This window comes from Castanea sativa, chromosome 5, assembly GCF_040712315.1.
Source record: "Castanea sativa cultivar Marrone di Chiusa Pesio chromosome 5, ASM4071231v1".
Classification (NCBI taxonomy): Eukaryota; Viridiplantae; Streptophyta; class Magnoliopsida; order Fagales; family Fagaceae; genus Castanea; species Castanea sativa.
The window spans coordinates 8,297,037-8,441,215 of NC_134017.1; the positions used below are offsets into that span (position 1 = coordinate 8,297,037).

Consider the following 144,179-nt stretch of genomic DNA (forward strand, 5'->3'; position numbering starts at 1 on the left):
TAGAACAAAATAATCTCCGTACGGATATTGAAAAGCTCACTCTCTTAGAAGAGATTAGTTGGAGGCAGAAGTCTAGGATGTTGCAATTGAGGGAGGGGGATGCAAATACCAAATTTTTCCATAGAATGGCTAATTCACATAGAAGAAATAATGGCATTGAGAGCCTTATGGTAGATGGAAATTTGTCTTCCGATCAAGGCATGATTGCTAATTGTATTACTCAATTCTATAAGAATCTATACTCTGAGGAGCAAGTTGATAGACCATTTCCAGAAGTATTGATATTTCCAAGGATATCCAGTGATAATGCAGATTGGTTAGATAGACCCTTTGATGAGGCAGAAATTTTTGAGGTCATAAAGAATTTTAATGGTGACAAATCGCCTGGTCCAGATGGGTTTCCTATGGCTTTCTTCCAAGCTTGTTGGGGAATTCTCAAACTGATCTTGTATTTGTTTTTAATCATTTTTATGTTAAAGGTCAGTTTGAGAAGAGTTTGAATGCAACATTCATCACTCTCATCCCTAAAAAAAAATGCAGCAATTGAAGTTAAGGATTTTCGCCCCATTAGTCTTGTTGGGGGGGTTTATAAAATCATTGCTAAGGTCTTAGCCAATAGGCTCCGCACAGTCATGGAAGATATAATTTCAGCATCACAAAATGCTTTTGTGAGAAACAGGCAGATTCTTGACCCTGTACTTATTGCTAATGAGAGCCTTGACAGTAGATTGAAATCTGATTTGCCAGGACTACTTTGCAAATTAGACGTTGAGAAGGCCTTTGATCATGTAAACTGGAGGTTTCTTATGCAGCTGTTAGAAAAGGGTGGTTTCTCTGCTAAATGGCGTCAGTGGATTTTCTTTTGTATATCTACAGTTCATTTCTCTATTCTGATAAATGGCTCTCCTTGTGGGTTTTTTGAGAGTTCCAGGGAGTTACGACAAGGAGACCCATTATCCCCTTTGTTATTTGTATTGGTTATGGAAGCCCTTGGGAGGATGTTGGAAAAGGCTGCTCATGATGGTCACATGTCGGGCTTTAGTGTGGGTTGTGTAGAGGGAAGATCATTGGTGGTGTCTCACCTTCTCTTTGCGGACGATACTTTGATTTTTTGTGGTGCTGATTTGGACCAGATTCTGTTTCTCCGTATGATCCTCATTTGGTTTGAGGTGGTTTCTGGCCTAAAGATAAATTTAGGCAAGTCAGAATTGGTTCCTGTTGGTATGGTGCATAATTTGGACTTATTGTTGACTGTTCTTGGCTGTAAACAAGGTACTCTTCCAATGAAGTATTTGGGTCTTCCTTTAGGAGCTAAATGCAAGGATAAGGCAATCTGGAACCCAATTCTGGAAAAGATAGAACGAAGATTAGCAGGATGAAAACGTCTGTACTTATCAAAGGGAGGTAGAGTCACTTTAATTAAAAACACTCTATCTAATTTACCTACTTATTTCCTATCTCTATTCCCTATTCTTGTTACTGTGGCTAACCGAATTGAGAAACTACAAAGAAATTTCTTATGGGGTGGCATTGGAGATGAACCAAAATTCCATTTAGTTAAATGGGCTACTGTATGCAGTCTCATTGCTTCAGGGGGCCTTGGGATAAGGAAGATAAGACTTTTTAATGAAGCTTTGCTTGGAAAGTGGCTATGGAGATTCGGGATGGAGAGGACTGCCTTTTGGAGGCAAGTGATAGAGGTAAAATATGGCTGTGAAGGGGGTGGCTGGTGTACTAGGCCTGTTAATGGTCCATATGGTGTGGGTTTGTGGAAAAATATTCGTCAGGGATGGCCTTCTTTTTCTCGCCACATTCTATATGATGTTGGGGATGGGTCAAGAGTGAAATTCTGGCAAGACCATTGGTGTGGTGAGACTTCCCTTGCAGTCAGTTATCCGGAATTGTATAGATTTTGCAGAGACAAGGAGGCTAGTGTGGCTGAGCTTATGAAGCTTGATAATGGAGTTCTCTTTTGGGATGTAAGTTTCTTTAGGGGTGTGCATGCTCGGGAATCAGAGGCATTGGCTGGTTTTATGGATACCATTTATGGTGCTTCGGTGAAAGGATTTGGTGAGGATAAGATGTGTTGGAAACTTGATAGAAAGAAGGGTTTTATGGTTAAGGATTATTACAGTCTCTTAGTGGGCTCCAATGATTGTTGCTTTCCTTGGAAGAGTATTTGGAAACAGAAAATTCCTTCTAGTGTTTCTTTCTTTGTTTTGAATTTCTTTGCTTTGGGGAAGTGCTTAACGATTGACAATTTACGTAAAAGGAAGATTTGGATATTGGATTGGTGTTACATGTGCAAGTGCAATGGTGAATCGGTTGATCATCTTTTTCTCCATTGTCCGGTTGCAATGGATATGTGGGCAATGGTGTTTGGATTGTTTGGAGTTAGCTGGGTGATGCCGCAATCTGTAGTGGGGCTATTAGCATGTTGGCAAGGCAAATTTGGTTGTCATCGAAATGGGTATATATGGATGACTGTTCCGCATTGCTTATTGTGGTGTCTTTGGAGAGAGAGAAATAGCAGGTGCTTTGAAGATAAGGAGAGATCAATTTCAGACTTGAAGCTATTTTTCTTTAGAACCCTTAGAGATTGGTTGACTGCTCTGCAGAACCAATCAACTTTATTTTTTCTTGATTTCTTAGATTCTTGTAATTTTTGTTCTTGACTGTTTAACCCTTGTACACTCCCTGTGTACTAGGGTGTTTCATTTTTGATATCAATAAACATCTTACTTATCAAAAAAAAAGAATAACCGAAACCTCCTTAACAAGCAAAACTTGATTTTTACTAAAATATTCTCATACCTCTTTATTAATCATAATAGGCCTTATATAGGCTTACAACTGAACATAAAAACAAACCCAACACTTAAACGATTGAAACAATTCCTACAACCTAGCCTACTAATTTGATAAGGATAAAGGCAATTGTTATCCCAATAAATAACAAATACTTGAAATATTATATAACAATCAATAGCTAAGATAAAGATAAACTCCTAAGCAAATTCAAAAGCAAGAACCAAATCTGATATGGCAATTGGAACGTAACACAATCTAATATTGCAGCTGGTACGTAATAGAGAGGGGAGAAGATTATTCAACTATCAAAGATTTTATAAATTGAGCTAATTGAACCCACTTTATAGCTAATCTTTGCCTCAACGGAGTGTGTCAAAAATGTTTTCAGTGTTGAACTTGGACACGATGCATCATGCAAATGGTTATTGGTGAATAATGGTAAGCGGGCACAAGTGCTGGAACCTGTGAAAGGTGCTCATTAATGTCAGAGATAGAATTAGAAATTGTGATTATAATGCTTTGGGCCTACCAAATTACTTAATACCCTTATCTTATGTTTATATGAGAAATTTATGAATATGTGATATAAAATTTTTATATAATAAATTAGGATAGAGGAGTTAAATAATGTTTCCATTGTGTCTATTGTCTAGCACTACTATTTGTGCATAGCAAGACAAATCAAAATTTTCAAATATTGTTGCCAATGTGCTAATGTTGGAGTTCATATAGTAAGCAATGGTTGGGAATGATAAGATATTATCTAATAGCTAATTATTCTAGCTAAAATTGTGTTTTGAAAATTTTAGTTATAATTATAACTGACTGTGTCCTGTACACACAATGTGTAATTCCACTTTTACATTATAAGTTTTCATGGATGTCGCTATAATTTTTTAGGATAATTGAGAGTTTATTAGGCAATGCCTATCCTTCTTCTAGTTTCATCTCTAAATCTGCACCCAACATTTAGTGATTAATGTTAGAAGAAACTCAAATACACACAAGTGTACCAAGCTACTCCTAAAGAAATTCAATCTAAAAATAAAATGATCTAAAAACTTAAGCTAAAGATAATCATATGGAAGTCTTAAGCCTTATACAAGGCTGGTTACAGAGGCCTGTGCTCTCATTACTCGTGGAAGCATGCAGTGAAACCTAATAGAAAGAGTAAAAACAAGTGTGCTAACACTTAATCTAATTTGATTATGAAACAATGCTGAAAAAAATGTGCTTTATGTTGCTGTAGCAGCAGACGAAAAGAATTTGGTTTTGATAGTTTGATAGGAGGTGATGCATCTTCAATTTCCTTCAATGTTATCAAGCCCTTTTAGGCTTCAAAGTTATTGATTTGAAATTGACTTATGAGGCGTACGATCGATTTTATTCTTGTGATGCTTTTCTTATGGATGTTCAAGAGGTTTGCTCCAAAATTTCTTTTTTTAATTTTAAAAATTTCTGCTATTCCATTTTTCTTTCCTAATATGCATATATGTCAGAAAATGCTATTTCCAGTGTACCTACACGTATGTTGGAAGAGCTTTTTTTAAATCCTAGATAAAATAGATTTTGAACATGCCACCTAAATATGTTTTAATTTGTAAACTCAAAATAAGAATTTTCTTTTTTGACAGAGAAACTCAAAATAAGAATTAATACCAATTTTTTGGTAATTCTAGACTAACCCAAGGTTAGTTTGTGTGTTCTACAACTACATGTGTCTAACATTAATGCTTAAAGGAATGTATGCTTGCAAATTATTTATTCTTTCCAACTAGTCGGACTACCATCCAAGTTGACTTGTCAACAAGGATAGGATGCATGCCATGTATCCTTCGCTGAAACCTTGGTCTCTCCAGTATACCATAGCGCCACTATCAAGACCTATGCTTCAATGACCCACCCAATCGACCTATGCCGACATGGGGGAATGCATGCCACACTATCTGGCCTATGCCAAATCTTTCCATGAAAAGCCGGTACTCATACCTCTACCAGTGGAGTTCAGTATGCATTAGAGACGAGATCCAACTTTTTATCCTTTTACTAAGTTCATAGCTTTTCGAAACTTTACTTCTCTTGAAAATTGTTTAGTTTCTACTTTTCATAATTATCATTTCTTTAAAATTCTTTACTTTCAAAAGAGGATTTAGAACATCTTGCATATCCACATGACTTTCCTTTCAAACCTCATTACATAGCATTTGTATAACTTGACATAAAATATGCATAATTCCTTTGAAATATAAGCATAAGCATATTTATCTAAAGCATTATTATAAAACACTTCTTATGAAAACATGGGCTGCTAGAACCTCATGGCACATTCCCTTACCTTAAGGCAGATATCTTGAAATCTCAAAACTTGCAATGGAGTCCTCTACTAGTCCTGACCTGTCCCTAGTTCAAATGATAGAAATTTCATTACTTAGCATGCATTCTAACTCATAAAGGTTACTCTTTTCACAACTTAGTCATCAACTCTCATACATTTCCATTACTTCTTATTTTTTATCTTAACTAGGTTCCTAGGAAACCCTGTAATTACCCCAAAGGCAACCAAATAAGAAGGCATACAATTACATATCAAACATCAAACATACAAATTATCAGCTCAATCCTCTTACCATAACTTTGGGAATAAATCCCCAAAGTTGGGTGTATCACTTACTGTATACTGCCTATTCCAGCAGTAAACACTTCACTTACTAAATTTAAATAAGGTATCAAATTACATCCGATTTTCATGCCAATTTACAGAGTTACTCCTTTAGATGTCTAGCACTTGCCCTAGCAATTTCAGAGCCAAAGACTAAAGCCATGATTTAATAACAATCATACAATCCATCATACTCAAATCTGCCCTGACAGAAATTCAGTCAAATTAGAAATTACACCATTATTTCTATACTCATCCAATTCCCGTAACACCAATTCCATTACAACCATATGTGTATTAGCTTTCATAGGAAATATCCCTAGCATCCAAATTCACAGTATACTATTTGTTACATAATTTATCATGATTGAACAAAGAATCTGTCACAGTGGCAGTTTTAACATCTTTAACCATTTATATCAAAATGAAATACAACAAAAATCCCAGCAGTAACATCAATTTGTACTTACCCTACCTTTTTCTTACTTTCTTAATCATATACAATCATCAATTAGTAAAAACGCTAACCTACCTTCAACAAATCACCAACAAAGTTTCTAAGCTTCTTAAAACACTATCTATATATAGACTTACAAGAAGAATCGAAGGGAATGCTCTTCCTTGCTGCTGGACACGTGGGTGTGAGGGGGAGAGGAGAGTTGAGAGCTTCTAGAGTTTTCTAGTTGCTTTGAGAAAGTAGAAAGAATAAATGACATGGAGCTTTTCCCTTCGATGTGGGGACCCTTTGGTTGGAAACAAAGGGACTCAAGAGAGCTTCTAGAGTTTTCTAGCTCTTTCTATATCTGTTGCGAGACAGATAGAAATCAAAGTGGCGTTTGTTCTTTGAATGGCCGGCTGGTATTTATTTTTTATTTTTTTTTGGAGGGTTAGGTGATCTTTATAAGTCAATGTGTAGGGAGTTACTAAAATGTCCTCACCTCAAGTACTTAATTAAAACATGAACTATTGTTTATCTATAACTTAAACATGATTTTTTTTTTTTTTAAGAAAAGGGTAAGACACTTTTATTAAATAAAATCAGTTTGGAATACATCTTTCAAATTAGAAGGTAGTTCTACCCAAACATCACAATTGGCAGATGAAATTACTCTTCTGGTGAGGGCGTGAGTTAACTTATTCCCTCCTCGTTGCACATGTTGAAATTGACACTACTGAAGCCTACGACCTTGCCTGCATGTCTCCTTAACCACATTCTTATATATTGTTTTACAACAATCAAAAGCATTCAAGGTTGTAACAACCTAGATTTTCGAACATAGCAACATATCAAGCATCGCATCTAATTAATATATATAGCATAGGTATTACATTATTGCAACTTATATACCATACCATTAATTAAGAATTTTATCTTGTAACTTGACTTTTAAATTTACTTACTTAGAATTAAATAGTTAATAAGCATATATTACTAATGCTAAATTAATATAACCTTACGTTACTAATTACTAGGGCTAATTACTAGGGCTAATTACCTTAACTTAAGGTATTAGCTGGCGTAGGGCATCACAAATATAATGAAAAAAAAATCCACTTTTTAGGATCACGAAAATGTTTTACAGAAGAGTAAGATTTAGGCACATTACTTGTGTGCTGTTCTTAGATTTTCCTTTTAAGATTCTGTCATGTGAATTTTTTCTCATAAAATGAAAGTGTATTTTTTTAGTTAAGTGGTTACATGACTGAAACTTAAAAGAAAAACTGAAGGAACAACATCTAAGATATTGTATCTAAATTTTGTCATTTACTAAATATTACATACTGAATAAATCACCCCAAATAAACTTCATTACACAAAAACTCTTGCAATGCTAACCCCTCTCTTTCTCTCTCCAAAAACCGATTGTAGCCATAGTTGACTGGCAATGGACAGATAGTTGCTTTTTCCCCAATTGACTTTTTGGCTCAAATCAATTTTTAGCATAAATACCAAATTTGGTGGAAACTGTCTTTTACTCTCATGTTAAGGTTGAATTGTACTGTACCAGAAAAAGTGCATGATGTGAGATCAACTTTGAGATAAAGATCATAATTCATAAGAAATTGCAAAGTCAGAAATTTTTTCCAACGGCCAAGCTAAACTGCTGAACATTACTAAAGAGAAGCTTACAAAGCCAATTATACCAGAGATCAAAAAGAAAAAGTATTTGAAGCATGGACGGCATTCATGAAGGAAATATCCCGTAATGTCCCATTTTTCATATACTTCGAAAGGTATTTTGGCCAGCACAAGCAGTTTTGTGTCCTCACCAGAGCCTGGACCATAGAAGGACCCAATGCAACCAAAGAAATTGTAAGGTCTAGTCATCCACCCCTAGAAGCCATAACCTTCAACCATCGTAGGACTGAGATAATAGCCTCTCCCTTCAAGGCCACCATGGATAGACATCAGCCTGTTGACAAAGTTATTGAGCAAAACAACTATACCAACCAGTGTCTAAATGTCATAGGAAAACAGCTTGACAGAATAGAAGATAGGATCGAAAACAAAGTTATCCTCCAACCAGGAAGCTCTAGTAAGCCGATCCAAACCTTAGAAAAACCCTTAGTCAAGTTACCCACAACCAGACACACCAAATTGGGCCCTTAGTTATCCTAAGGATAAGACAAATTTTTAGAGATAAAGGGGTCTTAAGCTAGAAGAACTAGTTAAGAAGGAACCAAGCCACCCCTTCATCAATGAATGTTCTAGATATCCAATCACCAATAGCTTCTAGCCAAACCTCACTAATGAGATGGAACAATTAGAAAACCAGTTTCAGGATTTAGATGTAAAACGGCTTTACCATCCCGATCCTACCAGCTCACCCAAGGATTGGTATCCTAGATCTTCACCCCCTGACCTCCGGTATGAGGAAAGAAATGTTAGCAACCAATTCTCTGTATCATCTGGTAGACTCTATGAATGGAACATAGATGGTTTATCAGAACAGGAAATCCTAAACAAAATCCAGCATATGACTATGGTAGCCAACAACTACCTGGACGAAGGTCGTCCCCATAAAGAAGTCATTGAGATGATGGCATTAGGTTTTACAGGCAAACTCCAGCAATGGTGGAACAATTGCCTTACTGAAGTGTCTAAAGAAGATATCAAGTACGCCATCCAGAAAGATGAGGAAGGAAACCCCATCATCAATGAAATAGAACAAGGAATTCCTGATGGAGTCAATACCCTGATTTATACAATCATGAAACACTTCATAGGAAAACCCAGCAATATCACAGCTAGGATTTATGAGCAGCTGAGTAACCTTAGATGTAAAACCCTAGGAGATTACAAGTGGTATGAAGACGTCTTTACCACTAGGGTCATGCACAGAAGAGATTGTAATTCTCCATTTTGGAAGGAGAAATTCATCAATGGCTTACCAACCCTCTTCAGTCAAAAGGTTAAAGAAACCCTTTGCAGCCCCTTAGGTGTCATAGATTATGATAACCTAACTTATGGAGACATCTCTAGCACTATTAGAAGTGAAGGGATGAAGATGTGCAGAGATCTCAAAATCCAAAGCCATATCAACAAGAATAAAGCCAAGTACGAAATAGGACATTTCTGTACTCAGTATGGCTTACCCTCTGTCAAACCTTCCAAGAGGAAACCCAAGCACAAAGGAAAGGAATCCTTTGAGAAATCCTATAGGAAGAATGCAACCAAGTATTATAGAAAACAGAAGTACAAGACTGATGATTTCTATAAGAAAGGAAAATCCAAGGAACCCATTCCACAAGCATCAGGCAGATGCTACAACTGTGGAAAGAAAGGTAATTTCAAGAATGAGTGTAGAGCTAAAGCCAAATCCCTTATCAATGCCCTCATTAATGACCAACCCAGAAAAGATGAGATCTTCAAGTTACTAGAACTTGACCGCTCCGATTAGCCGAGTCTTTTAGCAAGGTTAGTGACAAAGTGAGCTTAGGCAAATATACAGTCATCCTCCGATTCCTCTAGTGCCAGTACCTCTAGTGGCCCGGATGAACCCACGCCATGCAAAGATGGTTGTTGCAGGAACAAAACCATCAATGTGTTGAACAGACAAGAAGAGCTCCTTTTAGACCTCATAGAGGCTATAGAAGACCCTATTATCAAAGCCCAGAGGCTTACCCTTTTCCATCAGACCTTAGTTAGGGAAACCAGCAAGCCTGCCCTTAAAATCCAGCAACCTAAGGTAGACTTAGAGCAAATTTACAAAATGTGTTTACCCAAATTCAAGAAGGAAGTTACATTCAACGACCTTCAGAAAGAAATTAAGGAAACCAAATCAGAAGTCAAAATCCTAAAGCAAGATTTAACCATCCTTAGGGTCGATTATGATCTCCTTAATCGTAGAATCCAACTCTTGGAAAATACTTCTCACCAAAGCAATGAGGAAAGTCCCTCAGATGAAGAAGTTGATCAAACAGTTAACCCTACAGCTGATTTTATCAAAGAACCTAGCAAAGAATTGTTCGTAGACACCATCAGTAGGATTAACTTCCATAAATGGCATTCCAAAGTCAGGATTGTCATCAGCAAAGATTTTGAATTTGAGGTCATAGCTTTAATTGATTCAGGTGCTGATCTTAACTGCATTCAAGAAGATATCATTCCCTCCAAATACTTTAAAAGGTCTAAGGAGAGATTAACTTCCGCAAGTGGCGGGAGAATGCAAATTGATTTCAATATCCCACAAGCTGAGGTTTGCCAAGGTGGCATATCCTTTATGACAAAATTTGTCCTTGTCAAGAACATGACAGATAAAGTCATCCTAGGAAACCCTTTCTTGTGTTTATTATATCCTTTCATCACAGATACTGAAGGAATCACAGCCCATCCTTTTGGTCAGTCTGTCAAGTTCGAATTTATGAGAAGCCCTGAACCTTGGGAGGTTTGCTCCCTCCAGAAAGCTTCTATATCAAAAACTCTCAGCGCTATCAACATCCTTCCGTCTCATAATCAAGCCCAGCAACTTGATTCAACCAAAACAATTGATCATCCTTTTGACTCCAATCAATTGTCATCATGCATTCATCATAAAAATATTGGCATCCCTGCATCCATCAATTTTAAAAGAAAAAGGGTTTTTAGCAATTATTTGAAAATCTCAAATGGTCCAAAACTTTCTTCGCAGGACAAAGAGAGAGCAATACTTAATACCACTAGTAAGTGGGAGATGACTTCTTCAGCTGAGAAGAAGGGCAAGGGGAAAGCACCCGCAAGGGACTATCCTCAAGACAAAAGACTACCAATGCGGATTAGCCTTTTGTAAAGCATGAAGGCGCATCCTCTACAAGCCATGTAGGAGCAACATCCCTTCAGAATTTGTCCCTCCAACGGTGACATATTCCAATGGTGATATGGCTATTGTTTTACAGAAGTTTTATCCAGGGCTTTACAAGCTCAATAATGGAACATACACGTACCTACCCTACTCCATTAAATGTCTCCTTGATAACCTTCACTTTGCCTACACCAAATAACCAAGACCTATTCCTAAAAACCCTCGCAGCACTAGAAATCCATCTAGTAAACCTTGAAGCAAGAAATGAAATCTTAACTAGTCAACTCTCTCCGGCAAAGAGGATGTCCATTCAATAGACAAAATGACTATCAGCGAGCACCGATTATGCTAAACTCGTCTTAAGACTAGAGCAACTCTAAGAAGTGCCGTTGCCAACTTGCCATCGCATTTACAAACTCGTATTCCGAGAAGCAAGGCCATGAACGAAAGTCGAATCTCTCCTGGTATGAGCATTTCAAAATGCTAGTTACAACTACTATTCCTAATCCAGCATGATTCGGATGATATGGATAACATTCTAGTACAAGCCGCATGGGAAGAATACTTTGGAAGCAGTGGTATATGAAAATAAGCATCCCTTCCCGTGACTTTTGGTCAATTATGAAGACGGGCCGATGAAGAAGAAAGAGATCCGGATTGGCTCTCCCAGATGTTTGAATCCGGTTTTATTAGACTTATCAAACTCACAAGTCATGACCAAATTAGCCAGCTTCCTGAGATCATCCAAAATGCCGTTAGGCAAGTCAACAGCCCCTTTGTTTCTATCAGATGTTGGAGTACTCTACCAGAATGGGACAAAAACAATTGGATGGAAGTTCATCCCTCAAAGCACCTTGTCCTCATTAATGGTTTCTCTTATCAGGGCCCATGGTATGAAGGAGACACATATATCTCATACAAATACCCTAATGCTCTAGCAACGCTGGAGGAATTACTTCAACAACCAAATCATCGATGTCAGCCAAGAGCTTTGGAAGGACTACCATTTTATAAGCTCCACAGACAGGATCTATGTTTTTGGGAGAAGACCATATGACTCCGCCATTAGAAATTTGAAGAAACTTGGTCCTGATAGTCCCGCAGAATTTCTTACAGGGAAAAAGCCCGTCCATGAACCACTCTACCGTGGACTCTGCAACACTTATGCCGTATATCACGAGCACGATTGTGATAACGATTCCCCATGGGATCCTTATGATGGATATCCATCGATGCTCCCCGATATCGACTTAAAACATCCTCGACAAAGCAACTCAGATAAAAATCCCAAATTAAGCATTATTCAAAATCAAGCACTCAGCATCGATATGAACAAGCATTCGCATCATGAACAAGCATTCGCACCCACAGATTCTCCGACAAAGTTACTATTTCAACAAAGGTCCGAATCCAGAAAAGCAAGGGGACAAAGCACTGTAGCATGAACAGTGAAAGTTTTACTGTTCACAGACACAATCATCAAGAGATACTGTTGCTTTCGGTGGAATTAACTTTCACCTCAGTAAAAGCAATTTACCCTCCGGATTTTCAGCAATCATCCAGCAGCATCCAAGGCCTCCTCCAGCCTATTTAAGGGAGCCATTCCTCCATTCTGAGGCAGGTCCAATTTTAGGAGAAACTTCAGCAACTCCAAAATTTCCTCCTCTTCTAGCCAAGAGTTTAATTTTCAGTTGTAATCCAGTGACTCAGTCAATGTAATCAAATAGCCTCAACCGGCTTTCATTTTGTATTTTATATCTTCCGCACACAGCCTGTATTGTCCTACATTCTTTCAAGGTACTAGAAGAGCATCGGCATTAGTATGTGTAAAATCTTGCAAAATAGAAAAAGTAACTAATTTTATACATTTTGAGCAAAAAAACACCCACATCAGTGGGTATAAAATTGTGCATAAATGCACAAGAGCTACAATAATCGTGCAAATATGCATGGTAATTGTAACTCTTGCATTTAACATTTTAATAATTTCTAATTCGCTCCTTTTTTTTTTCTCTCTTCACCATCTGCAAAAGTAACACATCGTGTTCTTTCTTCCTCTAATGCACACACTCCCATAGACACAAAATCAAAAATCAACTACAAAAATAAAAAATCAACCTAAAAAATTAACGACAAAATCAACCACTGGAACAAAATCGTTGGATCGGTGATCGTGGATTGGAGAGGCGATTTGGATTGGTGATGTGGATTGGTGATCGGTAATTATTGGATCGGTGATCAGTGATGTGGGTTTTGATGGTTGATCGGTAATTGTTGGATCGGTGATTGGTAATGTGGGTTTTGATGGTTGATCGGTAATCGTTGGAGAGGCGTTCATCATTGTCGCCATTGCTGTCGCTGCATGTGGGTCGGTGCTTTTGGGTTTTGATGATTGTGGTGCTTGTGGTGGAGTGTTGACGGAGATCGGTGGATTGGAGAGGCGTTCTAGGTTTTGATGGTGATGTTGATTTGACCGTGAGAGAAAGAATAAGAAAGAAGAGGAAGAAAAAGAAAGAGGAAACGACAGAGAGAGATAAGGAAAAAGAAAGAAGAAGAAAGAAGAGGAAGAATAGGAAAAAGAAACGGAAGATAAAATAATATTAAAAAAAGAATATAAAAATATTATTTATATAAAATATAGTGTATAATAGATGGATTGATGTAGGTGTTTTGTAAAAATGGGTGTGTAAAATAGAAGAAATAGTTTTTTTTTTTTGGGTGCAAAATAGATGATAAGTTTGCATCCACTGATGTGGATGCTCTAAGAGTTCTTTTGTTTGCGCATCTTTGTAGCCTGAACACACATTTTTTTAATCAATTTTTTTAAAGGTTTTTGAAACTGCTTAAATAAGTGGGTTCTAAAATCATTTATAACTGACCATGGCTTTTCCATTCAATTACTAACTATGAAAACCTGAATATTGAATTTTCCCAAACTAATTACATAGCCAATTTTTTCATTAAAAAACTTGTAAAATACAATTTATGTGCAATTAAATATAACAAACAACTTAAGTGTAAATTAGTTTTTTTTTAAAAAAAAAATCTTTAACGCTTCAATCAAAATAATTATACAGTACTATAAATATATGATAGACAAACATAAAAGAATTAGTTTGGGTACTATAAATATATGATAGACGAACATAAAAGAACTAGTTTGGGTGGCACGTGCAAGGCATGTGTTGTCCTTTAAGTAAGAAATTTAAGATAAAGCTTTTATTTGAAGAAGTATGAAACCATATATATACTAAAAAATGTAATGTTTTTCATATTAGAATTTTGATTGCATACAAGCATAGCATAACTATTTAACATTTGAATATCTTACTATGATAGTTTCTTAGAACCTATTTCCAAAAGGCAATATCTATTCACTTAAAACTTATAATAATAATGAATATCATCTTCCAACAATAAGCAATTGACTTTTGCAAAGAAATTGTCACAATATTTTAATTTTCACAATGTATGATACTGTGGGGTCATGGATTTTGGGATTTGGCCGAGAGCATGTGGTTTTGGCCGAGAAGCATGGGTCGTTCGAGTCCGAGGAGTACTATCTCCTCGGACTAAAGTTAAACGCAAATCTAGTATAGATCCTAATGATTATAAATGACCTTTCAGGAAGTTCTAATAATAGTAACGAGCACCATAAATGTACAAGAGGGATAAGGGCTCAAAAATATCTAAGGGGAAGCTGCTACCACCGCATTAATGAGGAAGTGACCTCTGAACAGTATTATGGCAGCCTTACAGCCACCCCAGAAGACTTTTAGAGGGGGCTGATGGGACAAGTATCAGCATAAACCATCAACTGTCCACATGTAGTCCACATGTAGGGTAAGGATGAAGGGAGAGATGTAATATAAATAAGGGTAGAGATCCCAGAGAGAGGGGGGATGAAAAAAGGAGAAGAGAAAGCACTATAGCAATCTCAACAACTCCTGTAATCATGGTCATCCAATATACGCTAGAACAGAGCTCCTCGGACTGTGCCGAGAACCAACTTTCTCGCACAACCCGGGTTCAATTCTTGTTGGCTCATCATCCAAAACCATATTAACTGTTATCCAAGTACTAAAACCTAGCTCTTTGACCCACTCTCTACAAATTTATTGTACTGGGTTCACTGGGCCAAGATCCCTTACATTTCGAGCTTGGTTTGAAAATTGTGTCCCCACAGATACCATATGCAATTGAAGTTCTACATCAAATATTAGCAACCATTCACAACGAAGATTTTTATTCATACTTCATTGTTTATCATCTTACATTTTATGCGTCTAGCAATGTTGTTTTAGCTTATTTAGTTTTTAATAAACACCATTTTAAGCAAGGAAATAATTATATAAAAAAACAAGTTAACAAAAGGCTTATGTGTCATAGAATTATATAAAATTATAAGTTTAGAAGATTAAAACCTACTGAATCAGTGTTCTCTAATAAGCAAATAAAACACCTTAAATTACCACTCAATCTTTCCAAGCATGATTACCACATAAAACTTAAAATACATGAATCAAATTTTTTAGATTTTAAAATTTAGTTGGGGTAGTTTAGAAATTGCAGAATAAGAATCCTAAGATTCTATTAGGGTTTAACTAAGAGAGTAATAGTAAGGGGTGTTCGTTCATTTCCAAAATATAAATTGTGAACTAACTCAAATATAAAGCTTGGGGGGGGGGGGGGGTGGATTTTTAAATAGTTAAAACATAAAAGGGGTTTTTTTTTTTATAGTAAAACTATGTCGATGTGAAAAACAAAAACAAAAACAAAAATTGTGTTTCAAACAATGAATTTTGACTCACCATTTTTAAATTGACTAAATTAAAAAAATTTAGGATCATAACAAAATGTTAGAACACTTTTACAAATGGAGCTAGGAACAACGGTAGATACCTTGATGCATTTGGGGCTCTAAGGTGAAAATTGAAATTGAGGCCTTATATATATACACACACACACACACACACATATGACTTTAAAGAAATAAATATTACTTAAACTCTATTATCTTGTTTTGGATACAAAATTACTACTGATTGATATGAACCACATATATATATATATATATATATATATATATATATATATATATATATATGTTAAAAGTCAATAAACACAAAAATTTGATAAAACTTTTCATACCTGCTGATGTGACAGATTGATAATGTAAGTAAAAGAGTGATGTTAATGGAGAATCTAGATGAGAACTAGTAAAAATTTGTCAACTCAAATATTGTGAAAAATATTGTAAATTTTTCTGTGTATTGTTTTTTTTTAAAGTGCTACATTCACAATATTTTTCACAACAAATCTTAAATATTAAGTTGTTAATGATTCTAATTTAAACATTTCACTAAAATTATTTTTTTGTTATCAATAACAGCTTTTAACAATTTTCTACTTAAAATTTGTCATAAAAGTATTTTGAAAGTTGTTGTAAGCGTAATTTTTTTTTTCTTGTTTTTCCTTTGATAGTAAAAATATTAATTTATTTGTTGGCAATTTAGTTAATACTATTACTATAATAAAATAAATAATTCTATTATTTAAAATTTGAGTAATTTAAAATTTTTTTTTAGACGGGTCCTTAGACATAAAATGCTGTCGGCACGCTATTTGTAACTATTTCGCTATTTTGATTGCCAACGTCGACCCAGCGGTACATACTATGCAAAAAGATGGACCCACAAACGCAAAAATCACCGAAATTCAAAATAATAATAATAATAATATCCTAGAGTCTGGGAACACACCCAGATATGACCTGTTGCAATATCCATATTTATTTTAAGGAAAAATCTTGTGCCATAAGAAATGATACATAAAAAAAAGTTATAACTCCGTGAGTGATGGTCGGTGAAGAGATAGTCCTATTATCATCCTTCTACTATCGCCAAATGGCGAGTTATCGCCATATGGCAGAGTTGTAGCTTTTTCTGTGCCGTTGTTTTGCGGCACCAGAAGGACCCTTATTTTAATACTTCGTGGCGGTTTCCTTTTGTTTTCCTTTCGCACCCTGTTCGCGCGCGTTTCTTAAAAAAAAAAAAAAAAAAAAAAAACTTTCTTATATAAGAGAATCCGTCTTCCATTTTCCGAAACGAAAAACTACACTTGATATCACATCAAAAAAAGAAAAGAAAGAGCACACTTGATATATAGTTGATACATAAAAAAAATGGCCGAAGGCAAGATCCCACCACAAGCCACCAATGGCAGTCGCAGCCACTCGTCGCTTCCCAGACTGAAGGCTGGTCTTTTTATATCTCTGTTCGTCATCGCCATGATAATACCTTCATTCATCTCTCTCACCTCACAGATATTTACACCACTTGTTGAAGTCATGAAAACCAATCACGGCCTCAGGCTCGTGCTGCTTCTTGTTTTCGTCACCGTCTGTGTTTTCCTCACCAGCAACATCAACAGAAATGAAAACGCAAGCTCCTATGATAATAATGATGAACATGAATGGATTTCAAGCATCTTCAGTTCCTACCCAGATAATGATGATGATCTGCTTTATCACTACTACCAACAAAGAGAAGATCAGGTTCATGAAGAGAGAAGAGAGAGTAACTTCCAGCCCAAGACTCCTACTTCTTTGCCACCGTTAAGGCCACCAGTGTTTAATTGTGCGAAAGAGAATAAGGAGCATATACAGAAGAGTGTCAATACTATTCTAAACCCTCGAAAGCCATCATCTACTGCAGCCCAGAAACCTCCGTCGCCAGATGAGGAAGTGATGAGATCCAATAGAGTTGATCAGCATGGGAGCTCAGGGACTACTTCACCATCACCACAAACTGGTGCCCGCCGGAAACCTCTGTCGCCACTTAAAAGAAGCGGTTGGAGTAGTAGTGAGGATGAGAAAGCGAGCTCAAGTAGTAACTCACCATCGTTTAGTCCATTTCTACAACCACCACCACCACCCCCTTTCGAAATTCGGCCACAGAAGCATACACTCTATGCTAGGATATGGAGCGATAATAGTTCAAGCTGTGATTCACCACACCCAATGAGTAGTAGCCCTGATATTAATGTCAAGTCTGAACACTTCATTAGAAAAGTTAAAGCTGATCTTGAGGAACAAGGGAGAGGGAGGTCTAATCTAGCTGGGCCGAGAAGTTCGAAAACCAGGCGCAAGAAAGAGGAGCATGTCTAGAATAAGGAGTAGTGGGGATATTTTTTAAACTCTTTTGTTTTCTTTTTGACCTTTAGCTGTTTTCTGTGTTCTTCTGTATGTGAGAGAGAGCAGTCTTGGTTGGCATGTTACAGAAAATAATGCATTGTCTACCACTGAATGTATGAGTCTTAACTTTATCACATTATGGTTTTGGAATAAACGGCAAGGCTATCATTTCTTGTGTGCTATTTGTTTCACTACAACTTGTGGAGATTGCTCCCACCTTATATCCTCAACCCACCCCGCTTTGAGTCGGATTTGCTCAATGCTTTACTTCAAATTCATAGTAAAAGAAGGATGCATACGGCTGGCAAAAAAATACTTCAATCTAATCGGTCCTTTTAATTGCATTGCTTTTCATTGCTGCAAAAATGCCAGATGACAAAATTTAATGGGTGCAATATCACTAATATATAGTGTGGAAGCAAGAAATTACCCTTACTAAACGACTTGCCTATAATCACAATTAATTTTTATTATAGGTTTAATACAAACCGTGACGAGAGATTTGAACAAGGAATAGATAATTCTCAGTTTTATAAAATTGTGTCAAAAACTTTACTCATATGATTATATCTCTTACATTCCTCACCCAGTGTTTCGTTCCTCTCTATTTTTGCCTTTTATCTTTCTCTTTCACTGTCTAGAAGAATTCCCCCTTCGTTTATCTGTCTTCTTTCTTTTTATACCCTTCCTCTTTCTTCTCCTTTATCCTTATCCTTTGCTTATTTCTCTTCATTTTCTTCTCTAGCATGCGCCATAGTAGGTGCTGTCTTGGTATAGTTGGGCAACCTTCTGTCCCATTAGACTCTTATTTTATTGAGGTTATGATGAACAAAGACTTTTGGGGCCTTTTGTGTTATTTTGATAAGTTATTTGTTGCACTAAATGCAATTGTGTCAAGTGGGTTGCTGTGAACTCATCAGGAAGATCCTGAAGGACATCCTCAAACATTTTGTGCATGCCCTAGTAAGATGTCTTTGACAGCTCAGAACACGGATTGGCACGGGCAGTGTGATCAATAGGCTTTTACCTTGAGCGACTCTAGTGGTTTACTCATGCTCAGATTCGGGGTGATGGGTCCTATTAGGTCGAATTCCAAGGTTTGAGTTCTTGAGGGTGTTTATGATGACTTCTTGTTTTACCTTTGATCTGTATTTTGGGGTATGAGTCTTTGTTGTGGGGTACTATATCTCAGAGCAATATGTTTTGAGCCTATTCTAACCTATGGCCCAGTGCTTACTTGAATTTTATGTGCCACTTCCCTACAAATGGTATTGCCACATATCATAATCCGCCATGCTATGACTGCTTTATATTTAGTGAACAGATTGATGATCTTATATAAATGTGTTCAAATTCAGAGACATTGGTTTGGCAGTAATTAAGTAATCAATTTCATCATTCTATTGAGCACTAATGTCAAAACTCAACAGCTTCACTTGTCATGATTAAATGAAAGCTATCAAAAATCAAAGGACTGAATAAAACCAATTTCAAGAGATACTAGTTTCTCGAATATAAAACTGCCTTCGTTGAATTTCATCATACTAATGCAACCAAACTTGTCAAGGTCATTTCATAAGTACTTAAGGAACATGCCCTTGAGTAGTGCAATTTTCACAAAAAATAATATGAATTTTCTCGCTATGTTGAAATTTCCCACAGAATTGAAGTTATTACTTATTGCAATACAATTTATTCAAAAGATTAACAGCAAATTTGGTCCATCGATACTAATTAAAGAGTTCACAATTGTTCAGAAATAATCAACTCAATTCGTTTTGAAAAAAATACTGAAAAATGACATTTTCTCATTATTTTGACTATAACTTTTTATTCACAAAGAAATTTTAGTGATGTTTATTTAATTAGATATTAGACATCTTGGCTTCAATACATATATTGTGCATGATTTAAACTTAAATTGAGTGAGTTGTGATTATTTGATGTTGGAACAAAAGGGCAGTTGAAATTAAGGGTTTTGGGAAGCATACATACACATTCTTGAAACTTGTGTATGCAAACCTATTTCTAGGCCTTCAGAACTTGGGTTTTGGGCCCCAAAACATTATTCTTTGATGGGGCCGGCCCCTAGACCCTTTGTAATGTCCAAAGACCTCTAAAAAGCTCTTAAAATCCTCGTTTTAACGTATAAATACTCAACTTATGTCTCTAATCCAAACCCTAGCTAGAAAGAGTTATTTTTGTGCCACCATCTTTTCTAAAACCCTAATCATCTTTTCTAAAACACTCACACAACATCTAAGCACGTTTTTTATAGATTCAAAACCAATTATTCTAAGCTAGAAACTAGTTTTCCTTTCGTTTTCTAAAGCCTTTTCAATTTTAATCTTGTTCTTGAGTTGTAATTTACTAAGTTCTATTGTATTATTTATTTTCTCTTGTAATCTCAACCTAATCTTAGAATTGTAGGTACTGAAGGGTTGGTTAAACAATCTTAAATCTAAGGTTTTGAAGCAAGGTGAGTCTCATTTCCATGATTTCTCACTTTGCTACATAGGATTCACATGATTCTTTGTTTGATGTTATCTTAAGTGTTCTTATCATATTTGATTGATATTATGATCTTTTTATCTATGTTAATCTGACCTTGGGTTTATTTTAATAAGGTCTTACGGTTTTTATGTTTTTATTTTAGTTTCTATGTAAGTTTAATATGTTTATTATTTTAAGTTTAATATCTTTGGTTTGTTTATGGTTATTTATTTATGTTGATGATTGGTTTTATTTTCCTTATGTAAGTTTAGTGTTTAAGGTTTCTAACATCTTCTGGACTTCAATGTTAATATCTTGGTTTGATTAAACTTACAAAATGTGATTTTTACATATTTTGTGTTGATGATGCATATGCAACTCGTGTATGCGCACACCTGTTTTTGAACATGCGTATGCATGGTTAAGTATGCATACACATCCTGAACCCAAATTTGGGCAATATTTAATGGTTTTTATTTAATTAATCATTTTTCATGTGTTCTTTGATTCGATTTGACTCTGTTTAGGTTAATTATTTATGCTTAATTGTCTTCCATATTTGTCTTAGTCTTTTTTCCATGTTAGGTTTATTTTGTAGTATTTCCTTATGTGTGTGATTTAATTGTCAACTTTCTATGTTTAATATTATTTGTTTGATTTGTTTAATTTGTTTCCTTATGAGTTGTGATGTGATATTTAACAAGTTGTGTGTGTCTTTTTTAATTAAATGCATGATGTATGTTTAGGTTAAGAATTAGGGTTCTCTAAATAAATTCTTTAATTAAATATGGTCTAATAACACATAATAAAGTTGGCTCACAAGTTGGACGGTTTTGGATGCTTAGTACCTTCCCAAGCCGTACCATACCTAAGTTTTAATACGGCTTGAAAAGGTGCTAAGCACTCAAAGTTCGAACCCATAATCTAGTATATTGACCTATGCATGTAAGAAACTGGCCCAAAAGGCTCAATTTGGCTCTAGACTTAAACCAGGTGGGGACACCCAAATCCTCTATCTCTAATCCATTTGGCTAAGGCATACTTTCTAAAGGGGGATGAACTACGCAATATGAGTCAGGCGCGAAACAATGCGCTAGCTCATAGTACCATTGCTATCCAACAAGGATGTGCTTACCAGAGTGAGAATGGCGGTAATGAAATGGTGGAATAGAATCGCACTATAAAGATAAAGATCGAGAACCACTTTCCTGCATTTATCACCAAAAAAAAAAAACTTCCAAAATTTGTACAATTTTGAGAAGAAGTATTCGTCATTGACAGATGACATTCATAGCTAATAGTTATACTTCCTAACTCCAAATCATAATACTCTCCAAATATGTCCATATATGAACATACTCCAAATAATTTTCTTATTACCAATAAGATAGTAATAGTCAAAATTAAAACTCATAATAAAGATGTTGAGCATGAAATGCATACCTTCAACCATCTCCATGCTACCTCATGGCTTTCAGAGCTTATTCCGGAAAGCATGAAAATAATATCTTGATTTTGAACCTATAAGGACATTGAGAAGATGCAACGTTTAGATTGGCAAGGAAGATGAGGCTGTTCAAAACCATAATTTGATATGCACAAGCAAATACCTCATCTGACAACATAAAATTTGGGAACTCACGAACTATATTTGGGTCTGGACAACATGCAATACAACCTGGATAAAGATCAAAGGAATGGCATTAAATCTAAGTAGCTTTCACCCACAAAAGAGGCAGGATATATATTAGTTCAAATATTGCTAATTCTTACATAATAAACGCGGTTCCTTCTCTTGCACTATATCTGCTTCTCTATAGAGCTTCAGTATGGACTCAAACCCATTCCTATTTACAGTGCTAGTGTTAACTGCATTACAGCAATATTTTGCAGCTCATATAGCACATCTGTATATCAACCTTGAGAAGGCCCCTATGAATGAGGAAGTGATTCAGATATACAGTTAAGTGTCAGCCGACGGTAGGAGAATTTCTATCATTCAGTAATATCTGAAAGAGTTAGATAACTTCTTTGTGAGCTTTATCATGACCAAAAGTAGCCAAATCCAGAAAGACTTCTCCTCTCAATAGTGTACTTTAATGACTCTCTCCAGAATTGATTCATACCAAATTTATCTGTCGCTGTAATTAATCACTATGGCTTTCCTAAGGTGAGCTGCAAGATAAATAACCCTGTAGAAATCACTATGCTCAATATTAACTTAGACCCATAAATGTTCATCGCAGTTCTCCTCATTTTTAGTGTTAACTGTGCTTGAAATTTGGTGGGGAGAATGTACCAGTTCAGATACATACAGTTTTCGAGGATTTGATTTAAAAAGGAATGTCTTGCATTTGTAGTATGATGAACCAATGGATGAGGTTATTGGAATAATACATAGTCCGTATACATATAAATGAGTTAACTGGAACTGCAACTGCAGATTCTAGATGAAATTTGTGGCTCATGTTTGCTTATCTATCAATAACAAGACACAATGCAGATATAGATTCTCAAATCATACCACACACTGGAACAAGAGTTTCTACAGAGGAAAAAACCAAGGTGTTACATGGCATAAGTATCATGACGACTAAGTCACACCCCGAGCAACATGAAATTTTTTAGCCCACCAACCAATCAAAGACAATGACAGCATTTATTAACATTGAATGTGATCATAAAGAACAGAAGTTACAAACCGATGACATTAAACAAGAAATTTCAAAAAGTAATCACATGTAAAGTTCACAGGAAATCTAGATGAATTATAGTAATAACATTTACATAGAAGTTTTACCAAGAAAATATGGAGTCATTGTTTGGTGCTACATATAAAAACAACCGACTCTAGAAGCTAAGAACATGAACTATCTCACCTGGAACATGTCAGCTCCAAGATAACCCTGCAACATTCGAATAACAGTAGATCCCTTTTTGTAGCTGATGGCATCAAATATTTCTGTAATTGAATGAGCATGGTGTTCCTCCACCTGAAAATATGCCAAACAGCTTGTGAAGGACATAGTTGAATTACATGTTGAAGTTATGCCTTATATAGCAAATTGCCTAAAAATTTTCTCTCATTTAAAGTCATAATTGGGACTTAATTAAGCTATACTAATAATTAATGGTGCTGCAATCTTTGAAGTCAGCTTATAAAAAATTTCCCTTACCTCCCTCCTACTGGGTAGAACTCCACACAAACAGATGACAGATTCACACGTCTGTGCACAAACACCCAGACACATTAACTGTGTCAATATATTTACTTTGATGATGTTCATTGCAGTGCTTGAAAATTCAGTACAAAAGGCCATTTGAGGAAGCAGTTTGTTTTCATAGCTATTTCTCATCATTGATTTTATCACTGCATGCACTAACAAGCTACATAATATAACATGCATAAGTGATGTGTTGCCACTTAACAGAAAATGCTAGCACAAGCTTTCTCTTACTTCACTAGAATGTGATTCCAGTGTATCCATACTTAGGCCACCAGCTGTTGTCAAAGAAATTAAGTCCATATTTTCCACTAAGGAAACGTGCTGTCAGTGACCATATAGCTTACCTGGAAATTTAAGAACAATAGAGATACCAAAATCAGAAAATTGAATGCAGGAGCTGTTAGGCCTCAGTATATTCCTAAAGTTTTGGGAGCAAAAAAAGAAGCAGCAGCTAACAGGGTAATTAGATGTGTAACTTACAATCTGCTTCTTATTAACTGGAGAAAGCAAACCATCATAAAGTAGCTCATTTTCACAACTGTGATCGTACCATAACCCTCCATAGCCTCACCAGAAAGTTCAGGGACAGCAACTATATCCAGTTTTGGAAGTGGGTAAAGAGTTAAGTACCTAAATGATTTCATAAGCAGGGATTACTAGCATTATCACTACAGAGAACTTGAAACCGTCTTCAACCAACGAAGAAAAAACAGTTTACTAACTTTTGATTACTTGTCACCTACACTATACACTGGTTCAGTTTTGGGGTAGGTGGATCTCCGTGGATAATGGACGGCAGGGTATCCAAAGCAGTCTTTGTATTATTATAAAGCTTATTGAACAAAAGACCCAATGACGGAAAAAGAGCCAAGTGTTTCAGGTATTTGCTATGGGTGCAATCATATAGTTCAGTTACCAATCGATTGAAAGAAAAGATGGGAAGAAAAAAAAGAAATACATTCTGTTCTTTGGAAGGTCAAAAAAGAAAGTATTGAAAAGTTCACCTACCTTTAAACGCTAGTTTTTTATTTAAGTAATGACAAGATTGAAGAGCATAATATTCAAAATCTCAACATGAAGAAGAAAAAAAAAGGGCAATTACCGAGAAGCAATCAAAGCAAACTTGCCATTATCACTCTTTCCAACAGGAAACTATACACAAACCTTGATCCCTGCATGCATGATGCAATAATCATTATACACCCCAAAAAAAAGGGTAATTGAATGAGCCTTTGCCATATATGCATACTATCAGCTGTTGATTCTTCAATATGATCAAATAAGTAAACAGTCTTAATATTTTGATTAATCATTTCATCAGTAATTGAAATCTTAGACAATGCTGTCAACTCTGATGGCACGACTATTCTGATCTTGATAGTGGTCTTTAAAGAATGTATTAGTAAGTCCTGCGCAGTAAATAAAGGGGAAAAAAAATTAAGTTTCAAAGAAATTTATGCCACATAAGAAGTTAAGAACAGTATAATATGTAATTCTAATCAGATATTTGTGGCCACTTACACTTGTTTTTCATTAACATTGGCTAGAGAAACGAAACTAGTATATATCCCGTTGCCCATTTGTTTCATTTATATCAATTTTAATAAATTTCTCACAAAAATTTGTGATAATGTCTTTTATAATCTGTTTACATGATTATAACTTCTATCTTACCTGTTGTTTCATATAAGCATGTAAAAGTCACTACTATTAGAAAAAGGGGAGGGTTCAAGTAATTGTTGTAAATTGATTCAAGGCTCTAAATAAGTGAAAAAGTGGGTTATTTCAAGGGTGAAGGGAAACTCTGAATTATGCATACCTTAAGAGGAGGCTCATCCCAAAAAGGAAAGCACAGCTTCAAACTGAGTAACTGCCATATTCTTCTTCTTTCATCCATTTACACAAGTACTGTAAACAGGGACAAACTAGGATTTCATCTTTAGTTGGGCTTTCCCATAATCTACAAATCAAATAGAAGTCATTTAGTTATCTCATTATATGTACAATATCCTTTAAACTAAAAAACCAATTAGTGTTGCCAAGTCAAAAACAAAAAAAAAGGCTCATAATCATAGACTAAACTATTGTAGCTAAGAATGGGTGTAAGATTTAAAAAAAAGAAAAAGAAATGAATCATCAATAATAATAGTACCATAGATGAAATACTGATTCAAGCAAGTGTTAAAGTTTAAATTAATTTACTAGAGCACTAAAATTCATCCCAGAATGTAAATCAGATAAATAGATTGCAAATACTCAATGTAAATTAACACCATGCGAATCACAAGATGGAATATTAAAGGGAAATGCAGTACCTTCATCCAAGTCAGTATCTTTGATTCTCAAAGGGGAAGTGTTTATTTTTCTTAACTTGATCTCTAACAATCCCACAAATCTTGGCAACAATAATGACAGACCAAATATTGAATCATAGTTGACCATGTATCATCTATATATATATATAAAGACACACACACAAACACGTTCTCTCACTTTCTCTTAAAAAATGTGAGAGAAGATTCTTTCTTATTTTCTCTTAACTGATACCAGAGCAAGAGTTTTTGCTGAAGAAAATACCTAGATAGGTGTTACCTGGCAATAGCATACTACGCACTGAGTCAAACCTCAATCCACTCTAAATTTTTGAGCCCATGTGGTATGAACATATATATATATATATTTTTTTTAGCCCAATTGAAGACAGTAATGTAATTGTTAACATAGAATATGATCAGAAATGAGCATAAATTACATGACAGCCTTAACAATAATAAAGTGCCAATATGCCAATGGTTATGAAATTTCATAGAAGGTTGTACTATGAAAATGCAGAATCAATATTTGACGCTCCATATAAAAATAGCCTAACTCTTTTAAGTCAAGAACATGAACACCTGAGCTACAATATCTATATCTATATATATATATATATATATAGATTGCTTGTCCCGTATACCTTATAAGTTGTCATAGATGTCTCTTTAATTTGTTAAGATAACTGAGAGTTTATTAGGCAATGCCTATCTTTCTTCTAGTTTCATCTCTAAATCTGCACCAAACATTTAGTGTTTAATGTCAGAACAAACTCAAATACACATAAGTTTACCAAGCTACTCCTAAAGAAATTCAATCTAAAATAAAAATGATCTAAAAACTTAAGCTAAAACATTAGAACCTGTTTGGCATTAGCTTTAGTTTTTAACTTTTAGCTTTTAGTTTTTATGTCTAGCTTTTTAAAATCTTCTTTTTTTTTTTTTTTTTTGTATTTTCTCACTTTTTCAAAATTTTCAAGATAAAAGTATATTTTAGCACATTTATAGCCAAAAGTTTTCAGCAAAATGCTAGATGAGCTGTATATGGAAGTTTTAAGCCTTATTGAAGGCTGGTTACAGAGGACTGTGCTCTCGTTACTGGTGGAAGCATGCAGTGAAACCTAATAGGAAGAGGAAAAACAAGTGTGTTAACACTGATTCTAATGTGATTATGACACCATGCTGAAAAAATGTGCTTTACCTTACTGTAGCAGCAGATGAAAAAAAATTGGTTTTGATAGTTTGATAGGAGGATCACGTAGTGATACCTCTTCAATTTCCTTCAATGTTATCAAGCCCTTTTAGGCTTCAAAATTATTGATTTGAAATTGACTTATGAGGCGTACGATCGATTTTATTTCTATGATGCTTTTCTTATGAGCGTTCAAGAGGTTTGCTCCAAATTTCTTATTTCATTTTTAAAAATTTCTGCTATTGCATATTTCTTTCCTAAGATGCATATATGTCAGAAAATGCTATTTCCATTGCGCCACTTAAATATATTTTGTAGACTCAAAATAATGAGAGAGAGAGAAACTCAAAATAAGAATTAACAGTAATTGTTTGGTTTTGTTCGTTTGTTCTACAACTATATGAGCCTACAATTAATTTGAGGTATGTTTTTATGTTTTTTTTTTCTAGAACTTTTAGGCATTTGGGCTATAATGTGTCTAATAATATTTGTATGCTTGCAAATCATTTATTCTTTTTTATATCCAACAATACCAATTCTTTTTTCATTTCTTCTTTCTTTTCCAGCAACCAAACAGAAGGATGTGGATGTGGATGTGGATGTGGATGTGGGATGTGTATCTTTGCGCTTGGGGCAATGACGCAGCTAGTGAGGTTCTAACCGAGGCGTGTCTATTGCTGGTTGAAAACAGAGGGATGTGCTCCACGTAATTTGACACATATTTGTATTTTATTATCAAGAAGCTTGCTGAAAATCAGAAACCAAGAAAATAAAAAGAAACATTTTCCATGAAATCTTAAACAAACAGACTAGTCTATCCATTTGTTTCTGCCCATATTTTCTAATGTTTGGGACCTTTGGGTAGGCAGAAAATGCAAGTCAATGGAAAACGAAAACAAGCCAATATAATGAAAAAATTCCACTTTTTAGGATCATGAAAATGTTTTACAGAATATTACATACTTCACAAACTACCACAAATAAAATCCATTACACAAAAACTCTTGCAATGCTGACTTCTCTCTCTCTCCAAAAACCGAATGTAGCCACAGTTGACCGGCAATTGACCGATAGTTGCTTTTGCTCCAAATGGCTTTTTGGCCCACATCAATTTTTAGCATAAATACCGAATTTGGTTGGAAACTGTATTTTTTTTCCCATGTTAAGGTTAAATTGTACTGTACCAGAAAAAGTGCATGATGTGAGATCAACTTTGAGATAAAAATCATAAGTAATGTGAAGCCAGAAATTTTTTCCAAACACATTTTTAAATCAGTTTTGTTTTATTTTATTTTATTTTTTTAATTTAGATTTTTACAACAGCTTAAACTTATGGGCTCTAAAATCATTTATACTTGATCATCGTTTTTTCATTCAATTACTAACTTTAAAAACTTGAATTATTGAATTTTTCTAAACTAATTACATAGCCAATTTTTCACTTAAAAACGTGTAAAATATAGTTTATGTGCAATTAAATATAACAAACAACTTAAGTGTATTTTTTGTTATTATCTTTAACGCTTCAATAAAATAATTGTACAGTACTATAAATATATGATAGAAAAACATAAAAGAATAACACAATTTAATTACTTATTAAACCATTTTTGTCAAATTTAAAAATTTAAAAATAATATAAAATAGTAGAACATTAAAAAAATCCAAGCTACAAAGTACAAACCACTAATCTAATACACTGGAAAAAACAGTGGGCGTGATCTACAAGCTAAATAATAAAGTAATAAACACTACCTTATCAATAGAGAATTTGACCAAGCAGAGATATATCTTCGTCAAAAGAAAAAACAGAAGTTTTACTAATGCATCGCCTTAGGGTACATATTATTGAATAATTCTTAAGTTTTACAAAATTTTTAAGATATTATTAAATAATTTTAAATTTTTTAAAAAAAATTTCTATAAAAAAATTTCTAAAATAAATTATTAAGGATATGCATTAAAAAGAGAGAAGGAGAGATACTGCCATAGATGTAGTAGTTCCTAAAAACGGCATATTAGGTCTCCTATAGTGACGGTTTAGTACGCCTTTTGACAAATCGCTTGAAAAAACGCTTCTATAAAATTAGTACTTTTATTTATTTATTTTTTTTAGTGGGAGGTCATCAATCTTGACTAGATATATTTAATTTTTCCCCTTTTTCAAGTTAAAAAAAGGGATATATATTAGAGATAGTTTTTTTTAAAAATTTTTTTTTATTTTATTTACAAGGGATTGTTGATTTGAGATTTGTTGTAGACTTTTTTGGTGTGTGAATTTTGAGGGAAATTACACTTTATCACCTTAAATTATATACTAAATTACACTTTGCACCCTAAATTATTTTAATGCACACTTTGCACTCCATTGTTTAGTTAACGGTTAATTTAAACAGAATTTAGACTCATTTGCAAGTAACATGACAACTGCAATAACCAAAAGATCAAATTGCCCCTTATTAACTATTTTATAAACTAATATGGTCCGTCATTGTTACGCATCTTCTTCCCCACAGTCTCTTTGTCTCTCGCTTCGCTCCCCTAGTCCAAACTCTTGCTTTCATCAACTACAAAGTTGAACTTTGCATCAACCAAAAAAGGTAAGAATATTAATTTACAACTAAAAAAATGAATGAACACCACAAGGGTAAAGTCATTTAATACCACTTTCTTCATTGTACAATAACCATAGCTCCTTCCAAGTACCAACAACTCCAAATGCAAAGTTTAATAACAAACAAAAAGCCTAACTTCCATTTAATTTGTTGCAAACATTTTAGGCTTTTTAGCTCTCCTTTTTGAATTTTTTGTCTTCTGTGTCAAAAAAAAAAAAAACCTAATTAATTTCCTCGAAAGCAAGGAAAATACCAAAGAATTCAAGACTGGGTTTTCTTGAGCATATTCTAAAAGCACTTTATTTTCCTTTCTTTCTTAATTCTTACAAACACAAATGCCTCTCCACACCATGAATTACTATTTCTTCCTTAAATAGTCTATTAAACCTAGTTTTTCATTGAAAACTTTTCTGGGTATTTTCCCATTGAGGCAAATAGAGCTTTAACAAGTAAATGGTGTTTTGGTCTTTATACAGTGTGTCACCAAACCAAAAAAAATGTAAGGCATGTAATATTAATCTTTGTTTAACTTAACAGTAAAAGTAATGTTAGAGTACAAAGTGTGCATTTGAATAATTCAGAGCGGAAATTATAATCTAATGTATAGTTTAGGGTGGTAAAATGTAATTTCCCATAAATTTTGAGTGGCTTTTTTATCAAAAAAAAATTTGAGAAGCAATTGGGCCAACAATGGGTCAGATGTTGTATTTTTTTTTAAAAACTTTGTTTCTGTATATATTTTGGGTTTATCCTAATGAACTTTAAGGCTTAAGAGGGAGACCAAAATGAATTTTAGCAGGTTGCTAAACCAATAATATATATTTTTTTAGTGAGTTCCATGCAGACTATTAAAATCTCAGATTGTTGAATAAAAGATTTGAGATTCAGTTTCCCGCTAATACTAAAAACTAATTGGTGTTTTAGACTGATAATAAAGAGGTATTATTAAGAGTGGATGTTATAAATTGAGACTCTCTAAAAAAAAATCAACAAATGAATATACATACAATTTGCATCTAATTTATAAGTTTGTTATAGCCGTAAACGAAACCTTATTTTTATTTTTATTCTCTTTTGTGTTTTTTTGCGCAGGGTATAATGCACTATTATTTGGTGTGCAAAGTGCGCTCATTAGTATAGTTTAGAGGTAAGTGTAGCGTTGAATATAATTTAGAGGGATGAAATGCAATTTTCCCTAAAATGCTTCATGTTTTATAAAACAAAAAGATCTTGCCAAAAACAAGGGTGAGCTGGGAATGTACTATTCGTAACTATAACGATATTTTGATTGCCTACGTGGCAACAACATGATTCCAAGTAGGGATGGCAATTTAGATCCGGCCCGCGGATACCCGGCCCGGCCCGACCCTAATGGGCCGAATTTTACCCGGCCCGATAAAGAATAGGGTCGGGTCCGGGTTTTATAAAAAAATCTGAAACCCGACTCGAAACTCGCTCCGGATAAAAACCCGGTTATGGAGGATAAGACATTTTGTAAGAATTTCTTAGTCTTTTTCATTTGTTAGTTGGAGGATAAGACATTTTGTAATTTCTTAGATTTGTGGGATTTATTTTGTAGCTTTTTAAGTGATTTGTTGATTTAAAATCTTAGTTGTGATTTATTGATTTATGATTAACTTATAATTTGGTTTGATTTGGTTGCCCTATAATGTGGCCTAAATGCCAAATTTTGGCATTTGGGCCATGTTAAATGGCTTAAATAGGCTTGAATCTAGGGAAAAAATTTAATGGGCTTCAAAAACAAAAAATTTGTTGGGCTAGATTTGGGCTCAAGAAGATAAACGGGGCCCACGGGGCCCGTGGGGCCAGGCGGGGCGGGTATGGGCCCCGGGAAAAAAACCCGATTAATAATCGGGCCGGGTCCGGGTTTCGGGTCTTGGTCCGCGGGTCGGGTCTGAGTATGCAAAAACCCGGCCCGAACCAGACCCGTTGCCATTCCTAATTCCAAGATGATGGACCTATAAACAAAAAAAGACAGAAACATTATTCAATTGACTGAAAAAATCCAAAATAATAATAACAATAATAATAATATTCTAGAATCCGGAACCTCTGAAAATAATAATTAGGGTGTTCGTGGTGCAGTGCGGTTTGGTTTTAGGTCATTTTTAGCACTATACTTTGCGGTGCGATTTAGTTAAAACCATAACTGCACTGCACTTTATTTTTGCAGTCATGTGTGGTGCAGTGCGGTGCGGTTTAAAGTTTAGCCAAAACCATAACCGCACCGCACCTTATTTTTGCAGTCACATATACAGTGCGGTGTATAAGATGCAGTTTGAATGATTTGAAGTTGGTATATTTTTCAAATTTTGGGCTTTTTTATCCAGCCTAAAACTAATTTTTCCCTTTGTTTTGGTCCAAGTTTTAAACTATTGAGATATTTTTTCTTTATTTTGGGCTGGCTTTCCTAATCAACACTTGATAGGGTCATCAAACTTTTTTTTTTGAAAATTAGGATTATTAAACTATTAATAATATATTTAATATTAAAAATAATTAAATATATTAATATATAGAAAGGGTGAGGTGTGGTGTGGTTTGTGCGGTTTTTTTATTATAAAACTGCAAATCGCATTACAATACGCAGTGTGGTGTGGTGCGGTGCATTATTACTTGTGGTGCGGTGTGGTTATGTCATTTTGCGGGCGGTTTTGGTGCAGTTTGTGGAGTTTATACGGTTTGGTGAACACCCCTAATAATAACACTAAGTTTTCTTATGATAACCCATAAAGGCCACTAATTTTGCTAATTATAACAAGTCAGGTTAACGAGTACTTTTAGAGTAATTATTAATAAATAACATTAGGAAAGTTTTGATACTAATTTTATAAAAAATATAAAAAATTATCAAATAAATTTATTGTTTTGTCATTTTTTTCATAAATTATTTCTAAAAGTAGTTTCTAAATCAATATTTTTAAGGCTACTATTAATATTTCCCAATTATAATAACCAATTAAGGCTATTATTGGGGTTTTTCTTGATAAAAACTCCTCCGATCCTCTTTTTCTTAAAAACAATAAAAAAAATTTCTATACCGACTTCGTGTCCACGTTTGATGGAGTGAGACACTATATGCATATATAATATATCCGAGTGTCATCACTTTTACATTTTCCAAAACGAAAAACCACACGATTCTAAAAAAAAGATAAAGGAAGAAGACATTTCTCACTCTCACCACAACCACAAGCCACCGGTGGCGGCCGTCGCAACCACTTGTCGCCTCCTAACCTGAACGTTGTTCTTTTTATATCTCTGTTCTTGATCCTCATGGCAATACCTTCATTCATCTCTTTCACCTCACAAGTACTCACGCCACTACTTGTTCAAGTGTTGAAAACCAAGCACGGCCTTAGGCTAGTCCTGCTTATTGTTTTCGTCACTGTCTTTGTTTTCCTCACCATCATCAACAACAGTGAAAACACAAGCTCCTATAATAGAAATGATGAACATGCATGTAATAACAGTGGTGGTGATCTGCTTTATCACCACTACCAACAAAGAGAAAGTAAATTGCAGCCCAAGACTCCTCCTACTACTAAGGAGCATATACAGAAGAGTGTCGAAACCATTCTAAACCCTCAAAAGCCATCATCTACTGCAGCCCAGAAACCTCCGTTACCGGATAAGAAAGTGAGATCCAATAGAGTTGATGATGATCAGGATGTGATGAGATCAGGTACTTCATCACCATCACCACAAGCTGGTGCCCACCGCCGCCGGAAACCTCTGTCGCCACTTAATGGAAGCAGTTGTAGTAGTGATGATGAGATAACGAGCTCAAGAAGCGACTCACCATCGTTTATTCCATTACCACCACCATCACCACCTTTCAAAATTCGGCCACATGAGTACACAACCTATGTTTGGGTACACAGCGATAATAGTTCAAGTTGTGATTCAGCAGACTCAATGACTGGTAGCCCTGATGTTAACGTCAAGGCTGAACACTTCATTGGAAGTTATTGGAGAAGTTAAAGCTGATTTTGAGAAGCAAGGGAGAGGGAAGGCTAATCCAGCTAGGCTGAGAAGTTCGAAAACCAGGCGCAAGAATGAGAAGTAGTATTTTAAACTCTATTGTTTTCTATTTGAACTTTAGCTGTCTTTCTGTGTTCTTCTGTATATGAGAGAGAGTGGTATTGGTTGGCATGTTACAGAAAATAATGCATTGTCTACCATTGTATATATGTGTGAGTCTTGACATTATCACATTATGGTTTTCGAATAATATTTGAGTTGGATTTTCTCTATGCTTTACTTCAAATTCATAGTAAAAGAAGGATGATGCATACAGGTGGCAAAAAAATGCTTCAATTTAATCAGGCCTTTTCATTGCTGCAAAAATGCGAGATGACAAAATTCAATGGATGCAATATCACTAATGGATAGCTTTACCACATATCATAATCCGCCATGCTATGATTGATTTATATTAAGTAGATTCATGATCTTATATAAATGTGTCCAAATATTCAGACATTGGTTTGGCAGTAAGTAATCAAGTTCATCATTCAATTGAGCACTAATGTCAAAACTCAAACAGCTTCACTTGTCATGATTAAATGCAAGCTATCAAAATCGAAGGACCGAACAAAACCAATTTCAAGATATGACTAGTTTCTTGGACATAACATGAGTAATTTGAGGGTGATTGCACTGATTATGATGAATTTCATAATTATACTAATGCAATCATACTTGTCAAGTGAGGAACATTCCCTTGAGTGGTGAAATATTCACAAAAAATAATATTAATTTTCTTGCTATGTTGAAATCGCCCACAGAATTAAAGTTATTACAATACAATTTATTCAAAAGACTGACGGCAAATTTGGTCCAGGGATACTAATTAAGTGTGCATAGGTGGACAGTGCGCAACAAGGCGTCTGTCCCCTGAGCTTGATATGTACAATTCCAACTGCTATGTATCTAAAGTACTATTTCTGAGTCCAAACTACACTTATCAATAAATAATAGTTGTGACATATCAAGCAGCATGGAGTTTATACCGAACTAGTCAACCAGTGAATCATAGCAAACCACAAATGCATCACTTGTACCATTGCTATCCAGCAAGGCAGAATTGCTTACCAGAGCGAGAATGTTGATAATGAAACTATAAAGATCAAGTCCTGATTCTTCTGCATTTATCTCAAAAAAATAAGCTTCCAAAAATTGTTAAATTCAAGAAGAAACCTTCTACGTCGCAGATGACATTCAAAGCTAGGAGTCACTTCCTAACTCCCAATCATAATACTTTCCAATTTATATCCATATACGAACATACTCCAAATTATTTTCTTAATATCAATATGATAGTATCAGTCAAAATTAAAACTCATAATGAAGATGTTGAGCTTGAAATGCATACCTTCAACCATCTCCATGCTACCTCACGACTTTCAGAGCTTATTCAGGAGAGCATGAAAATAATATCTTGATTTTGAACCTACAAGGATATAGAGAAGAAGCAACGGTTAGATTGGAAAGGAAGATGAGGCTGTTAGAAACCATAATTTGATATGCACAGCAAATACCTCATCAGACAACATAAAATTTAGGAACTCAAGAACTATACTTGGGTCTGGACAATATGCATTACAACCTAGATAAGGATCAAAGGAATGGCATTAAATATAATTAGCTTTCACCCACAAAAGAGTCACAGGATATTAGTTCAAATATTGCTAATTCTTAAATAATAAAGGTGGTTCCTTCTCTTGCACTATATCTGCTTCAGTAGGGACTCAAACCCATTCCTATTCATGGTACTAGTGTACGAAATTAGAGAAATGTAAGCAGCCTGTAGGGCATATAGCACTTCTGTATATCAACCTTGAACAGGCCCCTACGAATGAGGAAGTGATTCAGATATACAGGTAAGTGTCAGCTGACGGTAGGAGAATTCCCGTCATTCAGTAATATCTGAAAGAGCTAGATTACTTCTTTGTGACTTTTATCATGGCCAAAAGTAACCAAATCCAGAAAGACTTCTCCTCTCAATAATGCACTTAGATGAATCTCTCCATAAATGGATTCCCAGCCAGATTTTCTGCACAAAGAACCAAAAAATATTTGATATTTAAGAGTATGAAGAAGCTTACATCACTCTATAACCAAAAGTCAGTACATATATGACAGTAATTTATACATGATGCACAATTGGCTGGAAAACATCATAAAGATGAAGATATTCATTTTGAGAGATAGGTACTCCTATATTTGAAAATATATATGTAGGTCATATTTTTGCATACATCTCAGCCTTAATCAAGAAACTTGCACACCGATCAACAAACTTATCTCCACTCAAGTAAGCAATCATGTAGAAGAGGTTCCGAATGATATCTAACAACCAGTGAGTTGGAATGAAGTCAATGGCATTTTAAAATGTATAGTATTTGTTCTTACACTGAAGAAGAGGAGGAATGTTGATGAAAATTTGTTTCAACTCATTCACTAAATCTGGGATGGCATCACCAGAGATCTCCACAACTTTGTAACACACCTTTTGCATGTACGATTTAAGAAGTTCAAGTTCTGGTAAGGATTTAGTGAAAATGGTAACAATATCAAATAGATGTTATCCTTACAATAATAGTTTTGATAACACAATCAAATCAAGCTCTTTTCTGTATACATCCATAAGGAAAGCAATGAAGGCAGTGGTTGATTGCAAGCCTCACACAGCGCATGTGTCATCCAAAACACCTAAGAAATTGAGACTCAAAAGAGTTTTATACTATTTGACAGTGAGTGCCGAGCTTATAATGGCAAAAATCAAGAGAAACCACCAAAGAACAGGAAAGATGTCGCCTTAATAAGCTACTATGCAGTCTTAAGTCTGCCAGTTCCTTTGCTGAACTCTAGTCACTGGAATTCTGCCCTGCTGTTACACCCAACCAATGAACTAGGCACAAAAATCAGAAATCTAGCATACTTCACACTAGGTGATCATGCCAAATTTCCAATATATGTGGCATACCTACTACTACAACATATGATACAGTTATTTATTCATTATAAGACATGGTACATACCAAATTTATCTGTCTCTGCAATTAATCACTATGGCTTTCCTAAGTTGAGCTGCAAGGTAATTAACCCTGTAGAAATCACTCTGCTCAATATTAACTTTGACCCATAAATGTTCATCACAGTTCTCTTCATTCTTTGTCTTAAATGTGTTTGAAATTTGGTCGGGAGAATGTACCAGTTCAGATACATCCAGTTTTCGAGGATTTGATTTAAAAAGGAATGTCTTGCATTTGTAGTATGAACCAATGGAACAATACATAGTCCATCAGCACATAAATTAGTTAACAGGAATTACAATTGCAGATCCTAGATGAAATTTGTAGCTCATGTTTGCTTATTAATCAATAAAATACACAACGCATAAATAGATTCTCAAATCATACCACCCACTGGAGCAAGAGTTTCTAGAGAGGAAAAAACCTAGAAGGCGTTACCTGGCACAAGTATCATGAGGCCTAAGTCACACTCCAAGCAACATGAAATTTTTTAGCACACCAACCAATCAAAGACAATAACAGAATTTATTAACATAGACTGTGATCATAAAAGAATAGAAATTACATTAAAAAATAAGAGATCCAAGAAAAGATATGAATTACAAACCAATGACATTAAACAAAAAATTTCAAACAGTAATCACATGTAAAGTTTAAAGGAAATCTATATGAATTATAGTAATAACATCCACATAGAATTTTTACCAAGAAAATATGGAGTCATTGTTTGGTGCTACAAATAAAAACAACCAACTCTAGAAGTTAAGAACATGAACAATCTCACCTGGAACATGTCAGCTCCAAGATAACCCTGCAACATTTGAATAACAATAGATCCCGTTTTGTAGCTGATGGCATCATATTTCCTCAATTGAATGAGCATGGTGTTCCTCCACTGAAAATATGCCAAACAGCTTGTGAAGAACATGGTTGAATTACATGCTGAAGTTATGCCTTATATAGCAAATTGCCAATAATTTTCTCTTTTTTAAAGTCATAATTGGGACTTAATTAAGATATACTAACAAATAATGGTGATGCAATCTTTGAAGTCAGCTTATAAAAAATTTAACTGCACTTTCACCTCCCTCCTACTGGGTAGAACTCCACACAAACAGATGACAGATCCCCACGTTTGTGCACACACAGACACATAAACTGTGTCAATACATTTACTTTGATGATGTTAATTGCAGTGCTTGAAAATTCAGTACAACAGACCATTTGGGGAGCAGTTTGCGTTTCATAGCTATTTCTCATCATTGATTTTATCACTGCATTCACTAACAAGCTACATAATTTAACATGCATAACTGATATGTTGCCACTTAACAGAAAATTCTAGCACAAGCTTTCACTTACCCCACTTGAATGTGATTGCAGTGTATCCACACATAGGCCACCAGTTGTTGCCAAGGAAATTAAGTCAATATTTTCCACACAGGAAACATGCTGTCAGTGGCCATATAGCTTACCCGGAAATTTAAGATCAATAGAGATACTAAATTCAGAAAATTGAATGCAATGGCCAGAAAAGCAGTAGCAGAAATGTAAGACGACTCGATTTTACCCATGTTACAAATCACTCATTAAGCCATAAATGACTCCACCATTCAATTGTTACTGGATTTCCAAACCACTGATGAGCTACTTCAAGTGAAACAACAAATGTGAGCTGAAAAAACAAGAAAATGATTTAAAGATTACATATAAGTATTTAGGAAATAAATGAAGAATCATATTACATCAGTCAGGCAATTATGTGTTATTTGCTTCCAGATTTTTCTTAATGGGTTGGTTGCAGTCAGGCAATTATCAATAGTAGTCAGTTATTCTATAATGACATCTTTCGGGGTTAAGAAAAAAGAGTACTGTTCTTCCCTTTTATGTGTCATGATTTATGAATGGGGAAATGATGAAAAAGTATAACCAAAAGTCTTGAAATTGTATTTTTTGATAAGCAGGAGCTGCTAGGCCTCGGAGTAAATTCCTAAAGTTTTGGGAGCAAAAAAAAAAAAAAAAAGAAGCTAACAGGGTAAATAGATCTGTAATTTACAATCTTCTTCTTGGCAACTGGAGAAAGCAAGCCATCATAAAGTAGCCCATTTTCATGATTGTGATCAAACCATAACTCTCCATAGCCCCACCAGAAAATTCAGGGACAGTAACTATATCCAGTTTTGAAGTGGGTAAGGAGTTCTGAAGTACCTAAATGATTTCATAAACAGGGAGGACTAGCATTATCACCACAGAGAACTTGAAAGAGTCTTCAACCAAAGAAAAAAAGAAGAAGACAAAGTTTAGTAGCTTTTGATTACTTGTCACCTACACAGTACACTATACACTGGTTTTTGGGGTAGGTGGACGTCCATGGATAAAGGACGGCTGGTTATCCAAGTGATTTAGGTATTTGTTCTGGGTGCAATCATCTAGTTCAGAGAAGCTAAATTGTTCCTTCATGTTTTAACCAATCGATTGAAAGAAAAGATGGAAAGAAAAAAAGAAATTCATTCTGTTCTTTGAGAGGTCAAAAAAGAAAGTATTGAAAAGTTCACCTTCCTTTAAACATTAGATTTTGATTTAAGTAACTACAAGATTGAAGGGCATAAAATTCAAAATCTCAACATGAACAAGAAAAAAAGAAAGGGGAAAGTATCAAGTAAATATGTCAAGTTCCCTGACAGAAACATTTAGAGCAAACTTCCCATTTCACTCTTTCCAACAGGACAATATACACGAATCTTGATACCTGCAAGCTAATCGTTTTATACACCCCAAAAAAGGGGGTAATTGAATGAGCCTTTGCCTTATATGCATACCATCAAATGTTGTTTCTTCAATATGATCAAATAAGTAAACAGTTTTAATATTTTGATTAAGCTTTTTATCAGTAATTGACATCCTAGACAATGCCGTCAACTCTGATGGCACATCTATTCTGATCTTGATGGTGGCCTTCAAAGAATGTATTTGTAATTCCTGAGCACCAAATAAAAGGGGGAAAAAAAATCAAGTTTCAAGGTAATTTAAACCTCATAAGAACAGTATTATGTAACTCTAATCAGACATTTGTGGCCACTTACACTTGTTATTCATTAATATCAACTAGAGAAACCAAAATATGAGTATATATCCTGTTGCCTATTTGTTTCATTTATATCAATTTTAGTAAACTTCTCACAAAAATCTATGATAATGTCTTTTATAATCTGTTTACATGATTAAAACTTCTATCTTACTGGTTGTTTCATATAAGTATGTAAAAGTCACTACTTTCTGAAAATGGTGAAGGTGCAAGTAATTGTTGTAAATTGATTTAAGGCTCTTAATAAGTGGAAAAAGCTTAGTTATTTCAAGGGTAAAGGGGAATTCTCAATTATGCATACCTTAAGAGCAGGTTCATCCCAGCAAGGAAAGCACAACTTCAAACTGAGTAACTGCCATTTTCTTCTTCACTCCTCCATCCCCATAAGTACTGTAAACAGGGACAGAAACCAGGATTTCATCTTTAGTTGGGCTTTCCCATAATCTACAAATCAAATAGATGTCATATTTATTATCTCATTATATGTCCAATATCATTTTAACTAAAAAACCAATTAGTGTTGAGTCAAATACAAAAACAAAAATAAAAAATAAAAAGTTCATAATCCTAGACTAAACTATTGCAGCTAAGAATGGGTGTAAGATTTTTTTTAGAAAAAAATAATGATAGAAATGAATCATCAATAATAATAGTACCACAAAAGAAACATTGATTCAAGCAAGTGTAAAAGTTTAAATTAATTTACTAGACCACTAAATTTCACCCCAGAATGTAAGTCAGATAAATAGCAAACAATTGCAAATACTAAATGTAATTTAACACCATGTGAATCCCAAGATGGAATATTAAAGGGAAATGCAGTACCTTCATCCAAGTCAGTATCTTTGATTCTCAAAGGGGAAGTGTTCTTTTTTCCTATCTTCTTCTTCTTTTTTTTCTTTTTTTCTTTTTTTTCTGCTGGATCAATGGAATTCTTGGGTGTGTAATTTTCAAGGACCCAGGCTTAAAACATATATAACCATATATATTTCCATTTTTTTTTTTGAAATTGGGAGGGGGGGGGGGGGGGGGGGTCAAAATACATTGTTAATTCATAACATGAAAAAGCCCAAGCAAAACCCCTGCACAGACTTTGGCAAAAGTCAGCAACTTGATCTCTACCTATCCCACAAATCTTGGCAACAATAATAACAGACCAAATACTGATGCCAGATGCCAGATGCCAATACGAGTTTCTTGCATGCAGACAAATTGTGTCCAAATTCGAATCATAGTTGACCATGTATCATATAACTATACATATAAAATAAACACTTTGTCTCTCTCTCTCTCCCTTAAAAAGAGTGAGAGAAGATTCTTTCATATTTCTTTTGTGAATAAATTACAAATCATAAACCTCAAGTTTTGCCTCTTTTAAGTCATTTTGAATTGATTTGAACTCTAACCTTTCAAATTTTTTATTCTTTTACTTAAAGCCAGGAGGTTATTTTGAATAACAACCACTCATTTTTGTCCATTTTTTTTACTGATGTGTCTGTCCATCAAGTACCACATCAACTTGTTATCTATGCTAGTTGGCAGAGACAAATCCAAGATTTCGAGTTAAGGGGCTGGAGTATAAGTAAAAAATAGTTATGAAATTTCAAATAAGCATCTATTTAGTGTTAAGAAACTATCAACAAAAACAAATATATAAAATTATTTTTCTGTAATACATTATAATATAATCATCTACTAACAAAGAAAAATACATAAAACATCATTGTTTTTTCTTACCACGTTAGAACATTTGCATAAGCTAATGCAAAAAAAATTTGTCTATTTTACCATAATAACTTACTTTTTTTTTTTTTAATTTTATATACTTGGGGTGTATTTGGATACTGCTTATTTTGCTAAAAACTGAAAACATTGTAGCAAAATAATTTTTAAATGTGTGAATAATGCCGTGAGACCCATTTTTAATGAAAAATTTGTTGAAAAGAGGTTTATAGGTCCGGTGAACAGTGCATGGGACCCACTAGAAAAGCTAATAGCCACAGAAACGCACGGCTCGGAAAAAAAAAAAAAAAAAAAGGAAACGCAGATGCAATAAGCTAGCTTTTCATCAGTACCCAAACGAATACTTACTTTTCAAAATACTGCACATCAAATTATTTATTTTACACTACATTTCATCAAAATACTATTTTCTTATCAAAATTTTTTATTATTATCTAAAATCATCTCTCTTTTTCTCAACCAAAAACCATTGATTCAATCTAAATAATTTCTAAAGCATTCATTTGCATAGTTACAGTAAGGGTTTGTTTGGATACTGCTTATTTTGTTAAAAACTGAAATTTTTTTGCTGAAAACACTGTAGTAAAATAATTTTTAAACTATGAATATAACCGGTGGGACCTAAAAATGCATGGTTATACGTGTTTTTGCGTTTTTGGCTGGGTCGTGAACAATGTCGTGGGACCCAGCCAAAAACGCAAATGCAAAATAATTTGCACACAAATGCACGTTAATTGTGTAAATTTTCCTCATCAATCCAAATACATCTACATTAGTATTGTACAAAAATACATTTATGTTGTAATAATTGTGTAAATTTGCAAAAATTCATTTGTGCTACAGTAATTGAGTAAATTTATACAATTTACTATTTTTTAGTATATATTTTTTGTGTAAATAATTGTGTAAATATTTTTTAGTATATATATATATATATATATATATGTATTAATTTTAGCAATTTGTTTCAATAAATTTGCACTTTTCCCCCTCAACAATATTATTGATCTTTTTAAAAGCTATACAAAAATTTATTGATCTAAATTTGAAACAAATTTAACAAGCTCAAACAACAAAATTTACCAATAGCAAACTTAAACCCAAACAACACCCCAAAGCAAACACACACAAGACACAAAAAAAAAAAAAAAAAAAAATCCTAAGTCGATTCTAACTAGTCTAAGTGGACACACACACACATCTCACAACATGCAAGACACCAAAAAAAATGAGAAAGGGTCTAAGCAGCTAAAGAGCAAGACACGCAAAAATAAATTAAAAAAAAAAACCTTAGGGTCCGTTTGGATACAGCTGAAAACTAAAAACTGAAAACATTGTAGCAAAATAATTTTTAAATGTATGAATAGTACCGTGAGACCCATTTTTAATTAAAAAGTTGCTGAAAAGTAATATTTGTGGATTCCGTGAACAGTGCATGAGTGCACTGTTCACGCAGAAAGTCAACATTCACGGCTAAAAAAAAAAAAAAAAAGCTGAAAACGCAAAACGCAAACGCCCAAAATGCTGAATCCAAACGGCACCTAACTTTCTAAATGAATGCTTATTTGTTTATATTTTCTTTAATTTGTTAGGATAACTGAGAAGCTATTAGGCAATGGCCATCATTCTTCTAGTTTCATCTTTATATCTGCGCCCCACATTCCATTTCCATAGCAAGCGTTCAAACCTCTCATCTCCTCCTTCCTAGGGGCATTCATTTTGTTTTCTTTCTGTTTTGCTTCTACTTTTCTTCTCTTCTAGAAAAAAAAATCGATGAAGATTTCGTGAAGTCAGTATTTTACACTCTTTTGAGGCTGAAGTGGATGAAATTTTGTTGAAGAAAAAAGGTGTGGCCTTTTGCCAATGAATTTAATTTGTTGTTTAAATTGCAGAATACTAAAAAGTGAATATATTTAAACAAGTATCACATCTACCCAAGGATCCAGTTTCTTGTATGAAGTGTATAAGACATGCAAGATTTGAAAATGTTACACTAGCATTTTTAGGAGCTTCCCCATCGGAAAAACTCCACCAAAAATAGGCGTATGCCACTATTTGTGGCGTGCACACGGTATTCTTTAGTAAAAGGCGAAAGAATAGTTCGCTCTGTGCTCACCACGTGGCTGCGTGGATTGGAAATGGAATGACTTGCCATTTTAATAACAGCTATCTTACACAACTTTATTGTCTCTGTTCGATATGGGACGCATCTACACGGATTTGAAAGCTCTTCTTCATACATGCGTAAAATAGGACTATGGCCGTGGAGAGAGAGACTTTGGTCTTCTTGAGACAAAAGTGCCAGGCTAATGGGAGTTGAGAATAACAATTTCTTCCTTTAGCTCATGTAATGTGATGATGTATAAAATGGAGTGGAAGGTTCTAACTAACTGGATGAAAACCAAGCTAAGATATGTACAAGCATGACTCTAAAGCTGAATTCGAGTAAGGCGTATGATGAATTGGAATGTGGAATTTACAAGCAATAATGCTAAAGATGGGCTACGTTAGACCGGGACAAGGAATTAGGCAAGGAAATCCTGTCTCCCTACCCGTTTCTTGCAAAAATTGGTAAAATACTCAGTTGTAATCAGAGGTTTATGATATGGGAGTATTATGCCTTACTCAAGTCTTTTATATATATATATATTTATATATATATATATATAAAAATATATAAGAAAACAAAAACCTCATGTGGGATATGTAAGTTTGTGTAGTAGACATTGTCCAAATGAAATAATCTGCTAAAATCTAGGAAGTTGTTCATGTGGCTAATTATAGTAATTTTTCCCACTTGTAGCCTTATTGTTCTGGTTCTTTTTGGGAAACTGCTCACAATAGGAAATTGTAATAAATCTAGTACCATACATTTTTTACACATATTTTGTCACAATACTCTTAAGTGATAAATTGCGAGTGATTGAGAAAATAACTAAGTTTTTTGTGATAGTGATAGAGATAAGTGGATTGAGACGAAGGTATTGCACCTAATACAATTGCTCTCGCTGGTTGAGATTAAGAGTTAAAAAAAAAAACAACTTTCTATCTCAATTATTGAATAAAATAATTTTTAAAAAATAATCAAAAAGTGATAATGGTAAAAAAAAAATTGTGAAAGAGATGTGGGGGTAATTCCCCAGATCCAAATCCAACATAAGTATGCATGTACTGATGAAAGTGAGTACTAAAGTAGTAAATCCTAAACCTAAACCAACCATACCTATCACTCTTCCATTTTCTCAAACGAATACATAGACCACTTGTTGCCTCCCCCCCTCAACGATGGTTTTGTTATATTTTTGTTCCTCATATCCATCTTCTTAATCTTCATAATCTGATCTGCCTTTAACAACTACAAAACATATAAATACTGAGAAAGTAAAACCCTAAGATGATTAAGAAATGTTTGAAACCCTAATTTGCACTAATTATGAGATTATGTGGCAAAATATTAAATTTCACAAAAAATAGTAAAATTGAGTTAAATGCAAAATCATAAACTACTGACCTTAAAGGTCATCCCAAAATAGACGGACCCTTGTTCTGACTTTTAAACTAAAAGTTAATAAGAAAAAACAAATATAACTATAAATAGTAGAAACATTGTTTTCAAAGGCCTTAACGAAGGAATTTGCCTAAATTTAGGCGACACTCAAAGTTTTGAGTCTAGATCGGAATACCATTTCCCTTCAACCTGCCAAATTTTATGCAATTTCAACACTGTCACCCCAATGGCTTTTACTGGCACTCCCCCCTTAATCTTGCATTGTGACTTCCAGCACCCCTATTGTTCCAAGAAGGCATGTGTTGTCTGTTCTATATCACAGATCTATCTGGATACTCTTCGTGTAGATTATTTAATGACCCCCATGATCGTAATTGATGATGCCGAAGAAATCACCAGTAAGCTGCGAGTACTCCTCCGATTGAAGCAACACCTGCAAAGAGAAAGTAGATGATCGACAGAGAGCACCGGTGTGGTGCCGGCCAAAGACCCTCCGACGATCAAGTTAGAGTCTTTAAAACAACCCTAGAGTGCCAGAGTTGAGGTAATTGTGCGTAACTTTTGTCATGAGGGTTTCTGGGGTTTATATAGTGGTGTAGAGCCGAAATAAACGCCTTGGCGAGGAAGTACTTTCCTTTTAGAAGAGCAATTCGCGGATCTTTGCATATCGTATAGGGCTCTTTTCCTTATAGGGATCCTTTTGACTAAGACCAAACGTGTAGCGAAAGAACTTTCCTTATATTCACGTATGTAGAAGTCAAGATAGATTAAGAATGGAGGTTGGATTACTCCTTCAGCTTTTCCTGCCAAGGTCGTCAACCAATGTGCACCTCCTGTACTGCTGTCAGCCTAGATACGTCTCCAAAGATACCATCAACTAAGGACCTTCACACCTTGGCCGTCAGTCTTGACTTCGCTATCTTGACCCTTTAGCCTAACGTCGCCACGTAGGGGGTGTGGCCTTGAACGTCAAAAGAGGTGTCAATGACAATGGCTGACGGATAGTGTATTTCCGTCAGCTTCTTAATGTGCCGTCAGTATGTAATAGGTATATTTCCGTCAGCTTCTTAATGTGCCGTCAGTATGTAATAGGTATATTTCCGTCAGCTTCTTAATGTGCCGTCAGCATGTAATAACGTCACTATCAGTAATTATGGGGTTCAGGTCTCAAATCAGCTTCAAGAAGAAAGAAAAGAAGATAACTTGTAGTCCATAAAGAACATGTCCAAGATTATAAGGTGAAGTTGAGTTAAGGGTTTTTTTATTTTATTTTATTTTAAAGTAATTGTATTTTAAACTTTATTGTTTTCCCTTTGAACGTTTAGCTTTTTTTTTTCTGTGCTGCTATTCTACCTGTGAGAGAGAATAGTCAAGGGGATGTGTCCTAGTTGGCATGCTACAGAAAGTAGCCATGCAACATGTTGCTTTGGTATTTTGGGTCAATGTTGTCATAACATGAGTAATTTGAGGGTGATTACGTTGCCTATGAGCATCCACAGCAGTGGAGCTAAAAATTTAGCTTTTTAGCTCCACAAAAAGTTACTTTATCTATTTTATCTACTCACTTTACAAAACATGTTCAGCAGTGGATCTATTTTAGCTTTCAACACAATAAAATAATATATCTATTACAATAAAATAATATATCCATTACAATAAACAACAATTACAACCACTCGCAACCGCTACCACCGCCACTACTGCCATCACCACCAACTCTTCCACCACCACCGCAATTGCTACCGCCGCCGCCACAACCGATTCTTCCACCACCACTGCCGATTCTTACACACAGAAAATTCCTAATCTAATATTTATATCAAAACTTGAAATACTTAGAATTATAACAATAGAACATGATTATGCATAAATACTTAATTTGACATGTAGCTTAATCCCACTGATAAAGAAAATCACACAATAAATTCGTGCAAACAGAAAAATCCCAATACATTCCAATACCAATACTTTTTGTCCATTCATGGATGGACTGAATCAAAAGCCAAAAAAAAAAAAAAAAGTAAAGTTCCTTGCACACAGAAAATTCCCAAACTAATATTTATATCAAAACTTAAAATACTTAGAATTATAACAATAGAACATGATTATGCATAAAAATGACAGAACTTTTCATTGAGCAAGAACAGCAAAAAAATTATTGCATCTAAAATAATAAACTGAAAGAACAAGAAAAAGAAATCATTAACCACATTCTTTGATGTTATACCCAAATAAAAAATCCAACATTCTTTGATGTTATACCCAAATAAAAAATCCCAAGCATCCATATGAAGAAGACAAAGATAACTGACCTGAAGTGAAACAGAGAGGTGGGTCTGAGCTGATCGGCGGTGAGTCTGAGGCTGAGAGGGTTGATCGGCGGCTTGGGACAATGGTGAAACAGAGGTTGAGAGCGTTTGAGAGCTTGGGACGGCGTGGGTCTGAGGCTGAGAGGGTTGATCGATGGTGGGTCTTAGCTGGTGGGTTGGTGACGTTGAAGATGACAAGGGCCAGCGGCGGTGAGCTTGAGCGAGTTTTGAGAGAGTTGATCGGTGGTGGGTCTCAGCTGATCGGCGGTGGGTCTCAGCTGGTGGGTCGGTGACGTTGAAGATGGCAAGGGCTGGCGGCGGTGAGCTTGAGAGAGTTTTGAGAGAGTTGAGAGCTTGGAGAAGAGATGAGAGTGATTGTGAGAGAGAGAGGCGTGAATAAAAGAATGAAAAGAATTAATCAGCCTATATTATTTTAATCGGGAGTTGAATAAAAAATTATTATTATTATTATTTTTAGCTCTCAGCTACAATGCTCATGTATCTATACATGTGCACTGTAGCAATTAAGCTAAAAATTTTACCTATACCTCCACTGCTGCAAGGGGTATTTTTTGTGTTTTGGTGGAGTTAAAATAGCTATATAGCTATTTAGCTCTACAGCTGCAAGTGCTCTTAGAAACCATAATTTGATATTCAGAGAAAATACTCAGACAACATAAAATTAAGAAAACTTAAGAACTATATATATTTTGGGTCTGGACAATATGCTAATGAAATGGATCCTTAGAGAAAACTGAAGTTCAGATTTATAGGGTTTTCAATTGCCTTTCCATCCAAGATGGTGATTGGTGATCATTACGTGTGTTTCTTCTCACTCAAAAGGAAAGGGTGAGGGATTTTTTGGCTTGTATCACATTAATTTTGCATACATTGTATCACAAGTTTTACTGCCATTTTGATGTGCTAGATTTTTTTTTTTAGGGAAATATGATGTGCTAGGTGGTGAGTGATTGCCTATCATTTTTATATGGACCTAACTATTTCGCCACCACTCACTGAGACTCTACACATTAAAATTGTAAAATTTATAGCAAAAAAGTTGTTTTTCTCCTTCGTTAATAATATGGGATTTGGATTACACCATGCAATGCCCACTTGGTTGTGAAATGTACATATTAAGAAGAAGAAAAAAAAACCTTTCCTTTTTATTATTATTGTTTTAGCCTTTCACTTTTTATTACCATCTTAATTTTTTTGGCCTAGGTTTAATTAGGAGCCGAGACAATATCTCATAGGATTGGCTTACCATGTCAGCTTTATTATTTGTTGTTACAAATCAATGGATAGTTGACATGTTTGCAAAATAGCCACATTAGCAGATTTTATTAACTTGGATCAAAACAATTTTCTAATGAGCAATGCTACAACACAATACATTTTTCATAATTGATTTAACAAACTTTTAGTGGTTCTTATATAGGCCCGCTATTATTGTAACAGCCCGGCCCAATAAAAAAAAAAGAGATTAGATTTTTAAGGAGCCACACGTGTAACCCCACTTACCACTGCACATTCTCTCAAAATATCTCCCTCTCTCCCCCTTTGGCCGGTCAAAGTAAGTGTCCCTCAACCTTTTTCTTTTGTTCATTTTCCTCACAAACATAACAAGCACTCCTCCCTCACTCTCTCCCACTGTGTACCTGCTTCCTCACCATCTCCACCATCTTTTCCGGCAAGATCACCGCAAAGCTCTCTTGGAACCTCTAAGGCATATTCATCTCTTTTGATTGAAGGTAAAAATTTCTAATCTATTATGGCCTGTTTGGGAGTTTAGAGAGGGAGGAGAGTAGAGGGGAGTAGAGGGGAGGGGAGTAGTGGGGAGGAGAGTAGAGGAGAATGATTACCCTCCACCTTGTTTGGATGTTTTTATAATTAGTAAGGGGGAAGGGAGTAATTAGCCCTTCCCTTTGTTTTTAACATTGTAATTTTATAAATATAATAAGGGTAAATTAGGTAATTTACTTTATAAATAATTTTATGTACTCTACTCTCCCTCCAAATCTCTCCAATTTGGGGGAATTAAAAATGAGGGGGTTGGAGGTAGTTGAAACCCCTCCAAACCCCTCCAAATCCCTCCCCCTCCTTCCTTAAAAAACTCCCAAACAAGGTAATTAAATTACTCCCCTTCCCTCTACTCTACTCTCCCTCCTTTTTTAAACATCCAAACATGCCATTAGTGGGTTTTATACTTTTGTTTAAGGTTATTCTAATCTAAGCTTTGATAATGATGTTCATTAGATTTATGAGCTTCTTGGGTTATATTCTTGTAATTATGTATATGAGTTTTTGATTTGGTGGACTAATTTGATGTTTATGGTTTTACTAGTGGTGGCTAATTAAGGTTTATGAATGGTGAAAATTTAGGGGTTTTGAGGTATATTATGTGAAATAAATGGTGAATATAATTTTTATGGTTTATTTGGAGCTAGTTAAAGATTTAAATTGTTTGTTTTGAAGGATATTGTGATTTTGGTGTCATGGGTCTCTTGATGATGTTGTGAAAACTTTGTGGAAACTACTCATATATTATTGAAGTTTTGATGTTAGAGATAATACTTTAAATGATTCATGAGTATAATGGGAATCTATGTCTTGTAAAGTAATTGGTTGAGAAACTTTGGAAGTGGGAAATATTATTTGTGAGGCTAAATCTAGGCTTGCCTAATTTATTGCTTACTTGGCAATTCCTAATATGTAGCTAGATACAATTTCAAGTTTTATGCTTATTTTGATAAGTTTGCTTGATATTGTTTAGGTTCTAGCCAATCTTATTTGGAGCTTGGAGAATTAGGTCTTGTTGTGGGTTGCAAGGTAAGTAACTTTTAATGAGATTTTTGGAAAATAACCATATTGCATAAACGTTATTTTTGGGTCAAACATATGTTGGAAAATTATTTGTGGATATATGTTTTCTTAAAAGGTATTGTGTTGTGACCCTATTATATATGATTTTATATAAAAAGTGCGTCATGTTTAATATTGCACATGGGGAAATGCATGATTTGTTAGTATGGAAGAGATAAGCATCTTTGATATAATTCTTGGGAATGGCTTTTATGGATTTATTGCATTATTTGCAAATTTTAAAGATTTTTTTATCTTGACTTGTGATATTTGGGAAATTGATAGAAAATGTTATTGACAAGAAATGATTTTGGAAAATTTTAGAACCTTGTGAATATATTGGGTCTTTCAGAGGTTTTTGTGAAACTACTTGAAATATAAACCGTTGTTTGATTTTGTGTAAACTGTGAGCTCTTCATGTTTTTACTTTTGGGCCGTGACATGTGATTACCCGGTAATTACCCAGCCAGATGCCGCAGTCTTGGTGACATTGTTATCTTGGCACCCCATCTTTGTGGCGAATTGATGTCTTTGTGGCATAACTTGATGTCTTTGTGGCATACCTAATGTCTTTATGGCAGCTTGTCATGTGGCTTTGGGTTGGGTTTTCAAGTTTTAAAATGGTGTTTTGATAGCTTACAGTAAATAGTACGTAATTTCATGTTGGTATACTTTGAAAAAGGTTGGTGCTACATTCTTTTTCATTGTTGTCATTTTGTTAAGAAAAATGGATTTGCTAGATTTTCATGGAAATTCCCAAATTATAACATGTTTTATAAAATGTCCATTATTATGAAACTTGCATTTCCCCAACCCCCATTAATTGTGCTACTTACTGGACTCTGTCTCATTCCATTATTTTGCAAACTTTTTCAGAGTAGACAACTATCTTTTTGAGACATTTATTGGGTTCTAAGACTTTAGGTTTAAATGTATTAGAATTTCAATTTGTAATGTTGGAAAATCATGATCAAAACGTTTAGTCTTGTTTTAGACTTGCTCAAAGTATGTTTAAGTGTAAAGTTGAAATCAAGTGTTCTGTAGGATTTACTGTGTAAATCTGCCTGACTCGATCAATTGAAAATTAGACTCGATTAATCAAAACTCGTGCAGATTGTTTTTCTGCAGAATTTTCCAACTTAACCCAAGCTCATTTGACGTGTAGGGTTTTATGTTTTGTCTTAAGTATAAAAGGGAAAATCTTAGTCACGTTTTAAAGTTGCTCTTTATGCTGTGTGTGTGAATCTCTTGTGAGATCTAGAGATGTTTTTCTTCACATAAACTTAGGGTTATCAAGATTTAGATTGATGTCAAGAGCTTGGTGATCAATTCAGTTGCAGATTCAAGAGCTTAAAGATATACAAGCGGGAGTGCTTGTGCTTGCTGGGAATCCAAGAAAGAAGTAGTCCGTGAACTTGGAGTTGTCACGTGATCGTGGTAGCAAGTTTCTTACTCGAGGTAGCAATATGATATTAGTGGTCTAAGTCGCTATTGTGTAAACTTCAATTCTTTCATAGTGGATTCAGTTTACCTTGAGGATAGTTAGGTTAAATTCTCCTCAGGTTTTTTACCGGTTTAGTTTTCTTGGGTTATTATATTGTTGTATTTTTTATTTTCTACATTTTACAATGATATGATATATTTGTGTTAACCTATATCTGTTTAATTTGACTAAGTAATCACTTGGCAATTAACTAGGTTAATCTGGTTGTATTTAAGTGGTTTAAAAACATACAACACCATTTTGGTGGCTAGCAATAATTAGACTAACTGCTGATGGAGGCTGACTTTCGTGATGGAGATAATTGATGATATATAACGTAGAGTGGGCTTGACCCAAATCTTTTATATCTAATAGTGGTTATGCATATATTCCACTAATGTGACAAGTTGATGATATGTAATTATTTATTTAGACCTCCATTCTTTTGTGACCAATAGTCATTGTATTTATTGCATAAAGCTCTGACTTATGTTGGGAGTATATTTAATGGAATTATTATGATAATTCTTGATGTTGGCACTTGATATGATTTTATTTGGATTGAATTTTCAAAAGGAACAAAATCTACAGGTACCTTTGAGATGTTTTTCTCATACTTTGGACCCTTTCAGGTTTGGGGCGTGACAACTATATCACTTTTTTTATCTACAAATAACTTGCACCTAGGCAATTGTATAATTCTTGGAAAATTCCGTGTGTTTTCTAGATTAGAGTCACATATTACCACTGCCTATTGTATGCTACTCGCAATTTGCTTTATAAAACTATAGTGCATATGGTGCAACAAGAGTTCAATAACAGTATATACTACGCTTGAACTTTTAGATATATATATTATTTTTCTTATGTATTTTTTGTTTCTAATGCCTTTTACAAAAAACATATATATAGATTACTGACTTTACACATTTATCTTGGATAGTTTTAACTTTACATATAATTTTGCCTTTACATATTTATCTAATTTAATTTAGATGTTTATAACTAAACAATGAAGAATCAAAAACCAAAAAAAAAAAAAAAAAATTGTCTATACATATCTATACTATATAAATAATGAAAGCTTTGTAATAAATTTTACAAAACTCTCTTTACACCACATCTTTAGCATACTTTCTTTTTCTTTTTTTTTGAAATTTTTACTTTGTTCAACTTAATTTTCATTTTCTTCTGCCATTTTTTCCTAGTTCAATATTTCATCTCCTCCAATTATTGCCTTTTAAAATTTTTCAGTTGATTCTTTCTATATATTTTTAAATTTTCTCACTTATATCTTCTTAAATTCTACCGTTTCACTTTATTCAACCTTTCATCTATTTCCACCATTCATCTTCCATCTTAATTTTTATATAAATTTTTTCTAACTTCATTTCCACCCCTCTCCACTATTCCCTCTAAATTTTCCATGACAAAAAGGTCAATCTCTCTCTCTCTCTCTCTCTCTCTCTCTCTCTCTCTCTCACACACACACACACACACACACACACGCACATTTTGTCTCTCTTTTGGTGGAATTTTTTAATTATTTCAACCAATTTTTTTCACTAATAGTTCTTTTTGTTATTGTTGATTTAATTGTCCCATCACATTTGTTTATCCTTTTGGTATATTTGTATCGACTTTTATGCATATTTAGGTATTTTGGTATTCCAATTCCCGATCACAAGTTCTTTTTCTTTATCCTATTGGTTTGATTTGATTTGGGTTAATAATTAGTGGTTTTGCAAGTTAGAATTTAATTTATTTTTAGTGATCCATTTAGATAACTATGATGCTTTACTAAGTTTTGCTTATTTTTTTTAATCCTTTTGGGTGGACAAATTTGTAGTTTTTGTAAAGAAAGTATTTTTAATAGTTGTATTAAAAGTACTCCATGGTGTCACTTTTTCAGAGAAAAGCAAGGTTAGTCAAACGAAAATAAAATTGGATGAATGACATATTTTAGGGCCTATTTGGTATTAGAGTTCAAACTCACATTTTTACATTTTAAACAATATTACGCACTTTTTCACACATTTTTTCACCCACACGTATTTCAAAAAACTACAAAAATTCCATGTCAAACTACAAAAATCTCATCTCAAATTACTCTATCAAACACTCCCTAGTTTTTGCAATTGTATTTTCAACTTATGATTTTTTTTTAATAACAATGCAAATATAGAAACTTAATTTTGAAATTTTGCTAATAATTTCTACAAAGAAAATAACCTCAATAGATTATCAACAACAAATTGTTTTCTTAATTGATCCAATTAATTATTGTTAAGTTTTATTAATTTTTTAGATTAGTTATTTGGTGTTTTGGATTGTAGAGTGGAAAAAATAGGGATGGAGAAAGTTTTTTAAAAAAACTTTAGAATAATTTTCAAATTTTATAAACTTTTTAATAGTACGCAAAATGTTATAAATAATTTTTATTAAAAAATTAATATTTTCACTAACTTGCCTTTTGAATTCCTTAAAAAAAAAATTGTATTGTTTCTATTTTTGTATGATATATATATATATATATATAGAGAGAGAGAGAGAGAGAGAGCAATGCTACAGACACAAACTATTTGACAATATTTTTACAAATTGCTGACATGACAAATTCTTACTAGTTCTAATATGGACCTATCACTAACATCTCATTTTTACTTACAATAATTATTTGGAAAATACTAAAATCACTTCAATAGTTTGTAAAGTAGTTTGTATTTGTAGCATTACTCATATATATATAACTTTCGTGATTGTTCCTATAATAGGATGTATTGAGATGTTATTATGTGTGTGGTAGGATGTGTTGAGTTTTAAGTAAAAAGATAATGTAACAATCTCTTATTGATGGTATAAACCATGTTTTACACGTCATCCTTACTAAATTCATACTCTAATTATTTTATTAATTTGTATCACATATAAGTTTAATATGATTAAGATAAGAATAAGCATAATAGAATTGCTTAATTAACTACTGACAAAATTGGCATAACATGAAACCCATAAGAGTTTAATTTATTAAATAAGGAGAAAATCTGTAAGCATATGTTAGCCTGATAATAAATAAATAAGCTATTAAAATTAACATTTCTTAGGAGGAATTTACAGTGAGTTATAGTCTCATACAAATAACCTTTAATTTTGCAAGGAAGAATGAGGACAACTTCTTTTTTAGAATTTGACAAGAGTTTTGTGCCATAACATGTAAAATAAAGAAAATATAAAGACAATAAATGAAATATGAGAATAAAATTATATCTGAATTGCATTTTTTTTTCTAGTGATTATCCACCTCATCATATATATATATATATATATATATAAACTTTATCTATTTCCCTTTGTACATTACATTAAAAGCTTATGCTATATTATATAGAGGGAGAGGGAATACTGAAAGGGACAGCCAAATATGAAATGGCTGAATATTCAGATATTAATGTCAACCCCTATTGTTTAGGGTGGGTGGCTTGTCAAGTCGCCAATGTGTAAAAGCAGCCCATGTGCATATATATATATTTAACAGGTCAAAATAGTGGGCTGAAGTATGAAACTTCATAAAAAAAATAATAAATAAATAGAAAACTTTGAAATATTGGTGTATTCTCAACTTTTAATGAAAAACTGAAAACGCATGGACAGTCACGAGTCATATTACGTTTTGTCATTTAAGTCATTTGCTTCTCATCTCATCACATCTTTCTTCCTTCCATATTTGCTCAACCTTTTACTCATAGATTCCTATGGCTCTCCAGATCAATGGAGCCTCCTCTTCCTTCACTCCCCAATTTATCTATGATGTTTTCTTAAATTTTAGAGGTGAAGATACCCGCTATAATTTTACAAGTCATTTATATCAAGCTCTATGTGATAAGGGTTTTAACACTTTTATCGATAATGACCTCCAGAGAGGAGAAGAAATTTCAATGGAACTTTTTAAAGCTATTGAATTATCAATGATTTCGATTGTTGTGTTTTCTGAAAATTATGCATCTTCCAGTTGGTGCTTAAATGAACTTATAAAGATTCTTGAGTGTAGGAATAATGGACAATTGGTCCTACCCGTATTTTACAAAGTGGATCCATCAGAAATACGTAAACAAAAGGGAAAGTTTGGAGTAGCGCTAGCTCAACATGAAGAAAATTCCAATGATAATATGGAGAAGGTTCAGTGGTGGAGAACAGCTTTGACTAAAGCAACTAGCTTGTCTGGGTTTCATTACAAGGAGGGGTATGTAACTATTCACTACTCTTCTATGAGTTATAGAGTTTAATAGTTTTGTTATGCTATTAAATGTTTTCACTAAATTAATTATGACAGTATCGTGTTTTTTTAGAAAAAATTATTATGTCCTCCAGGAAGATTGTTGTTGTAGTCCTTCCTAACCTCCTAACCAATAAAATGCCGTTATTTATGCAAATATGACATCACTTGGTCATATTTAATTTTTATTCTTTATGCTGATTAGGGAGCACACTCACGAGTTTGTATAAATGACATTGTCTCATTAGTTAGGAGAACCACGTTAGCAGTCCTCCTAGTGGACCTAATAATTTCTCATTTTTCAGAGTCTTCTACTACCGAGGTAGTTAATTTATAAAAGTCGATTGTAGAAATTTAATAAAAAAATTTTAAAAAAAATTAACGCCATATAATTTTACTAATTACGACTATTAATATTCTTTTGTGCTTTTATGAGTTACAAAGAGTCAAAAAAGATTTACAAACTTTAATTAGGATTCATCTTTGGCAAGCCCCAATCATGAATAAAACAAGGGACAAAATTTAACTATAAACTTGGTTGTGGTCTAAAACTACCACTTTTATTAAAAAAATGGCTCAGGGGTGGAGCTACATGTTAGGCTGGGGAGGCCATGACCCCCCCAAAAGTTTTGAAAATATTATTGTAGTATAGGGACATATTTAATATTTTAATAATTAGCCCTCCAAAAATTGCTCTTTGCGCCTTCAAATATTTGAGTTAGTCTAACAATGTTTTTAAAAAAAATTATCAATTGGTCTAGTAGTTATAGAGAATGTATTGTTAGTCAAATTCATTTTTTTTATTGTAAAATTTGTACTTTTTTTCCTTAAAATTTTGGATCATTTATGTCTTTGAAAACTTCATTAATTCAATTGAAATTCTTTTACTCACAATAGTAGACAATTTGGTAACTTATATTGGAAATAAAAATTTTAAGGATTTCACTATAGAAGATGGTGAAAAATGAATTTAATTCTATGAAACATTTTAACTTTAAGGATTTAACTGTATTAACTTATGTGTGTGTATAGATGTATGTGTTTGCGTATGTGTATAGACATTTATATAAACTAATAAATTAGTAACACAAATCGCCCCCCCTCCCAAACAAAAATTTCTGGCTCCACCCCTGATATGGCTACATGTTTTCAAACTCTCAATTGGATTGCATGATATTTATGCTCTTAACACACATGTTAATTTTTGTGTCCATTAGATGTTATTTAATATATGATTCATAAACTTATTTTGTGTGCATAATTTTAGATTACAAAAACTTACAATTTAAACAATTAACTGATGAAATAGTTGTTGATCTTTAATCTTTTGAAATTTTGTAAGCATGGAAGATATAAGAAGAAAAAGTAATCTAATGGTGGATTTGTCAAAATTCACATCCAATAAAATGATATTGAGTAAAGTTGTAGTCTTAGATTACAATTACGTTTGTAGACAAACTTTATCCTAAAAGAAATTCACATAAAAAATATAATAATGCTGAAAACTACATTAATATGTAAAAAAATATACTAGTATTTATTCAGCATTAATAAAATATAAACAAAAACAAAGGAAATTTTTTTTAACATATTTCAACTCACATATGATCTATCAAAATAGCATTTGATCTTCTTTTTTATTCTCAAAACTAATCAATAATTAATTTTGTACTAAATTTAATAGCAATTTCTCTTTCAATATACAAGATCAAATAGTGTTAGATAATGGTCTTCTCATTTTGTTGTGAGCTTAATCTTCACTATATTTAAGGCAAAAAATCCTCATTTTGTAGTTACAATAAATCTTAGATAAGTATGTACAAGAACAAAAAACTCTAAAAACAAATTGATAAGCTATTGAATTTCTAGTCCCTACCATCAATTTGTACAATTCTTAAATCGTTTTTTAAAATTTTTTGAAGTTTGAGTGTTAAACTACATTATGTCCATAATGATAAACTTATGTTTATAATAACAATTTTCATGATATGTAAAATCTTGTAAGTAATTGTTCTCTCAACAAAAGAAATATCATCAGTTCTAAATAAATCACTGATCTCTTGAAGATGTAATGCCAAGTTATGAATAATCAACTTCATTGTATACTCAATAAAACCTAATTCTTTTAATTGATAATCTATCGTAGCTGAAAAAATATCTATTCAATGATGACATTCAAAGAAACTTCATTGCATGCTCACTAAAATGATTATTTAACTCTTTTAGTTGAGAATCTATTGTAGCTCACAAAAAAAAAAATCTACTCATGAAATTCAGTTGTAAAATGGTCTTGGGGATGGATTAATTCCCAAAGTTAAAATGCAAAGCATTTGTGAATTAATTCCCAATTATACCAACCCAATTTTAATGATTTAATCAATGAAACTAGCAAGTCACAAATCAATAAAGCAAGCAATAAAAGTAATAAACAAATAACACAACGATATGGTGAGGAAGTGAAAAAAAAAAATTGATAGAGAACATCTCCAATGTAAAAAAAGAAAAAAGAAGAAGAAGAAGATTACAAGGGCAACCCAACCTAAATAGGGCAATTCACTATATGAAGAGAAGTTGCAAATCCAATACAAAATCCTTGACACTAGGCACTACCCATTTGATGAACTTACTATTCCAACCCACAATAACTTCAAATTAAACTTTTGAACTCTTCTTACATGAATGACCCATCTATGTATATTTTCAATTTGTCTAAATTATTATATGTTTCTTATGCTTTGTGTGTGACAGCTGTGTTGAATCTGAAACTCAATTCATCCAGAGAATTATTAAAGAGATATCAGTTATTAAATTGAATCGCACTCAGTTATTTGTTACTAAACACCCAGTTGGAATAGATTCTCGAGCGGATGCTATAGAATTGCTTTTAGATATGAAGTCAAATGATGTTCGCATGGTAGGGATTCATGGTCTTGGAGGAGTAGGTAAGACTACAATTGCAAAAGCTATTTATAACAAAATCTCTAAGTATTTTGAATTGAGTTACTTTCTAGAGGATATCAGAGAAAAATCAAGAACAAATGATGACATAATCAAACTACAAGAGATGCTTCTTTCTAAGATCTCACGGGGTACATTTGTAAAGGTGGACAGTGTGCCTGAAGGAATTATTATGCTAAAAGAAAGGCTTTGTCGTACAAGACTTCTTTTAATTCTTGACAATGTGGATGAGTCAGAAGTGATGGTAAATTTGTTTGGAGAATGTGACTGGTTTGCTTTTGGAAGTAGAGTCATTATAACAACAAGAGACAAACAAGTGCTAAATACTCTTGGAAAAGATCATCCAATTTATGAGCTTAAGGAATTAAATCAATCTGAATCTCTTGAACTCTTCAACCTGCATGCCTTCCCAAAAATTGAACCTAAGCAAGATTATTCAGAAGTTGCAGAGCAAATCATACATTATGCCAATGGCCTTCCATTAGCTCTTAAAATAATAGGTTCTGATTTGTGTGGAAAAAGTATACATGAATGGAAAAGTGCATTAGAAAAGTATAAAAGCATCCCTCACAAAAAAATTCAAGAAAAGCTCAAAATAAGCTATGATGGACTTGAAAAGACTGAAAAGGATATTTTTCTGGATATTGCATGTTTCTTCAAGGGATTCGATAGGAGTTATGTAGTTAATATATTAGATGCTTGCAAATTATACCCAAGATATGGAATTAGAAAACTTATTGATAAGTGTCTCATAACGGTTGTTCAATCTGACAAATTGTGGATGCATGAGTTGCTTCAACAAATGGGGAGAGAAATTGTTCAGCAAGAATCAGAAGAGCTTGGAAAACGTAGCAGGATATGGTCTTTTGAGGATGCTCATGAAATACTATCTACAAATATGGTATAAGCTCTTTTGTATATCTTTTTTTCCAAATGAGTTTTTTCCATTGATTTTTTAAAAATATTGAAGAAAATTTAAGTTTATTTGTATCATTTAAAAAAAAAATTTATACTTCTATTATGTAGTGTAACTAATGCTTTGTCCAACTAGGGATCAAGTAAAATTCGGGGCATCATGTGCTGCTCACCTCAACTGACAATGATGCCTATAGAAGCTGAAGCTTTTGAAAATATGAAAAATCTCAAATTTCTTATAGTTCATAATGTACAAATTTGTGAAGAACTCAAATATCTTCCCAATGGGTTAAGGTTGCTTCAATGGCCTGAATTTCCATTTTCCTTACCATCCAAATATTGTCCTCAACAAATAGTTGCACTTGAGATGCCACGTAGTCTTATTAGATTGGAGACAACGTTCAAATTGGTATGAGAATTAGTATTTATAAATTTTATTTTCTTTAAATTTTATTTGAATGTTGGTTGAAAATAAATTTTGTTTTTATTTTTTTTTTCTTCAACAGGGAATCCAGCTAAAATATTTAAAATATATCAATCTCAACAAGTGTGAGTCCATCACAGAATTACCTGAATTGTGTATCCCAAGCCTAGAAGAATTGGATCTTTCCTTTTGTCAAAATTTAGTTAAGGTTCATGAGTCGGTTGGATTTCTTGATAAGCTTCAGATATGGGATCTCCAAGGTTGTGAAAAACTTCAAATTCTTCCAAACACCCTCAGGTTGATATCTCTTGTGGATTTTGTTCTTATAGACTGCTTAAGGCTTGAGAAGTTTCCTAATATTCATCCAAAAATGAAATGTTTAAGGACTTTATATTTACGTCATAGTGGAATTCGAGAGTTGCCTTCATCAATCAAGTATCTTACTGGGCTTCACAGCTTAGACTTACATGATTGCCAAAACCTTAGATATCTTCCAGATGACATCTATAAATTACAACTTCTTAGTGAACTATCTATTCCCACTGCCAGATTGAGACAGACATTCCATTATTTGGATGGCTTTTCCAAATATGGGTTTTTTATGTTGGATTTCTTGAGTTTCAGGGGCAATAAAAATATAATTGAATTAGACTTTTTGATGAAACCCGAGTACTTCCCCGTATTGAAATCTCTAGATCTATGTGAAACAAATATTGTTAGCATCCCCAACAGCCTTAGCAAATTTAATACATTAGAGTTCCTTTATATAGGATATTGCAAGCAGCTTCGAGAAATTCCAAGGCTTCCACAATCTGTAAAATTTGTGACTGTAACAAATAGTTATTCGTTGAATCCACAATCATCAAGCAGATTATTGAATCAGGTTTGTCTCTCTTTTTTAAAGTTATAATGAAGAAACAATTTTTGTTACTTTCTTCCCTAATTCAATTTTTGTTGAATTTGCTAATTGCATGCAGATTGGAGAAATTTTAAGGATTTTACCAAATAATCGCTTGCTTTTGCCTGAACCTAAAGATGATAAATTTATAATTACACTACCAGGAACTGAGATTCCAAAGTGGTTAAACTTAAACCATGAAAGTGGTGGAAATGTCATATCATTTTGGGTTAGTCACAAATTTCCAAAAAATTTTGATGTCTATTTTGCTTTTGGACCGGTGAAATATCCACGGATGTCTTCTTGTATCGTTTACCTTTCCATCAATGGTTGTGAAAAAGAGAACCTTCTTTCAACTCCTACATATGAATTCTCTGACCATCTATGGATATTTTCTTTATCTAATAAGAAATTGCAGTACCAATTGAATAAGTCAAACCCATCTGAACTGAATTACGTTGAGGTGATATGTGAAATGAAGGATTGGGTTAATAACCATCCAAAAAGGTGGGGGGTCCGTGTAGAATGCATCTGTTGTTCCTAAACATGAAAAATCTGATGTTTTTCACTTGCCGAGTCCAAGTGCTAGGCATAGTTATGGCTCTGATATGGATCATTGGACTTTCAACATTAACCCCCTATGCCAGATGTCCCCAAAAACACTACTAGTCCTACCTCAGATGGCTTCAAATCCGATTTTGACTCTAGATACGGAGCTCTCGTCCAAGGAAAATTCGTAGATACTTTCGGAGCAGAGTGAAATGATGCTTCCTCCTTCCATATTTATGGTAGACCCCGCCATGAATTTAATGAATGGACTCACCATAAATATAAGAGGAGGGAATACATATCATTTTCTATCCTTGGGAAGTATCTAAGAATTACTCCTCGTCCAACTGCAACACTCATGTCCAGGTACCTACTTTTTTTATTATTCACTCTCTCAGTATGGAAAACCAAAGAAAATTAAACAAACAAGTTTTGTGTGTTTTTTGTTTTGTTTTGTTTTGTTTTTTTTTTTGTGTGTGGAAATTCAAGGGCTCTGAGGAAAATGGAAGAGATAGATCCCAGGGCTTTCAACAAACAAAGTGCTGCTCAAGTAGTACTTAACATGGTAAGGCTCACTTCAATAGAAACAATAACAATCTATGGCGTCCTCTTTTGATGATAGCTCTTTATCATCAAACCAAGACACCAATTGGTTTTTGGTATAGGCAGAGATTGAACTTCAAATATTTTATTCAACCTTCAGAGGCATTACCAGTTGAGTTAACTAGAATCCACAAAACTAAAATCTGCAATACAACATGACTTATGCTTTCTAATTTGAGATCACTTCTAAATCACTCACTCAATAATCGTGAAATCTTGAATTATACACCTTTGCTTTGAGTATTACAAAACTGTCTATCAAACCCTTTTGTGAAGAGTGTCTCATTTTCACCATTGTGATTATGGCGTTGATTTGGCATGCTTGGATATTCCTTAGTTTGGGCCAACGTGTACGGGCCTAAGGCCCAAGGTCAACTTCCCATGATTGAACATAATTCTAATTTCTAAGAACACATCATCGACAAGCTTCAAGCTACTCTCATTCTCTTCTTCTCAATGGCTTTGAGAATGGCATTGAAATCCACTATACAAGCCCGATTGCTTGAATGCTTTGGCAATCTCATTATGATTCTTCTAAAATAATTTATTCCTAAAGTGCTTACAACATTTTCGCAACACTTTCACAACAAATCATAAGTGATAAGTTTTTACTGGTTCTAATTTTTCTTACTAATGAAATTACTTTTGTGCTTACCAATAACAATCCATAACAACTTATCATTTATAATTTGTTGTGAAAGTATTTTGAAAATATTATGAATATAGCATTTTTCAATTAGTTTAGATATGTTCATGGTCCCTAGGATAGACCTTCAAAATGAAAAATTATAGAATAACCTTCTAAGAATACAATAAAAGCACTCTCTTTCATCTCATATAAGTAATGGGTTTAATCATGAATTTAATGAGCAAGAGTCACTATATTATGGGAGGGGAAGGGTACATTTTTATTATACAACAATAATATTCTTTGATTACCAACATTGGCATTAATGAAATTTTGATTGGACTTTGACCACCTCGATTTCAACTCCTTTTTCATATTAGCTAGGCTTAAGCTGCCTACAAAATCTTCTACTAGCACAACGTGACAGCTTCGAAATTTTGACCCAAAAAAGAAGAAGACCTATTAGCCACTCTATACTTCCAAGCTATAGTAGTCATAGTGAGATTAGGGGCTTGATAAGGCTTGTCTTCTCAACAATTTGAGATAGTTTAACAAGATGATGAGCAGAGTAGATATTACCTTCATTGTGATGCCCTGATTCTATTTTACAATTATTACTATTATTTTTTCATTTTTTTTTATACAAGATAGAATTTTACTCTAGCCTAATCTAAGTGATCATCGCACCAAAGGTGTGCAGTGGTAAAAGAACTGGTTAATATTATTACTATTATTTTAAATGTTTGTCTTCATGAATAACAAAATAGACATGAGTTTTCGGCGTCCCCCTGATCGCATTGCTTGGACACACACTCCTTCGGGTTTGTTCACCACTAGTAGCGCTTATAAAATGCTTGTTTTTGTGATTCTATGTCCAATGCAGGTAGTTCAAATATGGATAGTCAAAAGAAGTTCTGGAAGAGCCTTTGGCAACTCCGGGTACCTAACAAAATTAAGCATTTTGTGTGGAAGGCATGTAATGATGCTCTGCCAACGAAGGAGAACTTACACCGTCATCATGTCACGGATTCTGCTACTTGTGACCTGTGCAGAGAACATACTGAGGACACCGTTCATGCTCTTTGGCTGTGCAAGGATATTTCTTGTGTTTGGTCTTCTTTGGAGTGGTTCCATCAAGCAGTCCTTGTTCAACCGGCAAATTTCAGAGAGTTATTAGCTAGATTTATGCCATGCCAAGATGAATATAAAGCTGAAATTTTTGTTATTGCAGCGTGGTGTGTTTGGAATAGGTGAAATGCTATTCATTTCAATCGAGCTATCCGTCCCGTGACCAGCATTTGCAGGGAAGTAGGTAATATTCTTCAGGAGTTTCTTCAAGCTCGAGAGATTGAGATGGTGCCTCCTCGTCCTCAGGCCATACACTGGTGGCATCCTCCTGATCCTAATATATACAAGGTTAATTTTGATGTAGCAGTATTTCAAGCTTCAAATTTGGCAAGTGTGGGCATGATTGGTCATGACAACATGGGAGATCCTATTGGGGCGATGTCCATGCCTATTCCTCTTGGTCGGGCTGTGGCGGAGATGGAAGCCTTGGCTTGCCAGCGGGCTGTACAATTTGCTTTGGAGATTGGTTTGACTCGAGTGGTGGTCGAAGGGATTCTGCTACTGTCATAGAGATGCTTCTTAATGGTTCAAGTCAGCTTGCCAGCTTTGGGAACATCCTTGGGGACATTCGTTTCCAAGTAGCTTGTTTTTAGCATGTTGAGTTTAATTATATTAGTCGTGCTTGTAATTCTGTTGCTGATGCGTTAGCAAAAAAGGCTAGTTCTGCTTTAGGGCTTTAGGTGTGGTTGGAAGATTTACCTGATGACATTGCTCCTCTTGTGTTTAGAGATGTTTATTGATTTGTTTTTGAATAAATTTTCTAGGCGCTTGGTCTGGTTTCTCAATAAAAAAAAAAGATGTGAGCTTATGTTGAATGCTTCCCAGGTCGAAGCTTGGGTGAATACCATTGAAGTCCGTCCTAACTGTTGAGCCCTTCCAAACTCATTTTCAATTTTATAAACATTTATGTCATCCCTTGCATTAGATCATGGTTGTATTCCATAAAAATTTGGGCCTAGATGTGGGGCTGCGGTTGTGCCTAGGTAAGCTTAGAAGTAGCGAGCCACTAAGGGCAATATTAGAAGATCTATATGAATTCCTCAATTCAGACGAGATACTTCAATCATTCCTAAACTGATTTTATACTTTGCCCCCATTGAAGTTAGGGTCATCAAATCGGGTCTTAATGATTTGTTAGCACCTTAGAATAACATATTTCAGAAAATAGCTACCTGGTTGAGAAAAGACCCTACATTTTTTCACATGAAACATATAACCTAATAAGCTTAATTTATTCAGTTCTTCAAGGTTTGATAATAATTGACCAAATTAAAGTTTAATAAACCTCATTCAAAGCATTAGCTTTATGTCAGCACATTAAAATGAAATTACTCTAAAATTCCTTCAATCCACATCAATGAAATTTAAAAATAAAACTAAAATTTTTACATGAACGACCAAGCATTAAATGATTTGGTTATTAAAAACGAAGTGGACCGATTTTAGTTAAATTGGCGGTTTCCTATGGAATTCTGAGTCTTGCTAGACTCCACGTATCGCTACTTCTTTACCCCATGTTCATGTATACGGATTACTTCGGAACTATACCACTGAATAAAAGCCATCACCTTCGTTTCATTACTGAATTATTCATGTTACTAATTACTTGCTTTACTTATGTTAAGAAAAATAAAATATATGGAAAAATTGGCATACAACATAACGCTACACTGGAACTTATTCAAATTACGAAATTGCTTTATTGTAAAGAAAACACTGCCTGCATTCCTTGGAAATGATAGTTTCTGAACTCAGAAAACATGGAATATATAGAACATGCAGTATACCAAACAAATCTAAGCAGGAGCTTATTCTTTTCTCTTTTTTTTTTTGATAACAGAACTTGTTCAAATTTAAAAGTTGTTAATTGAAATGAACATTATCATACTTAGTTCAAATTGATCTATTGAATAGTAGGAAAAGAATGCGTGAATCATGTAATATACCTAAAAAAGAGTCGCATTTATTCAAATTGCATAGTTGCTTTAAAGAAAAGAAGATAAATAAAACGTAAAGTGATTACAGATTTAACCAGGAACTTATTCAAAATTTATAGTTAATTTTTATTAAAAAGTAAATTGTAATGCTTGTTTAAAATCGATCATTACTGAAATTGGAAGAAAAGTATGAGTGGAATACGTGGTATACCAAAAAAGTCACATGGGAACCTAATCAAATTGTGTAGTTACTTTTAAAAAAGAAAGGAAATGAGTATAACATACATTGTTCAAAATTGAATACAAATCCAATTCAAATTTCATAGTTACTTTATGAAATGTAAATTGTCATACAAATTCAATCATTACTGAATGAGGAAGAAAAGAATGAGTGGAACACGCAGTATACCAAAAAAGTCACATAAGAACCTAATCAAATTGCATAGTTACTTTTTTTAAAAAAAAGAATTGAGTATTACATACATTGTTCAAAAGTGATTACAAATCCAATTCAGATTTTATAGTTGCCCAAGTTTTTAATGAGACAAAAAAAGAAGAAGTCTTAGAGCTTGTTTCGTAAGAGGATTTATATACAATATTTTGTTTAGGAAACCAAAAAGATAGTGAATCCTATACATGAATTTATTGTTTGGCTAATGTTCTCTAAATACAGTTTTTGAGTGTTGAAAAAATTGTTTTCCTATTTTCCTTGTTCACAATAGGATTTTGAAAACAGCTGAGAAGATGTTTTCAAAAAATATATATATTTTCTTAAAGGCATATATAGTCAATTTTCAAGATAAAAAAAAATATTTTTATTGACATAGTTATAAATAAATTGAAAATGGTAGACTTGATAGATTTGTCCGAACCCTATTTCTTAAATTAAGGAGTTTATTAAATTAAAAAAAAAAACCAATATTGCATGTGCTTTATCACGGTTGCTTTAGTTTCAATTATTCTATCGTTTTTCTCCAAAAAAAAAAAAAACCCAACAAAAACAAACGGTTGTACTCGTTTATTATTGACGACAGTGCTCTAACTGCCAAGGCCCAAGACCCAGTTAGCCTTTCTACTGTTCCATGCTATACCAATCATAGCAAGATTAGGGGTTTCATTAGGCTGGTCTCCTCAAGAATTTGAGATAGTTTAACAAGATCATGAGCAGAGTGGATATAACCTTCATTGTGATGCCCTGAATCCATTACAATTTTATTTTATTTAATGTTGGTCTTCATGAATACTCAAATAGATGTGGGCTTAAGTTGAATGCTTCTTACTTCGGAGACTGGGTGCATAACATTTAAGTCCGCCATAAATTTACCAAATAGTTGCATTGGACCACAGTCGTTCGGCCATGAACATTTGGGCTTGGATGGGAGCTGGGGTTGGGCCTAGTTAATTTATTTTGACACTGCAACTTTTATCAGATTCCTGCTTCCTTTATAACTTGTTTGATACGTGGATTCACGTTCTCTAGATTTTTTATTAGATTTTTTAGGGTATTTTATTAATAGATTTTTTTAAATTTTAACGATTTTTTTAAATTTTAACAATTTTTTTTATGATTTAAGAGTTTATATTTTGCCATGTCAACATTCTATTAATAATACTTTTAAAATAATATAATAATATTGCAAACAAAACAATTAAGATTATTGTTAGTAGAATGCTGATATGGCAAAATCTAGACCATTAAATTATTAAAAAATGATTAAGATTTAAGGAAATCTATTTAGTTGAGTGGAAATTTAGAGGATTTGAATTCTTGACCCTGAAGTTGGATAAAAGCCAGAAGAGGTGTTTAGTCATGTTGTCTCAATTTACCATTTGGCTCACCAGAGCAAAGTTTGTTTGGGTGATCTTATCACGAATTAAGCCAAGCATTTTAAGCAATCTAATGCTCAATTATCTATAATCCATAGCCATATGTGTTTAAAAGCTGAAGTGTAGGTACTCATTCAATAAATATATATTAATACTGGTGAAATATTTTCAATTATTTGATTTTCAATGTTGAGGTTTTTGTATTTACAACAAGAAGATGGTTTGATTTTTTCTGCATTTTAGGACAGTGTATATACATAAAATGGTACTTCAGCGTCCTACTATCTTGTCAACAAAAGGCTGATTTGTGTTGTAGGTTAAAAAAAAAAAGTTTTTGGCACAAAATTAGGGGGGAAATTGACTGTGGTTTTTTTTAAATATCAAAAAAGATGTGATGAAAACAAAAATCAGGCTACCTCATTCGTTCATTAGCCATGTCAAGATGAAAATTAACATCATAGTATGATGGTTAAAGTGTAAATTTCAGGAACCAAATATGTGTTTTTTTTTTAATAATACATTTTCTACCCTAGGTAATACAGAAACAGCCAGCCAGGTCTCAAATGAGCCCATAAAAGTTTCTCTAATGATTTGAATTATGATGTATCCGTACGATTACGCCCAGTCCTGGAAGGCCTCTTAATGGTTGTTAAGCTGGTTACCTGAAGTTTATTTAAAAGGTATTTGCCAATTTTACATATTTTTTGTTGCCAACAGGCCCATATATGAAATGAAATAGAGTTCCATGATATTTTGAATGCAAACTCATCAGCAGTTTTTGCTTTGTTGGTTACAGCTCCACCAAATCCTACTCAATGCATTATTATTATATATATTGTTTTTTCAATCAGAAAGCCCTACTCAATGTAGCACAAATTTTTTTTTTTGGTTGATAGGGCAATGTAGCACAATTAGTTTAAAAAGCTATAGCTTTTGGTGATGGTCTGTCGTATTTGGTGAGGCTCGCATTATACGACATGTCTTTCATAACTGAGGAAACAAGGACAAAGTCTTCCAGTAAACTAATCTGAAGGTATGTGTTTCAACCTACTACGTGTTGAATCAAATCGATATTCACATATAATTTTAGTAAAATGGCCTATTTAAAAGTCACATAATTCATGTAAAACATATCCCCAAACTATTTCCTGAAGAGGGTTGCAAACCCAACACCATTTATTTGATGCAATTCTGAACTACCACTGAATAAAAGTGGCAGATATAAATCATATAATTGTGACACAAGCACAATTTTACAATTTGGCTTATGTTATATCTTCTTTTTTTTCCAGCATGTGTAATTTGAAAAATGATATTTGAGAGAGGGTTGGAAAGATAAGAGAGTGTGTGTGGATTTGGGGACACAAGAGATCAATATCTTAGGTCTCAATCTAATTAAATGCTATATCTTCTTTTTTCCAGCATGTGTAAATTGAAAAATGATATTTGAGAGAGGGTTGGGAAGATAAGAGAGTGTGTGGATTTGGGGACACAAGAGATCAATATCTTAGGTCTCAATCTAATTAAATGTTCTTCTATAATCTTCAGAACTAAGAATCATGACTACACACTGTTGTTAGGTTTCCAAAAGTTTTAACATTTATGAACGATCGATACTTGTCATACTAAATAGAAGAAAAACTCGTGATGCATGGGAGAGACAGATTTTTCTTATAATATGTTTATTGTAAAAAACTCAAAAATGTAAGCCTCAACATTTTGTGAATATTCAAGCAGTCAAAGGTCCCCAACTATCACTTGAAGAGGGTTGCAGAATCCAACTCCATTTATTTGATGCAATTCTGAACTACCACTGAATAAAAGTGGCAGATATAAATCATATAATTGTGACACAAAGCACAATTTTACAATTTGGCTTATGTTATATCTTATTTTTTCCAGCATGTTTAAATTGAAAAATGATATTTAAGAGAGGGTTGGAAAGATAAGAGAGTTTGTGGACGATCGATACTTGTCATACTAAATAGAAGACAAACTCATGATGCACGTGAGAAATAGATTTTTCTTATAATATGTTTACTACTGTCAAAACTCAAAATGCAAGCCTCAACATTTTGTGAACATTCAAGTAGTGCATTCATGTTATAATAACTACATTTTTTCATAGATAAAAACAAAACAAAGTAGACAGATGGTTATAGATATGAAAACTATGTTAAATAGAGGCTAAACATGTAAATAAAACAAAGGAAAAACAAACAGAGATGAATTAGGGTTTTTGGGCAAGAATATGAGTGTGCATACATAGGGTTTGCATGCACATCCCAACTGTATGAGTACTCATACTTCTAGTATGCGTGCGTATGCATGAAGCTTGTGCACACAAACACACTCGAAACCCTAACCCAGAAACACATTATAGAAAATACAAAAGAAACAAGAAAACTAACAACCTAGCATGCTTCTAACATAAACATGAAATAAACCTAAACTAAAAAAACATGTTATAAACACTTAAGCATTTAAACAAAAAAAAACCAAAGGAAAAGCAAAGAAAAATGAAGAGCCAAAGTTAGAAACTTTATCTTAACACTAGAACTCTTTAGAACTTGATTTTGACCATTCCCTTCAGTCAATCTATTCACAACCAATTCAGGAATAAGTTAGTAAACTTAGAATCAAGACCAGAAAAGGTTCTAATCAAGCAAAATTTGACTTGGGGTTTTTTGTGAAAAACTCTCTCTTTGATTCACTATTTTCTAGTGAATCTTGTGTGTTCTACCACCCTTTTCCTCCTTTGAAAAAGTGCCTTTTATGGCTTTATATAGGGGTTTGGGGTGGCTCCCAAACGATATGTGATTCGTTCTAAACCAAGTTTAATGTAGATAACCTTTCCTTTCATAGTTTCTATAACTCTAGCTGCGTACACATGCCCGTGCATGTGTGCGCATGTAGTAAGCATGTGTACGCATGGCTTGAGTGTGCGTACGCATACGCGTGCGCACATTTAGGGTTTTCCGTGGCCTTTCTTTTCTAAAAATAGTTTTATTCTTTCAAAAATAAGTTATATTTTCTACAAACACTTTTCTCAAGTCAATTTTCATTTGATTGGGCCCTAAACCAATTTTGGGCTTTAGAGTACTACCATCATTGGGTAACGGGAGCCCGAGTTGATTGGGGACCAAAATGCAATGTCTATGCTTATGGAAAACTAATGAAATAACTTGTCTCCCAAGAAAATTAGTAGGAGGGTTTAACCTATCAACCCCAAGGTAAACAAAATTCATTAGAATTTAATGAAAGTTTTATAATAAGACTTTACTCTAAATCTACTGTTACTTCATGTCATACTTACTAACATGACACCACACAGCAATTCGTAGACTCTTATATTTTGAATTTTGTTAAACATAAACCTCCTATTCTGAAGATTTGTAATAACAACTATAATGAAATTGGATTGTAACAACTATACTTCATTCAACAGATCATCAAATGTTGAATTAGATTTCACATTAATGCATTAGGAGAATCTTGGAAGATCTCCAATGCTTGAGTACAAAACACAAAACCCTAGATCAAACATTGAAAGAAGTAGAACAAGAAAACTGAATATACATGAATTTTGATGGGCTAAGACTTAAGCTTGGTGGGTTAAGGTAGAATTGAATTGGAGTTGAGATACCTGAAACTTTGAGTCTTTTGCACTTGAACCTTGGACTATCTTGAGCTTGAACTAAGCTTCAAACACACTCAAGACACACTAAGATTCCTAATTTTGGTTACACAATGCCACAATGTGTCAACCTAGTCCTATAGACTTAAAAACCTAAAAGAAACATAACTAGAAAACTGAATTTTCATGAATATCGATTACTGTTGATATCCTATTTTGCAACTCTCATTTAACCTCACTTGCATTCAATTATATATCATCACCATCTAATGTCTCCAAGGCAAGACTGTAATTTTGATCATTTGATCTCAAAATACTTTTCATAAAACAAATCTTGTAGCCATAACGATCAAAAGGATAGTTCATGAGTATAAATCAGACCCCTAGATTAAAAGATATCAAAGAAATAAGTTTTAATAGTCAAGTGCACTTGCATGAATTAAATCAAAACCATAGGTTATTGTTAGTTTTAGACCCCTAAAAACACAGTTTGTTTAACGTACTTTAATAGCCAAGTTGTTACTTAGGTCAATTATGTAGATCTAGGTTAAACATTCATAAAAAATATCATGCACAACGGAAAACTAAATAACACAAGATGTGATGATCTAGGAAAATCGATGAAACAGTCTAGTTTTTAAGGTAAAAAACCTAGGAGGAACGATCCCAAGAGAACAATTCACTATATCAAATTGAGATTTACAGTAAAAAACACCAAGTCGTAGTAAATCTAACTACAATTACCAAACTAAGCTTTAAACCCCTCAGACTTCTTTGATGTGAATCTGCTCTCACATGAACCTCTAGTTCATGCTTTAGACCTCCAACATTGACCTACAGTCTATGACTCCAAGACCACCCTTGAAGGTTTAGATCTTTAGTACCTTTGATGACTAGTGATGGTAGCAACTTTTACAATACCGGATCTTGAGTTTCTTTAAGGAATAACACCATTAGAAGATTTGAGAGAGCTTAGGGTATAGAAACCCTAGATCTACAAAAGGAGGCACAAGATGCACTCTTCTCTCTCTAAAAAAACACCTTAGATCTCAAAATAGAAACTTCAAAGTCTCTACAAAATGTGCCTTAGGTTTCTCTTAAATACTATGTGAATTAGATCTGAAACCCTAATCACTTGATAGGCCAATGGGCTGTTGGGCCTGATTAAAAATATGCCAAATCCGCAGTTCAATCGGTTGAGGGCTTCTCTTTGATCGGTTGAGCCAGACAGATTTTGAATTTTTTTTTTTTTGCAGCTTGTATGTTCTTGAATCTTGACTTGTATCACCCTGAGCATTGTCTAATATACTTCATAGACACTAAGATCAATACAATGGCAGTTCTACATGCAAGCCAGGGTGGTCACAAGACCACCCTGACTTGCAAAACAAATATATATATATATATATATATATATATATATATATATATATATATATATATATATATACTTGCCAAAAAAATATGATATGCTAAACTAACTCATTGTGACCACCCAAATAAAAATTATGAACACCCTGATTTAAGAATTACAAAAATTTGGGTTCAACAAAAATAAAAGAAGTGCTACTAAATTCACAACATTTTCATAATACTTTTACAACAAATCTAATGTAGTATGCGGTTACTTATTTTACTTTGGGCCAAATACTAATATTATTTTTTTACCCACCAATAACAGCTTTTTGCATAAGATTTATTATAAAAATATTGTGGATATAGCATACTCCAAAATTAATTTTGTCTCCAAACATAATTCTTAATCCCTATTTTTTTTAAAGCTTAAATGACGACAATAAATATTAGCTCAAATAACAACAAACATAAACCAAATAAAAATAAGACAAGACTAAACAACAAGAAGTGAAAAAATTATTCAACAAAAAGCCTATTATAAAACCAAGAAAAAAAATTGTAGCTTGTTCAACCTATTCAATAAAAATAATCTCTAATTTCATTTTTTTTAAATGGTACCTGGAAAAATATTGTGATAATTTAAATTTTATAGTGACTACTATAAAAAAAAATTCCTAGAGCCGCTGCTAGATCTATACCTAGACAAGTTTATGCTCACACTTTGCCAATTGTTTTAAACTTTTAGAACCTAGGTAATTATGATTTTTTAATTGTAATTGGCCTATTTTTAGTCGAATTGATTAAATGATTTGTAATAATCCTATTGGCTAAGTATATGGTTTATGATAAGGTTACATGCATCTAATTTAATCCAAAGTCAAAACATTAATTTGTTTATGATAGAATAAGCATAAGAAATCAAATCCCAATTGAAAACAAAAATAGACTAAACAAAAAGGGAAAATAAATTTAATGATGGTGCAATGTACATTTCCCCTTAAAACTAGCATTTATAAACATTTAAGATGATGCAATGTAAAAGGCTTGTCAATAATTACATAACTAAACTACCACCGCTTCCCCTTGGTGCGGTGGTCACTCCACAAGTATAAATGCTTGTGGGGTGTGGGGAGCAAGGGCCGGGGTGCAAGTCTCCAGGAGGGAGTTTCACACACATATACACTTAGATTAGACTAGAGTAGAAATTCTATCTTGTATAAAAAAAAAAAAAAAAAATTACATAACTAAACTAATTAGTATGATTCTAAAAATTAAAAAAAAAAACTAATTAGTATGATATAAATGTTGATTTCCCTTTTTTAATAGAACAAAGTTTAGTTATAAAATTGGTTGTAACCTCGAGTTACAACTTTACTCATTAACTTTTTATTGGAGGTGATTTTGACAAATCCACCATTTGATTGCATCTTTTTCTTATATCTTTCATGCTTGTAAAAATTGTTTAGTAAATTGTTTAGATTGCAAATTTTGTAGTTGAAATTATGTATAAGATATAAGTTTATAGATCATATAGTAAATAATATTTGATTGATACAAAATTTGACATGTGTATTAAAAGCATAAAGGACATGCGATTCAACTGTTAGATTTTCAAAATATGTAGTAATATTTATTTTATTGAATAAAAAGGTTTTAACCTTAGACTACAACCAATTTTGTTGCTACACTTTGTTCTATTAAAAAAGGAGATCAACGTTTATATCATACTAGTTAGTTTAGTTATGTAATTTATGACAAGCCTTTTTTTTTTTATGACAAAAACAAAATATCAAAATAAGTTATTAAAAGAGAATTCTAATTTGAAATTATAAAGTATTCGCCCGTCTCGGGGGACATCATTTAGTTAATCTAATTAAAAACTTGGCTTAAAATTGGTTAATAACTATTTTAACGTGAGTCTAAAAACTAACAAGTGGCATCAAAGCGAGTTAACTCTAGTTTAGTCAAGCTCACATTATACGACATGTCTTTCATAACTAATGAAAAAAGGATAGTGTCAACTAAACAAATTTGAAGGAATGTGTTTCAAAGACCTACTATGCGTTGAATAAATAAATATTCACATATAATTTTAGTAACATGACCCATTTAAAGTCATATAGTTTGTGTAAATAATTTATTAGTTCAACTAAATAAAATAAGGTGGATTATCATTTTGAATTGTCACATAATAGATTTCGAAATATTCTTTCAAGCTAATTTGGAAGAAAATTATATTCATAAAATTGTTAGTCATTTAACATGTATAGGTTAGATTATCAACCCTTTTATGTCATAACCATTAACAGTCTACCACGAAATTCTAGTAGTCTACCATCATCATTGTGGGTCAATGGGCCCAGGAATGTGTGTTGAGCTAGAGGCTCAATCGGAGGACACTGAATAGTCTGAGGATGTGGGAACATCAGCCTAAGAGGCAATGCTGATGGATAAAGAGGCGAGATTTGATCAAGGTTGTCCAAGAAGGTGGTCTGAGGAAAAGTATGTCCTCAGCTAGGTAAAGCCGAGGTAGGAAAGGGCTGTCCAACATCTAAAGACGATATTCTAGGAGATCCTATAAGTAATGGTAGACATGGTGGATGCACAAGATAAGAAGAATGACTATGAAATATCTAAGATAAAGTTGTTAGCATCGCATTGAATGCTTTGCAGCTACCTCTCTGGCCGCATTAATAGGGAAGTAATGCCTGAGTATTAGGATTCAGCCTTACAGCTACCTCTAAAGATTTCAGGGATTGGCTGATGGGACAAGTATCTAAACTAGTAATTTGATCCATTCGTAGAGGATGAAGAGAAGAAGGAGGGTGATATAAGAGGGGGAGAGGACATTCATGGAAGGGGGATCAAAGGGAGAAAAGAGAAAACATTGTAGACATTAAGATAAAAAATTGTAATCTGTTTCAGTCCAAGTCCAAAGGGAAATATAAGATCCAGTCTCCTCGGCTTGAGTCCGAGGACAACTTCTGGTATATAAACCATTCCAAGTGTATAATGTTGCAATCTAGCCCATCATTTTTGTTATTAAAAATCACTAGAACCTAGATTTCAAGTTCATTCTCTACAAATTCATTATATTGGGCTTTTTGGGTCTATCCCAATCTTACTTTTGGGTTTGGGTACAAATTGTGACCTTACAATCATCATCATGTATTTTGGTAAATGACAAAGTAGCTATCTTCTTAAAAAATGTTATTAGCGGTCATATTCAAAATATTTATCATTGCTGGCCTGCTGCCTTTTTCTTAGTATGTGAAATTGAAAAATGATAATTAAGAGAGGGTTGGAAGGATAAGAGACTGTGTGGATTTGGTGACACAAGACATATCCCATATCTCCATCTAATTAAATGCTTTTCTTGAATCTTTTGATTAATCACGACTAGACACTGTTGTAGGGCTTCCAAAAGTCTTACCATTTATGAACGTTCAATACTTGTCATACTAAAAAAAGACAAACTTGTACCAAAAAACAAACAAAGAAAAACTTGTAATGCATGCGAGGAACAAATTTAATTAATTATCTTAAAATAACACATGTTTATAACACAAAACATTTCCCATATCTACATCTGATTAAATGCTTTTCTTGAATCTTTTGATTAATCACGACTAGACACTGTTGTAGGGCTTCCAAAAGTCTTACCATTTATGAATGATCAATACTTGTCATACTAAAAAAAGACAAACTTGTATAAAAAAATAAACAAAGACAAACTTGTTATGCAAGCAAGGGACAAATTTAATTAATTATCTCAAATTAACACATGTTTATAACATACACATTCAAATTGATTAAACTTAAACTTATTCATTATAAATTTGAAATATATTAAAATTATGACTAATTTAATCATCACTTATGTAATAATATTTAACAAATTTAATTACGTATCTCAAATTAACACATGTTTATAACATACACATTCAAATTGATTAAACTCAAAATTGATGATATATAACATATAAGCCTAAATAATACTTTCTTTTCATGATATTTATTATCTTGCCTAATCGACTCCATTTAAGTCAATGTTATCACCATGTTCATCATCTTGCAAAGCTTATTTTTTTTAACATTTTCTTCTTCATCACCAATTACTATCCCTTTTTGTTCTTTTATTTTAATAATTTTTTCTTTATATTTCTTCTCCACATTATAGCTTCTTATAGACTTATAAAAATAACATCATGGGTCCATTTGGTTAGGCATTCTAGGTGCCTAAAAAGAGCGTTTTTAAAATCAAAAATTTTGTTTCGCAATAGCAACTTCTTATAGCTCTTTTACAAATGCTTATTTTAAACTCAAAACACCGTTTTGCAACAACTTATACAAATGCAGCCCCGTAAATAAAAATAATTGTGTTGTCATTTTACATCTTATTCATTCTATAGAAACAAAAATTGCAAATACAAAAGTGAAGTGTTAAGTGAGTAGTTCAAATTTTGTAAGGGAAAGAGAGAATGGGGGGAAAACTTATAAACATGTTATTTTATTGGGTTCAATCAATTAGCTCAATAATTTCTTGATAAAAATAAGTCTAATATCTTGTTGGACTCAAATAAAAGCACAAAATTTAACAAAACTCATTTTAAACTCACATTTTTATGTATTGTATGATTTCAATTATGATTTGATACAATTTATATGATACGCACTATGTATCATACGATTTATTAGTATTTACGATATACTATTATAATACGGAACTTTTTGTATACGATACGATACGATATATGTCGTAAGATAGTAAGAACTATGAGTTAAAGAAGTTGCATTATAAAAATATGACATAGTTATGATAACATCATCAGTGACGAAGGAGGAATTTCATATTTACAAAAAAAATAACATCATCACTGAAGTAGCATTTTTCAAAATCAAAGCTTCATTGCATGCGTGTGATGACAAATTTGTCAAAAGAATAACATCATCACTGACAAAGTTAATTAAATGGCATGGTTTAATCAACTTTGTCATAATTGACATTCAATTTATGAAAAATTTGTTATTTCTAGCTGGGGTAGATTGATTTTCTTTTTTGAGAAGCGTTATGTCCATACCATTTTCACAACAAATTATAGATGGTTGGTTATTATTGGTTATAATTTTAATCTATCACTAAAATTAATATTTTGTCTTCATCAATAACAACCTGTCATTTAAAATTTGTTGTGAAAATGTTCTGGACATGGCATTTCTCTTTCTTTTTAGTCGAGTTGGGTTGGTTTTCAAAACTTTTCAATTTGACAAAGTTAGATTGGATTAAAATTATAATTTTTTTCTTTTTTGAGAATCGGATTAAAAATAACTAAAATTATCCTAATTTTAAACCAAGTTAATTATTAGTCCAATCATGTGCTCACTTACAATTGGTTAACTCAAACACCATACCATAAAAAGTAAAACATATAAAGACGAGATATGGTGATCCATGTAAAATCAACGGAATAATTTGTTTCACAAAAAAATCACTAGGAGGGTTTAACCTATCAACCCTAAGGTAACAAAATTCACTAGAATAGAATAGAAGTTTTATTACAGACTTAACTTTAAATTTACAACTACCTCATCATGTAATACTTACTAACATGACCCCGCACAACAATTCACAAACCCTTCTATTCTAGACATTGTTGGTTGAATGTAAACTAGATTGCAACAACTCCACTTCAATCATTCAAAACTTGAATTGGATTCATCGTTGATGCATTAAGAGAATCTCGGAAGATCTTCAATGCTTGTGTACAAAACGCGAAACACTAGATCAAACAATTGAAAGAGACATAACAAGAAATTAAATCTATAGGGAATCTTAATGGGTTGAGTTGTAATCGAGATTCCTGAAACTTCGGTTCTTTTGTGCTTGAATCTTGCCCTATCTTGAACTTTAACTAGGCTTCAAACACACGCAAGACTAGGAATGGTAACAAAAAAAGAAAAAGAAAAAAAAAGGGGTGAAAATAAGAAAACACAAGCACAACAGAAAACCAAAGTAATTTTAGCAAAGAATATAGTATTTATTTGATTTTCAACTACAAACACAACTACACAAGTTCACAATATAGAAATCCTAATTATTTTTTCAATGAGAGATAAAACAAAACCCAAAAGAGAGTAACAATAAAGGGTAAAAAAAAAATACCCAAGTTAGTGAGTCACAATGAGTCAGTGACAGAGGGGAAAAGTGATATATATACCTAGGGGTACTTAGGGCTTTTAAAATTATATAATATTAATATATATATATATATATATATAGAGAGAGAGAGAGAGAGAGAGAGAGAGAGAGAGAGAGAGAGAGAGAGAGAGAGAGAGAGCAGTACGATGAAAGTTGTAAGCTGTGTTTAGGGGGGAGTTATTGTCTATCATTGGCCTCTATGGTAGAATTAGTTGGGGGCCTAATACGCAGTAGTTGACCCTGTGGTGGATGTCAGCGGTTTGAGTCCTCTTATCTCCAACTTGTAAACTTAGCGGATACAAAACTATATGTTAGCACCAAATTTTTCCGATTCGGCAGTTCGACCTATGATTTCTCATTCATGGATGTTGATCTATATATATATAAACGGGTCGAGTATGGGGCAAGTAAGACTAAACCTGCAACCACCCTAAACCCGTTATAGGTGAGATTTTTAAAACCCTTTCGGCCCCATTTGTTTTACAGATTAGGTAAACCTTCCCCATTAGGGTCAAGTCAAGTTATGTACTTACGAGTTAGGTTATTTTTGCCATCCCTACTCAAGACACACCAAGATTCCTAATTTTGGTGACACAAGGTCACAGTTTTCCAACCTAGTCCTATGGATTCAATAACCTCAAAGAATCATAACCACAAAACTGAATCTTAAGGGATCTCAATGGGTTAAGCTGGAATTGAGTTGGAGTCAACAATACAAAAACTTTGGATATTTTGCACTTAAACCTTGGCCTGTCTTTAACTTGAACTTGGCTTTAAACTTGCTTAAGACACACTAAGATCTCTAATTCTGGTTACAAAAAGTCACATTTTGCAAACCTAAACCTATGGACTCAACAACTTGAGAGAGATAGATTCAAGAAACTAAATCTGCATGAATCTCAATCGATCGAGATTTAGGCTCAATGGTTCGAGATTAGTGAATCTCAATGGGGTGAGTTGGAGTCGAGATTCTAGAAACTTTTTGTCTTTTGCACTTGAAACTTGGCCTTTTCTTGAATGTGGACTTGGCTTCAAACACACTCAAGGTACCCTAAGATTCCTAATTTTGGTTACATAGGATCATGGTTTGCCAACCTAGTCCTGTGGACTCAACAACCTTAGATCAAATCCAATCCAAATTGATCTATCCATAGTCCAAATGAAAAGATTTTCTATCTTTTAGTTAAAAAAATAAGACCAGTGAAAGATTTTCTATCTTTTATCCATAGTCTTATCTCCCTCTCTGTCCTCATTTTCTAGATGATACTTGTCCAAAATTTTAATCATGTCATCTTGAGTGGCATATTAGTTTTTAAAATTTTAATTAAATTGATTAGTTTTATTCAATTTTACAATTAATTCCTCTTTTTCATGTTTTGCCCATTTAACTCGTCTTGAGTCTTACTTAGAAAATTTTAAAACTAAAAACACTGGCTACAAAGAGGTCCACACATACTTCTAAAAGCAATAAAATTAATGATTTCTTAAATTAAAATTTCATGGTTAGGCACATCAAAACACTTGATTTTATCTAAGTTTTAAAAACTTAAGACACAGGGGTCAAGCATCATATACTGAAAACATTAATCCTATATTCATCGTGTACTTAAACTCTAGTACCAATTGAGAAGTTCATTTTGAACATTTGGTTGATTTCCAGCGGAATTAATCAACTTCCTAAATTGACCAATTACGGAATTAAAATTAGAATAAATTAATTACCACAAATTGAAAATCACCATATGTAAAGCAATAATATTAAAGTAAAGTACACAAGTGTATGGTAACGAAATGACAATATCATGGATAATAAACTAAAGGAAAACCACAATGAGACATGTTAGTTTAAAGATTGATGGAGTCCAAATCTTCTGTCTCACTTTTCCTATTTCACTTTATACTCCACAAATAAAAACTTAACACATGTCTACCTATTTAATTAATTTCTAATTTTTTTAAGTATTTTCTTATTTCAAATACCTAGAAAAAAAAAAAAAAAAAAAAAAAACTTGCACATTGCCGCCAACGTCGTGAACCCTTCTCTCTTCTGTATAAGACTGTTGTCAACCTGCCTTCAAAATAAGCCCATCTCACCGTTTCATCCAGATCTACTTCTTTGTAGACCAAACCACCAAATTGCTTCGTTGGTTTGAGTTGAACTTAGAAAGCGTAAACTGTCTAGCTAGGCTTGCAATCTGTTGTGATTCAAAATTTAAGAAGCAAAAAGGAAAATTTTGGTGCCTTGATGATTGAAGAAGAAAGCTACAGAAACAGTAAAGGCAAGGAATAGTTACAAAAAAAAATCAAACTTTATTCTGGTTTGTTGAACATAGAGGCAGCCACTCTGTCAAAAAGGCTCAAAACAATAGGTATTTAATATTTGGGCTTAATGAACATAAAGGCAGTGCCTTGAACAGAGAGGCGGTGGTTGGCCGTGAGCACTAGTGTTGATGGCACCAGCAATCTCTTTCTAGTGGCGCCATCGATCTTTGCTAGTGATGACTGGTGGTGGTGGTGGGAATGTATTTGGTTATTTATTTATTTATTTTAGGTGTTTGAAATAAGAAAATGAAAAAAAAATTAGAATTTAATTAAATAGGTAGATATGTGTCATGTTTTTATTTGTAGAGTATAAGCTGAAGCAAAAAAATGGGATAGAAGATTTGGACTTCCTAATTTTCTAAATGATACTTGTCATACTAAGAAGACAAGCCCGTGATAAATGTGAGGAACAAATTTTGCTTAAATTACGTTTTCCTATCAAAAGTTAGGCCTTGATATCTTACGGTAATCTATTTTTTGATACGCATGTGACATACTTCTTTTTTGGGGTAAAATGTATAAACTCTCTTCCCCTCAACTGTGTCAAAACTAATCTGATTAGAAGATTTTCTAATTTGAAATTAGAAGTTCCTTGAACTGTGAGAAATATCCAAATTGATTATTCTATCTAAATTTTCATCCTTCTATGTTTCAATATTATTAAAAAATCTATTGAAAATATTCTATAAAAAAAATCTGTTTAAATTAATGAAAGTTTCATTGTAGGTTTGGTTTTTTCATATACCCTTTCTCAACAGAGACTGACGTTAAGATAAAATGATCTATTTGAATATTTCTCAAACTCCGGTAACTTCAGATTTCAAATTAAAAGACCATGATGCTAAGTTTGATTTTTTATCTAAAATATATGGGTTTTTTTACCCCTCTTTTTTATATATAATTTGGAGAAAGGAGCAATGCATTTCAGTAAAATTAGTAAGAGATCCTACCATGCTGCCATCATGACTAACTTGTAAATAAATTAAGTTATTTATAAACAACGCAAGCTCAACTTGTGGAATAATTTGTTTATGCTCATTTGTTTATCAAATAAATCAAGTTCAAGTCCAATTTTATATTTGACTTTTAAACGAGTCCAGCTTAAACATAATAATGTGTTTATAAACAAGCTTGTGAGCATGATGTTTGATTTAAATATGTTAGACGGTGAGCTAGTTGTGTCATTCCACCTCAAAACCAAATGGTTGGATGGTGAACTATGACATTCGATATCACGCCCTGTGAGCCTGTTTTTAGAGTGGTTGTAGGGAGTTAAATTGTGGTTCTCCCAACAAAAATATATAATATTAATTTATATATATATAAACTTGTCTAGAAGTATATTTATATAGACTTGAAATTTGATTATATAAGTTTATAAATAAGCTTATATGATATCAAATTATTTATTTGAAATTTATTGATAATATAAAAAATTCATCACTCCACTTGTAAAAAATATTCATAGATTTGTGGAGTAAAAATTTGTTTTTCACAATTTTACTATATAAAAGAAAAGAATAAATTAATCAAGTAGCTCATGAATTAGTTCGATCTTTTTTGATAAAAAGGAAATGAACTAAGCTTGAACATGTAATCCTATTTGATAATAAGCTCGAGTTCAACTTTTGAAATAAAAGAATAGACACAATCACACCAAATCAATTCTAATACCCATCTGAAAATCAAACTCAATTGAGAACTTATTGAGATGTTATTAAGTGCAGTAGAATGTGTTGAGTTTTAAGTAAAAAAGCTGACGTGACAATCTTTTATTGGATGATATAAAACATGAGTTTTACATCCTCTTCTTACCAAATTCAGACACTTTTTAATTCGGTTGTTCTATTTTGATATGGAATGTTGTTTATTTGAACTCTTTTAATTTATAGGTGTCTAGTTTATTTGAACTCTTTTATTCGTACTTTAAATAATATTTTATTGTCTTTAATTTAACTTTAGATATATTTCCAAACATTTAATTGTTGTTAGATACTTTTTAAATCTAAAATAAACATGACTTATTCCTAATATAAAAAACATATACCTAAAAAAAATATTAATTAATTATTGTTGAATTCTCAACGTAATGTATCCTAGTTTTTTAAGAAATGTAGTGTCACTATACTATGTATCATGTCGTAATACATATCATGTTCGTATTGGTATCTGTATCCGTACTACATAGCTAATACTAGATATGTCACACTTTCCCACCTCTTGTTTGTTTCTTTGTTTTTTCCCCCTTTTTTGGTTGCTAGAGTCTGAACCCACCTCCATGTATTTGATGCACTTTTCTTCACAAAAGTTTGAACCCAACCTATTTGTGGTATAATTTTGACATAGGAGCTCTCTTCTTCAAAAAAGTTGGTAAGGGGCAGCATCATGTCTTTCTTGCTACTTTATCACCAGCATGTGTAATTGAAGAAGAATCATTGAGAGAAGCTTGAAAAGATAACAAAGTGTGTGGATTGAGTGACACAAGTTGCTTATCTTGAATCAGTCCCCTAGCATTTTCAATTTTCTATTATATATAGTATTCAAATCATAAAGAAAGTATAAATTATAGAAAAATGTAGTTATTGATCCCTTAGATTTTAGAATTTAGGCTTTTAATTCCTCAATCCTTTTGAATTAGTCTAGAACACAAGTTTTTATACATTGTGCAATTGTTTGAGTTTTGGATAGCTCCTAAATAATGTTTTTTTATATTTAAACTGGTCCCCTTGGAAAAATTTTCGGCTCTGCCACCAAACTCCCTCAGTCCTAATTTTATGAACGATGCTTGTCATACTAAAGAAGACAGAAACTCGTAATGCACACAAGGAACAAATTATCTTTATTGTTGGGAAATTTAGACCCCGGTTGATAGAATTTACAAGTTTTAAACCCAAGTGGTTAATTAGATTTATTATGCATAAAACTTGTTAAAACAAACAAACATCAATATCATGTCAAAACTAAGTGCAGCGGAAAAATAAATAAGATAAGATATAATGACTTAGGAAAACTAATTAAACCAACCAGTTTCACAGTAAAAAAACATGGGGGGAAACCTTCCCGAAAAGCAATCCACTATATTAAAGAGAAGTTTCAGATCTAGTACAAAACCTTTGTCTCTGGACTCTACAATCCCCGTAAATGAACTCACAGTAGAAACCTTCTACCGCTTCAGAACCTCTGAACTCTTCAATATATGAATGCCACCTTTTGATGCACGAATCTCAGTACGTGGTTAACCAATTGCACGGATCCCAGTACGTGACTTCAATCACCAACTAGAGAAGAAGATGTCGGTTGCAAAGTTCTTCATTTCATCAACAATGAAGATCAAGAAGTACTTAGTTACAAAACCCTAAGGCGCAAAGACACAGTAGCTTCTTTAAGAGAGAATAAGGATTCGGTCACCTTTTTCAATTGTTCTCCTTGTATTCTTTTATGTGACGGCCTCTAAAATATGTCTTATATATGTCTAGGGTTGTGAGAAAAGAAACCCTACACAAATACAAAAGTCTGGCCCAAAAATCAGATCTGAAAATTCTGATTTCCGTAACCTCAATAGATAGCCTCAATAGATAGCATCTGTCGAGCCTCATTAAACCTCGATAGATAGCATCTGTCGAGCAGCTGTCCACTAGGTGTCCAACAGGTGTTCAGCAGTTATCCGCAAGTGTTTAGCAGGTGTCCAGCTTTAGTAAACATTTATTCTTCACTTGTTTCTTGGTCCAATCTTCATGGCTTTAATACTAGACTTGAACATGTTCTTTAAAGTATTAAACACATCCTAGATCAATCCAAATACAAGTAAAGTGCGTTTTGTCAAAAGATTAGCCAACTACATAAAATATGTCCTTAACACTTATAATGTTTCTTGTCAAAACGTAGGACTTATCATTTTGTGAACAATTAATCAATCAAGTAGTTAAAAGTGGTAAATTGTTCAAGTGTGTCTTGTCTTTTATAATAAAGCTTTAATTAGTTGCATTTTTTTTTTTTTTTTTTTTTTTGATACAATGGATTGGTTGCACTTTGAAAGTTTGACGTAGTTATGATAACATCGTCAATGACGATAGGGGAATTTTAGTTTTGCCAAAAAATAAAGTTGCATGTGTACCAGCTATAGGTTTTGTGTTGTAGCAAGAAATGCCTTTATAATGCCAAAAGCTTTGCAGTTCAATTGGTACGTCCTGAAATACATCAACGTCATTAAATAAATAAAAAAAGCTTCACAAATACATGAAGTATTACAATGTCATTCCACTAACAAAAAGAAAAGTAAAAAAAATCTAACAAGAGATAAAGTGAGAACTGAAAATACTGACATAAGAGAAATAAAGTGAGAGAGAGCCAGCAATGATAACAAAGAAGAAAAAAAATGAGAGAGAGAGAGAGAGAGATGATGTTTGCTACAACTCAGCATTTTTTTTTTTAAAATCACAATATTAATTATGAATGATTATGTACGAAATTTTGTACCAACACTCTCAATGTACCAAAAACAAAGATGAAGTCTTCAAAAAAAAAAAAATAAATAAACGAAGATAAAAATCTCCAAATTAATCAATTACGAGGTTTCATAGTAATTTCGTAATTATGTTAATTTCATCACAATTATGATATTACATTCCACTATTATTTAATTAATTTTAAGATATTTCATTATTTTCATATCTTATAATTCTATTGAGTCAAAAATTAAAAAGTATATATAGAGAAAAAAACCAAATAAAAACAAGAAAAAAGAAATACATACACATTGATGTTAGGAAAATGCTAAAACTATTAGAAAAAAATTATAAAATAAAGTAATAATGAATGTGATTAGTGTCTGTAATAAATAAATATCTATTTTTTTGTTTTTTGTAATTAGTGACACATAATTTGCAGTATCCCACAAATATTTTGCTCACTGACATTAACACTAATTTATTAACACAACATTTGAACCAATAAAGTATTAATTAATGGTGTCGCCTCATTCATTTAGTGCAGGAAGAAATGCAAACAATAGATCTTTTTAGGCGTAAATGCACTTTTGGTCCTTACATTTTGACCCGATTTTTATTTTGGTCCCTACATTTTATTTTTACCACTTTTAGTCCCTAAACCAATTAACGCATTCTATTTTGGTCTTTACTGTCATCAAACTAACAAAAAATGCTAACGAGGCAAACGGAGTGCACTGTTTGCATAGTAAATGCTGACATGTCTATTAAAATAATATTAAAAAATGCTACTTTGACATCCACGTGAGCGTCCACTCAGCATCTAACTTAAAAAAATTAAATTTATCAGTTTAAAAATATATAGAAATTATTTAAAAAAATTAAAAACAAAAAAAATGATGGATTTTTTGTTAGGGCTGAAACGAACGCACAAGAAGCATTCTCCGAGGGAAATGAATGCACGAGACCCAGTCCTAGTGTTCCAAAGCTTGATCGTGTGGTCACGGGAAACCGAGACGATCTGACGGTTGTTGATTGAGAAAGCGACGGAGAGGACGTCTTTGGTGTGGCCGACGAAGCGGCGGGCGGAGACGCCGGCCTAGAGGTCCCAGAGGCAATGCTCGCCGTCCCAGGAGCCGGAGAGAGCGAACTGGCCGTCAGAGGAGAGAACCACGTCCTCAACGAAGTGGGAGTGGCCCGTCCTTGGTGAGGTTCCAGAGGCTGATGGATTTGTCGCGCAAGACAGTGACGATGATGTTGCTGTTGTTGGTGCACATAGTGGGCGATTGATTTCTCTCATCTTCGATAAAATCTGCTCCCACAAGTGCTTGTCTTTCTCATCTCACTCTCTCTTTATTTGGGTTGAGTCTGTTGTATTTCTTTTGGATTTTTGATAAATTTGAAAAGGGATCATATGGGTTCGTGAAAGGAAATTTTTTAGATCTGGGTGGTGGTGGTCAGCTGGGCTCACAGGTGGTGGGTAGATCTGGATTTTTTGGCCATTGTTGGGGTTTGAAGGTGGTGGATCGGTGGAGGATGTTCTTGGTCTATTGTTGTGTTTGGTTGAGTTTTGATGTTTGGAGTTTGATTGGTTGGGTCCGGTAGAGATGTTTTAGTGTTTTGGTTGAGATGTGTTTTGGTATTTTTGTGATTGTTGGGTTTTGGTCTCATTTGAAGATTGCTGAGTGTTTTGCATGTTTGGTTGCTAAGAAAATGTAAGAATAGAAACAAAAATATTGATTTTTATAATTTTCTGGCCAACAAGTTATTTTAGGAAGAAGATGAACCATTCTGGGGAAGAGATGAAGAACATGAACCATTCTGGGCTAGATTTTTTGTTTTTAACTTTGTTTTTAATTTTTTTTTCATTTATTTAAAATTAAGAAATTAATTTTTTTTAATTTAAATTCTGACGTGGCAATTTTTTAATGCCAAAATAGATTTTTTAATTATTATTTTACTGTGCCATTCGCCATGTCAGCATTTTCTATTAGTTGGGTGACGGTAAGGACCAAAATAGAACGCGTTAATTGGTTTAGGGACTAAAAGTGGTAAAAATAAAATGCAGGGACTAAAATAGAAATCGGGTCAAAATGTAGGGACTACAAGTGCATTTACACCATCTCTTTAATTAACAAGTATGAAAATAGTATATGGTTGATTTTGTATTAAATTCGCAATAAATTTTTTAAGTCAATTATTTATCAAAACGACTTATTGCGTTTGCTAAGAGCCTTGTAATAGGTACTATTGCTTGGTATCATTTAGGCGAAAACACAATTTTGGTCCTTATATTTTGAGGCCACAGTCAATTTTGTCCCTATATTTTAGTAGCAGTCAATTTAGTCCCTGTTATTTTCAATTTGTAGTCAATTTGGTCTCTTCCGTTAATTCACTAACAGAAAATATCTATGCGGTTAACGGATTGAACAGTTGGCAATTTCAAGCTTATTAGGCTTATAAAAAAATAATATAAAATATTTTAAAATACTATTAAATATTATTAAATGCCACATTAATCATAAATGATTAAAAAAAATCAAAACTCAATCAACCTCTCTGTACCTCATGATCTTTGAACTTCAAACAAAACAAAATTAAAAAAAAAACTAAGCATCATAGAGATGAGCATGAGAGAAAAGGAAAAGAAGCAAGAGAGTCAGAAGAGAGAAATCAAATCTAGATAGAAAGAAAAGAAAGGAAGGTTAGATCTAACGAGGTTGACTTTGAATTGAAGGAACCTAGAAAAGCAACCAAAGAAAAAAAAAACCCCAGATCAGATAAAAGCAACGTCAATGACTCAAGCTTTAATGGTTTCTAATGATACTTGAAAATCAGTAGGCTAAATACTCTGGACTTCAATGATGGTTTGGATGACCTGAAGAGAAAGAAAGAGAATATTGAAGGTGACCGGGGTAAACTGGCCAAGGACCCTCCGATGGTTAAGTCAGTTTTCTCTCTAGAACTTAAGTATAGTGAGTAGATGAATAGTAAAACTTACCTTGGTTTGGTGAGGCTTGGTCCTTTTTATAGAGAGTTTAGAGTGGTTCTACTTTTTAGGTGCCACTAACATCGTGGGAGATGTGTGGACTTCATGGGAAGAGTGGAGCAAATTTTGGGGAATTCACCCCACGTTCCGAGATGAGTGATCATGGTTTAACCATTTATGATCGGTAGAAAATATTCAGAAATTTAGTAAGTGTTTATTGATCATCCATACCTTCTCATGGTATGGATGACCAAAATCTTTTTGGACGACTTGTGACATGCTTGGACGTCCTTATTTTATGTTTGTGGTGCACATTTCTCATTTCTCCTTTCTGAAGAATATCTTGGACATCACTGGTCTTGGAAGATCCGTATGGACGAAGACTACTTGTTGATCACCATCAGTTTCTTTCGTCTTTTCTTTTCTTTTATTTAAGCTAAACCTAGATCGCACTGACCCTCTCTCTCTCTCTCTCTCTCCATGGCCGGATCTAAAACAACTCTCTCGATTTGCTCGCATAGACCCAGTGTTTTTGGTCCTCTTTCTCATCTTTGTAATTCTGAGTTAAATTTCAATTTTGTTTCTATTTCAAGAGAATGATTTCAAGCTGTTGATAATGGACATTTTGAAAAATAATTAGGGGGTTTTGATTTGTGGAAGTGTTGGATTAAGTGAGTATTTTTTTATGTCATTGCATTGTAGAGGTTGTGGTTTAAAAAACTATTTGATTTGTGGTTTAGATTTGATGAAATTAGGGATTGATTGTTCGATTTGTTTTGGGTGTATTGTGTGTTTGGTTGCCAAGAAAATGATCAAAAATAATTGACATCAGAGACTAAATTGGTTCTAAATTGAAAATAATAGGGTCCAAATTGACTGTTACCAAAATATAAAGACTAAATTGATTGTGGCTCCAAAATATAGGGACCAAAATAGTATTTTCGCCCATTATTTATTATGAGAATTAAGTTTCAAATTCCCCACTTCCACTAGTAATATTGATTTATCATTAAGTATATGTAGATGTAGAAAATATAATAAAAATAAGCACAAATATAATCACTCTGCAAACAATTTAGTAACTTGTTTGTCACGCCCCAAACCCAAAAGGGTCCAAAGCATGAGAAAAACATCTCAAGGTACTTGTAGATTTTGGTTTCTTTTGACAATTCAATCCAAGTAAAATCATATCAAGTACCAACATCAAGAATTATCGTAATAATTCCATTAAATATACTCTCAAAGTAAGTCAGAGCTCTATGCAATAAATACAATGACCATTGGTCATAAAAGAATGGAGGTCTAAATAAATAATTACATATCATCATCTTGTCACATTAGTAGAAATAAAGGCATAACCACTACTAGATACAAAAGAATTGGGTCAAGCCTACTCTAAGTTATACATCATCAATTATCTCTATCACAAAAGTCAGCCTCCATTAGCAATTAGTCTAACTACTGCTAGCCACCAAAACGTTGTCTCAAAACGATAGTTGCCTACTCTGAAAAAGTTTGTAAAATAATGGAATGAAATAGAGCCCAGTAAGTAGCATAATTAATGGGGTGGGAGAAATGCAACTTTCATAATGATGAACAGTTCACAAAGCATGTTATAATTTGGGAATTTCCAAGTAAATTCTATGAAACCATTTCCAAAAATAATATGACAAGAATGAATAAATGACAAAGCACAAAGCTTCTCAAGATGCTCTCATGAAATTACATACTATATATTCCTCAAAATATCTCAACATGAAACTACGTACTATACATTGTGAGCAATAACAACATCGTTAACCAGGGCAACATGACAATCACCGACACAAAGACGGGTGCTAAGATACCAATGTCATAGAGACTATAGCATCTAACTAGGTAATCACCGGGTAATCATATGTCACAACTCAAGGGTAAAGATATGAAGAGCTCACAATTTATATGAAATCAAAACACAGTTCAATTTCAAGTAGTTTCACAAAAACCTTTGAAATATCCAAAATATTTACAAAGTTCTCAAAGCTTTCAAACTCATTTCTTGTCAAGAAGGTTTTGTATCAATTTTTCCAAATATCAAAGCATCTTTAATTTTGCAAATAATGCAATAAGAAATAAAATTCATTCTAAGAATTTAATCAAAGATGCTAATCTTTTCCATGCTAATAAATCATGCATTTCCTCATATGCATTGCCAAATATGATGTCATTTTCACAAATAATCACATATATTAAAGTTACAACATAAAGCTTTCTAAGAAAATATAGTTTCCACAAACAATTTTCTAAAATGTGTTTAACCCAAAAATAATGTTTTATGCAATATGATTATTTTCCAAAAATATTCTATTAAAAAGTTACTTATACCTCGCAATCTGCAAAAGCCTAATTTTTCAAGCTTCAAATGAAATTAGCTAGAACTGTTTTTCTATGGGGTTTTTCGGTGATCTTGTTGAAAAAATGGTGGTGGAAGAGGTGAGGAGTAGTACCGGTTGGAAAGTGAGGGAGTCATGAGAGAGGAGGTATGTGTAAAAAGAAAAGAATGAAAACAAAATAGGAACAAAGGGGATGGCCGGCCAAAGAGGGAGAGAGGGAGATATTTTGCAAGATATGTGGTTGGGAATGGGTGGGATAGTTGGGAGGCACGTGAGACCCATAAAAATCTGATCTTTCCCTCGCCCTTTTTTTTTTTTTTTCACTTTGACTGGGACGTTACATTGTTAATCTTTTAAACTCTTACGAAGCAAAAGTTTGGAGTTGACCATTGACGAGTAGTTGTAATTTACCACTAGATGGACTGCACTTAGATGGCGAATCTGAAATGAAATTAGATTATTAGAAAAACATATACTTACAAGTCTTCGCTAACTGGTCTTACTCTAGTACGGATGCCTATAAATAGGGCAATAGGCCAAGCTATTGCACCACACCGTTACCAATAGCCAACTTCTCCTTTCTTTTCTGACATTTCTAGCTTTATTCTGTAATACATACTACCATGGCCAGCAACAACAAGCAGCCAGTTTCCGCAGCCATTAACTGTGAGCGGAGCGTGCTAAAAATGTCCGACGATGAGATCAAGAAACGGATTAGCGTCGCCCATTCTCGTACTGACCAAAAGTTTGATGTTGGCTATCTTTTTGCTGTTGTCCAAAACATTCTCCATCCTGCCTTCACTACTGTTGAAAGTATTGTTCTGGTATATGTATATGTTACTACTTACGACCTCACATTCTTTTTATAATTTTTTTTATTCTGTTGATTTTCTTTGTAATTTTATTTACGGGTAGGCCGAAGGGTTTCTATTTTTATAATTTTTCTAACAGTCTGAAGGTTTTTTTTTTTTTTTTTTTCTTCATAAACACGTAGTGTCCATTTGTGAACAACTTATTTAATTAAAACTGAAAAATTTTTGCTAAAAATATTATAGATAAATGTAAAAGATAGTTGAATAGTACAAGAGGACTTATGAATAGTATCAAAAAGTCAAAAAGTGTAATGAAACCCATAAATAATAACAAAAATAAGCTGAAAGTGTAGATTAACTAAAAAACTCAGCTCATCCCAAACGCACACATAGTCGGAAGGTTGGCGATACCTATAGCAGTAACTCTTCTTTAAAACTTTCATGGTCTTAATTTTTGAAATGGCATAGAGACAAGCATAAAAATTTAACCCGTTTTGTACGTAGTATAATTTGCCCCACTATCCTTTCAAAGTTATCATAATTTTCGAGTGAGATTTGTAATGTGTCTTTGTGTTAAAACTTATTTCCTTCTTCATCAGGGATGGAGCCAGAACTTAGAGTTAGGAGTTAGGGTGGCTTTGCAATTGAGGTTTTTTTTTTTTTTTTTTTTTTTTGTGAGTTGCTGGGTAAAAATAAAATTATTTTGTTTAAAATTTTTTAAAGAGCCGGGTTGTTTGTTTTTTGTAAAGTTGATTTATTAGGCTCAATTTTTTTAAGTGTTAGTATTAGTAATTTTTGTTGTTAGGCTATTTTTTTTTTTTGGCTTGTATATTTTATTTTAGATTTTAGATCTATAAATTTTTTATTGTCTTTACAATGAGGAAAATGAAAGAGGTACAAGCTTTTTAACAAATTGCTAATAAGATAAGTGGTTATTAGTAAACAAAAAAATAATGTAAATGGTGGGCCCAAATGTAAACCAATAAAAATTTTCTACATTAACAGTTTGGAAAAATGTTGTAGAAAAGTTTGTGACTATAACAACACTCTTAAAAAATAATCAATGATATCATTAAGGGGGATAAAGTAAAATTTTATAGAACAAAATTGCTAAAATTGATACCCATATATATAATAATATTCTTTTAAAAATAATTGGGTGGGGGGAGGGGCCATTGCCCCCAAGTCCAAAGGTGGCTCCATCCCTGCTCTCCCTTATGTGTGAGTGCATTTCAAAAAAAAAAAATTAACATGTTAATTCTAAACAAAAATAAATAGTTGGAGATGGCAAAAATTTATATATTTATAATATATATAAAATTGAAGAGCGTTTGTTTTTTTTTGTTAAGTTCATACTAATATCTTGCCACATAAGTTTATGAATCCTCATAATTTAATATAAAATACTCATTATTCTAGTATCAATATTTTGATGAAATTAGATTCTATTTTATATTGGGTAAATTGCAAATTACACCCTTAAAGTTTAGGGTTGATTGGATTTTACACCCTGAAATTTCAGAATTTGGATTTTACCCCTTAAAGTTTGGGGTGGTTTGATTTTGAACCCTAATGTTTCAGAACTTGGATTTTACCCCCTAAAGTTTAAGGGTATTTGAATTTTACACTCCTAAATTCTGAAACTTTAGGGTGTAAAATCCAAACACTCCAAAACTTTAGGAAATAAAATCCAAACACTCCTAAACTATAGGGGTAAAATCCAAATTCTAAAACGTCAGAGTGTAAAATCCAAACATCACCAAACTTCAGAGGGTAAAATCCAAATTCTAAAATTTCAGAGTATAAAATCTAATCACTTCCAAATTTTAGGAGTGTAATTTGCAATTTACCCTTTTATATTTAAATTCTTGATTAGAATATTGTCATATCATATTTCTTTAAATGGTAAAATGGATAGTTCCATATACCGACATAATCACAATAAATACATATTAATAATTACCATAAATATCACTTTTATATTTTTTTTTTAAAGAAAAAATTACATTTTTTTTATATAAAAAAAAAATTCAGTTCATTGTACGAGCCAGTGATTAGTTTTTAATTTAAACTCAACCAATATAAAATGATATTAAAAAAAAATCTCTCCATATATAATATCTTTTCATTTTTCTCACTTCTAGTTGGTTTTGATATACTCTAGGGTACTAAAGTAACAAAGCAGCCATACGTGGGGAACCCGGGGGAAAGCGGTCTTGAAGACAGCTTCACTCCACCATTGTGTTTGCTCAAGCAACTTTCTAGCGAGGTATAATTAGTTAATTACAAAAGCAACGTTATAGCATTACAATTTTATCACACAAGACTTATGAACTAATCTATCATTGTTTAAACCAAATATATATACATTTTTATTTATCATACTCTTGATTTGGCTCAAATCACATAAATTATCATGTTAGTTTGTGGGACTTTTATTGTTAAATTGGTGATGTACTTCTAACATTTTCCTAAACGTAACACAGACTCATCCCTTTTTTTACCCTTAACAAAAATTTACATGATAGTAAAATACAAAACTCTATGTACCATTTAAAATACTGACTGAATAAGTGTTAAGACGATCATTTAGCTATATGGTTATATTACATGAGAGTTTTTCATAATGGTAAATTGTCAGATGGCATGCAAGAATCCCGGTGAGGACACTGCATACGTAACAACAATGTCAATACTAAACAAACTAAAAGATTATTCATGGGATGCGAAGGCTGTGTTGACACTTGCGGCTTTTGCTTTGGACTATGGGGAATTCTGGCACTTTGCTCAGTTTTACTCATCAGACCAGCTCACCAAATCAATGGGAATCTTGAAGCGAGTACCTATCGTCTTAATTCCTCAAAGTATTGAGAAATACAGGAAACCAATTATTGCACTAAACAATCTGATCAAGGATACATTGGATGTCATTGAGTGCATCTTTAAGTTGGAGCAAAGATTTACTAAGCTTGATTTAAATGATGAACCAACACTCTCAACTGCCAAGGACTGTATCTCTGTAGACGTCTTCTGGGCTATCATAACTGTGGGGAGTAAAAATATCTTAATAGGGATATGGGCCATTGGGCCTTGCTAAGGAAGGCCGACCTACTCTTGAGTTTAGGGCTTGTTGATAGTTTAGGTCGGCCCATACGCCAAGGATCCGAGGACCTAGCCGAGGATGTTTTTCCCCTCGGACTGACATCAGAGAATCTGAGACTTCATGGTAAAGGTTAGGGAATGACACGGTCAAGACCAATGGTTAAGGGGGGTGAACCCCAGAATGTCCCAGAAGCACCGGTGTTGAAGAAATGTCAAAAATAAAGGCTGCTACCTCCACATTAAAGACCCTGCACCTACTACCCTGGCCGCATTAATGGGGAGGTGACACTTGAACAGTGGAAGGGAAACTTCTAGTTACTGTTCAAAGGCACTAAGAAAAGAAATATCTAGGCTAAGGGAGGGATTGGGGCAACACGTGTATAAAGTACTAAAAAGAAGGGTATTTAAAGGGGGATCTGGAACAGAAATAGGGACGGAACGTTTTGTAACCTAAAAAGACAAGAGACTAAGGGTGAGATATAATATAAGAACAGCTCTCGGCTTACGTCCGAGGAGGCCCAGTTACAATATTCCTTGTTGTTTTCAATTACTTGCAATCCTTAGTTTGTCATTTAATCCTCATATACTTCCAACCTGGGTTTCAAGCCCACACTCTACAAATTCTTATTGTTTAAGGCTCATTGGGCCTGAGCCCATAACTGTTCTTGGGTCCAGGTGCAATTGTGCACTTACAATAACTATCGTAGATTGCATGGCTCGAATGTGTTGTCTCGTCACTGATTGGTAAGTCCTTGCCCTTGAAATGTTAGTTGAAAATATTATTATATAAATTCATTTGTCACAAAACTTAAATTGATTGAAAATGGTGAATATAATCACAAAGACATGATTATTACAAAATCTAATGCGAATGACTACGGTTTTGCAATTTCAGTGATAGGACACAGGAACTTTTGCCCTTTTCTGGCAAAATCACTACCATCCTCCGCTCACTAACAGACAAGATAGAACGTTGCAAGCAAATAGAAGGTTAGCCACTCGGGGATTTCACCCACAAGAAAGCAGGCTACCTCGATCATTATTTCATTTTTCTCCAAGTGCTACCTTGATATCTTGCACATGCTATATATATAAAGACTTAAAACATGCTCAAAATTCTGACCAAATATTTTTGTTCAATGCAGCGGAAAGGGAGGCTTATTTGAATCTCAAGAGATTCTTACAAAGCCCGCATGACATTGTGGAGGTCTTCAAGAAGCTAATTTTTGCTGAGGACAGCACTTATTCAAAAGATGAGCAGAAAGACACTACTGTTACTAATGAATTGGTTAGTTCTATAAAACCATACGATACATTATTGGGATCAAATCTTTTATTTAAGAGTAATTATTTAGTACTTTGTGAGTAGCGTTTATTCCTCTAATATAATATTGGATCATGTACTTATTAAATTAATGATAAAACCTACTATTCATGTAAGAAGATGAAATTTTGCTCCCGGTGTCTTAATATTTTTCCATAATATAGAGCCATCACAAGAGTAGAGGTGTTACTAGGTCAAACGACAATTGGCTTGTCACAGATACTCTCTAAATTTATTTCTACTACAACTATTGCCATAATAATCAGTGGTACTACACTAAAAATATATATTATATATTATCATATTAAATTTTACAAATTTAAAAGAATCTGCAATATCACGTCATATTACATTTTAAAAATCACACTACACTATGTATAATGTTAAACACAATAACGGGGTCTGGACCATGAAATAGATATTCTACATTCATTTGAAACTGAGATGGCTTAAGCAAGGTAATTTCTATGTCATTGATAATCAAGTCACCAAACCAAAATTATTTTGGGCCTACAAAAATAGCCTTTCCGAACGTTATGGGCAAAAATTAAACTATTGTCTAGCCCGATGGAATTTCTGGCCCATAGCTATCACTATTTATAATTAGTTATGCATTCCTATTTCTTTTATTTATTAGAGAAACAAACGCACAAGAGAGAGAAAATAGAGTTATGATACAAATAACAAAGACACATCACGTACAATCTATACTAAAAAACAATGATAACTTTCAACTGAGGGTATATGAGCAATTATATTACGTATGCACAACACACTTTTTATAATAATGTGGAGTTCATTGATGTGTGGTGTTAACATAGCTTACTTCAATGATTCAATTGCACAAACAGGTCATTAGCAGGATTGAAGAGTTGAAGACAAAGAATGTCTTGTTGTTATTTTCGGACCTTGACATCTCTGAGGAGGATGTTTCGATTCTCAAGCCCATTCACAAAGAAATAACCAAGACAGGTCAGTATAAAATCGTTTGGATCCCAATTGTGGAGCAGTGGATGCAAAGTAAGTATGAGATGCTGCAGTCTAAGATGGAGTGGTACATAGTGCCGCACTTTTCATCAGTGTCAGGCATCAAGTACATTAAGGAGGAGTGGAAATTCAAGAATACGCCTATCATTGTAGTTTTGAACGAAGAAGGGACAGTGAAACACCAAGATGCATTCCACATGATTAAGACATGGGGAATAGAGGCCTTCCCTTTCGATGATAAGAGGGAAAAAGAACTGTGCAAAAGAGAGGATTGGTTTGGATTGTCCATGATTAATTTCAGTCCTAACATATCAACTTGGGTATGTTATTTTCAAAAACCTAAATGCATAAACATATAAATATCGTTGGGGCTGTGACGGTCTATATATATATATATATATATATATATATATAGACACACGTTACACACAGAAATGTTCTCTTGTTTCTTTTTTTTTCTTTTTTCTTTTTTTTTTTTGAATAATACTCCTGCATGTTTGGAGCAAATTTTATTGAGCTGATTTAAATAAAATTTTGGCCCTTGTTCAATCAGATCAATGAAGGGAAGTACATTTTCTTTTATGGAGGCGAGGATGAGTGGATCGCCCAATTTCATCAAGAAGCAACAAGGGTGAAAAAGGATTTAGCCATGGGCGGTAGAAGGATTTTCATAGAGTTGTTAGGTGTGGGAAAAGACGGTAAAGGCAAGGATGACCTTGGCATTTTCTGGAAGAAAATACAAAACTTGTACCCTTACAATTCTCAGAAGGTTACTGAATTGGAAACAAGGACAAAAGAAATCCAAAAGCTGCTTTCCTACAGGAATGATAAAGGATGGGTTGTTCTGTGCAAAGGGGCAAGATTGGTTTTCAGTGGATATGGGACAACAGTTCTTACAATCTTTCGGAAATTTGATGAATGGAAGCTGCTAATAATTCAGCAAGGGAGTGTTTTTGAAGAATGTCTCCTGACACAGTACAATAATGACAAAGGCAAACCTCCTTGCCGTGAGTTTCAAGTCCCGACGAGTGCTGGACATCTCACACATTCTGAAAAATGTGCTGACTGTTCCGAAATCATGGAGATTTATATCAGGTTCAGATGCTGTCACAAACACCATTGTACGAAGGCAGCACATTAGAAGAAAGTATCTCTTGCATCACTCATATACAAAATTATGTCGTTCACAACATGTGGGTCGCATAGCTGAGTATATGCCGATGTACAAGATAATAATTGCTGCACTTTTTCTCTATCTTCCGTACTATTTCTATTCAATAATTGTGTGCGTGTCTAAGTTCGTTACTAGTGTCAAAAGTTTAATGATGTTATGCGTAATGCTACAATAAAGGGCATCTTGATTTCGTTGGTGACCTGATGCTAATGTTATGAAAAGTTATCTCTATGTAATATTTTGATTTTCATGTTGCAATAATAGTCATTTATCATGAACGACAGTTTGGTCGCAATTTTACACTCTTAATTTTGATTTATATGTTATATGGGATCTTTCATGTCATTAGTCAAGCCAACCACTGATAATTAGACTCACTTAATTAGGTATGTATAATTTCTTAAGTGCGCTGCATTAGGTCCTTTAACTAAATTCAAACACATTTTTGCATTAATCAATAAAACACATAAAGTGTTATTGTTTGTTCGTTTAAACTCCTTAAATTAGATTATTTAATCTAATTAATTAACTAAGTTGATTATTAGGTTTATTATTCAGATCTAAGTTAAACAAGAATATATCATATCATGTATAAAAGCGGAACAGTAAATAACACTACAATATGATGACTTAAGAAAATCGATGAAATGAACCATTTCAAGGTAAAAACTTAGGAATGATTTGACCTAGCTATCCTCAAGGTAAAGTAAATCCACTATAAGAAAATTGAAATTTTTACAATCAAATTCAACCTTAAATCTATTACTACCTCTAGTAATAACTTACTGACACGACCACGTGCAAGCTCAGAATCCACAGACCCCTTCTCTTCTGGATTTGCACCACACAAGTACCCACGCTTGTAACTTTGAGATCCTGCTCAAAGGTTTAGCAACACAAACTCTCCAGTTTGTGACTCCAAGACCATCCTTGAAGGTTTAGATCATCAGTAGTTGTTGATTTTGTTGCAGCAACTTCAGATCTACCAGATATAATGATATGAGAATAATTTCCAACAATAACTTTGAAAGAAGAAGGCACAATACCTTTTAGATCTCACAAAAGCACCTCCAAAGTCTTTACAAAACGTGTCTTAGGGCTTAATTTAAATATTATGTGAAATAGATCCGAAACCATAATCACTTAATGGGCTTAATAAGCAGTTGGGCTTAATTAAAATTCTACAAACCCGTGTTTCGACTGGTCGAACCTATTCTCTCGATCAGTCGAATCTGGCATGTTTCTGAAACCCTAATCACCTAGAATTTTCTCTTTGAATATGTTATAAACTGGAAAAATAAAAACATAATTTAGTCAATTTGAGGTAACTAGTCTTCTAAACTTTAAAGGGAGAATAATGCTTTCAACATTCATAAATATCCTAGGATAGATAACCTCATCAACAAATCCTAAAATATAAGAATTAATTAATTAAATTTTTTGAGAAAGACATAAGAATTAATTTGAATACAAATAAATAACAACACTAGTCTATCTAGAAAGTCTTATTTTCTATCACTAAAATAAATTCAAATAATATATCTGTAAAGTCCATATTTTTAGGTTGGCAACCATGAATAAATTGTAACTTTTAGAACTTAGTTTTCGTCTAGTGTTTTTAGTCTAGAAATATTCAAAAACAAGACAAATGAAGTTCTGCACAATTGAAGACTTAATGAAGTAAGAAAAGATAGTGCAAAAACAGTCTCTCTTTTCTCGACCGATCGAGATTCGTGCATATCTGAATTCTTATTTTCTTTCTCAGCCATTGGATCTAGGGTTTTGATGGATCTTATGGATATTCAAATGCAAACCCTAGAGTACGTTTTTGAGAGTTCAAGTGGGAGTGTTTTGTACATAGATCTGGAGTTTTCCAAACCTTTTTGAAGCTATAGCTCGAGACCTTGTATAAACAACAGATTTGGATTTAAAGGAAAGTTGCTAATATCAAATCAACCACATTTGATCTAAACCTTTGAGTGGAGTCTCAAAGTGACAAACAGGAGTTTTTGTGTGTAACAATTTCAAAATAGAAGAGTCCTTGGATTTAGTGTTGTGCGTGGTCACGTGAGTAAGTACTACATAAGGTAGTAGTATATTTAGGGTTAAATTTATTGTATAAACTTCCATTGTATTATTGAAATGTTGCATTGAGGATTGTTTAGGTTAAATTTGTTTATTTGTTTAGACCCCTTAAAGCAAATTGTTTAACCTAATATATTAGTCAAGTGATTACTTAGGTTAATTATTCAGATTTAGGTTAAACAATAATAAATTATATCATGCAAAGCAACAGAAAGTAAATAACACCACGATATGATAACCCAAGAAAATCAATAAAACTAACAGTTTCAAGGTAAAAATATGGGAGGATTTGACTTAACTATCTTCAAGGTAAAGCAAATCTATTATAAAATAATCGAAGTTTTTACAATCAGATTTAACGTTAAATCTATTGCTACCTCTAGTAGTAACTTACTGACACGACCATGTACAAGTTCCGAATCCACGAACTCCTTCTCTCTTCGATTTGTAGCACATAAACTCCCACGCTTATGACTTTGAGATCTCACTCAAAGATTTAACAACACAAACTCCTTAGTTTGTGACTCCAAGACCACCCTTGAAGGTTTAGATCATCAACAGTTGTTGATCTTGTTGGAGCAACTTTAGATCTACCGGATCTAATGATATGAAAATGATTTTCGATAGTGACTTTGAAAGAGGAAGGCACAATACTTTTTAGATCTCACAAGAGCACCTCCAAAATCTCTACAAAACATGTCTCAGGGTTTGTCTTTAAATACTATGTGAAATAGATCTAAACCTTAATCACTTAATGGGCTTAATGAGCAGTTGGGCTTAATTAAAATTCTGCAGACCCGTGTTTCGATCGGTCAAACCTATTCTCTCAATCGATCGAACCTAGCATGTTTCGAATTCTTCTTCCTGCGACTTATGTGTTCTTGTGTTCTGACTTGTAACACATTGAGTATTGTCTAATCAAACCTATAAATCTAGGAATCTATATCTAGACAAGTTTGTGCTCACGGTTTGTCAATTGTTCTAAAATTTTAGAACCTAACAAAATCTTTTCTAGGTTTTTTGCTTTGAAACCATAGTTCAAAAGTTTTCCTGGATCATCATTCTTGGTGTTCATGTGGTTTAACTCTTGGTTTGTGATTGTGTGATGTTTTTTTAAATAATATCTAATTGCATGGTTTGTCACACCCCAAACCCAAAATGGTCCAAAGCATGAGAAAAACTTCTCAAAAGTACCTGTAGTTTTTTCCTTTTTGACAATTCAATCCAAATAAATCATATCAAGTACCAACATCAAGAATTATTATAATAATTCCATTAAATATACTCTCAAAGTAAGTGAAAGCTTTATGCAATAATTACAAAGACCATTGGCCACAAAAGAATGGAGGTCTGAATAAATATAATTACACATCATATATTTGTCTCATTAGTAGAAATAAAGTCATGACTACTATTAGATACAAAAGAATAAGTCAAGCCTACTTTAGGATGTAGATCAACTAAATATCTTCATCACAAATGTTCGGCCTCCTTCAGTAGTTACTCTAACTACTGCTTGCCACCAAAAGCTGTCTCAAAATTATCGTTGCCTACTCTGAAAAAATTTGTAAAATGATAGAATAAAACAGAGCCTAGTAAGTAGCATAATTAATAGGGATGAGGGAAATGCAAGTTTCATGATAATGAACATTTTACAAAACATGTTACAATTTGAGAATTTCCATGAAAATCTAGCAAATCCATTTTTCTTAATAAAATGACAAGAATGATTAAAAGAATGTAGCACCAAGCTTTCTCAAAGTATTCCAACTTGAAACTACATACTATTTACTGTGAGTTATAAAAACACCCTTTTAAGACCTGAAAATCCAACCCAAGGCCATATGACAAGCCGCTATAAAGACGTTAGATATGCCACAAAGACATCAAGTTTTTCCACAAAGACATCAATTATGCCACGAAGACATCAGTTATTCCATGAAGACATCAATTATGTTATGAAGATATCAATTATGCCACAAAGACATCAGTTATGCCACGAAGACATCAATTATGCCACAAAGACATCAATCTGCCACAAAAATGGGGTGTCAAGATACCAATGTCACAAAAACTACGGCATCTGACTAGATAATCACCGAATAATCATATGTCACAGCTCAAGGGTAAAAGCATAAAGAGCTCACAGTTTACATGAAATCAAAACACTGTTCAATTTTAAGTAGTTTCACAAAAACCTTTGAAATACCCAACATAATCTCAAAATTCCCAAGTTTTCCAAAATAATTTCTTGTCAATAAGATTTTCAATCAATTTCCCAAATATCACAAGTCAAAACAAAACATCTTTAGAATTTGCAAATAATGCAATAAATCCATAAAATTCATTCCCAAGAATTTTATAAAAGATGCTTATCTTTTCCAAGCTAACAAATCATGTATTTCTCCATTCATGTTACCAAATATGAAGCACTTTTCATAAATAGTCATATATAATAGGGCCACAACACAATACTTTTTAGAAAAATATAGTTCTACAAATATTTTTCCAAAATGTGTTTAATCCAAAAACAACGTTTATGCAACACGATTGTTTGAGAAAAATCCCATTAAAAGCTATTTACCTTGCAACACAAAAAAAAAAAAGCATAATTCTCCAAGCTCCAAAGGAGATTAGTTAGAACCTAAACAATATTAAGCAAACCTATCACAATAAGCATAAAGCTACAAATCAGGAATTGCCAAATAAGCACTTTGATTAGGCAAGCCTAGTATTTAACTTCATCAATAATGTGTATTCCACTTCCAAAGTTTCTCAACAAATTAATTCACAAGGCATGGGCTCCAATTTATAAAATTAACCCATTCAATATCATATTCCTAATACTAAAATCTTAATAATTTATGAGTGGCTTCTATAAGATTTACACAACATCATCAAGAGACCCATGAAACCAAAATCACAATATTCTCCAAGACAAACCATTTAAATCTTTTACTAGCTCCAAATAAACTCAATAAAAATTATATTCATCATCTATTTCACATCAAAAAGCCAAACCCCCAAATCACTACTTAGATAGCCACCATTGTAAAAACTATAAACTCACACATCAAATACTTTCACCAACATAAAACCCATACATATAAACACATGAATATTACTTCCAAAACTCATAAATTACATGGGTATCATCATCAAAGCTTAGATAAAGAAAGACTCTAGCAAAATCATATAAATCCACCAAAAAGATTAGAAATTTTTATCTCAAATAAAAGATGTGAAAATACTTAAAGGTTCCTAAGAATTTTCTGGTGATTTTGCTAGAAAAATGATGGTGAAGATGGTGTCGTAGAGTATGTACTGTGGGAGAGTACGAGGGAGTAATAGAGATGAATGTTTGAGAGAAAATGAAAAGCAACAGACAACAAAGTAAGGAGAAGGGAGCTAGCCGGCCAAAGAGGAAGGGAGAGATATTTTGTAAATATGTGGTGGGGAAAGTTGGGGCAAGTCGGGGTCACGTGGGTCAAAAACAATCTAACCACCTTTTTTTTTTTATCAACTTCAACTGGCTGAAACTTACTCATTTCAAATCCAAATTTTAGCCTAATTTGTATCTTTTTTTTAATTAAAACTTCATGACACGTCATGCATTAATAGTTCTTATTTCTGAATATGTCAAATGGTAGATTCTGAGTTTCACTGTCAAGCCTTCTTAAGTTGACCTGCGAATCAAAATTAATAATGGTATATAGAGGGCGTTTGGATTCAACTTATTCCTGCGTCTGTGCGTTTGCGTTTGTGATATGTAGGGACCCACGTGTACAGTGACACAAAAACGCGCTAAGGGAAATGCAGGATGAAAAGAAAAGAGCTGAAAGCATTTCATTAAAATTTAAAACGCGTGGGGAGTACTGTTCATGGACACCTTCTAAAAACAAAGAGCTGAGACGCACCGTTTCACTAAAAGCTCCAACGCATGGGTGATGGGGTGTCCGTGTAGCTTCACTAAAAGCCATCTATGATGACAACGGTGCGCACACCTGAAGCCATCTGATCGCACAAGCCCAGCTCCATCTCATCAAAACGATGCGCTCCTCCTCTGTTCAACGGATATTTTTTCTCTTCTTCAGCTTTCTTCTTTTCTCCCAACTACCGTGGTAGAATGTGTTCAAACCTCTTCAATGCTCCGTCTGAATCATCTTCAATGAACTCACCAACCACAAAACTATCAAAACAGAGCACACATGGTAGAAGAAAGCCCATTACGCGAAACTCTCTGAAACGACCCCCTCTGCTCTTCCTTCGCGCGAGCAAACCTTCTCTCCGCTTGGAACATCGTTGCTGCCATTGTGGGTCTCTGCATTCACGGGTAAGTTGCCTCTAATTTCTCATGCTCTCTCATCTGTTGGTGTGGTTATAATGTGATCCATGAGGTTTCATCAATCTGTGGTTTTGTTTTTCTTTTTTTGTGTTCAACAGTTGTGTGTGGTGTTTCTGTTCAACGTTTGTGTATGGCTGTTTTGTGTTTTCCATGACACTATAATGTGGGTTTCTTGATCCTTCGTGTAATACCGCATGTAAATTATCTTCCTACCTCTGTTGTATATAAATGTATATGTGAGTTCAGTTTGCATTTTTCATGTGGGCATGCCTAACTGATTATATGACATGCACATGAACTGTTTGTTGAAATGCCTCAATGAGTATAGAAGGAAGTTGTAGCAAAAATGGTTAGGGAGAAATCGAAGGACGGTGCTAGTAATGATCCGAGAGCTGACTGGAAAGACATTAAGGAACTACAAGCCTTTTGTGAGTTCTGTGCTGTTCAAGTCCTAGAAGGCCAGAGGAGAGGAGGATTTCTAACCAAAATTGGGGTTGATGCAGTGATTCAGCAGTTGGATAACCATTTTGGAAAAGTGGTGACTTTCCTGCAGATTAAAAACAAATGGGATCATTTGAAAAAAGGGTGGAGGCAGTATAACGAGTGTTTTGACAATGAGAGTGGGTTGGGTTATGATGCTAGCACTGGGCTGCTTCAGGCCACTAATGAGTGGTGGACCCGAAAGATTACGGTTAGTTCACTTTACATGATTGTGACAAACTTTACTATCTACAACTATATATTATTGTGTTCTAACTACTGGTTCTCCACATGTAGGCATGTCCCAGTGCAAAAACCTTCAAAAATAAACGTTTGCCGAATCGTGAGGCGCTGAACATCATGTTTGGAGGCACAGTTGCAACGGGAAAAAATGCATTTTGCACAAGTAGTCAAATGCCAAAGGAAACTACCAAAGGTTCTGGGGACTCTGCTGATAGCACACAATTTGTTGATCCCCAATGTGAACCTTTTCTGAATGTTGACGCAATGGAGGTTCAAGGTCCATCATTGTCGAGGGCAGGACCGACAATGACTAAGGGGAAAGGCTTGGCAACCAGTGTCCACCTTTTCAAGCCAATTTGCAAGAAATCAAAAAAAAAAAAAAAAAGCGTTCAGTTGCGCAAGAGATGTCTGACTCTTTGAAGAGCATCTCAGAGGTTTTTCTTGAAAGTAGGAGTGTAGGTACCCGTACACCATTTGCTTCCACAGCAACTACTCAGGTTAAAACAATTCTGGACATGGTGTTGAGTCTTCCCGGGGTGCACTCGGGTCATTACCTTCATCTATTCAGCACCGTCTACTTCATGGAAAAAGAGAAGGGTAGGCACATGTTCGCAGCACTTTGTGATGACAAGGACGTCCAGCTGAAGTGGCTAGAAAATGAGTACCAAAGGCACCTTGAATTTCATTTTTAGTGAAGGAAAGGGGATTGTCTCGATAGGATTGGTGTTGTAATCGGATTTTCAATGTTGTACTTGTTGCACTATGTGAATTTTCTTTTGTTTTTATTGGTAGAAACTAAAATGCTTACCAAGGGTGTGTATGCAAGACAATGGTTACCAATTAATTGTCATGAATATCTACGTATGCTTACCTGTTCCGTTTTCTTATGCTTACCTGTTCCTTTAATTTTTTATTTTTTATTTTTCATATGTCCTAATATTAATAACCTCTTAGACATTTTTTTTTGGGCATAGTTAAGTCCTCAAAGCTTGATCCTTCCCACAGCTGCATGACTAGTGACCACATGGAAGGTATGTAGTTTTATACTTGCATGGCATCCTTTATACTTGAGTTGATACATCAATACTGTTTTCCAATCATGAAGTAACTACTCTACTTGAATTTTATTATTCTGATACATCAATACTGTCGAATCTGAATTTATTTTTCTGTTCTTTTTCCCACAAAATGTATAGTACATTCAAATGCTTTCATGAAAATCCTTTAAATTCATAGTCCAATGAAGTACACAACCTGTCTTTGCAGGAGGGAATTACTGTCTTGTATACAACAACTTGTCTATTGTTTCATTTGTGTTTGAATATCATGACCATTAAAGAATTCTACAAAAGTTTGAGTCATTTTCTCACGTAATAACATCCTCTGAATTTCATAAAATTTTCAGGTTTCAAGTAAAATTTTCATCTTTCTATTTCATCCAATGAAATGGGGCTGCACAGTCTCCCTGTGGTATACATGTTTCAGCCCTCTACATGTGTTGATCTGGCCTGGTCTTCAGTAATTTAGATTTTCCTTGGGTTGCTTTGATGAACATGCTATGTAGATTTCAAAATGAAGTCACTATTGCTCTGTTTCTATAGTGCTAAAAAAATAATTTTGCATAGTTAAAAGAATTGAAATCATTTCATGGAAATTTGCTTATAGTGATATAGGTTGGGTATCAGCTCTCTTAGATGATCTTGTAGGTTGTGGATTGCTAGTACTGGTGGTGAACAAAATAAAAAGTTTAGATTGTGTTTATAAAGTACATATATTAGACTGGAATTTTTTTGCTACAATCTTAAATGTTCTGTGCTGTATATATGTTGGTCATGAATAATTAGTTTTCGTCACGTGAGATTCTTTTTGTAGCAATTTTTTAAAGACAAAGTTTTGGAGTTTGGAGCATTTGTCTATGGTTTGCATTATTTTGGTGATTATGTTGGTCATGAATATCTATTTTTGTCTTTAGTTTAACTCTTTTCTTTTCGTCCTTCACGCCTTCTCAGTTTCAAAGAGTATCCTGAAACAATAAATATAAAACTAGTATATTTTTATAGTTAAAAAATATTATTTTCTTTTTATACCTGAATAATGAGGTGGAGAGATTTGAACTAATATATATCAATATTAAGAGACACAAACTAATTAATTTAAAATTTTCTTTTTTAAGATATAAGAATTTGTATAACTCCACAAATAAATTATTTGTTAAAGACAATTTTACAACTCCAGATATCTTGCATATATAATAATATTTTCTGAAATTTATATAATTCCACAAATCCCACATTGAAGCCCAATGCCACTAGAAAAAAGAAAAGGGGTATTGAGTTTCTGAAAATGTTATACTAACAAATTTTTGGTAAAATATTTTTACAACTTTTAAACACAAATTTTTTTCGGTCAATAAATTTTTTTTTAACAGGTTTGACAAAATTTTTTATAATGAAACAATTACTTAAAAAATGTTTTTAAAATATATTTTACAATGAAACAAATAGAGCCACAGTGTTTTTTTACGACAACTGTCCGCATTTTTATGGATTAGATACACACCTAAAGTAAAATATACATATATATATATATATATATATATATATATGTAATTGTTTGAAATAAAAATAATGGGTATATCTTAGCATAAATTTTATCACAAATGTTGGGTACTATAAATTGTGACTTAAATAAGTAGTTTTTATCTGTATCGGTATCCTTTAAAGGTGTATTCTTCTTGAATCTCTATCATAGTTTTAATTTTATACAAAACTTGAGTGTAAAATCTTTCAAGTATTGACTGGACTCCAGTCCTCAGATGACATGTTGAGCGGAAAATCTTCTTTGAAAAGAAATTAACCCAGCGCAATGCAATGCAATGCAATTCTCTACCAAAAAGAATCACTTTCAAGATCCTGACCTTGTTTTCGTAGATTTTCTTAGTTATCAATTACCTTGATTTTGTAAATTTTCTCAGTAATCAAACAATAGAGCAAAAAAAAAAAAAAACAAAACAAAAAGATTAGTTTTCTCTATTATCTTAACAAGTTTTTAATAAAAATAACTTAGTAAAATCAAGACTGTGGATGCATGGTTGATGCATGTGATTAAAATATATTAGTAAAACCAGTGCTTATATTATTTTATGATTATTATTTTTCTTGTTTTTGTAGCATTAAATATAGTTCATATCTCAAGGCTCTGAATTTTAAGATCGATATCTTTTAGATCATTGTTCAATACCTATAAAGCAGTCTCAAGGTATACAAAAGGATGGATTTGCTAAACGACTCATCTGATTCCCAACACCAGTGAGTTTCTATAGTTTCCCCTTTAGATGTGAATATACAACTTGTAGAAATCTTGGATGAAATCGTGAAAGCATATGATTTATTGGTACCACCATAGTTTGACCCTAGTAGTAATAAAGGTTCAATAACGTGAAACCTACTGTGAATTACCCAACATATTATAGTATCACATTAGTATTTTGTACATGCAATTAAAGATGGTAAAATATGCAGGGACAATGACTTCAACATAAGCGACAACATTGTACTCGCAGCATATCTAGCCGGGTGCGCATGTGCAGTTTACGTGGAGACCTATATGACCAAAGTACCATTGCATACGAATATATAAACAGGGTATGAATGGGTATTGTATACATTAACTGGAAATCCTGAGAAATGTCGAAGACATTTTAGAATGTCAAGCCATGTGTTTCGACAATTGTGTAATACATTGCGCCAGTATGGATATAACGGTACCAGAAGAGTTTGCTTGGAAGAGTTTGCTTGGAAGAGTCTCTAGCAATGACATTGGTGGTACTTGGTCATGCTGAGGGTAACAGATTAGTGCAGGATAGATTTCAACACTCAGGTGAGACAGTGCATCGACATGTGGTTAAGGTAGTTACATTGTTAGCCACTGTTATGGCAGCGGACATTATCAAGCCTGCTGATCGTACATTTCGAGACGTGCCAGAGCATATTCAGCATTCAAGTCGATATTGGCCACATTTCAAGGTACTTTGTGAATTCGTATCTTGACTTTATTTTATTAAAATTATCTTTATGTTCATACCACGTATTTCATTTCACATGGATTAATTTTTGTGGCCATGGTTAGGGTTGCATTGGTGCTATTGATGGGGTCCACGTCCCCGTGGTCGTACCAGTTGATAAGCAACACCCGTACTATGGCAGGAAGGGGATCACCACAACAAATTGCATGTGCGCATGTGACTTTGACATGAAGTTCACATTCGCATGTGTTGGATGGGAAGGGTCAGCGCATGACACGAGGATTTTTTTTAGCTGCCTCAACAATGAGAGTTACAACTTCCCAAAAGCTCCAGCTGGTTTGTAAATATGTAACTTAATTACATGTATTAAAGGATGTATTAATGTAGTGAAAATGCTAATGTATTAAATGTGTTCATTTGCAGGAAAGTATTATCTAGTTGACTCAGGGTACCCTATGAAGAAAGGGTTCCTTGCACCATATAAGGGGGAGAGGTACCATATCCCCGAATTTTAGCCTCATGAGGTGCTGCATCATCCAGAGGAGAGATTTAATTATCTCCATTCATCACTCCGTTCGGTCATAGAACGAACTTTTGGAGTTTGGAAGAATAAGTGGAAAATTTTGAGAAGTATGCCACAATTTCATATACGCACTCAATCGTACATCATTGTTGCTACAATGGTTCTTCACAATTTCATTAGAGCACATGAGATAAACAATGACGTCGAACATTTCAGATCTACAGGGGGCACATTTGGACCTAGTGAGAGTGGCCATTACGATCCCGTGGCACATATGATCTCAATCTTGGACGAACCTGAGATGAAAGAGGTTCGTGACAGTATCACAGCATCGATATGTGCGGACCATAACTGATTATGGTGACTATTATTTTTGTGACAATTAGTATTTTTGGTGTGGTTGAAAATACCATTAACATTATGAAATTTTTTTTGTGCAGACCATAAGTGAAGCCGCCCAAACTTCTTTTATGTAATACCATTTTTTTTTTGTATTGTTGGCAGGCAGAACTGAGCTAATCACACATGACAAACAAAGATGAAATTCTAAAGTCTAAACCAACAAAAACTAAGGGTCTGTTTGGGTAAGCTGTTTGAAAATGTGAGTTTTTAAAAATAGCGTTTTTAAAATGTGCGTTTGGAAAACACAATTCTGAAAATTACAATAAAACGTTTGGTAAAACTTGTGTATAGTATTAGTTTAAAATTGTGTTTTGGTGCAAATTACCAAAAAGGACTAAAAGACTTAATTTTGATGTTGATGTTATTCTATCATTTTTTAAGTAGCTCATGAAAATAATAATAATAATAATAATAATAATAATAATAATAATAATTACAATATTTACTAATCCCCACTAACCTTTCTTAAAAAAAAAGGTAAAATATTATTAAAAGCAAAAGCTAAATTAAAATAACCCCCAATTACTTTCCCTTGCCAATGCTAATGTCAACCTCAAATAAACAAAGTGAAAAAGAGATAGCAGAGATAAGGGAGAGAGAGAGAAACAGAGATTTCATTCACATGGGCATGCAAACTTCTTGCAAACATGGATGGAGAGCAAGTGGTCCATGGACATGCAAGTTGTTCCTACAAGTAGTGCCTTCTTATTTCCATTTACGATAGTGATACAGCTGAGCTCGTTCTTGTTGTGACAACATTCTCCACCGCTACTGCAAATTCTGCCTGAGGCCTTGAACAGTGCTGTCGCTGGAAAGTTAGGGAGGTGAGTTTATTTGTTGGCTGATGATTTTGTCATTTAGCAAACATTTATCAAATGCTTGAGGGTGTTTTAGGTATTCAAACCTTAAAAAGTATTACGAATCTGCGTTTTAAGTGGCGTTTTTCAAAAAGTTCGTTGGTACTTCAGTTTCAAAACGTGATATATGGCATTTGAAAGAACACAGTTTCTACTAAAATCACAGTACCAGACACACACATATTTGCGTTTTTGATATAAAAAAAATAAAAATAAAAAAAAAAGCGCGTTAAGAGTTTTAGCACAGCCTATCCAAACGGGCTCTAAATAATAAAGAACAATAAAATGATACACAAATGAATAAACTTTATTCAAATTACTTAATAAAATGGCCAATATAAGGCCATTCAACGAGTTTAAGATACCACGACCATCACCATACAATACTATTAAAGCAAGTTTAGAACATATTAGGAGCCATGAAACAATGGCTAGTAAACTGATAACAGATAGACAACCGCAGTATAGGAGAGTATATACTATAGCAAAGCATAAAAACATTTGGTTCCAAAAGCCTCTTTCTTATTGCCAGTGATAACTATTCAACTACCACAATATGAAAGTTCGTCATATTGCAAGGAAACATGAATGTTTCTAACCTTTTATCCAACAAAAAAGAAAAAGAAAACAAGGAAACATGAATGTTCTTCGAAACAGAAAAAGAGAGAGTTCTGTGAAGAGAAACTAAAAGGTCTTTTGGAGGGCCAAAGGCCCAAAGATATGGAAGTTTCACTGATGTCAAGTACCAAAAATTTTGTTCTCCCGGAGCTTAAGCCAAGCTCTGCACCATTTCCTTTAACTTTCAGAAAAAGTACCATCTTAAACGCAATTGCCTTTATTAGTTGACTGCAACCTCAGCAGATAAGTAACTGGGATGAAGGGCATCTTGACCAGATACTTTGGCCTTGGAGTACTTGAGAACCTGCACAGCTTCTTCCACCTTCACTGCCAGAGATTCGGGTGACTCCAACAAAAGCAGCAATTCTGAATTATCCATCTCCAAAAGCATCCCCGTAATCTTAGAAGCAAGATCAGGCTGCACATAAAAAGAAATTTATGTAACTTTGGATTTGTGGTTCATCTGAAAACGTCAAAATAATTTTGAAAACAATGGTATTAACGATTAAAATAATTAGAAAATGAATTCCTAGGGGCCTGTTCACTTTGTTTCAAGAAAGAAACTTTCTTCAGATGTGCTTAAAATGCATAATTAATTTATTTGTAGTACCTTGTATTTCTGGACAAGAGGGTAGAGACGCTCTCCAAGTATCTGCTTCCGCTGCTCAGGGGAAGCAACAGCGAGCATGCTACTCAGCATCTCTGCTCCCTGTTGTGCAACTCCACCAAAATTAGAGGCAGTAGATGAGACACCAGATCCTTTGCTCATCTCACGTTGATGACCATTTGGCACATACTTAGCCTGCCCAGTCTGCTGCATTGCATGCTTACAATGATTAGAGCACACATGGTACATATATCACAGAGAGGAAAATATTAATCTAGAAAGAATATTAGGCGTGGACCTTTCACAGGCTGAAAATTCCAAAAAAAGGGCAAATAGAAGGCTCCAAGATGAATAGGTAAAAAATAGTTAGAAACTAGGGAACAAATATTCCCTAATTTCAGCTCCTTTTCTTGGATCACCATAAATGTTATATTGGATCTTTAAGGATTTAATAATAATAAAATAAAATAAAAAACCTCTATAGTAGTGTAGATCCTCATACTGCCTAACAAAGCCTCCTATCTCTCAATCAATCTAAAGTTCTGACTTCAATAATGCATGAAGAGACCATCACAATCACATCTAGAAAAAGTGTGCCGCTCCACTCCAAGAAATCAAATTCTATGTAATATTGGAGAGAAACTATGTGCTTTTGGGATTTGCGTGCTCCCCATGGGAATTAGACAATAAAACCTAAAGTAAGATCTAGGAGCCACAGATTGCATGGTAGAATGCACAGGCATCAAATAGAATATAGGGTAAGAAAACATCTTTAGCGTATGAATTAGTAGTGCAGAAAGATAATAATGTGAAGACACAGAAAAAACCTGCTGATTGGTTGAATCTTTTGAAGAAGTCACTGAGTGAGTGTTCTGTTGCAAAAGGGGCATATATGAAAGAGAGTGAACACCACCCTGTGGAAGCATATGCCCGTTCATTCTGCCCCTGTTATGCCTATTTTGCTTTTGAGTATTAGGAAGCTGCAAAAGAAATTAAAAGGACATGAGCAAGCAAGCATGTGTGGAAAACTAATTTCAACCACATAAGCATTATACTGGTCTATGTTTTCTCACAAACCCTTATAATTCTCCAAGGATGACCCACAATTTGAAATATGACATTGGGTTAAATAGCACTAAAATATACATAAGAGAAAGTTTCACTACACTCTTAAGCAGATGGGTACTTACTGGAGATGGTTGAAAGGCTGGTCTGGTTGGAGGGACAAAGAAACAATGGCAAGACTCCTTCCATCTTCAAGTTGCTTTCCTGCAAAGATAAGCCATTGTTGGTCTGGTGGGAAACCTTCCTTGTCTTGTATCTTAGCCTTCACATTGTCAATAGTGTTTGAGCTTTGAACCTCCAAGGTTATGGTTTTTCCGGTCAAAGTCTTCACAACCTCCATTGGTGCAAAGTCCCCATACATACTAAACAAACTGCAATAAAAACAGATTCAAGTCATTATTCAAATAAAATTATAGATAATCATTGGTGCTTATCTTAAACTATTAGGAGTAGAGGAGCATCCAGCAATATTGCAGCATAGTATACAAGAACAATCTCTAGAAACAAGACTACTGGACAAGTTAAACCAATCATGATAAGATTATTAATACTAGCAAAATATATCATTCCAGCAAAGAGAAGCAAAACATTGCAGAGAGAACAATAACATAGAAAAATAAGAACATAACCGAATTTGTATTCTCACATTCCTTGATTTCAATTTTGATGGTCCTAATATACAACAATACAACATAATGTCCGGAAACCTAAAATGGTATAACAATTAAATCTCCATTTTGACCACCATCTCCACTACTCTTAAATTTTAAAAAGAACTTATGCTTCAAATTAAAATTCTAAAGCAACACAACATTTGAATTTTTTTTCTCCCCCCATGCTAGGAGTTCCACATTTTCTCGGGAATCAAAACAGAGAGCAGTGAAAGATTTTTCAGGAACTTGATTGCATGAAACCTTATTATTTTTAAAGTTCCTAACTTTTCCTGTCCTGTATTTTTTCTTGGAAACCAAACAGATAGCTAATGAATCTCAAAATTCACCATCAAAGTCCAAAGCAACACAACATTTGAATTATTATTATTATTTTGGTTTTGTTCTTTTCAATCCTTCTTATTTGGTTGAATTTTACTCAGCATTGTACATTTTCTCGGGAACCAAACATAGAGTAATTCACAAACACATAAAAATCACAATTACAATCTCCACTCTTAAAGTTCCAAAGCAACACAACAACTGAAACTTTTTTTATTTTCTCTTCTTTTCCTAAGGTTCCAAGGCAACACAACATTCAAAAAATGTTTTAGCTAGGGATTTGAAATATTTTCTCGCGAACCAAACAGAGATTGGTAAAAAGAAAAAAAAATTTGAACCTGGTTGCCACGGCCGGTGTACTTGAGCTGGCAAGAGTCGAAATTGGGACGGCGGCGGAAGAGGTTGTGTATTTGAAGCATAAGTTCTTTTTAAAATTTAAGAGTGGAACAACAATCCGGCCTAAGGAACAAAAATCCATTGGGCGTGACTAAAACCCTAGAAATGAAACAAAGAAATAGAAAGCTGAAAACAAATCAAAACAGCTTCGAAAGAAACAAACATAGAGATCTGGAGAAAAGGAAAGAGAAGACTGACCTCCGGAGCTGCGGCGACCCATGGATTACGATAAGACGGCGGAGTGATCGAAATAGATGAGAGCTTCTCACGAGTGCAGAGAGAGAGAGACAGATAGAGATGCTACGCTGTGGAGTTCTGAGAAGTGATAGAAGAAGGAAGGAAGAGAATGAAGTTTTGCTCGGAGGATTTCTGAGCTTGTGGATTTCTGAGAACGAGAGGCTACGGTGTGATCTGAGAAGTGATAGAAGAAGGAAGGGGAAAAAAATGTTGTATTTATATGCTACAGTAATTTCAGTTGAGCTACAGTATTTGTATATCCTAAATTATCATCCACGTTTTTTCACTTATTTGCTACAGTGTTTTCAATTTTCAGTTTTCAGTTTCAGCAAAATAAGTTCTATCCAAACGGACCCATATTGTTAAGTATTAGATAGGTTGTACATATCTTTGTTATTTGTATTTTGTACATATAGGAGTAAACTATAGTAGCTTAGTATAGTTGATGATATATTGCTATCGTTTAATATTGTACAGTTGATGAGTTAGCTAAGTTAGTTATAGATTTAATACACGTGTACAGCAGTTTGTATTGGGTGAATATTTCTGTTACTGTTTACACCTCTGTTCTCACTATATAAGAGAACAGAGTCTGATAATTTAATACAAGAAATTCATTTTACATGTTTACATTTCTCTCTCTCTGTGGTTCGTATTTCCTCCATTGATAGAACCTTCGAAGCTTGTATGTGATTCAATATATATTAACTGTAGTTGTGATGACCATTTGTGATATCTGTTTGGAATCAATCAACTGATTCGCTAATTAGTTGGTTGGAGTCTAAATTGGATTTTTTAAACTCCCTTCTGAGTGAGGTATTAGATGTTAATTTATACACTGAGAAGCGGTGTAGTATCCACTAGTTGTTATAGATATGGGACCAAGGATTTGAAAAGTAAAGCAAGGAATGATAGAAAACGAAGAAGAAAACAGGGGAAATTTAGAGAATAAAAAGGATTCCAAAAGAAATGAGAAATTTTGTTATTGCATCCAATGATCTGATACAATCCCCAAATATATATGCCCTAACTCCTTCCGTATAATGTGGAGTGGAATTACAAACTAATTTAACCCTTCTTAGATCATTGACACGTGTACAGACTCCACTCTTTCTTAGCTAACTTATGCTACCTGCAGTTTTGCCTATTATAACTATACTACAGGTCGTTTACCAGCTGCTTTATCACAAGCTTCAGTAGCTCTGTCATCAGCCTTACGGTCTTGTGCTTGACCCTTTACCTCAGCTTGTGTAAGTGCCTTTATAGGATTAAGTTCATTATATTAACTTAGTCTAATTTATAAGAAGAATTTTAGTCCTAATTAAACTAAAAAAGTTCTGATTGTATAATATGTACTGTAATTATATGAGTTAGCCCAGGTTTGTTTCTTCTCCCTTACTGTTAACCTAGTGTTACTTTATTATTATATACATATACACACAACTGACAAAAGCATATACACACACGACGATACTAGGGGCAGTGGCACTATCTTTATAATATAATGGGCTGGAGAGTGGAGACTGTCATTAATATAGTAGCATCATTTTGGTTTTTGATGAAAATAATGTTTAATAGACTCATTAAAAAATAAAAAATAAAAAATGAAGGCTTGTATTTTATTCAATTATGGTAAATGTTTTTATTTTTTTTAAATGAAAACTTATGGTGGACTTTAAGGTTATAACGTGGCACTAAGTAGAAAGCATAAGACTACTTTATGGCAGAAAAGTTTCCTCAAAAAAAAAAAAAAAAAAAAAAAAAAACCTTCTCAAAAAGCTTTCTCAATCTTTTAAAAAATAGACTACTTCTTGTTTTACCGTAGTATAAATCTTTAAATTTATGAGGGCATTTAGTGATAGAAGAATCATAGTATCCTTTCAAGAAAACGAACATTAGACTTAGAGGATAGATAGAGTACGTGAATGATATAACTACTATGATATAAACTAATATATTAACTTTTAGTAAATATAACAAAAAAATAATGAGGAAATTCATTAGAACAGTGTAGATGACACCAATCACGTTCAATACTAAGTCAGTTTATAAGCTTTTTTTTTTTTTTGTAAAGGGTGATTGGTGACAAATCAATATAATAAACAAATACATTAATTACTTTTTTGTAATTGGTGATACATCAATCTTTTAGATTTATACAGTAAAATTTGTAAAACAAATTTTACAGAGATTGCAAATTTCATTATATAAGATTTGCAAACTGAATATCAATGAACGTAATATATTATAAACTTGATTTAAAATAATATTATTATTTTCGTGTGTGTTTTAATAAGTAATATTGTTTACTAAAAAAAAAAGATTTCAATAAGATAATAAATAAATGACTGAATTCAATTTTTGTAATTAGTGACACGTGAATTTTTAAATGTTATACAGTAAAATTTTCAATATCCAACTATCATTCAATTTGTACACTACTCTCTATAACGTCAATTAGACAATAGGCTCCACGTACAAAAATGCATGTTACATTTATTCTTTTAGTAAAGATTTTTATTGCACAATCAACCTAGCCCTTGCATGACCCTTTGAAATTTGAAACTGCTCACTAATACCAAGATGTGCCATAAGTAGCCAGACATGAGTGAGCAGCTCTCCATCCCTAGTGAGTTGCTGAGCGTGATGGCTCCATCGACACTTACTCGCAGAATAACATAGAATTTCCACCCATACATGACTAATCAACTCCCATTTCCTTTCAATATTCCCCAGGATTTGCGAAGATTTAGCAAGCCTACATCCATCAAATAGTACTGACTTGCTTCTGTCTCCTTTCACTTCAGAGGGAGGAATTTCAGTGTTCACTTGACGTAATGTCATGCAAGCTTGCTTTACATCAGATATTGAATTTCTTTCTTCAAAAAATTCAATGGCCTCGGCACATGTGTCTTGGAACCTGATTTGTTCAATCCCATTAGGCAAGAAGCATGACTAGAAGATATGACATATAGTCTGATAACAACTTGCTGGCTTCACAATTTGGAGAACTGTCTGGGTTTTGGGTTGTGTTTTGATCATAATTATAACAGAGGTTTGTTGCAAAATGCCAAAGAAGAATGCTTTGGTCAATTTCTACCTCAATGCTCTCTTTAAGCGTTTCAAGATTTTCTTTGCTGATTTCGTTTAGACATCTTGGATCATTGAACACCCGATCACCCCAACTAGCACATAAATCCTTGCAAGTCTTGAGATCATTTCAGGCATTCCTTGATTTCTGTACAATCCGTAGAAATATCAATTCCTACAAACTCAAAGAAACATCTACTGAATCATGTTACTGATGCTTCTACAACCATTCATTATTGCATAAGACCTTTCGGAGAAAACTGCACTTGGGTGGCCTAAGTCTAAGGCAAAATTCTATTAGGTTGTATTGCCCCAAGGTATTGGACCACCTTTTAATTCCAAATAGTGGAATTGAATCAAAGAATGCAATGCCTCCATGCAAGAGATCCACCACAGCATTCTTGTGCTTACTGAGCCAAAGCTTTGTCCAATCTGATGTAAGTAGCAATAACACTGCATATATCTCTAGGATGGTTGCTCCACCCAACAACACATAAGTGATGATTACGTTAGCTCTTGAGTGTGCGTGCTTCTCCGGGATCGAAAAAAGAAATAGCACAGACACGGTACAAGAGAAACTAATGAGACGGAAAACACAACCTGGTAGAGAATATACTTTGAATGCCTTGGTATAAAACACATCGTACATGAATCCTAGCTCAACCTTGATCACTTTGAAAGCTTGATCACAAGATACACTTTGAAAGAAGGACCTTATCTTGAATACTGAGGATGAGATCTGCAAATAGCTGCTTGAAAGTCTTGAAGAAATTGTAGGCATCTTGTAGAGTGGCTCCATCTGTAATCATGACATTTTCTGGGGCTGTAAAGGAAAGATCATCTAAAACTGGAACCTCCATGAATCTATCTGATGTAACTTCGAACCCCTCATCTTTGTTTGAGCAGTATTCTTCCATGTATCTTGCGTAATTTGGGCCTGGATCAGGACGATGGAACATGGATTCTTTAAATTTTTCACTGCTAGCAGACCTTAAAACCCAGATTCTCTCCCCAATCTTGATTATTCTTGACACCGCGGAAGCCTAAAGAAAGCACATATGATACTCTCTTAATATAACAGAAACTAAACTGTTAGTTCCTGGTAGAAAACCTCGAATCCATGAGGGGTTTTCCTGAATCCACAAGGAGAAAAAAACTAGAATCCACAAGAGAAATAATTTGACAAAAGTTTGTGTTTATTGATAATAATCTCATTTTCCTCTGACGGCTACAAAACATATAAATACTAAGAAAAACGTCTAAAAACCCTAATTCGCACTAATTACGCGATTAGGTGACAAAATACCGAAATTTACCAAAAATGGCAAAATTGAGTTAAATGCAGAATCATAAACTACTGACCTTAAGGGTCATCTCAAAACAAACGGGACTTTATTCTTACTTTTAAACTAAAAATTATTAAAGAAAAACAAATATTACTATAAATGGTAGAAACATTGTTTTCGGGGCCTTAATGAAGGAATTTGCCCAAATTTTGGCAACGATCATGGTTTGTCATGAATCTGAATTAGAACAATGTTTCCCTTCAACCTGTCAAATTTCATGCAATTCTGACATTATCATCCCGATGGTCTCTACTGGCATTCTTCTTTGATCTTTCGTTGTGACTTCCTGCGCCCCTGCCGCTTCAAGAAGGCATGTGCTATCTACTCTACATCAATCTCCCCCACTTGAAAAGAACTCAACCCCGAGTTCCCACTATCTGGTTCATTAGGAGGATAATAATCATACAAGTTAGCAACATTGAAGGTAAAAGAAATACTCATGTCTAGAGGAAGAGCAACCACATAAGCATTATTGTTGATCTTCTTTACTTCTAGTCCTTCAGTTTGTTGTAGGTACCAACAAGAAATCTCTCCTTTCTAAGATAGACCAGTACTAAATCTCCAACTTTGAAGATCTTCTCATGCCTCTTCTTATTATCAGCTTCCTTGTACTTGGCATTTGTAGCTTCAAGTTTCTGTCTCACCTCCTCTTGCATGGCCTGAATATGGTAAGCCATATTCTCTGCTGCTTGACTCACTCCTGGAAACTCAAGTAAAGGTACCAAGTCCAAAGTGTGTTTTGGGGGCACTCAATAGACGATGGCAAATGGAGACTTACCAATGCTTCTGCTGACTGAGTTGTTGTAAGCAAACTTTGCCTGAGACAATGCAAGATCCCACTGCTTGAGCTTCTCACCTGAGATACACCAGATTAAATTCCCGAAAGTGCGATTAACCATTTCTGTCTAGCCATTAGTCTAACAATGACTTGTGCTACTATAATTCAAGGAAGTGTCAAAATGCTTCCACAAAGTCCGCCAGAAGTGACTAATGAACTTGGTATCCCGGTCAGAGGTGATACACTTTGGCACTCCATGCAAACGCACAACTTCTTTAAAGAATAGATTGACCACTCAAGTATGAGAGACACTATTACGCTAATGACCTACAGATTTTTCTGTGCTCAAAGACAAGGACATCTCCTTCTTCCAAATCATGTTCCCTAGCAAATGTAGTCCATCCCTTGCCTATACTCCTTCCTGCACCTGAACCCTCCCTATAGAAGCATCGTGCAGGGAACCGTTTTCCCTCATAAATCTGAAGTGTGATGGACTCTGAAGGAAGATACTTCATAGCAAATCCAGCAGGCACATACTACATAAGCAAGAAAAATATGAAACTAAGCATGTTGCAACTAAATCCCATATCTAGGTGAAACTTAAAACCAACACACAAACTGTAACTCACCACAAAACTATTATATATGTTATGACGCCGCAAGATAGCTTTGAAAAAAGGATATTCAGACTGAAACATATCGGCAGCTTTTCTTGCCCTTTTCCTTGCTGCTTGGATCGTTTTAGAAAATTTGGAAAACCCTGAAGTTGCCGAAAAGTCATCTACTTCTAGCAAACTAGTCATGAGAAGAATTATCTAATAGCATGCCACAATGTAAAAGCATATATGTAATTTTATAGAGCTTACTATATTTGGATTTTGGATTCCTTTTGCCTGAAGAATAGAACCTGTCTTCCTTAGGAGTTTTTGCAGCTTCCTCATCAAATTTTGCAAATTCACTTTCTTTGTGATGACCGCATTTATCACAGGATTGAGTAGCTGCTTGTCCACTACTACATGCTCCCTTTCTCATGTGCCTTTTCTTTCAATCAGTCCAAGTCGTATATTTATTACGCTTTTTGAGTACTCCTTGACTAAATATTTTTCAGTGCTCAATATTTTAATCTTTTTTATATATACTTTGTTGCGATAAGCGTAGTTTGAAGTTGCAAATTTTAGGCGTAACGGGTCAAGGGTCAGGTTTCTGCGCAGTTTTTGTTTAAGAAACTATACCCAAATTGATGGAATTGGGGAAAAACAAAAGATCTAGTAAGAGCAAACACATCAGTCTATGTAAAAATTTCCTCTATTTTACACAAAAAACCCACTTTTAAAATTTTACACATTCACTTTTACAAATTACCCACATCAGTTTATCTATCCTACTCCCTCTATTAATTAAATAATAATTTTTTCACTTTTTTTATTAATTTCCTCAACTAACCTACGCGCGTCCTTATTTCATTTCTGCGTCCTTATTTCATTTCTTCTCTTCTTCAGTTCTGATTATTTTCTCTCTCTCTCTCTCTCTCTCTCTCTCTCTCTCTCTCTCTCTCTCTCTCTCTCTCCTTCTCTTCATTTCTTCTCTTCATTTCTCACTCTCTCTACCCAGATCATCTCTCTCACTCTCTCTACCCAGATCAACGCTCGATCGGAGCTCCGATCCAGCGGTCCGAGCGCGATCGGAGCTCCGATCCAGCGCTCGGAGCGCGATCGCGAGCTCCGATCCAGCGCTCCGAGCGCGATCGCGAGCTCCGATCCAGCGCTCGGAGCGCGATCCGAGCTCCGATCCAGCGCGCCAAGCGCGATCGGAGCTCCGATCCGGCGCTCCGAGCGCGATCCGAGCTCCGATCCAGTGCTCCGAGCGCGATCCAAGCTCCGATCCAGTCGCTCCGAGCGCGATCCGAGCTCTGATCCAGTGCTCCGAGCCCGATCCGAGCTCCGATCCAATGCTCCGAGCGCGATCCGAGCTCCGAGCCAGCGCTCCGCCCGCGATCGCGAGCTCCGATCCAGCGCTCCGATCGCCGATCCGCCAGCTCCGATCGCCGATCCGAGCTCCGATCCAGCGTCCGCCAGATCCGATCCACGGCAAGACCCACGAGCTCCGACCAGTCAAGAACCGATCTACAAGTCAAGCACCGATCCGTGGTTGTTTGTGTATGTCCGTGTTTTTTTTTTTTTTGAGCAAAGTATATCTCCTGTATTCGTGTTGAGAAAATGATGGAGTCTGTTGAGAACGGATCAGAGAGAGAAAAAAAGGAGCGAAAAAAAAATGTTACAAGCTTGTTTAGCCGAGCTACAGTAACCGTGTATATTTACACGGTACTGTAGCTCGTGGATGAGTTTCCACATTTTTACCCAGTTTTAGATACACTGATGTAGCTCAAAATGTGTAAAATTGAAAAAAATTTGTATTATACATAATTTTAGATACACTGATGTGGATGCTCTAAGTATAGGTTTAGGCATGAGGTCTAACAAGTTAGAAAGAAAAAATAAATAAATAATGATTGTTTTTCCGTAAGGCCATGTGCCTAACTTGAACTTGGAGTTATCATCATCCCAAAAGATGATAATGATGGCAGGTGACATGAGATTTTGAAATGATAATGGTGGCAGGTGGCAGGTGGCAGAGAAAAGAGAATAATAAAATTAAAAAATAAAAGTGAAGGAAAGCTGTTAGCGTAATAGTGTTTAGGAGTCTTTGTTTTTCTTTTGTGTTTTAGCCTTATCTCTAGGGTATTAATGGTGGCAAAAAATAAAGAAGATATATTAAGAATATGAGGATTTTTGGGTATGAGATATTAGTGGAACATTATTGAATATTTTTAGTAGTTTTTCTTCTGGCCGAGTACCATTATAAGTTTTTCTTATATTATTTGGTTATTGAGTAAATAGTGCCTAAAAATTATTTAGGTGATATCTAAGGATTATAGAGGAAGTGTTAAGGAGAAGTTCTTTTGTGGTGAGCTAACTGAGATAAGTAACCTTATCCTAATTGTTTTTATTTTGCTTATACTATTGTATTTTAATTACTGAAAATTTTTTATAATTTTAACATTTTTATTTCAATTGTACTACTAATTTAGAGTCCGTTTGGTTGGAAGGATGGAAAAGTGAGAAGATCGAAAATAGAGGGAGGATGGAAAAGTGGAAGGATAGAAAAGTTTTTAGTTTTCCTCATTTGTGTTTGGTTGAGAGGGTGGAAACATAGAGGGATGGAAAACTTTTTGATTTGGTTGAAAATAAGGTTTGTATAAATTTAGCATCATGTCCCTCTTAAATAAAACAAAAAATAATACATTATACTTTTTTTTTTTAAATTGTGTATAAATGAAAGTGGACATTTCAAAAAACTGCATAAGAAATCATCTAAAAGTGTTTTCTTAAAAAATAATTAAAATTAAAATTAAAAAAAGAAGAAGGAAAAGAAGAAGAACCCACCACGTCCTGACAAAACAAAACAAAACAAAAAGAGCCAGAAATGTTAAAAGCAGTGGAGATAGTTTTGTCCAAATATTTTTTCCACTTTTTACTCCAATTTTCTCTCCAATTTGGAGATATTATATTTTGAAGGGGGAGGAGAGAAAACTTGTGGGCCCCACCACTTTTCTCTCCCCCTCCCCCTCTCAACCAAACACCCTTCCCACTTATTTCCTCTCCTATTTTCCACTCTTCTTTTTTCTATCCTCCCTAAAATCCACCCAATCAAACATATGTAAAGAATAAAGAATGATCACAAATATATTTGATTATTGAATATATAATTATATATATATATGTGTGTGTGTGTGTGTGTGTGTGTGTGTGTATTTGGATGAAATTTATTTTTGTTTGAACTATGATTTGATATATATGATTTTAGACAATTTGACTATGTTTCGACTCTGATACCCAGTCAATGGGGGTTATTCATTAGTACTGAAACTAATTCTATCTGAGGCATCACGAGTTTATCTTGTTTCTGGACCTAGTTAATGGGAGATATACATTAGCACGGAACTAGTTTTATTTGAATCTGATGCCTAGTCAGGGGATATAGCGTGACCATATTTATAAAGATTATTAAGGATATGAATTATGTTTGAATATTTAAACTGTTTTAAGTCCCTGAAACTGTTTATGTGTTTTTGGAACCTATTGTAAATTATAGCTTTGATAAATGAAAAATTGATTATTTTCTAATCAATCTATGATATATTTTTAAGATTAAAATATTTGATCGATGTATTATTTTACAAATCTATTTAATTGTGATCAGGAAGAGTAGTATGTATTTAGGCTTCTGCTAGGATGTGCGTATGAGTGAAATTTAGGAATCATTGGAAGAAGATTTGGACTTTTATGTTTAATATTAACTTTTGTTTAGACTTTTAGTCTTAGAAGATTTAGTTTATTTTTCTTTAATTTGTGATGTTAGAAGATTATTATTTTGGAGATCCTCTTAAATTTGCATTATTGAAGATATTTCTGAATTTATTGTTAAAAATTTTTTTGAAGATAATTTCTAATTACTAAGAAAGTCTTTCACACTTACAAGGTGTAAACCTTATAAGCATGTAGCTGTTGTTACATAACCAGCTTTTACTTGGGTTCAGAGCATGACAGTCCCAGCAAGAAAAGCACCGCCTTGCATCCACTGCTTGAAACTGAGTAACTGTCATATTCTCCTCCACTCTTCCATCCACATAAGTACTGTTAAAACAAAAGGATTAATGCCCATGACAAATACTTTTCTGTTACATATTTGTTTCTAGTTCTGCCTAATTAGTGGGAATATTATGTACTTGTTCATTTTCTTTTTGACTGAAAGGGTAGAATGTACTTGTTCATTTGCAATGCTAGCTACTAGCTAGCAATGCTAAAAGCGTACTATCCAAGTACTTCTTTCCTAGATGCACAAGTGGGATCGGCTCCATCACCTACATGGAGAAGTGTCATGGAAGCTAAGAAGATGATTGAAATTGGCAGCCTATGGAGATTGGAGGATGGGACTGTGATCAAGATTTGGGAAGACTTACAAATGGCTTCCTACTCCAATAACCCACAAAGTCATTTTACCAAAGATTTATTCCTTGAACCTGCAGTGGAAAAAAGGACTTCATTGAAGCTCAGCTTCTGCCTTTTGAAGCTACTGTCATGCATACAAAACAACCCATTAAGCTCAACTCCTTGCCCAGATAAATCTGAAAGGCAGATTCTCAGTTAACAGTGCTTACAATAAGCTTATTAAATCACAAGAAGACTTGGAGGAAGGATCCTGTTCAAGTGAAATTTCGGTACATGTCATACAGAATCAACCAGCTCCTATAGGTGGAAGAAGTGGAAGCAGCAAAGACAGAATTTTTAGCATATGAACCTGATTTCCCTTGTGAAATTATGTGAAAAGACAGAGCAACTTGTTCAAGTTTTTTTTTTTTTGGTTAAAAACTTGTTCAAGTTGATTATCAAATAAATAAACAAAAAAGATAGTAACTATAAAATATTTAAATTTTCATTTCTTCTTTCTTTTCAGTGATTTTCTCCTAAACCAAATAGAGTGATGTGTTGCGTTCCACTTATTTTGACGCATTTTTGTATATTATTATCAAGAAACTTGCTGAAAATCACAAACCAATAAAATAAAATAAAATAAAAAAACAAACATTTTCCATGAAATCATAAACAAACAGACTAGGATACCCAATATATATAACAAAAAACAAATCAGTGCACGATAACGTTTTATATAAACTTTTTGTATTACACACTCAACAAACCACCAACACAAATGACTTTTTTGATCAAATACATTTTTAGCAAAATTTTCGAATTTGGTGGAAATTGCCTATTTTCTTCCATGTTAAGGACCTTAAGGTTGACTTGTGAAAAGTGCATGCCGTGAGATTAAAGTTCTGTTTAAAATTCGCTTATTTTATTAGAATTAAAAATTTTTTGCTGAAAATACTGTAAACAAAAGTAAAAATTAGCTGAAATAGTACAGTGAGACTCATAAATAGTATCAAAAAGTACAGTAAAGCTTACGAATAATATCAAAAATAAGCTGAATAGTAAAATAAGCTGGTTTTTTAAATTAGAGCCAAACACGCACCAAATTTAAGATAAATATTCTTATCAAGAAAAAAAAAGTTTGAAATAATTTTTCTGTTCTTTTTGTGCTGAGAGTGAGACGCTGAGTAACACTCATGTTTTATTGAAAAAAAACAAAAACAAAAAAACAAACAAACAAACCTGTCAGACAAGGGTAAGCTGTGGGCCTGGCCTCATCTCTGACTACAGCCCATGCAGCTAGGCTATGGGCGTTGCTAGACCTGCTAACAACAGAGAGAGGAAAAAAAATTATCCAGACCCCTGTCCAAATCCAAAACAAAACAAAAACGAAAACAAAAAAAAAAAAACATTCTCCTACAATCCAGGAAGAAATTGTCGACGTGGCTAATTATGAACCATAACCTATGAATTTTTTCTACGCGCAGCCTTTAATTACTATTATTTTTATTTTTTTGAAAACCCCTTTCTATTGCTTGAGAGGAGCACTATGACTGTCACAACATTTTTATAATAAAAGCGGTTATCGATTATAACTTCTTTTTGACCGAAGAAGGTAGAGTTGGTGTATTAAAATTGACAAAAGTACAAAAGTATAAGAAGAAGGTCCTGAACCACAACAGGCCTACCCACCTAGGCTTTAAGACAAGAATTAGAACTGCCACAAGCAAAAGACATGACTAAAGAAAAGAATAAAAAATTAGATAAGCCGCCGCAGACCAAAATATTGACGACTAAAGAAAAGAATAAAAATCCCTTTTGTAATAAAAGGGATTTTATTATAATTATGTTCTTTTTTTTATGGAATTATATTCTTTTATTGTAAAACCCCTTTTTATTGCTTGAGTGGAGGAGCACTATGAATGTCACAACATCTATATTCTATATATTACTAAAAATTAAAGTGTGACATTTATTGCTATTAATTTTTGTTGCACCATTTTATCATCACATCATTCGCCACATAATTATTATTTATTATTTATTATTTATTCTTTTTTTGTTTACAAAAAAAATATATCTATAAATAAATTGACTTTATATATTTATTTTTATCGGTTATAACATCTATATATATTTCTTTTTTATTTTTAATTTTCCTATAACTTTTTTTACATTCACTTATTTCATAAATATTTACACTTTCTTTAACCTTTCTTCTTCCCTTACCTTTTCATCTCCCCACTACCTTCTACTTTAATATTGTTATTTATTTTTCCACTCATCTTCCTTTATTTGTCTCTTCTTATCCCTTTCCTCTTACTATAAATTTGTCACTCTTTTCCATTCTTTGCATAGTTTTATCTCACAAAAAGATTCTCTCTCTCTCTCTCTCTCTCTCTCTCTCTCTCTCAATGTTTTGATAGATTTTTATTTTTTATTGCATCTCCGCTTTAGGTTGATAAATTTTTGTGTTTTTAAGAACTCCATTTTAGGTTGATACAAATTAGTTTTGTGTTTTAAATTATTATTACTATTATTTTGCTCTTTGATTGTTAAATTTTATCCGATTACATTATAAAAAATTAAAGATAGTAGATAAAAATAAAATAGTACTCCATTACATACCATAATTTGGATAATTTAGTGTTTATTGTTATATATTTTAATTTTTCTTATTTTTTTATTCGCTTCTATTTTACTCAATATTGAAATTTAACCACGCCCTCCTTATCATTAAATTATTTATATTTTCTCTCTCTTTTTATTTTAAAAAATAAAAAAAAATGTAATTTTTTATTGTGCTCATCAAATTGTACTCATTTTTTTTAATATTTACTCTTTCTCCAACTTTTCTCCTTCTCTTTACCTTTTCGTCTCCCCAAGCATTCTACCTTGATATCACTATTCCTCTTTCCTTTTATCTTCCTTTATTTTGTTTCTTTTTATTATCATCCTCTTAGTATAAATTTGTCATTTACTCTTCCATTCTTTACCTAATTTTCTCTCACAAAAAAGTGGTTATTTCCCACTCTTTCTCCCTCAATTTTTTGGTGGATTTTTATTTTTATTTTTCTTACATCTCTATTTTAGCTTGATAAAGTTTTGTATTCTTTGGAACTCTATTTTGGTTGATGGGATTTAGTTTTGTGTTTTAAGTTTTTTTATTTATTTTTTTATGGCTTTGATTGTTAAATATTATCATATTGCATTATAGATAATTAAAAATAGTATATAAGAATGCACTATTATTATATTACATAGAATTATCATATTGTTATGTATTTTTTTCTCATATCATTTTATTTAACATTTAAATTCCGCCACATCCCCTATAAAATAAAAAATAAAAACCTTTCACATACCACTAACATAACTACATTTATAACTATTTAAGTCATCCATGATATCTATTTCTTATTAATAACCATAAAATTTATAACTATCAAGGGAACATACAAAGTAATAAAGAATAAATGAAGGAAGAAAAAATGAAATCAAATCAAATGTCAATTAATAACTGTTATTTGGAAAATAAAAAGGTGGTAAAGAGGAGTAAGAAATAAAATAGAGATGATTATATGGAGGACATTAAAAACTTTATAGTGCAATAAAATCAACAAATAAATATAATAATACAAAATTTAAACTTAAAACTAATCAAACTCTAACTAGGGAAATTGTGTATATATATATATAATCATAATCTTCATACACCATGACTTTAAAAAAAATTATTGAATATTTCTACCTCTCATTTAATGTCTATTGTATACAAATCATCAACTAAAAAACATATGATAATGGTAAAAACTGTTATAGATAAGATTATGAAAAATATGATTAGACTATTTTTTTTATAACTTTTTACAAAGTCTAGGGACTAAAATAGTGTTTTATCTAAAAAATTATCACGCGCAATGTGCGGGTCTGCGACTAGTTTTATAATAAGAATTTTACTAACGTGTCTTAAGAGCACACAATAATATACTATTTTTGGAAAACGTTTTATGAAAAATTGAAAAAATTTTGACAATTTTTTTTTAATTCTTGATAGAATATTTTTCAAAAACAAATTTGTTAATATATGTCTTAAAGGCATACATTAACCGATCTCATAATTATCTATTATAACTTTTTTTACGGAATCAGTTTATTAAAATTGACGAAAGTACAAAAGTATAAGAAGAGGAGCCTAAACCACAACAGGCCTACCCGCCTAGGCTTCAGGACAAGAACCAGGTTAAACACTGCCACAAGCAGAAGGCATGATCACATGACTAAAGAAAAAAAAAAATTAGATAAGCTGCTGTAGACCAAAATAATGACTAAAGAAAAGAATAAAAATCACTTTTATAATAGAATTTTAGTCTAGCGTGTCTTAATAATATATTATTTTAAAAAATATTTTATTGAAAATTGAAAAGAATGAAAAAAGTTTTACTTTTTTTTAATTTTTTATAAAATATTTTTAAAAATAAATAATTTAATTTATGCTCATAGAACACACGTCAACTAGATCATTTATAATAAAAGGGATATTATTATAATAATTATGTTCCTTTTTTGTAAAAGCCCCTTTCTATTGCTTGAGAGGAGCACGAGGAGCACTATGACTATCACAACATTTTATAATAAAAGCTTTATCAGTTATCACTTAAACTGACCATTAAAATTATTTTTTATATCTAACCATAGAAATCGATGTTTTTGTGTTATATGCATAACATTTCTATTGCGACAAACCTTTCTACCGTAGTTACCCACTAAGAATTCCAAAGAGTTCACACAACATGGCCTCGCCATTTCAGCAAACCACCGTCTACAGTCACAGACACTCGTCGCCTCCCAGCCACAAAATTTCTGTTTATCTATCTTTGTTAGTAGTAGCCATGTTCTTGGCCTCCATAGGAATCCCTCGGATTCTCTCTTACATCTCACAAATGTTTTGGACACTTTTCCTGAAGAAACGCATGGAAAGCTTCATTGCAGTGGTTATTATTTTTCTCATGTACTGTGCTTCCCTCGGCAGAGACGACGACAATAATAATGAAAACACAAACTCATGCTATAATGACCTCCAGGCTAGCAATTATTGGGTTCCGATCTTATATCAGCTTCAAGAAGAAAGAGAAGAAAACTTGCAGCTCATAAATAAACCTACAATAAAGAAGCCTAGAAGAATGATTTCACGATTCAGGAATCTTCAACTTCCACACTCATCACCACCTCCTCAGCTGCCAGTGATCCAACAAGGAGACCAAGAAAGTGATGGTAACAAAGAGAAAAAGAAGAAAATACAAAAAAGAGTCAAAAATTTGGATACCATTCGAAACCCTCAAACGCCATCAACTCTAAAACCTCCGTTGCCCAATAAGGCAAACAGATCCAATAGAAGGTTTTACAACGTGAGCTTAAGTAGTCCAATATCTTCACCATCGCCACAACAAGCTACTGCCCAGAAACCTGTGTCGCCGGTTAATAGCAGCAGTTTCAGTAGTGAGTATGAGAAAATGAGCTCAAGTAGCAACTCATCACCGTTTAATCTACCACCACCAATACCACCTTTCAAAATTTCTCAGTGGAAGTGTAAGGTGCTGGGAGACGTGGCTATTCTGAGAAGTAATAGTAGTTCGAGTGGTGATTCACCAATTCCAAAGTTATATTTCAGCTCTGATGTTGACGCCAAGGCTGAACGCTTCATTGAAAATTTTAATGCTGATTTGGAGAAGCAAAGGAGAGGCAGGTCTAATCGAGCTAGGCTGAGAACCGGGCGCAAGAAAGAGAAGGAGCATGTCCAAGATAAGCAGAAGTAGGGAGTTTTTTTAACTCTATTGTTTTCCATTTGAACTTTAACTATCTTTCTGTGTCCTTCTGCATGTATGTGTGTCTTAGTTGACATGATACAGAAAGTAGTAATGCAGAAATAATGTTGCTTTGGTATCAATAAGGAGAAGGAATCAAGGAACCAGCAATGTATGTATCAGTGTTAACATAGTTATCACATTATGGTTTTGAAATAATAGTGAAGGCTGTCAATGAAAAAATTCAAGGAGTGAGCAATCTGTTCTTACTTCTTAGGATCACAAGTGGATAGCTTTGCCAAATATTTTAATCTGCCATGCTATGATTGATTTATATTAAGTGAAACAGATTCATGATCTTATATGAATGTGTTTAAATATTCACACAGACATTGGTTTGGCAGTAATCACTCAATTTCATCGTTCAATTGAGGACTACTGTTAATATTCAACAGCCTAATTCACCTGTCATGCTAAATGTGCAAAAGCTATCAAAAATCAATGGACTGTACAAAACCAATTCCAAAATTTGAGGGTGATTTCGTTGCCTATGATGAATTTCATTATACTAATACAATCCAACTTGTGAATTGGTCATTCCATCAGTAAGAAACATGCCCTTGAGTAGTGAAATATTCACAAAAAATCATCTTAGTTTTCTTGCTATGTTGGAATCACTCTGTAAAGTTATTATAAAACAATTTTCTCAAAAAACTGAAATACTCAACCAATGAATCATGCCCTTGAGTAGTGACATATCAAGTTGCATGGAGTTTCTACTGAAACATGCAACCAATGAATCATAACGAACCACATATGCATCACATGTAACATTGCTATCCAACAAGGCTAGCTGAATTAATTGCTTACTAGAATGAGAATGTTGGTAATGAAATGGTGGAGTAGAATCACACTATATTTGCTAAAGATCGTCCCAATTCTCCTGCATTCATCACCATAAAAGGAAAATAAGCCTCCACAAATTGAAAAATTCAAGAAGAAACCTTTATCATTGATAGATGACATTCAAAGTTAATAGTTTCTTCCTAACACCCAATCATAATAGTTTCCTGACTATATCCATATCTGAAGATGCTCCAAATTATTTTCTTATTACTAACATGATAGTAATAGTTAAAAGTAAAACTCATAATGAAGATGTTTACCATGAAATGTATACCTGTTGGGCTTTGTGGAGCCTAATTGCGTTTGATCCGGTTGACGACATGACCCGACCCGACCCAACCTGAATAATGTTACGTGATTTTTAATGGGAGATTTTCTGAAGTTTAGTCCATGAAGCGGAGGATATAGGAAAAAAAAAAACGTTGTTTTGGTGATTAGGGTTTCTGTTGTTTTTGAGAGAGTGAAAAAATTGTAGCCGTACTTTGTATTTTTTTTCCCTGATAATAGTGAAATTCTTGCAACTCCTTGGACGTAGGCAAATTGTCAAACTATGTAAATAGTATCTTGTGCGTGTGATTATTTTTCTTTGGCGTGTGTTTTCTCTATTTTTTGTTTCTCACGGGTTGGAAATTTCATGTTAATTCCTTACAACTGTTATCAGAGCCTAGGGTTAGATTTGAGTGGGAGCAATGGCAGAGGAAGCAGAAAAGGCTTCTGGAATAGAAAGTTCAATGGCACAGACTTCGCGTATTGGAGGATGCAGATTGAAGATTATCTCTATGGGAAGAAATTGCATCTGCCTCTTTTGGGGACAAAACATGCGACTATGAAGGATGAGGAATGGGCTCTTCTTAACAAACAGGTACTGGGAGTCATCAGGATAACTCTGTCTAGGTCTGTTGCACACAATGTTGTAAAGGAGAAGACCACAGCAGATCTGATAAAAACTTTGTTTGGTATGTATGAAAAGCCTTTAGCAAACAACAAGGTGCATCTGATGAAGAAACTGTTCAATCTGAAGATGGCAGAGAATGCATCAGTAGCACAACATCTGAATGAATTCAACACTATCACAAATCAATCGTCGTCTGTAGAAATTGATTTTGATGATAAGATTCGTGCACTGATCGTTTTAGCTTCTTTACCAAACAATTGGAAGGAAATAAGGATGGCAGTAAGCAATTCTACAGGAAAAGAAAAGCTGAAGTACAATGGCATATGAGATTTAATTCTGGTTGAGAAGATTCGCAAAAGAGATGCAGGTGAAAACTCAAGATCTAGTTCTGCCCTAAACCTTGAGTGAAGAGGCAGAGGTAATGATAAAAATTCAAATCGGGGTAGATCGATATCTAGAAATTCTAATTGGAACAGAAGTAAATCTAGATCAGGCCAACAAGTACAATGCTGGAACTGTGGGAAAACAAGTCACGTTAGAAGGCAATGCAAAAGTCCTAAGAAGAAGAATGAAGATGATTCTGCTAATGCTGTAACATAAGAGGTACAGGATGCATTACTTCTTGCAATAGACAATCCACTTAATGATTGGGTTTTGGACTCAGGAGCATCGTTTCATACCACTCCACATCGAGAAATCATACAAAATTATGTTGCAGGTGATTTTGATAAGGTGTATTTGGCTGATGGTGCAGCCTTGGATGTTATGGGTATAGGAGACGGTCGGATATTGTTACCCAATGGGTCTGTTTGATTACTGGAGAAGGTTCGACATATTCCTGACTTGAGGAGGAATCTAATTTATGTTGGACAACTTGATGATGAAGGGCATGCAATACTATTTGTTAGTGGGACTTGGAAGGTTACAAAGGGAGCCAAAGTATTAGCTCGTGGAAAAAAGACTAGTACTCTCTATATGACCTTAAGTCCAAGAGACACAGTTGCAATTGCTAAAGCAAGTACAGATACAAGTCAATGGCAACACAGACTTGGTCACATGAGTGAGAAAGGGACAAAGATACTGCTGTCAAGAGAAAAACTACCAGAATTGAAGTCCATTGATTTTGACATGTGTGAAAGTTGCATCTTAGGAAAGCAGAAAAAGGTGAGCTTCTTGAAAATTGGCCAGACACCGAAGGCTGAGAAATTGGAGTTAGTACACACCGATTTGTGGGGGCCTTCTCCGGTTGCATCCCTTGGAGATTCAAGGTACTTCATCACTTTCATTGATAACTCAAGCAGAAAGGTATGGGTTTATTTTCTGAAAAATAAATCTAATGTATTTGAAACTTTTAAGAAGTGAAAGGCCATGGTTGAGACAAAAATAGGTTTGAAAGTAAAATGTTTGAGGTCAGATAATGGAGGAGAGTACATAAATGGAGAGTTCAGTGAGTATTGTGCTGCACAAGGAATTAGGATGGAGAAGACCATTCCTGGGACACCACAGCAGAATGGTGTGGCTGAGCGCATCAACAAAACTCTCAATGAGCATGCTAGGAGTATGAGGTTTCATGCTGGACTACCAAAAACTTTCTGGGCTGATGATGTTAGCATTGCAGCTAACCTGATAAACTGAGGACCATCAATTCCCATGGAGTTCAGACTTCCTGAAGAGGTTTGGAGCGGTAAAGAGGTAAAGTTTTCCCATTTAAAAGTTTTTAGTTGTGTTTCTTATGTTCATATTGATTTTGATGCTAGTAGTAAACCTGATGCAAAGTCTAAAATATGTTTTTTCATTGGCTATGGTGATGAGAAATTTGGCTATAGGTTTTGGGATAAACAAAACAAGAAAATTATCAGAAGTAGAAATGTGATATTTAATTAACAGATTATGTATAAGGACAGGTCAACTGTAGTGCCAGATGTTACAGAGATAAATCAAAATAAATCTGAGTTTGTCAACTTAGATGAATTAACTGAAAGTACTGTCGAGAAAATGGGTGAAGAAGATAAGGAGAATATAGATTCACAGGTAGATCAGCGTACACCTGTAGCTAAAGTCCGCAAATCTTCCAAGACCATTAGACCTCCACAGCGTTTTCACCCACTCTAAATTACCTCCTGTTGACTGATGGTGGTGAGCCAGAGTGTTATGATGAAGCCTTGCAAGATGAGAATTCAAGCAAATTGGAGTTAGCCATGAAGGATGAGATGAATTCCTTGTTGGGGAATCAAACATGGGAACTGACTGAATTGTCAGTAGAAAGAAGGCTTTATACAACAAATGGGTATACAGAATAAAGAATGAGCATGATGGTAGCAAACGTTACAAGGCCAGATTAGTTGTTAAAGGGTTCCAGCAGAAGAAGGGCATTGACTACTCAGAGATATTTTCTCTAGTTGTGAAGATGTCAACAATCAGACTGGTACTAGGAATAGTGGCTGCAGAAAATTTACATCTCGAGCAATTAGATGTGAAGACAACGTTCCTTCATGGTGACTTGGAGGAAGACATTTACATGATTCAGCCAGAAGGGTTCATTGTTTAGGGACAAGAGAATCTAGCTAAGAAAGAGCTTGTATGGCCTAAAACAAGCTCCTAGACAGTGGTACAAGAAATTTGACAATTTTATGCATAGAATTAGGTTCAAGAGATGTGAAATTGATCACTGTTGCTATGTTAAGTTTTTGACAATTCTTACATCATTTTACTGTTGTATGTGGATGATATGCTTATTGCAGGGTCTAGCAGCATTGGGAGGCAGTCAAGTGGATTCTAAGATATCTGAGGGGTTCATCAGATACATGTCTTTGCTTCACAGGTGCAAGTTTGGAACTGCAGGGTTATGTAAATGATGATTTTGCTGGTGATATTGATAGTAGAAAGAGTACTACTGGGTTTGTATTTACTTTGGGTGGTACAGCTATATCTTGGGCTTCAAATCTATAAAAGATTGTTACTTTATCTACAACAGAAGCTGAGTATGTGGCAGCAATTGAAGCTGGTAAGGAGATGATTTGGCTACATGACTTCTTAGATGAATTGGGTAAGAAGCAAGAGATGGGCATTCTACATAGTGACAGTCAAAGTGCAATTTTTCTTGCTAAGAATTCAGCTTTTCATTCAAAGTCGAAGCATATACAGACAAAATACCACTTTATTTGGTACATTGTTAAAGATAAGCTGGTAATACTTGAGAAGATTTGTGGATCTAAGAACCCAGCAGACATGTTGACTAAGGGTGTTACTATTGAGAAGCTGAAGCTGTGTGCAACTTCAGTTGGTCTTCTAACTTGAGGACAGGAGGATGAGTTGCAGGGATGAGGGATTGTTTTTGGAAGATAGCGGCTGATGTTGGTGATTGAACTAGTCTCCAAGTGGGAGATTTGTTGGGCTTTTGTGGAGCCTAGTTGTATTTGATTTGGTTGACGACCCAACCTGACCCCAATAATGTTGTGTGGGTTTTAATAGGAGATTTTTTTAGGCCTAGTTATTGGAGTAGAGGCTTGGGTTGATAGGCCTAAGCTGTAGTACTTATGGACAAGCCTCTTAAGAGTCCGAGGGCAATGCCACCCGGGAAAAATTTTTGTTCCGTTTTATAGCCCATTGTAAATCATGTGCGCAGGATATAGAAAAAATTGTTGTTTTGGTGATTAGGATTTCTGTTATTGTTTTTGAGAGAGTGAAAAAACTATAGCCGCACTTTGTATTTTTTTCCTTGATAATAGTGAATCCCTGCAACTCCGTAGACGTAAGCAAATTTTTAAACCACATAAATACTGTCTTGTATGTATGCTTATTTTTCTTTGGCTTGTGTTTTCTCTATTTTTTGTTTCTCACAGGTTGGGAATTTCATGTGAATTCCCTACAATACCTTCTAACATTTCCAAGGCCTTTAGAGCTTAATTTGGAAAGCAACATAAATAAGATCTTGATCTCGAACCTCAAAGGATATATTGAGAAAAGGAAACGTTTAGACAGGCAAGGAAGATAAGGCTGTTAGTAACCATAATTTGATATGCAATGCAAATACCTAATTAGACAACATAAAATTTAGGAACTTGAGCACTATATTTGGGTCTGGACATTATGCAATACAACCTGTATAAGGATCAAAGGAATGGCATTAAATCTAAGTGGCATTCAACCACAAAAGAGACACGGGATATCACTTCAAATATTACTAATTCTAACATAAAGATGGTTCCTTCTCTTGCATTATATCTGCTTATCTATAGAGATTCAGTAGGGACTCAAGTCCTTTCCTATCTGCATTGTATATGCTAGTGTTCAGAATTACAGCAATGTAAGCAACATGCAAAGCATAGAGCACATCGGTATATCGACCTTAAAAACGCCCCTACGAATGCAGAAGTGATTCAGACATACAGGTAAAACTATTACTTTTCTAATGTCAACTGACAGGGGGAGGAGTATTTCTAGCATTTAGTAATGTCTGAAAGCACTAGATTGCTTCTTTGTGAGTTTTATCATGGCCAAAGTTGCCAAGGCCAAAAAGACTTCCCCTCTCATAGTTTAGGGGAGGTAAGTGTAAAAGTGGTTGCTCACAAGCCTCACACAAAGCATGTGTCACCCAAAACACCTGAATAATTTAAACTCAAAAGATTTAATTGGTATTTGATAGAGAGCGCCAAGCTAAATCAAGAGAAACCACCAAAGAAGCTAAAATGCAATCTTAACACTAGAATTCTGATAGTTACAATACCCACCTAATGAACTAGGTAGAAAAATCAGAAATTTAGTATGCATCCTTTTTGGGATCATATTTTTATGTAATTGGCATATCTTTTGACAAAATGCACTTTACTTGTAATTAGATCTTAGTTCTAGTGTATTCGGGAATATCATGAAGTACTTTTACAAGTGGCATTATTAAAAATATGAAGAATATTTTAAAAAAAAAAACAATGCAAGAAAAGCTGGAACAGAAGATCTCGACACCTATCTCAATCTATCGAGATTAAATGAACCTCGATAGATACCTCAATACATCTCAATCTATTAGGATTCCCCGATTTTGAAATTCCAAATCTGTTTACGGCCCATGATGACCAGGCTTTTCAAGGGTTTCATGCACTAGGTTTATAGAGCATATAAAGATGTATTTTACTTCTGCCATCGTTGATATATAGAAACCTAGAGAGACTCATATTGAGATACACACTTTACAGGAGTTGCTACGACTTCTTGTGCACCTTAGGGTTATGTACCAAGCTGCTTCCAAATCTACAAGCGTGGATTGAAGAACTTTACATCAAACAAAAAAAATCAACTTATTATGTTGTTAGTCATGTATTGGGATTCGCGCAATAAAAAGTCTCTACAAGAATAAGTCCAATTGGTTATTGGACCTGATACTGGTATAGGTCAGTAGGTTCAACTGTATGTTGGTATTTTGAAATAGAGAAGTTGAGTAAGATTTCTTATACTTGTAACTACTCGTTTCTTGATTAGTGGATTATTTGGAAGTGGTGACCTAAAATTCACTTAGTGGATTTTTGTCTGTGAAGATTTTCCCAATCATAATCAAATTGTCATGTCAAATTTAATTTTCGCTAGATCTAATTTAGTTAGGTGATTTGATTGTGCCTCCACGATATTTGCATGTAATTTAAATAATTAATCAATTTTAGTAATTGGATCTATTAATTGGGGTCATTTTATAACTTAACACTTTTTTTCTTTTAGCTGATGACATCAAATATTTCCTCTATTAAATGAGTATGGTGTACCTCCACCTGAAAATATGCCAAACAGCATGTGAAGGACATAATTGAATTACCTGTTGAAGTTGCGCCTTATATATCGAAGTGCCAAACAATTTTATCTCTTTTGAAGTCATAATTGAGACTCAATTAAGAAATAATAAATATTGGTGCAGTCTTCGAAGTTGAGTAATAAAAATTTCCCTGCACCGTCACCTCCCTCCTACTGGGTAGAACTCCACACAACAGATAACAGATGCACATGTATGTACACTATTAGGTTCTAAATATTTAGGAATAAATATTTAGGTTCTAATTTATGTATGTTGGAAAACCGAGTATAAAAACATGTCTAGTATAAGATATATAAGTCTTAGAATAGTTTTAGACATTGATCAAGTTAATTCAAGTTAAGATTCAAAAACAGTCAAGCTACAGAAAGAAGAATTCAAAAACTGCAAAGCTCGATCAATCTAGAGAAAGGTTCGACCAATCGAAACTCATTTTCTGCAGATTTTAAATTAAGGCCCGAAAGCCCACAAAATGTTTAGAGTTTGAGTCCAACACTACTAGGTATAAAAGGAAAACTCTAATTTATGTTTTAGAAGGCGTGTGAAGTCATTTGAGTCCTATGAGATCTAAGAGGTTATGTAACCTTCTAACTCAATAAACATCTACCAAAGATATGATTGACATTACATGAATCGGTGGAGATAAGTTTCTGCATACAAGATCAACTGCTACTAATAATCTAAAGCTTTGACTGGGATCTCAAAGTCACAAATGGGGGTGTTTGCGTGCAACAAATTCAAATAGAAGAGTTCGTGGATTCGGAACTGCGTGTGGTCACGGGAGTAAGTACTACAAGAGGTAGTATTAGATTTATGGATAAATTTATTGTAAACACTTCCACTCTATTTAGTGAATTTGTTGCTTTATGGATTGTGTAGGTTGAATTCTCTTCAGATTTTTTACCTTGAAACTGAACGGTTTCATTGATTTTCCTAGGTTATTATATCGTTTGTCTTCTTTAATTTTCCACTTTTAGTGATATGATTGGTTGTGTTTAAGCTAGATCTGCATAATAAACCTAAGTAACAACTTGATTAATTAATTAGGTTAAATAATCCGAGTGTTCAGGGTTCTAAATAAACAAACAAGGGGTATCAAAGCATATTACCTAAAGTTGATCATTGACTCCTGCTGTCATAGAACGCAGTCACTCACTAGTGATCTCTTCCCACTTTGATGGGAATAACTATGACTATTGGAAGGTGAGGATGAAAGCCTTCTTGAAATCTTTGGACGAGAGAGTTTGGATGTCTGTGGAAAATGGTTGGGAAAGACCTGCCACTCCTATGTCTCAATGGTCTGATGCTAAAAAAGAAGCAGCTGGCTTTAATAGTAAGGCTATGAATGCGATATTCAATGCTATTTTAATAGAAGAATTTAAAAGGATTTCTAATGTAGATTGCTTATGAAGGTGTGTTTGATGAAGAATTCAATGCTATTTTGCCTAAGAAGGTGTGTTTGATGATGAGATGACATCTATGGAGATTGCTTACCTTGCCAAATATTTTCAAAACTTTTTGAAAATCAATAATATAAGGGCAAGAAATCGAAATGTTGTTGACCCTAAGTATGTGAAGAAGAATGAACAATCCAAAAATAATTCTTCAAAAAAACCTAAAGATAAGGTTGTTCAATTCTCTAACAATTCTTTATGCCAACAATGTTTTAGATGTCAAGGGCATGGACATGTAAGGTCTAAATGTCCCATATACTTAAGGTCGAAGGGTAAAGCCATGGCTGTTACTCTTAGTGATGATGAAGAATCTGGTCACAAGTCTAAAAGTGATCAAGAAGAAAATTTGATAACTTTCACTGCTACTGTTGTAGTTGGTGAATTTGAAATTGTTAATGAAAACCCTTCTGATAGGGAACTTTCTGAGAATGCTGACTTGCAAAAGGCTTACAACAAGCTATGCAAGATTGTAACAAAAGATGCTATGAATGTTGACCTAGGTTTGAGAAAGATAGACACTCTTGAACATGAAAAGAAAAATCTTTTGGTCAAACTCTTTGATGCTAATTAACTCAATAATGCTGTTAAGATTAAGAACATGTCTTTGATTGAAAAGGTTAAAGTTTAGAAACTGAATTGCATGTTGCTAGAGAATAAATTGATAGGACTGGAGTAGATCAACAATCTCATGTGACTAGAAACTCCAACTTCAGGTCTGCATCTAGGAAAGTGTGGATGTAGAAGACTCATCATAAATGAGTCTGTTTGACATGGTCCTCGTACTTAATCTCTTGATTCTTTGAACAAAATGTTTTGCTTTAGGATATTATTTTCTACATTTCATTCATGCATTTCATTCTAGGGTTTTTATGATGTTTTTAAGTTTTTTTTTAAATAAAAATAAAATCCAAAAAAGTAAAAAAAGGGTTTTGTATTGCACACCACTAAGTGTGTAATTAAGGTTGCTCAATGAAATTTACATTTCATGACTATGTACCTTGCTTAGCTTTGATAAGCCACTTTTTACACTTTACTAGTTTGTGCTATTTAGTGCTTAATTGTGTGAGTTGTTTATAGTCTTTAAACAAACAATCTTGATTTTAATGTCACAATATTTTGATCATTAGGACTAGAAAATCATAAGAGAAATGCATAAAAAATCATCTCACCACTGTTACTTGCCAATCATGAACACCTATGTGCAAATCATAAAAGTCATGATCGGTAAGGTGTAGCACTTGCACAACAAAATAAAATGAGGTGTTAAAAAAATGATGAATAAAAAAAATTTATGTAACAAGTGTATTTTCTTTTCTGTGTATTTTCTTTTCTATCTCCTATATGCCCATGCATGATATTTTTGATTGTACTCAAGAAAAAAAAAAGAAAAAAATGTGGCAAAAAGCAAAAGAGCCAAAATGCTTTTACATGATTGCAAGCATGTTTTCGAGGAGATGTGAGAGTTATATGGTGTAACTCTTTAGGTGATAGTCACTTTCAAACCTATGTGATTGATAATGTAGAAAATTTGTTTGAATACTATCTACATATCACCTTTTCTACACTTTGTACACATACTAGTTGCACACACTACATGCAAATCAAGCTAAATTTTGTACATATGATTGTGTGTTGACAAATTTGGCCATCTTTGATTACTTGTGAAGTGATGTTTGATACATTTTCTTGATTTGAGTTGAATTTGAAGAAACGTGTTTAGAAGTATTTAAATCAAGTGATTTTCACTTCTATTTTGTGGAAAGTTTGAAAATTTGAGAGCAAAATGTTTTTCAAATCTTCTGGAAGTGTTCATGTGGATATATATATCATAAAAACTGTTTTTCAGTTGTTTTCAACAAAAATTCTAGGGTTTTTCAAAATTTCAAATTTTTTTATTGGTTCGATCAATCGAAGCTGAATCTCGACCGATCGAAAATATCTAGCTTTTAGGCAAAAATTTTTTGTCTGGCTCAATTCCTATTCGATGGATCTTTGATCGATCGAAATTTTAAAACCTTCATTATCGATCGCTGCTCAATTGCTCTCGACTGATCGAAATTTGAAATTTTCAAATTTTTAAGGGCTTGACAAATCAATTTTGTCCTTTTCTCACTTTTTTCTACGATTCCTCTTGATCCCTCTTAGAACACAAAAAGCTTTTTTTGTCTTTTCCAAGTCAAAGCTTCAAGGTTTTTCTTCGTCACATTATGTATGACTCTTTTACCCTCTCTTTTTGTTAAATTACATACATTTCATGCATTAATCATTCATTTTTATGAAATTTTTAGACTTAAGAAATTTTGGGGATTTTGATGATTTTGGGTGTTTTATGGTAGACCTATCACATGGGGTTTTGAGCCTAGCCTCCATTCTCATGAGTTAACTAAGTTTAACTACTTGATGTTTAGGATTGCATGCCATAACATATTTCCTATCTCTCATTTGCATACAATTTCTATTGATAGGTGTATCTTTCTATATGCTCTTATCACTGATGTAGCTGTCTTGATAGTTGATTTTAGTGAGTATAGGAGCTCTTTTCCACCTCCTCCTCCCTCGGATGATTGATAGTTGCTTTTGGCAATACGTAACAAAAAGGGGAAGTAGTTGTGAGAGTTTTTGTACTTAGGGGGAGTAGTTTTTTTTTTTTTTTTTTTGGAGATGTATCTATTTAGTTTGAGTATGAGTTTTTGAGTTTTTATGCTTTGATGGTTTAGTTTGTGTTTATGTTTATTTTGTTTAGCATGTTCTTGTTTTACAAACTTGATGATTATGGATACATTGATTATTCTCTTTGGATATCTTGTTTTAGTTTGACTATTTTGTGAAACTAAGTTATTTTTTATACTGTATTTTTCACACATGCGTTTATGGTTTGTTTTCAGTATTTCAAGAAGTTACAGATTAACTCTTTTATCACTACAAGAAATATGCTTATTAGCGACCAAGAATTTTTTACAGACCCAAAAAGCCCTTTCAAAAAATCTTATTTGTGATGGCAAAATAAAGCTCTCGTAAATACTTGGTAAAATGTGAAATATTTGTGACTAACAAAAAAAGCTGTCGAAATTATGTGTTATAGCCGTTACAAATACTAATATTTTGGAGGGGAATTTTCCCTCCATATTATTTGTTAGGGACAGTTAAAAATCTCTCGCAAAAAGTGTATTATTTGTGACGGTTAAAAAAAACCGTCACTAATACTAAATTATTTGCAAGGGCTAGGATTGACCTTCACAAATAATCATTAAAATGTCAAAAATTTTAGAGGAAAATGTTCCCACCAAATTATTTCCGAGGGACAATAAAAATCCCTTGCAAAAAGTTTATTTTTTGTGTGGGTTAAAAATATTCCCTTACTAATACTAAATTATTTGCGAGGACCATGATTGACCTTCGCAAAAAATCATTAAAATATTAATTTTTTTTGGAGATAAAAGTTATTCTAAAATTCAAAGAAAAATAAAAAGAAACGCATGAACATATAGCACTTTGTATTCTTTAAATGAACCTTTTGTTTACAGTCTAAAAAAAACCTTTTATATACA

At 33.7% G+C, this 144,179-nt stretch overlaps 5 protein-coding genes, 3 long non-coding RNA genes, 1 other non-coding gene and 2 pseudogenes across 16 annotated transcripts; 6 read left to right on the forward strand and 5 right to left on the reverse strand.

Annotated features, from left to right (window-relative positions):
* Positions 1-2,808: 2,808 nt before the first annotated feature.
* Positions 2,809-6,288, reverse strand: LOC142637456 (uncharacterized). The gene is made up of 3 exons (XR_012844653.1): positions 6,065-6,288; positions 5,147-5,211; positions 2,809-3,273 (listed from the first exon to the last, which is right to left on the reverse strand). It is a non-coding gene; the product is annotated as an uncharacterized LOC142637456 (long non-coding RNA).
* Positions 6,289-16,528: 10,240 nt separating this feature from the next.
* On the reverse strand, positions 16,529-25,623 carry LOC142637453 (aminopeptidase 1-like). Of its 7 annotated transcripts, none has more exons than XM_075811727.1 (7): positions 25,487-25,623; positions 24,770-24,839; positions 24,148-24,297; positions 23,899-24,011; positions 23,617-23,667; positions 23,320-23,433; positions 16,529-16,793 (listed from the first exon to the last, which is right to left on the reverse strand). In XM_075811727.1, exons 4-7 carry the CDS (start codon positions 23,965-23,967, stop codon positions 16,731-16,733), a joined length of 297 nt encoding a protein of 98 aa, XP_075667842.1. In that variant the 5' UTR covers positions 23,968-24,011; positions 24,148-24,297; positions 24,770-24,839; positions 25,487-25,623; the 3' UTR covers positions 16,529-16,730. The 7 variants fall into 7 exon arrangements, 2 of the variants coding, with proteins under 2 accessions (XP_075667842.1, XP_075667841.1); XR_012844649.1 differs by lacking the exon at positions 16,529-16,793 and adding an exon at positions 16,873-18,304 and having other exon boundaries at positions 23,617-23,810; XR_012844647.1 differs by lacking the exon at positions 16,529-16,793 and adding an exon at positions 16,873-18,304 and having other exon boundaries at positions 23,617-23,827.
* A 2,166-nt stretch (positions 25,624-27,789) lies between these two features.
* On the forward strand, positions 27,790-27,912 carry LOC142637710 (U4 spliceosomal RNA; annotated as a pseudogene).
* Positions 27,913-32,949: 5,037 nt separating this feature from the next.
* Positions 32,950-40,370, reverse strand: LOC142637455 (uncharacterized). The gene is made up of 4 exons (XR_012844652.1): positions 40,234-40,370; positions 35,649-38,522; positions 35,351-35,418; positions 32,950-35,262 (listed from the first exon to the last, which is right to left on the reverse strand). It is a non-coding gene; the product is annotated as an uncharacterized LOC142637455 (long non-coding RNA).
* A 3,314-nt stretch (positions 40,371-43,684) lies between these two features.
* Positions 43,685-43,800, reverse strand: LOC142637712 (U5 spliceosomal RNA). Its single transcript, XR_012844838.1, has one exon. It is a non-coding gene; the product is annotated as a U5 spliceosomal RNA (small nuclear RNA).
* Positions 43,801-49,070: 5,270 nt separating this feature from the next.
* LOC142634455 (uncharacterized) lies at positions 49,071-51,961 on the forward strand. Its single transcript, XR_012844186.1, has 3 exons — positions 49,071-49,246; positions 50,269-50,324; positions 51,692-51,961. It is a non-coding gene; the product is annotated as an uncharacterized LOC142634455 (long non-coding RNA).
* Positions 51,962-55,539: 3,578 nt separating this feature from the next.
* Positions 55,540-65,008, forward strand: LOC142633967 (disease resistance protein Roq1-like). 2 transcript variants are annotated; one of them, XM_075808236.1, is made up of 8 exons: positions 55,540-55,668; positions 55,889-56,080; positions 58,862-59,972; positions 60,123-60,395; positions 60,493-61,293; positions 61,388-62,223; positions 62,347-62,422; positions 63,972-65,008. In XM_075808236.1, the coding sequence occupies exons 2-6, from the start codon at positions 56,007-56,009 to the stop codon at positions 61,850-61,852; spliced, it is 2,724 nt and encodes a 907-aa protein (XP_075664351.1). In that variant the 5' UTR covers positions 55,540-55,668; positions 55,889-56,006; the 3' UTR covers positions 61,853-62,223; positions 62,347-62,422; positions 63,972-65,008. The 2 variants fall into 2 exon arrangements, with proteins under 2 accessions (XP_075664351.1, XP_075664350.1); XM_075808235.1 differs by having other exon boundaries at positions 55,569-56,080.
* Positions 65,009-91,876: 26,868 nt separating this feature from the next.
* LOC142634665 (protein SIEVE ELEMENT OCCLUSION B-like) lies at positions 91,877-98,666 on the forward strand. The gene is made up of 6 exons (XM_075808953.1): positions 91,877-92,124; positions 94,277-94,381; positions 94,754-95,165; positions 96,360-96,502; positions 97,390-97,845; positions 98,079-98,666. The coding sequence occupies exons 1-6, from the start codon at positions 91,924-91,926 to the stop codon at positions 98,664-98,666; spliced, it is 1,905 nt and encodes a 634-aa protein (XP_075665068.1). The 5' UTR covers positions 91,877-91,923.
* Positions 98,667-104,910: 6,244 nt separating this feature from the next.
* Positions 104,911-106,544, forward strand: LOC142634185 (uncharacterized; annotated as a pseudogene).
* A 3,120-nt stretch (positions 106,545-109,664) lies between these two features.
* On the forward strand, positions 109,665-110,754 carry LOC142634666 (uncharacterized). Its single transcript, XM_075808954.1, has 4 exons — positions 109,665-109,877; positions 109,981-110,212; positions 110,300-110,369; positions 110,580-110,754. Exons 1-4 carry the CDS (start codon positions 109,665-109,667, stop codon positions 110,752-110,754), a joined length of 690 nt encoding a protein of 229 aa, XP_075665069.1.
* Positions 110,755-113,012: 2,258 nt separating this feature from the next.
* On the reverse strand, positions 113,013-115,726 carry LOC142633620 (ubiquitin-ribosomal protein eL40 fusion protein-like). The gene is made up of 5 exons (XM_075807862.1): positions 115,535-115,726; positions 115,279-115,435; positions 114,074-114,319; positions 113,711-113,863; positions 113,013-113,090 (listed from the first exon to the last, which is right to left on the reverse strand). Exons 2-4 carry the CDS (start codon positions 115,416-115,418, stop codon positions 113,818-113,820), a joined length of 432 nt encoding a protein of 143 aa, XP_075663977.1. The 5' UTR covers positions 115,419-115,435; positions 115,535-115,726; the 3' UTR covers positions 113,013-113,090; positions 113,711-113,817.
* Positions 115,727-144,179: the final 28,453 nt, after the last annotated feature.

Bases quoted from the DNA above. Each gene is read 5' to 3' on its own strand.
- LOC142637453 (XM_075811726.1), bottom strand. The intron at 23,434-23,616 runs GTAAGGGAAATT...GCATATTTTCAG, and splicing joins TTCTACCCAGTAGGAGGGAG to GTGGAGGAACACCATGCTCA.
- LOC142633967 (XM_075808235.1), top strand. From the start codon at position 55,593: ATGGCTCTCCAGATCAATGGAGCCTCCTCTTCCTTCACTCCCCAATTT. The intron at 56,081-58,861 runs GTATGTAACTAT...TGTGTGTGACAG, and splicing joins GGGTTTCATTACAAGGAGGG to CTGTGTTGAATCTGAAACTC. The intron at 61,294-61,387 runs GTTTGTCTCTCT...AATTGCATGCAG, and splicing joins CAAGCAGATTATTGAATCAG to ATTGGAGAAATTTTAAGGAT.
- LOC142634665 (XM_075808953.1), top strand. From the start codon at position 91,924: ATGGCCAGCAACAACAAGCAGCCAGTTTCCGCAGCCATTAACTGTGAG. The intron at 94,382-94,753 runs GTATAATTAGTT...GTAAATTGTCAG, and splicing joins TCAAGCAACTTTCTAGCGAG to ATGGCATGCAAGAATCCCGG. The intron at 95,166-96,359 runs GTAAAAATATCT...TGTTCAATGCAG, and splicing joins GGCTATCATAACTGTGGGGA to CGGAAAGGGAGGCTTATTTG.
- LOC142634666 (XM_075808954.1), top strand. From the start codon at position 109,665: ATGACATTGGTGGTACTTGGTCATGCTGAGGGTAACAGATTAGTGCAG. The intron at 110,213-110,299 runs GTTTGTAAATAT...GTTCATTTGCAG, and splicing joins CTTCCCAAAAGCTCCAGCTG to GAAAGTATTATCTAGTTGAC. The intron at 110,370-110,579 runs GTACCATATCCC...CAATTTCATTAG, and splicing joins GCACCATATAAGGGGGAGAG to AGCACATGAGATAAACAATG.
- LOC142633620 (XM_075807862.1), bottom strand. From the start codon at position 115,418: ATGGATTTTTGTTCCTTAGGCCGGATTGTTGTTCCACTCTTAAATTTT. The intron at 114,320-115,278 runs GTTCAAATTTTT...TTTTTATTGCAG, and splicing joins ACACCGGCCGTGGCAACCAG to TTTGTTTAGTATGTATGGGG. The intron at 113,864-114,073 runs GTAAGTACCCAT...TTTCTTTTGCAG, and splicing joins CAGCCTTTCAACCATCTCCA to CTTCCTAATACTCAAAAGCA.